This window comes from Melozone crissalis, unplaced genomic scaffold (genome assembly GCF_028551555.1).
Source record: "Melozone crissalis strain CALT ecotype California unplaced genomic scaffold, PUWL_Pcris_2 ptg000004l_1, whole genome shotgun sequence".
In the NCBI taxonomy this organism is placed as follows: Eukaryota; Metazoa; Chordata; class Aves; order Passeriformes; family Passerellidae; genus Melozone; species Melozone crissalis.
The window spans coordinates 35,254,709-35,398,887 of record NW_026535782.1 but is presented as its reverse complement, the minus strand read 5'-3'; positions in this window follow the sequence as shown (position 1 = coordinate 35,398,887).

The following is a 144,179-nucleotide window of genomic DNA, read 5'->3' as shown; positions in this document are numbered from 1 at the left end:
AAATTACCCAGGTTTTGAACCATTTGGATGATTTCAGTATGAATTCTTAATGATGTCTACTGACTCAACTTTATCTTTGACTCATTCAGTAAAATACCAGAAAGGTTTCAATGGGAAAAGGCAAATTGTAAAGAAAAACATACCAAGTATCCATATAACCAGAAAAATCACACACAATTTCTTTGGATGTTAAATAAGACTCAGAACTGCAAATCCCTGTCTTTGAGCACTAATTATAACCTTCCAAGACATTATCAACAGAAAATAATATGACTGCCATAGCAAGACATTTTGCAGTGAAAAATCAAGGAAATTTAAATTCTTTGGAATGGTAACAGGGGCTTTCTTTTTGGTTTCCTAGGAAACAAAGTGGCCTAGACTCCTCCTCTGCCAAGAAGCAACTGGGACATCAGGTCAAAGGCTTAATTAAATTTTATGTGAGTTACTCAGCAGTAAAAAAACAGTTAGCCTGCTCAGAAAAGATGATGCTTCTTATGTCAATCAAAAAAGCACTTGGGTGAAAAAACTTCTACAATTAAAAGACAAACATAAAAACAAGAAAAATATAAAGCACTGAGACATAAGTGTGCCTACTTTATAATTTAAGGAGCTAAGCATCATCAATATTTCAATCCCTGAACTCTTTCTTGCAACTGATCTTTGCTGCCTGTTTCCTACCATCAGTAGAAATGACCTGTGAACAAGGAGAGGAGGCAGACCCACACATTCATCTGATGTAGGCCATGGTCATGAAGTTCAACAAAACAAGTCTTAGATGCATCATTAAAATTTGTCTTCGTGCTGTCAGATGAAACAGAGTGTGTAACACACTCCACAGTAAACTCTTTAAAATAAACAAAATATTATCTTGAAATGTCTCAGGGGACCTAATTTTTGCAAAGTATATGGAAAGGAGCAAAGACAGCTGCTCAGCAGACATCTCTCCTCATGGTTTGCAAGCTGGCTTCTGGATGCTCCTCTTCACCAAACACATTTTGAGTCCTAAAAGCCACCCTTGAATGGCAGCTCCTCCATGCAGGCTGCCTTGCCTAGACTTCTAAAGCTATCAGCTTTACCATTTTTCTTTGTTTTGTGACATGGCTTGCGCAGGCAGCAGAGCAGACCCCAAATCTGTTACTGTTTCACTGCTGAAATAGGGTTAAAGCCAATGGTTCTACTCCAAGTTTTGACACATAAATCAGATAAGGTTTTGGCATCACCTCCTAATTTTCTTATTTATAAAGTATCCCTATGACAGTAAAGCTTAACAGTTTGCATTAACAGCAGAACAGAGTAACAGATATTATAAAACCTATGTAACTACTCATGAATGCAGTGCAGATACTGCAGTTCTTTGCAGATCAGATTACTTTCCTTTCAAAGTTTCATTTAAGTGGTCACAGTTTTAGGAGGACTTCTATGTACATAAAATGCAAAACATTTGTGGATACATATGGAAAAAAATTAATATTCTGCTTGCTTTTAAAGAAATAAGCAGAAAAATGTGGGGAAAACACCCAAAATATTGGAATAAATCTCTTTCTTACTGACTGAACTTTTCAGTGAAGCCATAATATCAAATTTTGAGGGTATCATCTGTTGGCAAAGAAATAACTGTCATATCACCATTTCTGTAGCATGACTTCATTGGCAGACTGGAAAAGAGCAGCCAGATGGTTTGCAGGAAAAGAAGCTTCTTTAATTAATGAATATTTTTAACAACTAACACCCCCAAAAGACACAAATAACATTTCTGATAAATAAATGTGCTGAAATATTACTAGTTCTATCTTTAGAAGCCTTCTCCCACATATACATCCTTCTATTTTAAGCAAAATTCATTATTTTTTAAAAGGAATTTAAATGAATTTCATATCTGAGGAGTTATTAAACAGACCAAATGTAATATAAAATCTCTGAATTTCTAGTTCCTGACCTACATATGGCTATTATGTCAGTTGGTATTTGCTTTATTTTTCCCAGATTTCTCTTCTGTTTGCAGCACCCTACTCACCAGGGATTAATATTTTACCAGGGAATTCCTTTGTACTTGAGACTGAATATTAAATTTAATTCCAAGTTGTGAATTTTAGACTTGGCAATAACATGTAACAAGAAGATTCTCTGACAGCACAGTCATTCTTTTATTAACTTTTCTAATATTTTCATTGCTAATAGAATCTGACTTACACTTTTGTTTTCCAAACTATAAGCCCAGGATTTTCAGGAAACTTTTGAAGTTAATATTGGATGTATATTTGTCTAAGGCAAGTACTTCTTTTAAATATATGTGCAAAGTGTGTTCATTTTAATTTCATTTATTCATATTAATTGAAGATTTAAAGAAATGGTAACAGAAAATGTAGGCCCACCACTGGAAGAGGAAAGAGTACAAACAACCTATGATCCAGGCAAGGGTGAGGTATTTAATGTCACCTTCAGTCTTCATAATGAAGCATTCCAGTAAACCATTATAATAAGCCTTACCTGTGACCATCAATGTAAGTAATACAGTGAGAAAAACAAAGGGTTTGGTAATTGAATCAGAATTCCATGCTGAAGCATATGGCCAACAGTGATAACTCTAATATAAACGAGTAAACCAGTAACTATTGGGGTGTTTGTAGAAGAGAAATTTGTGGTTTTCAGAGAGTGAAACTGAGAACCATATGCAGGTTTAAATGCAAATGTTTTATGGAATGTTCCATTTCATTCCAAATCTCAAAAAGAACCCTCATTCCGGACAAATTATAAAATAAATAATTTTCAGGACATTTATATTTTTAAGACAATATCCTAATGAAATTAACTTCTGAAGATTCCCAGAACAGAATTTCAACAATCAGATATTATTTTTTAGAGTTCATATAAATGAAATTCAAAGGCAATGGAGAAAAAAAGTAAATACAATGAGTATAAATACCTTAAAATACATCAGGTTGGCAGAAAAAAAAAATTAAATATAATTTCCAGGGGAAAAAAAAAATAAGGTTCTTTTTTATAGGGTTGCAGAAAATAAGGTTCTTTTTTAGAGGCTGTATTTAAATCAGCCAGCATATTTTTTTTTTAGGAAAGTAGACACAAGATTTTTCCTGTTTCTGCTTTTACAGGTGATGATACCTTCTGGTATGTTCAGCATGCTTCTCTTCTTTCTATTCACCTGCCAAAAAGATGAAATTCATATTGCCTGACTTTTTATGGAGGTATTGGTAACAATCTTCCTTTTATTTTACTGCCGTAAACTGAAGCCTGTAGTTCTGCTAAATAAATGCTTTGCAGTACCAATATAATGATATTCCAACTGTTCAGTCAATTCCAATTTTGTTTGCACTTTGGTTCAGCTTACATTAATGAGATGAAGACATTTGCTTTTTTATTATATTTTAAAGCAATATATTTTTGCCTTTCATGTGGCTTAAAATGGTTAATATTTACAGAATATTTGCAGAAGTTTAGAGCAAAATTGCTTATGTTTGTGGTCACTGATAACTTTGCTACAATAAACTGTGCCAATTTTTGTACTGGTTACGTCATGACTGTAAGAGCAGAGCTCTGGTTGTTTCTGTATTTATGTTTTTAAAGGTTTGAGAATTGAATCCTGACTCTATGCTTCCATTAGTTAAATGCGTTGCTTTCCACAATGATATTGCTTTACTACCTGGGATAATATTAAAATAGTCCTGGAAACAGACACTATAATTTGCACCCAGTAAGGAGTGGCACAGAAATTACATGCAGAAATTGATTGAATTCTGAGATTTCAACATAAAAGGAAATTGCTAGAAAAGTATCTCTCTGTTTCCAACCACAGTGGCATTATGTCTATAATAAATTATCATACCCTTTAACCTCTCACCCATGTTCTGCACACTAATCCCTTTCTGCAGCAAATGCTTTTAAAAGTCTGAAGCAGTTTCAAATGGAAGTTATTATAATATTTTCTAGGGTCCAAGTCAAGGAATAGTTTTGATGCAAGAGAAAATCTAAACATCAATTGGTAAAATTTTTTTCTTTTTTCCTTCTGGGATATTTTTGTGATTCAGTACCTTGTTCAGCAGTTGTACAGAGCATTTAATTGGGCTTTCTGCATTATTCCTGTTTTTCACTGTGCAAAAAATCAGATACTATCTAGAAAGAAGTTATTTAGAAACACCTTTCTGTATGTATGCCATCAATAAAGGCTACATTTCAGGAAAATTTAATGCGTCAGTAAATTCAAGGAGGTTATCTGTACACAGTTTATATTTTCCTTCCTATACCTGCAATGAAAGGAGGCTGCTTTGTATCATAGCCACATGAAACTGGAATATCACACCTGTGATAGAATTGCAGCAGTGTCTGCTGAGCCTGAGTGTGTGCCTGACTCATGTTGATGCAGAGGCTGATTTCCATATGGACATACACAAATATGGGCACTGAAATGCAGGGCTGAATGACAAAACCCTTATGCTCTGAACGTGCAGGCAGGGTTCAAATGCCTGCACACCTTTTCCCAACACTTCCCAGTTACTTTACTAGCACACAACTTCTAGTTAAGTGAGCAGAATGGTCATATGAGTGTTGGCGGATTGTGACCTTTAAAACTAAAGGAGTTCTGAGTAACATAGGAAAAAATATATTGATTTTTCCTTAGTTTCTGTTTTGAACTTCGGGTTTTTTGAAGCATCTTCATGTTCTTTCGGTTACTTTGAGCTGCTAATGTGTTCAAGTTACTAATACCTTTTCCTAACCCTTCTCACTGAGTAAATTACCCTACCAAAAATGTCTTTCTGCCTTGGAACTCTCCTGTCTTAATCCCTAGTGCTATCTTTGGAAATGCCCACAAATGTGAATAAATGATAGTTCTAGAAGATGCCATAGGCCAATCTGTATCCTTCAGTGTGGCTTTTATTTCATTTGTATCTTTTTTTGTGGTATACACCTGTCACAAGCTCATGCTTGAGAATACCAAGGTAAAGAGTCCCATGGGTGTTTCCATAATTACAGACGTCCAATATATTTTTTAGAGGCTACATTTCTGTAAATTGCAAAAATCATTCTAAAAGCTATATGTCCTTAAAACTGGATTTTGAGAGTTCTTTAATCTATAGTTCACACAGAGAGCTCACAGAGAACAGTATTTCTGGAACCCCAGTTCAGAATTTCATCTTAACAAAAAGACAAGCCCCTGATATATCTGTTTATTACTAGTAAAACCACTGTAGAACAATAGAAGTTGTTGAATAGAATAAGTTAACCATATTAAAGTCTCTGGCAAGAGTATTTTTTGCCTGGGATAAACCCCTACCCTTGAACTGTTCCAATGGAAGTCCTGCTGATTGTAATGGAATGTCTTGCATCTGCCTGAAAACTTGTACAACTCTGAGGTTGCTTTATTTGATATTTTTAAAGGAAGTTGATAAGTCTAGGTCGGTGACTGGATGTATAGATGGAAAGTTGAAGTAATCAAAGGCTAAAGACAAATACCCTCACACATATGAGGAAGAGATGGAAATTGGGACTCAACTGTTTGGATCATTGTCTAACTACAGATTCATGCTCTAAAAGCATCCAACATATCACAATTAGCTGCCACTTCCAAAAATGGAAACACATAGTTTTGATCAAGAAAATGTATATGCTGATAGTTAAAAATTTAACATACAAACAATACAATTGGCTTCAATAAGTTACTATAAATTATGTTCATTCCTGAGGGCTTTTTTTGCTTGTTTCAGAAGAACTGGGACGTGAATAAATGAAATCATCCTTTGGGTTGCTCTCAGTCATACAATGACTCACCTGCCGAGGTGATAACAGAACTGTCTCTGCTGGATCTATATTGCTTTCCCTATGCTTCTGGCACCAGGCTCACTGCTAGCTCAGTATGCTCTGCAAACGTAACATCACCATCTGCTACCACTCAAGTGGTACAACTCTTTCCCAGCATTCCTGATGTTTGATGTGCCAAAAGCAGAGATTTTAGAATTTGTCAGTGCTTCGAAATTGGAAAGTGCTAAACTACATCAGTTTTATGTCCATTCTGTTCTTAATATTTGGAGATCTTTGATTCTATAGAAAGTTAAAAAAGAAAAAAATAAAAAAATAATCAGGATGCAAAGGTCACTCTGGGGATGTATGTTTATGGAGTGTGTTTGTGGTGATTGGTGCAAGACACACACTCGTATTCCTACTAACTTCAGCATAGCAGAAAGTTAAAAAAGAAACAGTTGTCTTAAATAATAAGAAACAATGAATCAGATCCTTGCCAATCTTGAATGGGAACAGCTGATGTAAACAGAGGGGACTTCAGCAGGAAAGTTAGCATTGGAAAGAAGCCTTAAATGAAAATGCCATCCGTAGAAAAACAGAATAAATTGTTGGTAAGCCTGTCTGAAAGAAAATCTACAGTGACTACATTTCCGCTTAAACCTGCCCATGTGGCAAAACAGAAAGACTGCAAGAAGAGGATTTTGAAGACAAAACTGTAATAATGGTTAACTGATTTTCCTAGTTCCATATCCATACCTACTCTTGTCCCAGATGCTGATGACAGTGAAGGAGATAGTGAGTGAAGGCTGTTGACTAAACTGTGTGGGGAAGGGAATATGGAAACACATTTATGTCCTCTAACAAGTGCAAGACCATCCCATTCATGTTCTTACATGCACCTCTAAATAAGTTCCCAGAGACTTTTTCTACAATCTTTTCAATCTGATGGGGAAATAAAGCAAAATGGAAAATCTTACAGTGATCCAATAGTTTTAAGCTAAAAGGACAAGACCCTGAGAAATATAGTCCAATGGCAAGCCCTACTCCAGGTGAGGCACTGGACCAGATGACCTCCAGTAGTTCTTATGACTCTAATCAGCAAATTCTGTATTGCTGTATCTTACTATCAAAGAAGCATGCACTGAGAAGGGACACTTGATGCTTGAATGTTCACACATTGACAGGAAGAGTGGGAAGAAACAATCCTGGCCATGAATATGGGTGTCACTACCCGGTGAGACAAAATGACTGCAAAACAAGTATTGTGTACTTCCAGCACATGATAAAGAAAGGTTAATAATGGATCAATGACACTTCCTATTCCTGGTATTTAGGTATGATAATATAAATGATAAAGAAAAATTGTAGAAATAATAAGTAGAACATTGTCCTCTTAATTTTAATTGTTTTACACTCAAAAAAAAAAAAGAAAGAAGTAAAAAGCATTTCAATAAATTTGTCTTCAGGGTATCCCTCATATTGGTTTGTTCAGTATGTGCTGAATAGACAGTATGCAGTGGCAAGAGATGACCCCACTTATTTGTCCTGTGCCCCAGTTCACAAATAGCTGCTAAAAAGCAGGGCAATGAGCACCTGAGTGTGCCAAGGTTGGAGGAATTGTTTGTAGTACATTGTGAGACAGACAAAAGAAGACACATCTTGCCAAGCCTCTCAGAAAAGTAAAAATAAGATTTCTTTTGGAATTTGAATGAGAAAAGTAGTGGCTATTGCCATGCAGGAAGCCACTGAAAAATTGTTGGCTTGGTAGAAAGCTGATGTTGGGCAAAGAGACAATTGATTTTCATTCCTTCTTTTTCATTCTGTCATTCCTACCTAGTACATTTGTGTTTTCTACTAAAGAACAGTTAATCCTTCCTAGCATGATGAAAATACATTTGGTATTCTTGACAGACTCATTTTAATTAAACTATACAGAAAATCCACCTCCTGACTGGTTGACCTGAGGTATCGTATTTCCTTACAAAATTATTACTACCTGAGAAGAACACATATGATTTAGACACAAAGAAATGAACATCTGGACCTAGAAATAAAATCCTGCCCTATGCTCGGATCTAGATATATTAAAGTGGGCATAAGGCTTGCATTACAATTACCCATTCAGATCTGGAAAGCACCTATAAGGCTTTGGATAAGGTATAAAATTAAAACAACTACCCCATCTTCAAATATTTCTCCAAATTGGAAGAATGCTGGCTGATATATGATAGCACCTGAGGAGGATGAACTGTCCAGCCTGAAATTTATTTGTTTTGCTTGCCTTGTGCTATGTAACCTCCCTAATGGAGCAGATCCTCTCTGTAGGTACTTCTGGCTTCCTCCAGATGCTATAGAAATCTCAGAAATAGTGGATTTTTTCCCACAGCTTGCTCAGTGTCAAACCTTTTTTCCAACAAATAACTTGAACAGTTTCAGAAAAAGGATTTGTAGGTAAAATTTTTCCCTTTTCCTACTGAGCCTCCTAGACCCAATTGTTTTTTCTGCAGGATCTAACAACATACATAAGAATTGGCAAAAGACATTTAGACAAACATTACAGAACCTCAGCAGATCAGTTCATATTCTTAATTCAACATTTTTGGCTATCTTGGATCTGGGAAGCCCTGTCACAACCATTTCAATTCCTTTAGAAAGAGCCAAGGAGACAGTCCCATGCCATCGTCCCTTGCTCAGTGCAGTGTGCAGCTGGGGCTGGAGCTGAGATCCCTTTCTGAGGATTCAGAGGGTGTCAAAATTGCTGCTGGGCCCCCTCTGCTAAACAGCACAAATTCAGCAGGGCCTTCTGAGGCAGCTGCTGATCTCTGTGGATTTGCTTTGTTGGAATGAAACATGCATATGCACATATAGAAGCAAAAGCCACAGCCTTCTGAAATCATTGGGAGTCCTCCCACTGTTTCCATGAAGTTTTAGAGCTGTTCCAATAGCTTGTTAACTTGTTTTGAGAAAACATGCTCTCAAACATCATAACTTCTGCCCTGGGCTTTGCAGATTCATTCTTCCACTCAATGTGACATTTCTTGTGTAGAGCACAAGTTCCTCAAGTTCCTACCCATATACTTTTTCTAGTATTCATCTCAGAAAGACCTGAAATGAGATAATGTTTTTTTAGCTACTACTTTTAGGCAAAAGATTAAAATAATCATAAAATCAGCTTGAGCTCCAGGAAGTCTGAGGCTGTTTTTGTCTCCTGACCATCAAAAACTCATCCTGAAGTCTGCCTTTTGGCTGCCAAGTCCTATGTTCTCTTCAAGGATCTTAAGAAGATGGATAGATATAATATTTTGATATAATAAATTGAGCTTTCTAATATATACAGCTGAAAAGACTGCTTGATAACTTTGTAAGATACACAATTATATCCACACAGCCATGCTGTGAGAGGCAGATGAATTAATAAAGACATGTTCAAAAATTGCCCTGGCTTTTAATATAAAGATCAAGTAGGAGGAAATTGCCAAATAGAGCTCTTACTGAATCCTCTGGGTGGGAAATTTTAACTAATTGTGGTATCTCTAGCTATTTTCAATCACAACTCTTTTTCTTCAATATTATCATTGCACAAAACTACACAAACCAATGATTTACAGAAAGGGAGAATGGATAGAAAGTTTTTGCTCAGTTCTGTGACTTTAAGGCTTCAACTGATCACAGATGCAGCAGATAACACAGTGATTTACCTGTGTGAACCTTGTCAGCCTTGTGAAGCTTATAATTATTCAAATTAGAAAAGTTTATGGAGTTCACAGAAAGAAAAAATTACATGAGAGCCTTGAGTTTTTGTTTTCCTCTCATTAAATGATAACCCAAATTTTGCCATGTCTAGATTCTTCAACATTGAAATTAAGTGGAAAATATAGTTTGGCAGCTAACTAATGGTTTTGCCATTTGCAAGAAAAGTGGCTCTAGGTAGGAAAAAAATTATGTTAATAGTTAATGTTCAACATGCTCAGCAAACCAATTTGGCTTTCAAACCTGGCATGGCTGGTTTTATATTATACTGATGGATTTTTTGAAGCTAGAACCAGTGCTATCAAACATTTCCTTTTCCTGTGTTTCATAAATATATTATGCTTTCCTGTTTTCTGTAGTGATAAAGAATTGCGTGATTATTTTCAATATTTTGAAAATTTGCATCTGTTTCTTATTAAATTACCAGAGGGTAGTTCATATTTTGTTTTAACATAAAGCCCTTGGAGAAAATGCACATTGGAATAGTCATTTTCCTACATGCATTATACTTTCAATGCCTTGATCAAAACAGCAAAATTATATTAAACATTTCTATGTTTCTATTGCAATGGAAAAAACTGCAAGGATTGGAGCTCTGGAGCTACTGTTGTGCACCAAGATTTTGCAAGCAGCAGCTGAGGAATAAAGGACAGAGTGAGCCAGATGGAGAAACCAGTGGGCCTCTTTTGCAGCACCCAGAATAACTCAGCTAGCTTTATTCACGAAATACAGGAATTATTTCTGCAAAGTCCTTCTCTTCTGCGAGTGCTGTGGCACTTTATTTGCAGCAAGAGACCTTGGTGTAGACTGACAGGGGGGTCAGGGATGGGAAGGACTGGGTTCCTGCAGAAAATCCATGCGGCTGTGCTTACAATGCTGCTCCTGCCTGGGAGGTGCACTGCTCCCCTTTTGCTGTTGCTGGGTGTTTCTCCGGTGACAAAGGAGAGTCCCAGGCTATGAAGTCGGCAACCTGGGGCGATCAGAGAGAAAGGACTGCTGATAAACAGTGAAACCTGTTGAACCAGTACCCCAGGCAAAGTAAGAGATGCTATCATCAATGGTTCCACAGCAAAAAAAAAAAAAAAAAAAAAGGATCTGAAACAGGTTTTGGCAAACAAATATAGACACAAATACTCTCTTAAAAAAGTTCAAGTCTGTGTTCTCAGGCACCTTAAATTAAAAAATTCCTTCTCTGCTGGGCTTTGAGGACATAAATATCATCAAGTAATGACTTTTATACAGGTGTTTGGTGTTTTTTTTCCAGATTCTTGGAAAGGGTGCTTTGGCAAGATCTGACAAGCTGTCTGCAAAGCCAAACACTGAAAACCAAACTTTCAAAGGAAAACATTTCAATGAAAGACATGCAAGTTTTGACACTCAGTCAAAACGTTGGAGAGCAGCCAGCATTTTATACCCTACCTAAGTCAAAATCCAAAGACAGAGTCCTGTTCTGGAATCTAGGATTGCTCTGAGACCTCCTCCTAAGGCTATCAGGCCCCATTTAAAATGTACTTGCCATTTGCCTAATGGCACTGGAGTGCACTGATTCTTGTAAGGACTCAAACATTTGCCATGGCAGAGGAAAATCTGAATTTGGTTCTCTGTTATCCTAAAATTTTGTCCTGCTTAGAGCACTAGGATATGCAGAGAGAGATCATATTTACTGAAATTATGAGTGTGACAGAGAGCACAGCTCTGCAAGGTTGTGTGTAAGGGCAAGAGTGGACAAAAAAGGCCCTGGCTTCCTGCTCCAGCTGCATAAATTTAATCTGCAAGAATTGACTTGAGAAAGTATCATGTCCATTAAATTTTCTAATCACAGAGTCGCAACATATGCCAAGTTGGTAGGGACTGGCAAGGATCATCAAAATCCAGCTCCTGGCCCTGCACAGAACCATCCCCAAGAGTCACACCCTGTGCCCAAGAGCATTGTCCAAGCCCTTCTTGAGCTCTGTCAGGCTGGGGCTGTGACCACTTCCCTGGGAGCCTGTCCCAGTGCCCAGCCACCCTCTGGGTGTGAACCTGTTTCTAATTATCCAACCTAAACCTCCCCTGACACAGCTTCAGGCCATTCCCTCAGGTCCTGTCACTGATCACCACAGAGAGCAGAGCAGTGTCTGTCCCTCCTCTTCCCCTTGTGAGGAGGCTGAAGGCTGCAGTGAGGTCTCCCCTCAGCTTCCTCGTCTCCAGGCTGAGCAGACCAAGTGACCTCAGCTACTTCTCATACGGCTTCCCTCCAAGGCCTTCCCATCTTCATTGCCCTCCTTTGGACACTCTCTAATGATTTAATGTCTGTTTTATACTGTGGCACCCAGAACTGCCCCCATCACTTGAGTGAGGCCACCTCAGTGCAGAGCAGAGGGGACAATCCCCTCCCTTGCCCAGCTGGTGATGCTGTGCCTGATTCCCCCAGGACACCCCAGACTGGCTTTCCTGGCTGCCAGGGCACTGCTGGCCTCAATTCACTTTAATTCCCTTAGTAGGGTAGAGCATTAAATGGGGAAAAATAGTGAAAGACACAAGGAAAGCTAGACTTATTTTGAAAAATGGATTGTGAAGAATCCCATGAGGTTTGACAGTGGAAGCTGGTACTTTTATTTTCAGGGGATGGGATTAATTTCTGTAGAGAGAGCTGGCACCTGGGTGAAGCTGAGCCTTTCTGCCTCTGCCCACCTGTTAGCCCTGCTCATGAAGAAAAGATGATAGATTTTTGTTGGTGTTCTTGTTTTTCTTCCTCTTGCTTAATTGAGGCCAGGTATTAGTCTGGGCTGCTTGTTTAGATGCTCAGTTTAAGCACCCAATCATTAACTGATTTCTTCAGAAGAAGAAATTCAATGATATTAAAATCTATATATTTTAAATAATGACTCAAACATGGCATTCTTAATTTCTGTGAGGGCCAGGGAGATTATTCAATGCATTGAGGATTAAAAAAACTGTCACTTTCAAAACTGATCTGAAAATCCAAGTAAGTCAAGTGAAAAAAGAAACCTAAAAAGAATTTAAAAATAACTCTTTTTTTTTTTTTTTTTTTTTTTTTTTTGCCACAGGTTACTTGATAATAACATCCTATGAGGGATACATAGTGATACGCAATAATGATCTGGGGTCTCTTTCATGCCTGTTCCATACATGAGAAGGACCATGGAAATTAATGGCTCTAACCAACAGAAATATAGCACACAGGATCAAGCAGTTGATCAGCAGGATTTCCTTCTCTTCTGTTTGGAGTGCGCAAGACTTTGGAGGGGGTGGCTGCAGAGAGGAGATAAATACTGGGGGAGAAAATACCATAGGACTGGGAAGGTCATCTAAATTAATCATAACTAATGAGGCATCGGCTATTAAAAATAAATCATCATCACTTTGTCACTATCCAATTTCCCATTAAATTAGTTTCTAGATACAACATCAGGTCCAATCTTTTCCTATAAGCATTGATGCTTCATTACTGTAAAATGTGACCACTGGAATGATGAAAATGGTTGATGTGTATTAGTAACAGGGCTCAGTAATCACACTGCTTGAAAAGGTGCTCCTCTTGGTGTGCTGCCATTCCTGCTGGTGTTCATGATATACAAAATACAAAGCAAACAGTTAACTCCTACCTCTGCACTTCTGACAAAGTAGTGGGTTCTTCACATAAATAAATACTGGGTGACTTTTTAAAACCTGTATATACTGCTAGTAGAAAAACAATAATATAGCAAAGACTGTCAATCCAAGAATTGCATTACAATCTGACAATTTTATCTTAATTAAAATGTCTCCTTGGAGAGAGGTATTTTCCCTCAAAACACTGCTCAGATGTGCTGGATGGCATTATCTTCCTAGTAATAATTTAAGAAAATGCTGTCAATATTATTGTCGTACCAGTTAATCCACTTTGCTTGTTCCCTTGTGTCTTTATTGCAGGTTTCTTATTTCATTTGGAGTTACATTTCACTGAACTATAAAAAAGAGTTGTGTAAAAGGTGAATTACTGAAACTGAATTACTATTCAATTTTATCAGTTCCTGGTTTTTGTATAACCAACAGATTAGTGGTTCCCTTTCTCAGTGGCAGGGTAGGCTTACTTACAACAAGGGTTCCTCCAGATTTAAACCAGGCAAAACATGGGACAGGATTTGGCCCATCATATAGTTAGGCTGTACCTTTATAGTTAAGAGTGTAATTGTTAGCATGTAACAGTTGCAGGAACACTGAGGAAAGGGCATTGCTTGATTAACTGTCCCAGGACTGTCATATTAGATGGATACTTGAGGGGGTGCCTCGGTCAGGAATCCCTGGCACTCCCTCTCTGAAATTACTGGTTTCAAAAGCCAGCCTTAGACAGCATGCAACTGTGTGCACAATAGATCATGAAGGTATAAGGAAACTCAGTGGGACTGGTACAGGCCAGAAATTGTGTTACAATTTAGTTGAGACTGGTTTCCATTGCCTCATAAACCTGCAGCTTCAGCAGTGCTTGAATTTTCCATCTCAGGGGAAATGAATTTGCATTGTACCTTACCCACAATGGGTGATAACCCTACTGAGCAAATAGCTTTTGCCATTTCAGTGTAGCTGCTCACAAATGGGGCTGCTAAACCTTGCTACACCCCTATGGTCTGATTCACAGTTGATTGTGACCTTTTAAGACCTTTTTGAATAGTCCTGAAGCTCATAGTCATCAGCCATCTGTACTTTAATCCCCAGGCACAGTTCAGCCCAATGAACGTCCAGGGATGAAGGTGATGGCCTAATTTCTTCTCTGCTTGTCTTACATCTTGTTCAGCATCTAAAAACACATCGTAGCTTTAAGCTTATGAAAGCACAAGAAATTTGCCAGCTGCAGTCCAACACTTCATTTTCCCTCCATTCTCATTTTCTGCAATTTCTCCACAGCATACAAGACACAAACAGCACACCCCTCATTTTCCAGAATACTTTGCTTGACACAGCATGGGGGAACCTTGAGTACACTTTGGTGTTGCACTTTCAAAACACACAAGGTAACATTGGAAACTTTGGTGTGGGCTCAACTCATGTCATGTGGACTGGTGAGAAATAACCTCTTGGTTGGGGCTAAACATCAGTGAAGACCAAAATTTACAGTTAATTTCTGTGATCCTGTTCTTCTAGTGTGGCTGAATGTCCCCTTTGACATTCTGGATTCACCTTTGCTCAGGATCAAAAATGAAATCTACATCAGTGAGAAAGTTGATGCTGTAGTTTGCAAGAAGCATGTACTTCATTGCATTGATAAGACAACATGAAACTATTGTATGCACAGTGTCAGCAAATCTCCCGGCAGAAAGATGGGCTATTCTACATGAGAAGCAATTGTTACTCTGCAGCTTTAAGACCTTAAAACAGGAGCATTATTTAGTTCTTTAAATAATGTATTATGCTTATCAAATGCATAATTTACCAGATGGAATTAAAACTTTAAATTAAATAAAAGGAATGAAATTTATTCTGAACAGATAGAGAACATCTAGAAGGCAGTCATGCTCCAGAGCATCAGAAGACTGAGAAAGACATTTCAGAAGAGAAGCAAAGTCCTCTTTCCTCTTTCTTACAAAGCTGACTTATGCTCACTCTCAGTGACAGATTTGGACAAGGCTCCCTTAAGGTAGATAATCCCAATGCTGTGTTTTCCAAGGTATCTTCCACCCGTAAATGCTTATGTTGAGAGGAACCCAGCAACTTGAAGTGAGAAGGTCTGCTTTTCTTGGCTCAGGACACACAGAATAATTTCTTGCCTGCATTGTACAAAATTCCTTCCCAAAACAGGCTGTTCCCTTGGAACTAGTGACATGGAGCTCATCAGGAGATGGAAGTCAGAACCCTTGCCAAGTTTCTTATTTGAGCAATTGCTTTCACCATAAATGAAGACAAGAGTGAGTATATTACAATTTTTCATTAAAAATTTCTAAAGCTTGTCTTCAGAAAAATCAACATATTTCACTTTGGGTTGAGTCAGCGTTAATATGAATTTATCTGAGTTACTCAGGTGTTTTTAGGAAGCTGTGCTTGAAGAGCTGAATAGCTCTGTTCACTCAGGCTTCCTAGATGGACAATGTTTTATGTATTCTAGGTTGGGCCATGGTTTTAGTGCAATGTACAGACTCAGGTGATACCATGTGCTGCCATGGGCCAGATAGCCACACCCCAGCCTAGCCTGTATGAAGCATCCCTGGTGTCGCTGTCTTGGATTAACCAGTGAGAAGCAAATGCGTGGATTAGGTTTTCAGAGGAGGTAGAACAGATCTTTTCAGAACACATTATAAACATGGGAAAAATACTATGTTGAGAGAGATAAAACCAAAAGATATTTGACTGATTTGTTATTGAATTACAAGTGCAAATCAGCATCTGAAGTTGCTGGAGAAAACTTCTACACGTTCAGAAGACGCCTAACACACCTGTGCAGTACTCATCCCTGTTTTACATGGGCTGGGCCCCTAGGATGAGGATTTACTCTCTAATTCCCACCTCTTTTAGCGGCTGATTTGGACTGTATGAAAGGAAGTTTAGTCTTGTGTAAAGCAACACTAGTGGTGCTCCAAGGCTGCAGGTTATTCAATGAGCCTGATATGTCAGTAAGAAAATGAATCAGTTCCTGTAAACCAGGGAAAATAAAGCACTCAAAAAACCTCTCTGTGAAACATGAACATGACCCACTAAGTTTGATTTGCTTGTTTTGTGGTGCTCCCAGGGGCTTTGTTTTGTTTAGAGTTTGGTATTAAGTACTCCAATTGTGACTGTAGATGGGGCCTTTTTAATTTGCATAAACGTCTCATGGGACTACAGCTGCTAATTTGGTGATTAATTATCCATATTACACACTGTTTATTTGACCATGCCTAGATTAATTTCTCTTTCCAAGCAAATCACATTCAGATATGAATTTGCATATCTTGATTACATTTTAATGCCTTGGCTATCATTGTTTCTTCCCTGGGTACCTCATGAGATTAGAGCAGAGTGCTCAAGCAGGGAATGATGGAATGTCTTAAATGACATTGCGTATCATTGGACAGACCATGCACATAACTCCATGTTAATGGAAGAAATGTTCCTTTTACCATCAAGGAGGTTATGGTACCTAGACTGCAAATCCTTTGCTGGTTTTGTGGCATTATTACTTAAGGTGATATGAAGAAAACAACTCATTTATGTTTAAAAATTTAAAAGATATTGATGTTCATAGATTTTCATCTACACTCAAGTTCTTCCAAAATTTTTCCACCTTCAAGAAAAAACATATGTAAAGCTTCTCAATCATTTAACAGTAGAAGTCACTGGTATAGTATATGTATTTTGATAGCTAGGTTGAGCATGCAACATGGGAAACCTTTGAATATATTCCAATAAAAACCAGAAAACCGATTTGTTCCTGACATGATTTTCTGAGACAAATTTTTGCAGGAATTGCATTCTAACACAGCTGGAACCAGTGCAAACAACAGGAAAAATTATTTGCTTATTCATAAAAACTTTCCAAGGATCACTCTAGCATGCCAAGAGACAACTAGGATATTCTCTTTATAAGGCAAGCTGCTTATCCTGGATGATTACAGGTTATATTTGGAATTTTGTGTGTCTCTTTTATTTACTTTTACAGCACGTGCATTACAGATGTACTACAGCTAGGTGTAGTCTTAAAAATAGAATAATATTTATTGTATAAAACATGAATTTTTATAGTTCCTATGATTAAAAAGAGTGCTCTCCTATGCACATTTGTCTATTTCATCATAGCACTGATCTGTACACAGCATAAATTACTAACTGCAGTACATCACTTTTGTAATGGTAATTAGTTCCATCATTCTTTACCAGAAAATTAAGGCAAAAAAATACACTGAGACCTCCAAACTTGTGGTTACACACGGGTTCCCTTGGGAAGGGAGAGGAATGTTAAATACATTAACTTATAGGAATCATTGACACTAATTCTATTTTTTCTCTTCTCAGCTCTCCTCCAACACTACTCATATTCAGGAAAAGAAAGCTAGCAAGTAAAACTGTAACTGTTGAAACTTGATAAACCAAACATATCCCTATCTTTTGGAGGGGAATTATTTGTGTGTTTAGAGCATTTTATCACCATATGAAAGTCAATGACTCCTATCCACAGAACATTTCAAGAAGTATGTCAAAATATTGGGAGCCTGACCCTAAAAATACATTCCTGTTAAAATCAATTTGATTATTCATATGAGTGAAGATTTTCTTATGTGTTAGTATATGCTGTAGCAGACCCTTGACCTTTGGCTTTACAGGAAGACAACACAGTTGTCGTGATTTCACAATATAAATAGACACTATTAAAAGACCCAAAGTAACAACATAGGCTTACTGGGATTAAAAACAAAGCATCATAAATGTTTATGGGTATCACGAATAAAGGGCAAATTCAAGTTCATGTGAGCTCTGCACATTTTTTGTTTGAAGTCCAAGTTCATGGGCTGCAGCTCTCCTCATGAAATGCCTGCCAACACTTGTACGCATATTCCCATATCAGTTTGATCCTCCTTTTAAAAACAAAACTGTGTTTTGTTGCACAATGAAGATGAAAAACAAATTAAACCAGGACTAATACTCCCTAAGGAATGAAAATCAGCTTTGGAAATGGCATACAAACTTTTAATCATTATATTTTATGTTAAAAGACTTTCAAAAGCCAAAGTAACATTTAAAAAAGGAGTGGGTGGGACACTACATCATGAAGCCCCAACCACAATAAACAAATCTGCTGGCAAACTTGATGCCTTTGTCTTTCCAAAACAGTGTTCTTTGTGTTATTGTCCTCAGTGAGGCATGAAGGGTTTGGATGAAAGTCTTGCCACATTGAAACGGATGTTAAAAACTATCAATTTTCAGCCAAAATGTCATCCTCTGTATTAAATTAACAGAATGAAGGGAGAAGAAAGCAACGACCAAATGGGCCCGTAGCACAGGGAGCAGAGCCTGCTGTGGGCTGCAGCCACCAGCTGGGGATGCTCTCCTGGTGCCCAGGCTGGACCCTGCTGAGCAGTGGGTCACCTTGGTCCCTGCTGCTGCTGCTGGCATGGCCCAGAGCCTTGCACAGCCCTGGGAGCTGCTCCAACCCTTCCTAGCCTCAGTGCTCCAACCAGCAGCAGCTTGTCTTGGCAAGGGTGCTTTGCCAGCTTAGGAGGAGCAAACAGGGAGGAGGACCCTAATAAAGAGCTCTACTGAACTTGGGGTGCTTGGGAAATTGTGCTTCAGGGGGCTCTGAATCTTTTCAGCTGACAGTCTCCCTCAAGCCCCCACAGGTCCTTGGGCTGGTCCTGGCCATGGGATGCACAATGTGAGTGATGCAGCAATGTTCTGTACTGCTATCAAACCTCATCCCCCTAGCTGAGAAGAAGCTTCCCAGAAGAATCTTATTCACATTCTGTCCCTACCTGTAAAACACTGAGAGAACTACAGTGATAGAATTTACTATTAAGCCACACTCGATTAAAAACAAATGGGTCTGAGAGACACTCAGATATATGTTTTTCTGCTTGGATTCAAGACAAGAGATGAGTTTTACTCCCCAACTAGGAGTAACTCTCCAGAGGACCTGGCATCTTGAATTTGACCAAGTTATTCTCATGTGACAAAATTAGGAGGGAGTTCAGTAAGAAGGCAATGAAGAGAAAGATCCATTGTTAAGGGGAAAAGTTGAACAAAAGTTCCCAACAAAAACAAATCACTCTATCAAACAATTCAAATGTTTGTTTGAGATATCCTGCTTGGAGCCAGTGAATATTGCTCTTTCTGGGGTTATAAATTGGGTGTGTATTTATTACTTGGATATGTTCCTTAGCACTGTGTTTCTTCTGATAACAAAAAGGAATATTATAGAAATTACTGTACATGGAAGAAATTAGGAATGTTTTTCCAAATGCCCTGGAACTTTTCATTACCTCTCATGGACTTGGTTGGAAATACTCCTACTGTATTTTTAAGATATGCAGTGTACCTGCCTCTAGTACAGGTACAAGGGTGCCAACTTTGAGTCTAACTACTGCTATTTACAAATCAGCATAATGATAAGCATTAAAAGGCACTTCAGTGAAATTCTGTCAACATTTAATATGCAGTCTTGTGGTGTTTTTTGTCATTATTTTTTGTATATTTTACTTGGAAAAAAATTCTCGATACTGCTGTTTGGATTATACTCATATACAACATATGAAACTTTGTTTTACCTCAAGCCCACTTCAAGAAAAACTTTTATAGACATCTTTAAAGCCTCCACATGTGTGTAAATGTTAATGTTTCTGTGTGAGAAAGACCACTTTTGGGTGGTAGCCTCTATCAATTGCAACTGTCCACAACTTTCTTTTATGTTGTGGGTTCTTTCACTTTTTAAAGCAATAGCTCTATGTCTAATAAAGTGTTCCTTTGAACTACACATACCCTTATAACCCTTGTACTCAGTTGTCTCTTGTCAATTCGCTCAGATGTATTTCAGCAATTTTGTCATGGCAAGTGGCTCTACTAAGGAATGGGAAATGTAAAAAAACATGTGGATGCTATCCTTGTTAAAGTTCAGCTTGTTGGAATCAACAATTAACCTTTTGAACGGTTATTCACAAATGGAAAATCACAGAATCCCAGAAAAGATAAGGTTGGAAGGAACCACAGGTGGTCATCTGGACCAACCTCCCTCAAGCAGTGTCACCCTAGAGCACATGGCACAAGATTGTGTCCAGACAGTTCTTAAATAACTCCAGTGAGGGAGAGAGACTTCACAATCTCTCTGGGCAGCCTGTTCCAGTGCTCAGTCACCTGCACAGTGAAGAAGTTCTTCCTCATGTTCAGGTGGAACTTCCTGTGCATCAGTTTCTGCCCATTGCCTCTTGTCCTTTTGCCTGGCACCACTGAGCAGAGCCTGGAAACCTCCTGTGGGCACCCTCACTGCAGACACACAGACACTGACAAGGTCTCCTCTCAGTTGTCTCCTCTCGAGGCTGAACAGCCCCAGCTCCTTCAGTCTTACCTCCTAAGAGAGAAGCTCCAGTGCCTTTGGACCCTCTGCTGGAGCCTCTCCAGGGGCTCCACGTCTTTCTCTTGTCCTGAGGAGCCCAGAACTGGACACAGCACTCCAGATGCATCGCCAGGGCTGAGCAGAGGGGCAGGATCACCCCTCTGACCTACTGGAATGCTCTTCCCAATGCACCCCTTGTTACCATTGGCTTTTCTTGGCCAAAAGGGCACTGCTGGCTCATGGACATCTTGTTGTCCACCAGGACACCCAGGTTCTTTTCATTTCAGAGTAATTCCCAACATGACGAAGATACTACATATTTTAATTACATTTGCATATTATTCATTGGATTTAAATATGAAGTTATTTTATATTAGCAAAACTAATTTTTTTATGTTTAACATTTATGACTTGCATTCCTAAAAATCAAGTTAGTCCTTACTAAGAATGCGTTTGCAGGATATTTTTATACAAATTTTACTAAAGAAAACAAAGTTGGTTGGATGGTAAAAGTTAATAAATATAGTATAATGAATAACAGCAACAAGGTTGTTTTATGCCTGCACTTGGAAAAATTCCACTATTAAAAACAAGAGTCTGGGAGATTTATGGAAAACAGCCCTTCAGAAAAAAAGTCAGTGGAGTCAAAACTGAGTGCATGGGTTGTTCACCACAGTAGATTGAAAGGAATGTCTGCCTAAGAGTTGATAAATGCCTGTAGGATTATTCAGCATCCTTCTTCATCTCTCTCTTAATCAGGGTGAAATTAAATCTTCTGCTAATCGCTATAAGACCCCACTGGACCCTGAGCTATCAGCTGAGCAATGGACATGACCTGACAAGCCTTCTTAGGAAAGCAATGTTCCCTGGACTCTGCAACCAAACTCCTATCGACCAAACAAGGGTCAGAGCTGCAGATGATGTAGTCTCCTCTGCCTTCCTTTGCTCCTTCTGATTGAGGTGATGTTGAGCAGCACTGTGACCTCATCACTGATGAAGGGAGCTATGAGATGTGTGTGTACCAAGCCTTTCTTTCTGACATCTTCCTAGCTCTTCTTTCTGATTTACTGAGTCACTTACCCACAGAGAAGGGCTGTACACTGAGATATAAAACTGTACACATGTGTTAATTTAGAAACTTACCTTTAAATTTACCTTTCCTTGGAAGCCACTCTTGGGTAACCTGCCACAGTCCATCAGCCTATGGGCTTGCCATGCAGGAAGAGAGCTCTTGGTCAAGCAAGAAAGCCCAGGTTGCTGGGGATGAGAACCTTTTCTTCTCTCCTGCCCTTGCTGCTGGCTCCTGAAGAGCTCCCATGGGGACCAGTGCCCCAGGAGATGCCAAGCTCATCCCTTCAGAGAGTGATCTGGTGCCTTAGACAAGGCTCTTGTAGCACCCACCTGGCTGTGGGGGACATCAGCAGGGACCAACCACCCAGAAGTCTCAGACTGCCCAGGACAGCCCTGGTCTTGGGATTCTACTGCAATGAAAATGAGGACGCTTTTTATTCCCCTAGCTCCCCCAAACCTGATGGTTTGGAGACAACGTGAGAGCTGTAGCAAGTGGGTGATGAACTGCAGCTAATTGCTCTATTCCTTTTAAATCTAAACTTCCTGTATTTTCCTGCCACAAACAGTCTTGCTTTGGAAATACTGAAGGTGGAGAAGAAGTGTGTGAATGTTTTTAAAAGCCTGCTGATAACCTGTGGGCTACATCCATGAAAACATGGTGTCTCCCACTGTTACAGGAATTTCTCTATTAATTTTGTCAAAAGTTTCATGTGTCTGTCAAAGCTAGTAACTTTAATATTTCCCCCGAACTGTTGCTCCACCAAATTAGTAAAGGTTTCTGCATAAGCATTCTGATGCTGATTCAGCAAGTAATTAGCCAGCTACCTCAAGGTCTTCTAAATCAAGAACTTTGAGCTGATGGAAGAGTATTATAAGTGCCCGAGTTAATTTTAACCTACAGCACACATCTGCATTTCTTTCATACTTGAACTGATGCCCTGAGAGGATGACCTGGAACAGAGACTAGATAGAGCTAAGAGAATAAAGTAGGTATTTACTGAAAGGCCTTAAAACGATACACCTTGGGCAGTACAAGAGCCTGGCCAGGGCTACACAAAAGATGGACCCAAAATGGTCACAAAAATATGGTCATGAAGTCTCACACTTTTATAAGTTTTGGTCTATTTGCATATTAGTGTTAATTGTCTAATTATAGCTTCAGGTTATGAAGTCCCATCCTCCTTGTCTTCTTCAGTTCCCCATTGCTTATACCTTTTGGCCTGAAGCTTATTGTCCTTGGTCTCAAGCTGTAAAAGGATTGTTTTATCTACCTCCCCTGTGAAGAGAACCTGCTAATGCTTAATATGAAGCTTAGAGCTACACCCCTAGTCAGCAAAGAATCTGAAAAGTATGAAAGCTAAAACTAAAGGCATCATCTCAAGCTTAAAAGACATTAGTTTTTATCTTCTTGAGTCAGAGAAATAAGTGTTCCTATTTAGTGAAGGTCCACCCTGATACGGCCTGAATGACCTTCATGGTCATTCAGGTCATGTCACCTGAATGACATTCATGGTAAATTACATATAATCGGTGAAACGGGCTCGAGTGTAAGAGATACCTGGTTGAAAGGTGCCAAACATTGACCTTGGGCATACACAGTGGCAGTGCAAGGAAATGGAATACTAGAATTTGGGAATAAATAGACAGTTTACACCATAACAGAAGGGGCTAGCAGAAGTTAGCCCCTTCTGAGAGACAGAAAATTATTTTGATTTAAATATGGAAATCAAATTATTGTATGAACCATGCTAGAAGAGAAACTTGTTATAGATAAGTAAATAACCTTTCTGTCACATTTCCTGAAGTAAAAAAAATACTGAATAATGTAGCTGGTATGTTGTTCCTTTAAATTTCTCTAGAACAATGCTGTACTTCCAAATGGGCACAGTGATCTCTCTAATAGAAGAGATCACTGTCCTAGCACAGAGAAATCACTCACTTGGCAAGCCAGGCATGGTTTTCATTAAACCTGCCTCATAACCCAAATTCTCCAAAGTGACATGGGTTTAAGTGCTGAGTGAATTAGAATCATGCTTTGGTCAGAGGGTTCAGAGCTGCCTTTGGTGCTTCCTCAAGCTGCCTCAGCACTGTGTGTGCCAGGCAAGAGAGCATGGCTTATGCTGTTCACTAAGTTCTATTTAATGCAGTGAATGCCAGAAGCTAAGCTGGTGAAAACCAGTACAGGGGTGGGGGTTTTTTGTATGTGTTTATTTTTAAAAAAATATAATTTGGAATAAATCTCTACTTTTCATGTTTTATTTTTTTAACACCTTTCCACTCCCTCTTTGACATTTCAGAATTTTAAATTAATTGGAATTGGAAACAAGATGAAAACAATTATCTTCAAAATAGTCTTTGGAAACATTTGTTTCCATGGAACAGTAAATAGGAACTACCTTTCTTCTACCTTTATAACAATTAACATTCCTTGATGAGTGAATTGATGTGAGTAAAAGGCTTTTGTTTGTGTCAAGGCAGACCCCTCCAAAGCTGTAAGTAATGTTCCATGGGAAATTTACCTGTCATGTTAGCTGACAGTTTCAGGTGTCAAGATCTGGATTGTTTAGATAATATTAAATCAAATAACTTGGGGACAAATCCAAAACACACTTATTAACAAAATAATATGTTTAAATAAAAAATTGATTCATAAGAGTCACACATGAAGTCTCATAAATAGAAGGGATGATGATATTTCCCTACAAAGCAGCTGGAGCCTAATCCTGTTTTAAACTACAGCTATGTCTCATAGTATCCTGCTATGCCATATAAATTGGATTTCTGATGCTTTTTGCACACGGTCATGGACAGTGTGTAGGGAGGAGAGTAACTATTGGGAGACAATCTTCCTTAGACAATCTTAGTATTCAATCTAGAAACTCCCAGAATAAAAAATGTGGAGCCAGTATTTAATTACTGTGACTAAAATTATGTACTTCATCAGCTGTAAATAAAATTAATCACATTTCTTATGATGAAATATGATGCAAATACTTTTGATTTTGAAAATGCCAGAAAATTAGAGTGCTTTTACTATGATTAATTGATTCAGAATGGCTCTTGTTGGCTAATTTTATGCTTAATGAGAGTCCATTCATTCAATTTGTTATCCATTCTCTTTTCATAGAAACCATAGTGGTCAGGTGAAAATTCAAACTGTGTTTCATAAAATACAGATCTTTAGAAAAATAAGTTATATTTCCAAAATTTAAGAACACCCTATTGAACAATACAGGTTCAAAGAATTGAGATTGATTTATGTGTTTCAAGAAGTAAAAGCTGTTCCAATGAATTTGGATTTTTGCCTAACTGCAAGAATTAGAGAAATAATCAGAATAGTCTAATCATGGTATACAGGCAATGTCTCTGTAAGTCTGTATGTCCTGTATGTCAGCCTGAAATATGTCACACAGACACACAGTGCCCATTCTGTGCCCTGCTTCTGGTAGTTATCAGGAAACTATAATTAGCTAGTGATTAATTATGGTAGGTACACCTGAAGTTGTCAGGACCTTTGGGCATTGGCAGGAATTGTGTTTACTTTTCTGCATATTTCATCTTGTCAAACTGCATTAGGACATAAGCTGCCATAGTAGCTTATCCTTTATGACAGATGACAGGATCACACTGTGACACAATGCACATGGAACTGTGACACACAATGTACCAAACACGACAGCAAAGATGGACTTTGGGAAAATTAAAGCAACATGTTTCTTGAAAAATGTACATGGAAACACACTGTGATCAGTAATTTGCATTAAACAGAAACACTTCATCTTCCTCAACAGCTGCCAGGCTACTCAAAGGGACACTGTCCTGCTCTTGCAAACTCACAACTGTATCTTGCCTCTCATGACTGGGCAGGGAGCAGGAAGAGATGTAAGCCTCACAAATTTTGGCAAGGGCTGCAAATACTCCTAACCCTTAGCTGCTTAGTACTCCCTTTGCCTTGTCCATCTTGCTAGTATATGAAAACTGATGTAATATGCAAGCTCTACTTTACCTTGTTACTAAGGTGGGCAGTGATCTCTGTGTCTGCTCCTGGTCCACCCCAGGTGCCCTGCAGAGTACTCAGGCATACATCTGCACTCCCTCTTGTCAAATTCCATTCCACACAAGGAAAACTGCTTGATGTGCATAATTTTTCCATTGTGATACATCTGATTACTGTTGTTTACAGTTGATGAAATGGATGGTTTTATTCACAGCAATTAAATATGAGCTCAATCCTTTTCTGTGAGCCTTTAAGCTGTTTAAAAGAGGTCATCTCACAGCAGTGCCTGCTTCAGCCTCTAACAGAATTTATCACACTTGAGGCTGAACTTTTCAGAAGTGGATTAACTTTGTGCTCACACTGTACCATCCCTACATGTGGATGCACTGCTCCTCTCAGATCTGCTGAGCTGCAACCTCTTACTAGAAGAAGGAAGGACTTGTTTACCCTGTCCTTGCTCCTTTTTCCATTCTCAGTGGGAAGAGATGCAAGCCCACCCCCTGAGCTTTGTCTTTTTGGACACAGCAAAGGCAACAAGATCCCCTTTTCCTCTCCTGTCAGACAACACACTCTGCTATACTGTGCCTAGAGTGTGCTTACCCTAGCTGAGAAACCCTCCTCCAGGAGATCAACTTTTGCAAATGGAATTGTTCTGCGGCAGATGGAAATCGTATGTTCAAAACAGCATCTCACACCCATTGGTAATGATCCTGTTACATGTGTGAATTCGTTACCTCTGTAGGGGCAATACAGAACTGAGTCATGACATTATCCAAGGTTATCTTTAAGGATGAGATGAAGCTGCCACTCATAACGCATTGAGTGATGGAGATAGAGTGACAACAAATGAATATATGATTTGCTCAAATTAAAAGAAAATTCAATTCACTGGCTGAAACAACACTTAGATGGCATTAAGTATGAAATAGAAACCAACAAGTCAGTAAATTCAGTAGTGAGAAGTGTGTCCTATCTGTGGCTTTTGTGGCTTTTGTAAGTTTATTCTACAGATGTAATTAGTTACCTACAGTTATTATGTATACTCTAATTTTTTTTTGCTTCTGACACAGTGTTTTAAAAAATGTCTTTTTTAACATACACTCTCCAAAAACATTCCTTCTCATAAATATAACACATTGCATTTAACATACTCCTGAATCATAAATGTATCCAGGGATGTTTTTTCTATGTATTATTTATATTTTGGTATGAAGTTATTACAAAATGAGAAAAAATAAGGGAGGCCTTTTGTAGAAGATAAACCTGCATAATATTTTGGTAACCAAGCATGCTTACTTTGTTAGTCCCTTTGTATATACATAGATCAAACAATCACCCTACCAGCCTACTCACAGAAACAGTGTTTTGATTTCAGAGAGCCCATTATCACAGAATCATAAAATGGCCTGGGTCAGAAGGGAGCCTAAAAATCAACTACTTTAACCCTCCTGCTGTGGGCAGAGACAATTTTCTCTAGACCAGGTTCCTCAGAGCCTCATTCAACCTGGCCTTGGACCCTTCCAGAGATGTGGCATCCATAGCTTCTCCGGGCAACCTATTCCAATGCCTCACCTGACCTGTGTTGCCCATGGACACTGCTTTGGTGTATTGGCTTGGTCCCTTTCTCTGTTTTTTAAAAATACTTGTCATGCAATAACATTACTGGACTCAGGGGCACTGACATGACTGGGCTTGTCTCTGCGCCCAATTCTGACACTACTGTTGGACAGAAGGGTAGAATTCCCAGCAATATAAAGACATAACACACCACAATTCCAGTAACTAAATTTTCAGAATGCACTGGGATGTGATTTTATATTAGTTATTGCATTTTTACTGTGAAAAATTGCATCTCATTTTCCCAGTTTTTACCCCTTGGACTTCTGATGAATGTAAGCTACATTAGATACACAGTTGCCTTTAAATGAGGTCACAGATATCCCATTTTAGGCTTGGGAGACTTCATAGGTCAAGGAAGAAGGTTCAGTCAGTTATTCCTGGGCATGTTAAATAAAGCATGGCTGTTCAGAGAAGACAGTGCTGGGAGAAATATCTGACACCTTTGAATACATAGTGACCAGTGATGAAGAAGCTGAAGTAGAAGATTTGGGGGTTCTTTGGTATCCATCTGGACATTTGTTTCCCTGTTTCAATTCAAAATTTTCTTGCTTTCAAAGAAAAAATTCCATGAATATGTATATTTCTCCAAATTATTCTATGTTGATTAAAAGGATTTTATGATTGAAAAATGTATCTATTTTATAATAATTATTATTAATACTAATATTATTACTACTTTTTTTTACATCCTTATAAAAGTGTCTAGGGACATTTTTGGCAAAGAAGTGGATGCCTCTAAGTGTATGTGCATGTTATGCTAATAACCTTTCTGTCTGCTCTTACCCAGTTTAGCAGCATTTTTACTTTAAAGGGCAACTCTAACACTGTCATGAAAAATAATATCAGTAATAATAAAAACTTACAATCTTTTTGTTAACTCCACTGTATAAGTCAGCACACTCAAATTACAGCTGGAGCACAAGATACTTGAGGCTGACCTTATTCTTCTTGATAGTTAGGGTCCTCTTAGAGTTGAAGGACATTCAAATTCATTCCCTTAAGGATTTAGACACACCCTTGAAAAAGATTCCAAGCCAATATTGACCTATACACTACTTTATTTTAAGGAATTTATTCTGAATCTGCTTTTTGTGTTGCTTCATATGAAAAAATGTGTTAATGCACTGAAATTGCTGCATAGCTGCAGGAAAAGTGCACTCAAAGGTGACATTGAAAAGGAAAACAAAAAGAAAAGGGGATTTGAAGTGATAGGCAAAGTTAGAATAACAAATGTCTTCTGCAGAACCTGGTATTTTATGTATGGCCATTATCTTCACAAGAGATGGTTCAGTGTGAGGACTTTAATCAAGGCTGGAGCCCCATGACACCAAATGTACATGAAACACAGCTCCCACCTTAAACAACATCCCACAGAGCTAAAAGGTAAAAGTAGAGTGGAAGGAAGAAAGGAAGCAAAACCAAGGCAGGACTAGTACATTCCCATTCTATGCTAATTCAACTCTTATGGCTGCTGTCCAAGGATTTGTCAAATCCGTGCATGTCAGTTGTCTACTTGGTTTTGTTTGGTTTTGCCTCGGAAGCCAACATTTCAAGACACCTAGCTTACATCTCATAACATTCAACTGTATTTGTTTTAAATGTCTTTTTTGAGAAGTGAAGCACGCAGCTCCCAACATTTCCAAGCGAGGTGGCCTTCACAGACCCTTCAGAAGGATGATCACCTCAGTGTTTGCAGTGCTGCTGGAGCAATTAGCTGATTTAAAAGAAGGTAGAAAAGTTCATATGCTGAAATGATCGCTGGAACTTGCCCTGGCACATGTATCCACTGCCAGTTTCATCAAACTGGAGCCACAACGCTGCAATGTTACCACAAAACTTAGTGATGATCTTCTAGGTTATATTTGGACCCTGTGGTGATGTTTACATAAAATAACTAGAGATATTGAAAACCTACAGTGCTCAATAAGCCAGCATGAAAAGCAAACTGTGGAAAAGGGGCACTTGAAGGTATTCGTTATCTCAGCCAAATGTAAAGTCCAAAATTGGTGAGATGATTTTCCATTTTACAGCAAACTCTATCTGCATCTCAAAATCAGTTACTCCTTTCAAAAAACTAGCCCAGACTGCCTCTCCTGTGAACATTAACCCAAGTTTGCTACCCACTGGGTGACAAGAGTGCCCGAGTCTCCCTTGTGAATCTACTGGAAGGGGATTTAAATCATGCAAATGCTAATTTAATAATGATCCTATAAATAGATTGTGCATTACTCACTTGAAGCAATTCAGTACAGTACAAATCTAGGTCAGAAGCATCTTAAATGAACTGTACCATTCTTGAAACAGAAACCTTCATTTTTCAGCTAATGAACAGTAGTTGTATGTTAGAGGGTTTTTTAATAATTGGCAAAATACTCACAATTGTCCCCCTTTTAGGTACATAATATGCACCTTGTGATTGCTGTGAACCAGAAGACCCCTTTTAAGGAGTAAGGGGAAAAATCAGCACCACATTCATCCCAAATTTCTTTTCCAGTTGCAAGCTAATTATGTATGTGTCACTGCCTTCACATATTCACCACAGAGAATAAAGGCAATTAAAAGCTTCTTACGCCAGAGATACTTGTAGCTATAAAGAGGATATTGCGACCAATATGTGGTAATGAGACCTGTGCTACTAAGGAGGAGGATTTTAACAAAGCAAAAGGATTAAAAAATCCATGCATATTTTGGGTGAGAGGACAAAGAGCCAGAATGACTCAGGATGGTTTGGCTTTTAGGATTTTTCAGGCCAGCATGGGAGTGCTGTCATGGGCAGGAAGCTTCTGTTTAACCAAGCCAGGTTCACCCATCCCTCACCCTCTTCAACCATGTAATTAATGTTACAGTCCTGGGAGAATGCATCAGAAGCAGGAGTTCCCCTTTAGAGCAAAATTCTCTGTCCTCTTTGTTGGTTTGCCAGATCACTGACTGGGCACTCACATGAAATATTTGGAGAAGGGGCTCAAATCTCCTGGGCAGACAAAAGAGGGAAGGCCTTAGGACATCCATGTGCTGAAAAGCTAATTTAACAAAATGCCTACAAGACAGAGAGTGATCATCACCACACTCTTCTTTGGCTCTCTCTTAAGGGCAAGGGTTATCAGAGCTTCATTTTTGGCATGGAGTCCATCCCACAAATCTTCAGTTCACCCCAGTATCATCTACAGGGTGGAGGAGTTGGACATGGAATACCACACACTGGATTGATTAGACTGATCTAGCCACATGGTGATTCCTTACGGTTGCAGCTCATCCAGATACATCCACCTGGAAAAAAATATCCCAGCACTTCAGGCTGACACAAAAGGAAATCCTTTTCAAGACTGCAGTTCTGGACTGGTGCACATTTTAGATTTGGCTCAAAGTCAACAAGTAACATGTGAACTCCTGATTTGTATCCCATTATAGCCAGCTCCCAGCAACAAAATTCTCGCTAACTTTAACTTGAAAAGGTTGCAGCTCAGTATTGTTGCTTATTTCAGAGCTGTAATGCTATGGACGACCTTGCCTTGTCATCTCATACAGGGAAAACACATTTATGCTGAGGCACCAACAGTAGAAGTGCCTGCTGGACAGGCCAATATTTTCCAAACCATGCTTGCTTGAAGCATAAATAAATGACAAATAAAATCAACGGATCCCTTTGTTGTGTAAATCTGGAATAGAAGAGAAAGCAGCCCAATTGATCACTGTTATGTTTGGTCTCACTGGAGTCATTATGCCTGAGGAAAAAAAGAAAAACCCTATCAGAGCCAGAGTTGCATAATGCCCTTCGGGTGATGCTGGTTACAAAGAAAGATATGAATCACTGTTGTTTTTTCTACCTGTGAGTTGGGCCATTAACCTTAAAACCTTGTAGAACAAATAAATGTCACTTTTGTTTCCCAAAACAACCTAATCTAACATAGAGCTAACATTTGTTTTAGTGCATGATAAAAGAAGCCAAGAAGGATAAATAAAAAGGGAAGAGGGAAAATGTGAATTTGAATAAACAGGGAGGAAGGAATAGTTGATATTCCTGAAAGAGTGCTTAGGTTCTTAAAGGATAAAGGTGGGGATGAGTATTTTTCTTTTGTTTATTGGCATAATCCCATGAAAAAGCAAGTACTCAAAATAGTACTGTCCTATCTTTAGAGATGGATTTCATTTTGCCTTCTATGGAAAAGCTGAACAGAAGGGGAGGATCCTGGCTGTTGTCACTGAAGCTGTTTCAGTCAGAGTGGATAAAAAGCACAGCTGTCAGAAAAGATACAAAGTGCTAAGTCCAAATATTCATTTTCTCATTAAAATGGGGCTTCATTGCTAGTGGACACAAATAGGCTGTAAGATTAATTTCTTCCTGCATTGAGAAACTAACAATGGAAAATATCATTCTGGTATCAGTCAATACAAATAAAGATTCGATTCAATCTCACCACCACAGAAAATGCAATGGTGCCGGTCCAAAGTTCACTGGGACCAATTTTGAAAAATTCTTGGTAGAATCCCGAGGAGAAATGCCATAATTGTGCAGAATTTCTCAGAAAAATAGACTAACCATAATATTTTTAATATCTTTATCCTTCAGGTTTGCAGAATTTATAGCAAAAATACAGATCATAGTCAAGATAAGATTTTTATAAAAGCCTTTACAACCATAGAAATATGTGATTGATGCAAAATACAAAACCAACAAAAACCCTCTAGCTGTTTAAATGGCCAAATTTGGCCAAGATAGTTTAAGGTTAATATCTGATTTTAGAGTACAATAAGCCCAGCAGGGGTGAGCTTTACACGGTTGTGAAGTGAATTGCAGGGCTGAACTATTGGCCTTGCCCACAGGGACTGGAAGTCAAGGACTGCTCCTTTCATTGGCCACATGCAGCATGGGACTGAGGTGCCTCTGAGTTATCTCACATTCAACAACCAGCTGCTAGCTGAGAATACAGAATTAGATGCCTGCAATCATTAAAAAAGGAGAATTAGGTGACTCAGAACAGCAATCCAATTAAACCCACATACTGCGCTGCCTAGGGCTAGGGAGTAAGAACAACTCTTAGGCACACACCTAGGACATGTGTCTGGAACTGCTCCTTTTCTTTCCTTTCAGTCTGCTCAGCCTTCAGGGACAGCAGCACACCTTCCCCAGATGGACACCTCGAGTTTCCTTCAGGAACTGGGTGCTTTCACTGAGACTTTCCTCTGGCAGTACCTCCCACTCACAGCTGGGGTGCGGGCTACAACAAATCCTTGCGATGACAGCACAGGCACAGGACGTGCACCCTGCACACACTCTGGAGAGGTGCAGTTCAGGAGCCAAACCCTTTTCTTGTAGTCAAAACTCACTCATCTTTTTCCTCAATAAAGACAAAGACAATAATAATATTAGCTTGTCAGCCTGGAGTAAATTAGCAAAGTATTACAGTCCAGTAAAGTATTAAAGTCCTTCATCAACTCCCTCACCTCCACTCACAGGTTAGATTATATTTCTTCCTGCCAAAGTCACCTGGCCATTGCCCTCAGGTTTTCCATTGCCCTGTATTTTCATCCTTTACTGCCTAATACTGGACCACTGAGTGTGTTACAGTATCTGTCTTCCCTGATAGATTAATAATTTAGTCCCAGCACAGCAGCACACCTTGTGCACAACTCGGTCATGGAGGACCTCACCTGGGGCTAGAACTTCCCTGCTGGACCTATCCTGTGTATAAAAACCAGTGAGGTGACCCAAGCACCACAGCATTTCAGTTTAATTAAATATTGAAACATGTCTGAAAGATAAAAATAAAGAAAACCTTGCAACTGCAAGCAACTTGCCTGACTTTTGTGGATTAAATATCTGTATGGAAGCTACTTCAAGAACCCCCCAACAGCTCCTGTTTGAGGTCTTGTATAATAAGGGTGAAGTTTAAGCCACCCCAAAGCATTCTCAGGGTTTGTTGAGTACCAGAGATGTTCCCATCGAGGCTGGTTGGCCTTGGTTGAAAGAGAAGCTGCTGCTATCCTCCTGCAACCCAGCTCCCAAGTGATGGCAGCAGCTGGGCTTAGTTAAACAGTTTCCAAGCAAAAATCATCTTCTGGCTCTGCTGTGCAAAAATTTTTTTCTAAATATTATTTTCACTACTTATTTAATTCTACAAAAAGGGCAAAACATTCTCTTGAGAATAATGCTTTGGCTCAGTCAGTAAGTAAAGTGTTTTGAGTATTGCTGTTCTATTTTAAGTGAGATTTATTATCTATATCTTCATTTATTAAATCTGTAGGTTTTGCTTTATTTGTTTATATTTATTTTTGTGGAAAGGGAATAAATGCTCCTATAATTCACAGACTTCAAAGTAATTTACATAACACTATTACTTATTTTGAAGCCTACTTCATGGTATACAAAAAAGCCTCTTCATGCTTTTGGAAAGATTGCAAGGACAAAATCAAAGTCTCACAGGAAGATTAATTTGCAGTTAAGACCAATTTAAAAGCTCTGTGTTATGAAGACAGGTTTCTCCTTATTTCAGGTTGATTTAAAGACTTTTAACCGTCTGTTCCCTACGTCTTGTATTCATCCTAAGTTGTGGGTTTCGCTTGATGAAAAGTCCCAGCATGTACTATCACAATTTTGGATCAGCTTTCTTGACATTGAGGTGGAGCAGAGTTATGGCTAATGAGCTACATGTTCCTCACCTGGGATAATTTTTCAGCAGTCCACAGGCATCAAAGAAACTGTGGATGAAGGACACTCATGTGTGTTTTCACTGACGACACATTTAAACAAAACAAAGTATGTGTATAGCCTACAGAAGACCTTGGATCAAGCTTCTCTCCTTCATAACATTTCTAGTCTTAACATAGGAAGAAACCCACCAGCCTGATCTTTAACACAGATGGATGTTCAATTTAGTAATTTCATGTGTTGCAGAATTTTATTTTAGGTTTCTCAAATCCTGTTTAGGTTTGGCTAAACTTAGACACAGACTCACAATAGGGGACATAACTCAAATATTCAGAGCAGAAGATATTCATTATATCTTGGCGGACTAGATTGGAAAACCTCAAGAAAACATTTAACAGGTTTGAGTGCAAGCTGAGGAAATTATCTGTATGTGGGTAGTCTGTCTACCTCCATGTCCCTTCAGGAAAGGAAAGGGAGTAGTATGTGCAAGGAAGACATCTCTAGAAGGAGGAAAAGGGGCCCAGAAATGGGCAATAATTTGTTTCATATATAATCTGTGTCCATGACCTTTTCCATTTCTCCTTGCTTGCTTTATCTTTTGATCATCAAATAGTATCTGGCAATAGCAGCAGGTTATTACAGCTGTTTAAAAGCACTAGTAAGTTCAGATGTTGTACTTTCTATTGACATTGAGCCAGGAAATAGCAGAATGGAGAATGACATGGTCCAAAAGCACTAACACATGGTATTGATAAAAGCACTGGAACACATACTCAAAAATCAATCTATTGCTTTAGTGACTGATGCCTTCTTATTTTGCAGTTTTCAGTGTCCTCAAATGTGCTAATTACATCAGTTATTGCTTGCTGTGCTGAATGGTTTTGTAGCTTCATAAATCATCATCAAACATTAAAAAAGTCTCACTCATATGATGAATAAGCAATAAAATGCTTTAAGTTCAAACGGGAAGCATTAAAGAGTGAGAATTTCTCTTGATTTTCCCCACAGTTCCTGTAACAGATGCAACTCCTCCTAATGAGGAGTTGAAGAACTGGTAAAACCATTGGCTCCCAGATACTGAAGGTCTCAACAGCAGAAGAAACTGAAATCAGCACCACCAGGATTGTCACACACCTGGTGCCTGAATGCTATATGTTAGGTCCCCCCCAAAATAATTAACTTGATTTCAAACAGCACTGATAAATGCAATCAAAAGTACATTTGGACACCTGGCTCATTCACTTGTGTTTCCTAGGTGGGTTCACTCTCATCGATCTGTGCTGTCACACATTTACAAGACTGGAAGTACACAGGCTTTTAAAGAGCTACTTGTTATCACAAGATGCACAGTACAGTTATGAGAGCTAGCAGCCTTGGATCCTCATGTTTCCCCCACAGCTGAATAATTACCTTGCTCTGTGATTCTGAATAAGTAATTTTCTGTACAGCAAAGGATGGAAGAATTATTATTAAATATGGAATATCCAGTAGTGGTGATAAATTCATAGTGATTCTGAAAAGGCATATCAAGCAAATAAAAAAAAAAAAAAAAAGAGAGAATGAGTCAGAAATCTCAGCATCAGAGAAAATAACTCATTCAGATTCACCCTAAAAAACCAGAAAAGTAATTTCTGCTGGTTGGATTTTTTGAATTTACAGGTAAATATGTGCCATTTTTTTTCTGGACTAAAGATATTAAAGCTGGAACAAAGTCCCAATAAAGACAACAGGAGAGAAAAAAGGAAAACTACCCAACTGATCAGGAAAGGAAAAGGAAAAATGTACGATAATTTAAGTGACAAGAGAGATACTTGATATGAAATGGAAATTTCTCTGTATTTATCAGGTTTTCTAGGACTGAAGCAAATATTTATGTCCTCTAGATTAAGAATATTTTTACCATTTAAGACAGAAATTTCTGTCAAGTATCTAGCATTCTGCAATCAAACCCTTTTAAAACTAAAGCAGCAGATGTGCTCCAGCAGTCAAGCTTCTTACAAACTGCAATACTCTTTCTAGAATAAAGCTGGAAAAAGATTTAAGAGCAGTTGAAAGGTACCATTTTACTTGAATGTAGGTCAAGAATATATAAAGGGATTTGTTTTTTCTTTGAGCATGTTCGCTACTCATAGTGATCTATCCTTTTGTTTCTAGAATCTAGAATTTTGACCTGGTTTCTTAGGGCCTGACTTATTTCAACAGTATATCATTTATGTAGCAATTCCCCAACACTGCTTTTAACAGCAAGAAGACTTTTGAAGGAGCTGTTTAGTAGTGAACTACAAAACCTTCAATACCCACTTTATTTCATTGCTCCTTTAGACTGTTCTGCACTATTCAGAGCCTGAATGTAACAGCCCAGGAAAAAAATGCAAAACTCCTACGGCAGTCTGTGAGTCACTCATGTTATTTTGTCACAGTTTTATTCTCCACTATTACCTTATGGCATTTTGCTGATTTTTTTCTTCATTAGGCTATTCAGAAACCAAATGGGAAGGTCAGGATGAGCCCGTTTCTGACGAAAGTCTCCTCTAAACTTCATTTTGCGTACTTGTCAGGGAATGTAGGCTGCAGAATACGGTCACCAGTTGCACTACTTTGAAGGAATTGGAACAATATCTGGAGTCAGGTTCAGTTTTTCCACTTCCTATGGGAGGGGGAGAGGATACACACCAAGGTTTTACAGTGCTCTCTGAACCTGTCTAGGGACTGTGCCATGCTCTGGGCTTGAGAGATTACAGCATGTTGCCTGCTCTCCTTTTCCGTCCTTTGGCTGGTTCCCTAGAAAATCCTTGTTCTGGGAACTGCAAGAGAAGGTAATTATACTTTACTTAATAGCTGATTTCTCTATTGTGTAATTTCTCCATAGGGAAGCTACTTGGGGCTCTGAAGATGTTTAAGACTTTTATAAATATTTGTAGGAAGTAAACTTAAACTCTGAATTATGCTGACAACAGTATGTGGTTATGGTTGGTAGAATGGTCAGAGCCAGCTTCAGACACAGAGCTGAGGAGGGAGACTTGAAAAGCCACAGGCAGCTTGATCTGCATGTCTGAACCACAGCTGGCTGATGGGCACTGTGTGAAAATGTTTCCATTGCACAGAACCTGAGCTAGGGCTGGGAAACCACCACTGAGCATGTGTCTCTGGTGAGTGGCAAATGTCTTGGACACAAATGACCTCAAAGATGCTGCCTGAGGTGTGGGAGGGAGGGTGCATGGGGTCCTTCAGGGGGTGCATGGGGTCCTCCCCTGTCTCTCCAATGCAGGCTGTGAAGGTCATCAGATTCAGTTCTCTGCTGCTCTAATGGGCAGTGACCTCCACAGACACACGGGTACAGTGGCTCTGCGCTTGTCAGGCCATCCCCACAGGATATTAGCACTTATCACCAGTGGGAAAAGAAGTGTTGAAATGGTGAAAAGAAGTGTTGAAATGGTTGCTTCACTTTTCACAAGAGGACCAGGTAGATCCCTGTGAGGTGTGTGTAATGCATATATTCACTGAGGCTGTATAATGCATATATTCACTGAAGCTGAGGCTCATGTGCCCAAAGTGGAATAGCACCTTTACAGCTGCAATAATCACAGGAACTGTGCAAAACTCCATTAATAATATCAATACATCTGGACACCTCACTCTCCCAGAACCCAGTGATGGTAACTGGAGTGCCATGGGCAGAGACAAGCTGGGCAGTGTTTTCAAGATTTCAGTAACAGAAGGTGCTTTACGTGAGTGCTTGAGTACTGAACTGTTCATCTATTCCCATTCAGGTCTGGCATACCAAATATCTGCAGCAGGGTGATAATGATTTCTGACACAGACTGGGCCTAGAAAAAGAGGGACTACTTCTAATTCATACCAACCCCTGAAGAAAAGCTGAATGAACAGAATCCTGAACCTTGTACCTGGAAAATAACAGCCCACTGTTGATGTGGAGGCCCACAGGCAAACTTAGGCCACCAGAAGACACAAAAAGGCTGATATGAGCACCAGGAGCCTTCAGTCTTCTTATCAGGGCTCTGAGAACTGACAGGCATGTGATTTCAGGTACCCACCTGAGATTGCAGCCCTGAGAGATGTCGTTGGCCTGCACCATGGAGAGCACTCATGTGGCCCCCTGTGCCCTGTGGTGGCTGCAGCGCCCTGTGAGACTGTACAGGGCCAATGTGGATGGGATCACTCTCACGGTGGGCCTTTCTATCTGAAAACCACAACTAAGGCAGCTTTAGAAATAACTCAAGCATGGCAGTGTAACTTCACTCTATTTAGAATTCAATTAATGTATGTTTAAAATGTTTACTAACACCAGAACAGCCACGTTACCCCTTGTATGGTTCATGTTCAGTATACAGGTAAGCAGATTTGACATATTAAAGCACAGGAAAAACACATATGATTGAAGATTTGGTATGATTTTTGCCTGCAAATATGTTTTCACATTCAAAACTTAATTAAAAGCGGGCTTGATAAGGCCATCATTATGGACTAAAAAAATCAACCTGTAGCTTTAGAAAACAAAGAAGTTTCATTTCAAAAAAGTAATGCTGTTACAGCTCTTTAAATGGTAGGTGGGCTCAATGTAAACATCCACAATTTTTTTAACATGTGTTTACTCAACAAATAACTTCCAAAGCATTCCAAATCTTGTGTTTCTCTGCAGCATTAGTTATCATTGCTACAACTAATGAATCCAAAGAGCTAAATGGAGATTGGCTGCTGGGTGAGACAGACAAGTGCACTAAGTCCTTTGCAGTGTTTCTGTAGTATTAATTAGTCTACTGTAGACTTAGTAATTCATTTTGAAATGATGTCAAATGTTTTCAGATCTTGCTGTTGATTTCAAATAAGGTTTTTTGTTTTGATTTTCTTCTATGAACTATTATGTTGAGATGATGTCCAGAAAGCCTTTGTATTTTAAAAGCCTGGAAATTTCTCACATTTACAGATTTGAAATTACAGCATTTTAAAGGAATTGGGAAAGAAATTGCTCACTTTCCAGTTTGCCCTACTTTTTTTAGAAAACTGATTTGTGGTAGCAAGATATGGGAAATTAAATGAAATATTTGATCTTTTTTCAAACATTTTAACATATTTCATTCATTCAACTAATGTAACAGTTCAACCATTTGAATACCTCTTCTGAGCTTGGAACCACTCAGTGGTTTTGGATACTGATCTGTCCTACATGTAGCACCAACCCCTCTTCATTTTGGGCCAGTGCCATACGCTGGGGGCTGATACCTGCTGGCCCAAGCACAGTTCACATGAAGGCTGCTGTGATTAGTGCCCAGCTTTGCACCATCTTGAGCCAACTATCAACGTGCTGATACATTAATCCAACAATTCATAAATTGTTCTGTTCTTTTTCTCTGTGCCTGAAGAGTCCGGCCTTGCTGTGATACACTTCTGTTTCTAGTACACAGGCTTTTGGTCCAATTTATTTCCACTGATTAGAAATGGTTTTCAAAATGGTGTTTACTAGGGGATAAAGTTTAATGCAATACCACTACAGTGCATATAGATTCAGTAAGAGACATAAATGAATGAATAAATAATAGATCCCAGCACCACACAAAAGAGTTGTCTGAATTACTGTGTAGAGTCACATCAATGTAGAAAATCCTTTTTCCTGTCACAATATTCATCATTATTCCACCCAGGGTTCATAAAGCACCATTTAGAGATAATGGAAAAAATACAGGACACATGTTTCTGGCTGATAATATTGATTCCAGGTGTTCTGAGAGAAAATTAATTAAGTCATATTCCAGCTATAACACTGCTTACCCCTTTTTTGGATGCCTCTTGAAACAGTTTCTAATGTTCTATAGACCCCAGACCCCACATCAAAACTAATTATAAAAATTAGGCAAATTGTTTAAGAGCTTGCAGCAGAGTGGAGAGTCACCAGCAGCACAATGCCACCTGGATCTTTTCTTGCCCATATGGAGTTTATGAGAGGAATGATACTCAAATGAGAATTAATAAATTCAACAGATATGGTTTTAAACTTTTCTCAGGTTATGATAATTATACTCTTGGAGCCTAGAGAAGTCACAACCATGATGTCCCCTCAGTTTTTTAAACTTGCACATAACACCTGCCAACAGATGCAAAAAATTTCCATTTATTTCAACCAGTGTATTAACCAGAGAACCAGTTAGTAGGACAGCTGAATTATTCATCACAAATACTCTCTTGTTAGGCTGCAGATCTTCAGTACCTCAATTCACATCTGTGCAAGTTAAAAAAAAAAAAACAAACAACTGTTTGGCAATCAGTTCATTTGTGGTCAAATCTGAACTAGTGACACAATTGTGAACTACAATTTTGGACTAAATTACTGTCCCTTTGCCGTGGTTATTCATCACGTACAATGTGTCATCTCCTGTTATGTGATGTTACCTTTGTCTCACTGGCAAAATGATGTGTGAGAGAACTCATAGAGGTGTTGAACAATTAATATTGCCCCTTGGAGATAAGTCCTTGGACGAAACTGCATGTCTGTTGAGTAATATAATGTTTCAAGGTTACCACATACACTGTTAAAAAAATTCCATATTATTTTCTAGTGTTCCTGAAAATTGACAAATCATTTGCAGAAGGCCAGAGGTTTAATCATCTCTTATTATGAAACAAGTGCAACACAAGAGACACTTCCACTTCTGGAGTTAGGACCCTCACTGTCATCTTCCTTGAGCCAAACCCTGAATATGTGCTGGGCAGGAAAAACTGAGGATGCCCTTGTACAACCCACAGTGCTGATATGGCAGAGACTCTTCCTTCAAACATCATTTAAAAGTACAGTCATGAGTGAAAAGAGGAATGTGCTAACCGTAAAGCTCACTTGGGTTTTCCAAAATAAATCTGCCTTCGTGTTTAAAGAATTGGGGTTATTTTGTATTCATATTTACTCACCCTGGTCTTTAAAAGAATAGTTGACAATTACATACTTTGTGGTGAATCTGACTTTCCATGGTCTTGTGCATGGGATGAAAGTATGTAAGTTATTTTTGCCATCCTACAAAAAGGTACTGAAAAGCAGCCTGACAGCAGAGCCTTTTAGACGTCCTTCTTGTTTACTTTATTTCTAAGTATTCAACTACAGATTCCATTGTGAGACCAAGCTCTAATTTAATCTCTTTTAATTTTGCTATGATGCTGTTTTGGAGCTGCTTCAGAGCTGATTGAGTTGCTCTCTGAAGATAACAAAGAAATTTCATTGTAGGGAGAAAAATAAGCCAATTTTTATCTGTGAAACTCTGTAATGCTGCTGTCCCATGTATTTTTTCAGATAATGTTAGAATTCACCTGGCAAGATATTTCTATGTGTTTTTTCCATGTAGCTGAGCAGTATCCCTGTGCAGTATGCATTCCAGTGTCATGGGAGTGGAATTGTAGACATTTCATGAAAGTTTCCTCTCCTTGTATCAGTTCCATACCTACTTATATGACATTTGTCTTAAATTGACTGTAGTCCCATAACTACATAGAATTTATCTCTCTTCCTTGAGGTTTTTGGGTTTTTTAAATTGGTTTGTAGGGGGCAAGTTATGTTTTGTTGTTGCTGGGTTTTTTTTGGGTTTGTATTTTCTTTTTTGCATTACACTGTAACTTTAAAGGAAGTGTGTGGGTACTTATCAGGCCTTCTGTAAATGAAAATGTATGCAAATGGACAATCTGGTGTTCCTTTGTAGAGGACATTGTGAGGCAGAATAACTTGTAATTCACATTCCTCTTTGCATTTGCCCTCCAATTTATTGAAGCTACCCAGATGGAATTTTGCTAAGTTGTGCATTTATCAGTTTTAATAGGCTGCATTCAGAACACTTTGTAGACAAATCAACCATTAGCAGCTGGAAGAATTATTTTAATGGCTATACTGTGTAATAGTTTTTACACCTGAACTAGAACAAACAGTCTGATCCTTAGGTATGGAAATTCTAGCTTTGTCAATATTACCAGTGCACTGGGTCTATTTGTATTAGGTTTAAAAATTCACAAGATATGTCACTTGTTACATACTTATAGTATATTCACACATCATGTTAAAAGTAAGGAGTTTCAAAGTTCATTTGTTAACAACTAAAGATATCTAAGAGTTAAAATATTTTTTAATCTCATTTCCTGTGAACCTTGTAAATCTTTTCTCCATATTGGGAATGGGCAAGCCAGAAACCAAGAAGTTCACTTCCTGAATAAGTTTCTCCAGATACCTGCTTCAAAGTTTTACAAAGCTTCTACTAAATAGCATATATTCAAAATGAAAACAGGTGAATCCTAAACTCTGCATTCACTGTTAGGGAACTACTGAGAAAACTTCACCCCTGAGGGAAGCAGCTCACACTGATCCTGAAGGAAACTTTTATTGAGGAATGGAATATAGAAGACTTGGTCCAATAATAATAATCCATATTATTATTAGATTTTGCAACAGGAACTTTCTTTCTTAAAATAGTCCTACACCAATAGCACTTTTCCCCCTGCTTGTGAAATTGCATACTGTTCCTGAATTACTACTGGGTTAGGCCACCAGATCAGATGAGGTGGCAGGAACGGAATTATGCCAAACAACAACATAAAAACAAGTCAGTCCTCAGGTTCCCACTGATTAAACTATGAAAATGTGGACAAAACAGGAATGCCAGGTGACAGTGGAAAGTGTTAAGTGTACTGCAGCCACACACATCTCAGCCAGGAGAGTCTAAGCTGATGGGGTTGACCACAACAGTGTCTTGATTTCTTGCAGAGTTTCTGAAGACAGCTGCAATTCCCAGCATGGAAAGTCTGGTAAGTACAGTATCCATAAGATATGTGGTCCTGTTTGGATGTGACAAGAACTTTTTCAGCCAAGCTCCACAATTTCTCAGCAAAATAAATGCAATAATAGGGGCTGAGAGCAAGGCATGGAGATGTCAACATCCTCCACAGCTTTACCTATTTAAAAGCTACTCTTGGACTTTAAAACACCTGCTGTACTTTTCTACAGCTGGTAGAAAAATGCCACCTCAAAAGGACATTTAATTCTGCTTACTTCAGTCATACTTTAGCGAGCTGGATTGTCCTCCAGAGGTTAGTCTCCCACCATTGACCACAGAAAGAGCTTCAGTAACTACTTTACACAGGATGCCTAACTTTTAAATTGCTGAGGTTAGTGAGCTGAGTCCCATTTCAATTCTGCAACTTCAGAAAGCTGGGGAGCTGGCTTGAATGATCATTTGTTCGTTATTTTGCCAGTGCTGTGCTGAGCAGATGTTTCTATTGAACTGTCCACAATGACTCCAGAACTTCTCCCAAGAGCTTGCCATTAATTTAAAAGTCAGTCATGTGTGAATAGTTTAGATTGTTGCTCCCAGAAGCCCATTGCATTTGTACTGAATTTTATCTAACTAAACTAATACACATATGCCTTGCTTTCTCCAAATGACTGTGGAAACAATAAAATGTAATAATCTGAGTCTAACCATAATGCTTTTCAGCTACATGTGTCCTAGCATATATGGGAAAGATTCTTGACTCAGATTTTCAATGTATATGCAAAGGCTTACAGAAATACAGATTCAGCTGACAAAATTAATAGATTCACAATTAAATACCCAGCAGTCCGCCTCAGGAATTCTGAAGAATGATATTTCCTATCATTAGTTCAAAGCATATAAACACACCTGCTGTTCATCATCAGATCACAAATAAATATTATCAAGACACATGAAACTGGACCAGATGGAGCACAAGCCCAATAGGCAGTTATCAAATAAATTAATTAACATTCAAATTAAAATCATTACAATTCTCATCACATACAAATATTGAGTTGTCAGATCTAAGCTTTGCTTGGAAATATAGCATTTGCCCATACTGATGGGTGGAAGAATCAGAATAACTATTGACTTGAAATCTCAAGGTCTGTTAAACACATCATTCTGGATTCCACCCTTTGTTAAATGACAGATCTGAGTGACATTTGGTTAGTGGTTTGGTCTTGATAATATATTTAGTGTAATCTCTTTTGCAATGTGATTAACTGTACTGGAAATGCAGATGAAAATGTGCATTCAGTGTTTTGCAGAGTCACAGATGGGGAACATTGCCTTCAACCTTTGTAGTTATCCAGGCACAGAAGGAGATAATCCATACTCAGTGGCAGGCTACCAGCGCTTCTCATACTGCTTGTAATGACCACACATAACAGATTTCAGAATAAAAGCTAATTGTCTCATCATGCAGCCCAGAGACAACAATTCCTAATAACTAAGGAAAGGGAGCAACAACTCATTATACAATACTTAATATGAAGCATCAGAAGATATAATTGCTAAAAATTCTCACTTATGTTCAGTCAATAATAGAGGTCAGACACATAAGATTAACCTGATTCTGCAAAGAGATGCAGATGGATAAATACACGCACATAGACACACACAAACCATTGTGAATGGCATAATTGAAATCAATTGGCCTACTCACAGTCTATCATTTATTTACTCTGTGGTTTCTCTAAAACTCATTTTGTAACGAGATTGGTTGGAAAGCAGTCATCAAATGCACTTACATTCATTAAAATGATGTAAAAAGGCCTCAGTTTAGCTGGGAAAGGCCCAGGATACATTAAGCTAAAAACATACATAAATCTTTGCACAATCAGGGCTTAAGGGCTTTATGCACAAGGTAGTGCTTTCAGATTAAGTCATTTGATATAAGCAGTTAGCATAATTCATGTTGCTAAACAAATATGAATATGGTGAGAAACGTATATTTAAGAGAAAATACTCTGAAAAACCTCCTTACTTTCCAGCTATATTTCTCCTGTGCCCATACCTAGTTCACTCTTCAGTAAGTACATGTTGACACCCTCTATGTGAAGGAAAACGAAAGTATGTTATTCTCACTGCTTTAATTTACAAATCCCTGATTCAGTAGACCAAGAAAGAAGCTTGTTCTCTTTCTTGGTCTACTAAAGAGACCAAGAAAGCTTTCTGTTCCCTCTTTTTCTCTTCAACAGGACACATCTTCTGAGCAGCAAAATGGAAGAAAAATTTAGTTATCAGCGAATTTGTTACGGGCTTCCTATGCACCTGCCTCCGCAGAGTCCAGTAGGTAGGAAACATCTCTCTTGTGGAAATATCCCTGTGATGGCTTGCTGCTTGTGCCTGGAGCTGTGGGGAATGGTCACATATGGAGAACACACATGGATTGGAGTATCTGCCAAAGGCATGGATTGAATCCACTCATCTACTATCAGTCATCATGTATTAATCATCAACACACTGGTCTCAATTTGGCCCAGTAGACATTAGCTGAAGTTGCTGACATTTTCTCATTCTTCTCACCGTTTTCTCACAAAAACAACCAGATAGGACAAAAGTGACAGTGCACTGACTGAACTGAAGTAATGCAGCAGCCCTTTCCAGCCTGGACAGGGCTGTGGTAGCACCGAGAGAACACAATTATATGTGTGTTTACATACTTATTACTAAAATAAATTCCTATGCTGGAAGGAGAATAAACTACAGAATGGGCATATTTATGTGACCATTCTAGGGAGGGTAAATCAATAAAAATACCAGTATGTGAACATTCAGGGAAATAAAACTTAACCCATTCATTATCATGAGAAATATGTTTGCTTAATAATGTTCCCAGGCAAATAAAAATCTCAGTTGGCTGAGTTCTCCTTCAGCCATCTCATCCTCCCTCCACTCCCATTTATTAGTGATGGGAACCCCTAAATGTGGCTAGGTATCTTCTTCTAAGTCATTTATTACAAAATTCAGCAGGCTTTGTCCTAGACAGCATGTCACTCAGATTATTGGGGAAGGACTGATGTGGAATCAAAGATGGTGGGAGTCATGAAACAAAATTCTGTGGGAAATTTTAATGTTTTAATATATGCCTTACTTCTCATCAGAAACTTCCAGAAGAATACAAAGTTTGAAAATAAATACAGAAAAAATAATACTGAAGTATTTGTTTTCCAGTAAAAAGCAGTCTTCCTGATTCATACAGTACATTATATATTGTGACATATTGATTAGAGGGTGATTTGTTAAAATAACTGAAAAGTCTAATCAAAAGAATCAGAAGTAAAAAAAAAGGTTTCTTTATCTTATCAGAGCATCTCCTTACAAAGATTTACCCCAGAAGATATCATTAGAGATGATTTATTCATTCAAAATGTTTCAATTTCAATAAAATTGAAATTGATTTTTCCAATAGAAATATTTCCCCTCATGTTTTAATCACCTCTCTTCAGTATTTTGCTAAGCCTGAAAGCATAATTCTCCATCTCTTCTTCCTGGAGGGAAATTCTCAAGTCCCAGACACATTTCATTCGGTTAAACTTAGAGATACTTATAATATGCCTTAGTACATTCTGTTCATTCCTTGTCAGAAACCTATTTAAATGAATTTTTTTTAAATCATTACTGAAGAATTTTTACTTAGTAAAACTCCGCTTAGTAGTTTAAAGCACTATTTTTCCTGACTCAATTTTATGCAAGTTTTGTGCAGGTAATTTCTGAATTCCTTGAAAAACTCCACAGATTCAGCATCCCAGCTACTATTTCTGCCTGCCACAGACATGGAAATTTTCAGATGGAAATTTAATACCGCGTTGCTAAATATTTCCTTTCCTCACAGGCTCATGAAATATTGATAATATGCCCTGAAGAGGTCAGACCTTGTTCCTATGCAATATTTTCTTCTATGAAACTGTCATAAAATTCCTTTTTCCTATTTTAATATCTCATTGGTAATCTCTAGAATGCCTATTAATTTTTTAAAGCATGAATGCTTAAAAATGCTATTGAAGGCTATTTTCTTTCAGCAGGCTCAGTCCAGCTCTGATGCAAGGGCCAGTGTCTGCGACAGAGATGAGGGAGGGGAAGGCTTTTGAAGGAGCTGCTGCCTGGTTTGCCTCCCTCAGCTGCTCGTTGCCATAGCCACCACTACATGGTTTGTTTTTCCACTGGCTCAGCAGCACCTGTGCACTGAAATGAAGGGTTATTTTGGAGAGGACTTTTCTTTTAACTATTCCTCTGCATGCAGTATGGACCCATAAACTACTCCTTCCACAGCACTGAGGAGGTGAGGAGCAGTAATGAAGCTTCCTAAGCCAGCTTTGCTGCTGGAACCTGTCTCCCCCTGAAAAATGGTTTCAGGCAGCTTTGCTAATACTCTGGTAATCGATGGTTTGGAAGAATAAGGCCTATATGTCAGCTATTTAATTTTTATTTTTGGGCTTGACCAGTGTTGAGTAAAATGATAAAGGGTAAAGAAATCAACCCTGAATCTTTTCCCCAGACCTGATTAAAATCAAATTTGTTGGTACAAATTAAAGGGATCCCATGAATTTTGGATGAGTTAGAATGGTCAGTGAAAGGGAGGAGTGCAATGGAAAGAGAAATAGGTGAGCAAGGGAGACATTGGAGCTCTCTTGAAGCCAACATGAGATTCCCTTTTATCTGCAAGAGGAAAGACACATCACACTGGTTCTGCCCCTTGCTCTGAAACACAACTTTGTGTCCTTTTTACAACTTATCAAAAAATGGTGTCACAAATCCTCGGTGATCCCAGGGAGATTCATAAAATAGCCGAGGTGACTGGATTTTTGCTGATTTTTGTGCTGATCCAGGCTCAGGCTAATATATCTGTGAAGTGCCTGTCTGTCTTTTTTCAGACAAAAAGTATTTTACCTGATACATTGTGACTCTGGGTGGGACTTTTTAATAGACAAAAAGCAGATAACTGAACAAAAACTTCATAGCTGCCAAAGACTAGTCATCATGTACTGCATAGGAAGAAGGTAATGGAACTTTGCAAAGAGAAAGGGAAAAAAACATGTGCCTGGAGTCTGAAGCCAGGCAAAAATCAAAGCAGAAATAAGGGACAAGTAATTAACAAATGAATACATCAAATATCTTGTACTGTGAATTTGATCTTGGCCTCCCAAGTTCTTCACTTAGGAAACATTTGTAAATAGAAAACTAGGCAAAAATTATTTGGATTCATTAGAACTTGAAACTTTAACATAATTAATTGCAATTTAAAAGACTTTAGAAAAATAGAAAAGATGAAAAGCAAAACAAAAAATTGAAAGTGCTAAAAAACATTTTCACAAAGCTAATTTTGTCACAAAATAGTCTGAAATGACATGCCAGAATCTGTTTGCCTGTCAGCTCTGCTGCTATGAAACTCACAAATATGCTATTAGCATTCTAGCACCTCATCCTAGCACTTGTTTCATAAAAAATTAGCCCTGCATACAAGATGTACACACATGTCTTTTTGTGGCATAGCAATGCTGATTTAAAAACTGGAATTCACAGTAACCCAATAAAAATGATGGCTGTAAATTAACTGGGCATAATGTAGTCTTTACAGTTCTCCAGAGGACTTGAATAAATACAAAAATAAATGAGGAAGAAATGGAAGTGAAAAGAAACAGCCTTTTCTTCAGATGGTCTACATTCCTAATTGAAAATTTTGGCTAGCATTAGTTGGCAGAAGCATGGCATACACAGCATGAAAGGTCAATAAATTAGTCTAATACATGGAAAAATGCCTTACTGGAAAATTTGATGGACACCATCAGTTTTAGAGTCACATATTCTGCTTGTTTACCCATTTCAAAGCCCTTTCTAACACTTTAGTTATACAAGTCCATCACATTGATTGACAAAGACCTAATCAGTGCAGGTTCCAAATTAGGAGGTATAGGGGAAAATTTGTTAGTATGTATATCCATTTTACATAGCTGGTAGAAAATCCGTTTTTGTAAAAGAATGATGCTGAAGAGAAGATGCACATATTATTTTGGAACACTAATGGGCTGTACCAGAGGTATTTTAATGGTTTGGAAAATGTCAGTGGTGTACAAGAACAGGCAAATTAAAAAGAAGCTTTACAGAACCTACCTGAAACACATTGGCATTTCACATTCATCCTGTGCTGTTTTATGTAACAATTCACAATAATTGTATTTTAGAATATTTTGTGCTTAGCCTGAGAGAAATTCTCTGTTGATTTCCACAGCACAAAATGATTGTATTTATTTAGGTGTTGAGTCTTTTAGGGACAAAGACTGTCTCTGCTCATGTCTTTTTCTGGGCCTGGCACAGTGGATTTTGTCCTGATGGTGTTGTAATACAAACAAGTAACATATTTTAAAGCCAGAAGGTGCACTGTAATCACCCACTTTGATCTGCAAAACAAAATGTCTGGGGCTCAGGAGGATCCAAGTCCTGCTTGCTTAGGAAGCAAATGTGAAACAAACAGAGTAAAGACTCTAAAAGCTCCTACCTAGCAGTTATTTACCTCTATTGAGCAGAATATCAACCTTTTTGCATTCAATCTACGATGCCAAGCCACTCACTAATAATCACAATAATGAATAACACCAGAAACAAGTGAAATATATTTGATTTTCTTTCATCACATTCTTCTCAGAAACTCAGCAGGGGTTCTGTATGCAATTTGGTGGTTACATTAAACTACATTTTGAATAGGGTTTAAATTAAAACTATGCATTTAGGGTTTAAATTAAAACCCAGCATCAGCTGAGATTCTGTATTTGATGGGTCTGATGATAAAAGGAGAGCAAGTTTAACTCAGGCGTTTAGGAATCACAGGTCCTTTGGCATGGCCAAGGCCTTGTTCTGTATAATAAAGTAGATTTTTTAGACACCCTTTTTTTTCCCCTTTGTACATTATCTGTACAAGGCTTTGATCAGTTTGATTTTATTACCTGCATTATTGAAGTTCTTAAGGACCACAGCTTAGATTAGCAGGTAGTCCTGCAATTACTGAAGCAAAATGAAGAGTTTTGAGCAGAGCAGCATATGCTTTATGGTTTTCATTGGAATTACTTTTTAGCCATCTGAAGAGTAAGAAATGTCTCAAAAAAAAAAAAAAAGAAAAACCAAAACCAAACCAACCAACCAAACAATAAAACCCAAGCAAACAAACAAAAATAAAAAAAACCCAAAAAAGAAGGAAACATGAAAGAAACCCAAAAGAAATGGCCAGGTCAATGTATGTATCATCTTTTCTCTGTGGGGGTACCAGCTGTTGGTTTCTCTGTGTCTGAATTGAAGGCACTTGAGACAGTAATTTGTGTTCAGACTCAAGTGTTTATTATTTCTTATCAGTAACAGTCTCACTACTGCAAGTTTGGCAGCTTTTCATTACAAGGCACAAAATGGCCAACAATCTCTTGTTACAAGGTCTTTTAAGACTAAACTGTCCAATTAAGAACTGACACCTGAATTATTTTCCCTTTTAACCCAATAACTGATCCCACAGAGCCTTCAATGCAGACTTTTCTGCCCAATTACAAAATGCCACCAAAACCCATGAAGAAGAAGGAAGAAGAAGCATGAAGAAGGATGTGTCCTCCATCTTGCTTTCATCCACAACATACTAAAAATCCCAAAACCTAAATTTCTCACCAAGTGATACCCCTACACTACTCTCTATAATCTATTTTACACTTTTGTGGATTCTAGTCTATCTTGAAGTTTAGGAAACTTTCTCCATGAATAAGGGTCAAAGTCAGTGCTCCCATGGATGTCAGGGCACTCCAGAGCAGACAGAGAAATATTCCCGGTGCTCTGGGTTTCTGGCATTTCTCTGCCATATATTCAATTAAAATACATTTCAAAAAGATTTTTAAAAGTTGACCCTGTTCCTGAAGTCAGTGCCACTTCAGTGATGTTGAAGAAAGACCTGCACTGAGCAGCAGCTGAGATTCAGGCCAGTGCCCATCCTGTGGCAGAGGCCACATGAAGTGGGAGGCACATGGCTCTCCACGCACAGAGCGAGGCACAGACCCAGACCCAGAGGAGCCCAAGCCCTTGCTGTGTGTGATGCAGGGGATTTGCTTTGGGTCAGTTTTTCCCCTGGACTGAGCAGCCAGTAGCAGCTGGCTGGGAGTAGGGGTGCTGCTGCTGGAGGATTGGTGCTCAGCAGAGTGTTGAGTGCTACTGGTTTAGTTTCGCACTAAAGAATTCTAATTTAGGTGCTCTAGGGTGACATCAATATGCAGACCGAAGCATATAGGTGAGATGACTGGGAAATCTGTTGCAAAACTACAGTTCTGATATAAAAAACGTGGATTAATGGCATGAATCAATGTATTAGATTTGGGTTGTTATCTTAGAGTACATAATTTAAAGTACTTAATTCTGAAATAGGACTGCACCAAGAAGTGTGTTTTTCTAATCTTGAATATCCTTCAAAGGACTGTTTTGGCCTAGAGCCATAAAAATGTAATCTGCTTTCATTTTTTTATTTATTAATTTTTCATATTTGCTCATTCATGAAACTCTAATTTTTATATTCTCCAAGGACATGAAACATGAAATACAAGGTGATGTGTTGCCTTCCCAGTGGCACAGGGATTAGTGTCAGGTTCAGACTTGGCGTACCTGCTTAGATGATTAGAATCAGGTTGTGAGGATACCACCAATTCTCTTAACAAAAATGAAGTGTCCTTCTACTAAGTACAGTTTCACTGTGCTGAATTCCTGTTTTAAGTAGAATGAATATCTCTAAGCTATAGTTGATTCATCAAGCATGGTTTAAGGTCCGTTAAATTTTGCTATGTAACAAAGGCAGACTGCCTTGCCAAATCTAGACTTTCAAGATGTGTGGATTTAGCATGTGCCAACCAACAATTTCAAGCATTGCATTTTCATTACTAACCTTGAAAAGCCAGAAAAGAAAAAGCCAAGCGGGAACATAATAAGCCAAGGGATAAACCAAAGATATTTTAAGGAGGCAGATGTTTATATATTCATAAAATATTCTGTCAAAAGAAAAAAAAGTCCCTTCTAAGATTTTAGTTTAAGCTTGGCAAAAGAAAGACTACTGGTTTTATTTCTATTGCTGCAGCATCTGAGTGGTGTCCCTTTTGTGTCAAAAAGAACGCAACGCTAAAACAATTTTTTCTTTGGCTGAACATATTTCATCCAGAAGGTTGAGGAAATTTACTGCTAAGCATCCCACTGCTAATGCAGAAGACCTAAATCTTTCAGGTGTCCTAATAAAAGTTGGCTTTATGGTTCAGAATTCAAAATACAAGGCTGAGAAAATATATATCACATGCAAAGGACAGAAATCCAAATCAACATCTTGAAAACAAGAAAGTAACTTTCTGAGAATAGAGGGATTGGGTTTCATTGTAAATATTTTACAGAACAATCTTCATCTAAGGAATGTGCCTAAATGTCTCAGACGCTGAAAATACCAATACTTCTGAAAAACACTTAGGTAAGATTCAGAGTGATGTGGATTATTACCTACTGTTTTGTCTGAAAGTTCATTGAAGCATAACAGGAAGACTTCTAAAGACTTTGTACAAAATATCAATTAAAAAAAAGGCAGACAAAGTTTCTAGCACCCAGGTATACAGGATGATCAGGAAAAAGTACAATGATCCCCTCTTTTTAGGTGGAGAACAGAAGAGAAGAACAATATTCTTATAGGTACACAGATGTCTGACTGAATTATTTATTTTAGTTTTGTACGCGAGCTGGAAATCTATCAGTGATCTATAATTTTTAACTACAAGCAGCTTCCATTTTTGATTCTGTCTTAGCAAACAGGTCAGATCCATGCTGATGCTGTGATGTTTATTTTGAAGGATACAATTTTGGGTTTTAGCCCTTTTGTTTTAGCTGCTAATGTTCTTTATCAGAGCTGGCCCTGAGCATCTTGCCCAAGGTTGTGGAGCCTGATCTTCTCAGAACCACTTACCACACAGGATGTGACCACGGATATGCAGGGAGGAGTCCATAAAACTCCAGAGGCCAGTGAAGAATTGTCTCTTTCACCCTCGAGATCCCACCATGCTAATGCTGACTTCTGTTGGTATGGGAATGAAAGAGATTTGTACCCAAACCAGTGCATATATTTTGTGTATAAATACAATGTTTATTTTGTACATGAAAATTGTGCATGCACAAGCCAGGAATCATCTTTGTCCAGCCTGCATACATTTACATTATGCAGTAAGACAATTTGCTAGATTTCTGTGAGGTAGGACACTAGTAGCTTTACCAAGGAAGAATTTTGCCTTGCAGATTAATGCAAGTGGCAATCCAGTTTGAAACACCAGAAGATGGATTGTGGGAATGAACATTTCTGTGCAGCTTGCTCAGGCATGTGCTGGTATTTGGTGCTGAATAGAGCTTTTAGTGATGACTGTGGGAAACTTCAATAATAGCTTTAAGAATTTGCCTGACAATGAGCCTGAAGAAAATACCCTGGTATTACAAGATATTTTCCTTTCAAAATAATCACACATTAATCATATATATCATAATGAGTAGTATCACTTCTTCACTCAAGAAAATTCAATTTCTATATATTTCTAACAGTTGAATCTGGGCTCAAATCACAGCAGATAAATACTATTTGCAGTTATCGTTTTTGATTGCTTTTCAGTTAGAAGTCTTTTGCTTCAACTATTTTGGAATGAATAAGACAAAAATGTATATGTGCTCAGGATATGTATCTGTTGTGACTGTCACTCAGAAGGAAAGGAAGGAAAAAAAGCAAGAATTTTTTTTAAAGAAAAAAGCCAGCAATTCTAATTCAAATCAATAAAATATTTCTTACTGTTCAAGCATGGGATTCATCTAATTCAATGATTTCTTGCAGTGTGATCACTGCCTTGGAGCTAGCAATCTAAGACCTAGCCATAAAAAGGAAGGAAGGCCATGAATAACAGGATAGAAAACAAATCAGAATGTTGCTCAAAATGTTGTTAAAATTTATTGTCAGAGCCTCAGGTTAGTCCATCCTCTTCACATCATGTAAAAGGGATGAGACAGCAGGTGTTATGCAGGTGTTATGCAGGAATTGCTAAACTCTGCTTTCATGGGAAGACATTTCCTCTGGCTTAAGTGCCACAGGAAGCAGGGAATTTTTCAGTCTGTAGCAGTCCTTTTAGGCCCTGGAAATGGCAGGTGTATGCACAGCAAAGGATGCAGTGAGGGATGCAGAACTGGATGACATTTTGTTCCACTGAGTGGTGTGAGGGAAATAAGGGTATGTTTTAGGTCTGAAAAACCTTGTAAATTATGTCTGGGGACTCTTATTGTTTATTTATTGCTCCAAGTAATTGAATGTGGCAGTCTGCACATTTCAGTGACAGATCTAGCTGGCAATCCTCATTTTACTCTAGAGTTTATGTAACTTAGCAATAGCTAAGTAATAGCTAATCTGGGAGCATCTTAAATTATGATACTTTACAAGCAGATGTTTTTTGTGTTTTCCCACCATGGTTATATATTCCAAATCTGTATGCTGTCACAGGAAAGTGAGTGCTGTTAAAACTTGAGATCTGAGACCCTCCCCCATCCTCTCAGTGTCTTTCTCCTCTCTTGAACAGTAGTTGAAGAAGTGGGAGGTGATGCATTAAATCTTGTTAATACTTTTGGTTGGTTTATCCTTTCTGTTTTGACATTGTATCTGTCAATCTTATAGATGTACATAAAATTGGCTTAAGGAACATATATAATTGGCATCCAAATTTTAACCAGGTAAAGCTCATAAATCATAGACAGAATGCATCAGTTCTAAGTGGAAAAGGCATGGATGTCCATGACTTCTGAATTCCATGAAGCTCGTAAATTCTTTTGGAAACCTGGCTTGAAATAATGTGGGCATACAGTTTCACTTATTATGTGCTGTTACTTTTACTAAGCTCAGACCAAATTTTAAAACCTGCTTGGCCATGAAGTGATCACAACTTGCATCTGTTTATTCATTTTGTTAGAAACTCAGCATTGCTAAGCCTGACAATTTTTTTTATTATCATTGATTATACTGATGAAAATCACAAAATTGCTGTACATGGACAAGATGAAGGGGAAGGTTTACTTTACTAAATTAGCCATGGAAGTATGTATGGAACACAGGAGTTTTTAGGCTAATTAAAGCACAGAGATCTAGGTAATACTTAATTATTAAAAATGAAAAGCTACTTCATGTCCACTGTGACATATCAAATACTTATTTGCTACTACAGAGAGTTTGACATTACTTGGGAATTGTAGGCCTGGTCTTTTAGGATTCTGTTTACTTCATCAGGTCCAAAAAATATGTTTTAATTGTTTATATTTTTTAAACTGTTCAGTGATTTTGAAAATAGAGGTTGATGGTATCTCCTGAGACTTGACTTTAGAAAGAAAACAACTCTGAGAGCTTTGCAAAATTTTGCCTGCAAACTTTCCTTACTTAAAAACCTGTGTATGCAACTTGGTTGATGCCAATCTATGGTACATATTCTGGCACATTTTTTTTCTTGGTATATATGCACCTATTTCTGTATTCACTTTGGGTAAATTTATTTCTGTACATGTACTTCATCCTTTATTCTTTAGGAAGATTTCTTGTCCTGTCTGTCTGTATACATACCTGCTACACATTCAACCAAAAATATGTAAGGAAAAGGAAAGGAAAGAGTTAAGGTTCTGCAGTGCAATACTGTTCATTCCTTTTGCCATTAACATAACAGCAAAAGCTACCAGGTCAGGGTGTTTTTCATGTCTGTGAGGGTAATGTGTATCTGCTCTTTGCTCTTTCCTGAAAGGGTTTGGTTTAAATAACCCCAGTAGTACAAAGTCTCACATTCAGAGCCTTCTATTTTAGTTCTCCTTTCAAGGGAATTACTGCATTTTTAACCTGCCTCTTGCTCTGTTTCCCAGTGTAAAGCTGTGTGATTACAGAGGCAGGGTGATGAAACACATCAGCTCTGTCTCTTAATCTTCTTATAAACCCTAACAGATTTTGCAGATGAAATTTGGCAAATGTTAATTGTACATACAGATTTCATGCTGGGAAAATCTCCTTCAGGAGAAAAAAATAGAGAAGGGAAAAGAGCTGAGTGCACAGCCGGACTGTTATGTAAGATGTTTATTTCCATCAAGTCTAGCCCAGTGAAGGCTGTGCAAAAAATAGGCCAAAGCTGCAGAGTTGTGACATCATAACATCACCAGAAAGGTCAAAGAAATCACTGGCACACTGAGAAATACTACTTATAGTAATGGCAATTTTATTCTAGACTTATTTTCTTTTCCCCTACATATTGGAATAGAGCCTGATGTGGTAAGCAAGACTGGTATTTTTTAAAACTTCCAAAGAAACATGTTTGGGATAGTGCACAGCAGCATAGGAACAAGGCTATAAAAATTATTCATTGTTTTGATGACAAAACTAAAGCCAAGAAAAAAAATTGATAGAGGGTGAAAAGTTGCATTTGGCTAAATCTGATTTTGAAATTTTGTCTTAAAACATGTAAACACCCTCCATACAGCTGATCTGAATGAATCTACTGGTTTCTTATAAGATTTAGTTAATCCAAGACCAAAATAACAAATTAATTTAAATGTCCTGAAACTTTTTTTTTCTGTTGAACAACATAATGGAAATATTTCTTCAGCTCTTGCTGTATTGTTGTCAGGCTCAGAATGGCACTGATGCACTGTTGCTGCCCTGTTCTATCCTTGAAGAATTTAGAGTTTTTCCAGACATCCCATTCACATTCACATGAATTGCTCTTCTTCTCATGGGAGTTACATATACTCTAAAGTACAATTAATAAAGATTAATTTTAGCTTTCCTGCCTCTTCATATTTGGGACTATATTCAAAAAACCTAAAAAACAAGCAAACAAAATAACTGTTATGGTTTAGGCCTGGCAAAGCCAAGGCCCCCATAAATATACCTTTTACCTGATATCTGCTGTGAGATGTGGCCAGGAAATAAGCAAAGCAGGCTCCAACTTAAACATAAAGAGAAGTTTATTAACTAAACTACACACACAATTACTAAACTACACACACAATTACTAACCTACACACACACAGGGAAAAAAACAAGGAGAATGAAAACTACACAGAAACACTTCCTTATCCTCCTCCCACCAAATTCCCAAACACATTTACATTTCCCAAAAAATTATCCACACTCGGTCTGGCACCACCCTTTGGAAAAAAAATCAAATCTTCAGCTCATAAGGGATAGACGGAGTCCTTCCTTGTGCCACGGACTTCTTGTCACAATCAGCAATCCGCCCGGTATCTTGCTACCTCGTGACATCTCCTTTCCATGCCGAGGTGCTCTCACCACCTGGCATGGGATGGGGCAGGGGCCTGCCTTCAGGGCCTTTTAAGAATGCCTCGTCTCGTTCCAAGCAGAGTACAGTCACAATCCTGGGACCTCTGTCCCCCCCATGTCTTCTATACCCCCTGGGGCCGAGGGGTCTCAAAACCAAACTCTCTTGACGCCGAGCCTCCGCTTCCCCCTGCAATACAGCCTCTGCCTCACCAGGAAACAGTCCATGGAAATACAACAAAAAAGAGTCCAGCAAAAACTGCCACTCCATCTTCCTCCATTCCTTCAACATCTCTCTTCTCCCTTTGCCAGACCCTCCTTACTGGCCTAATTTTCTTCCTTCATCTTCCACTCCTGTCCCTTTCCCAGGAAAGGCAATGTTCTGCGAAGCCTTCATTCCCCAAAGGGTTAAAAGGTCTCCCAGGCGGCCGGACTGCCCGCTGCCCCCCCCTTTCTCCTCCCAGCCGTGCTGCCTGCCGGCACATGATATCAAGTTTCAAGATATACAGTTCGAGCACGGGCTGCATTCTCTGGGGGGGGGGGGATAAACTGGTCGCTCAAGGGTCTGCCACCCTTCCTCCGAACCCGGGCCTACCGTAGATGGCCCACGTGGCTCTCCCCTCCCCCAGCCCAGCCAGAAACTGGGCCGGGGGAGAGACTTCTTCACGCCGGAAATCCCAAGAGGGCTCCGAAGGCCAAGAGCCCTGCTTTTAACCCCTTGAGTTCGTAGTCTCAAGAGGCGGATCCAAATGTCCCACTGGTCAAACTAAGTGCCCATCTTAAATTCCAATTACCCATTGGTAATCACAGCAAAACAAAATATCCCAGATGTCCCATTTCCGGTCAAACCACGACAATAACCAAACAAAAAACAAAGAAATCAAACAAACAAACAAAAATCCAACCCAAACAAAAAAACAACCCAAAAAACAACAACAACAAAAAAAACCAAAAAACCAAACCCAAACAAAACAAAAAACCCAAGCAAAACAAAATCAGACAACTCTATTTATTCTATGTATTTATTCTATTTATTTATTCTAGCTAAAATGATAGGATATAAACACAATTGCCTAAGTATAAAAATAATAATTCTGACTAACTCCTTACATACTGGTTAATGCCTCTTGTTTAGATAAATTTTCTTTTCTTGTATGATGCATATAGTGAAATCAAATACAGAGGATATTTATGTGATCATATATAACTATCTTGGCTTGAGTGGAGTGGAAGGTACTGTTAATTCATGTTTTATTCCCTGCCCTGTGTGGAATAAGTTGTTTCAAGAAAGGCACGTACATGGTGCTGCGAGACCAGTGCCAGCTCATAAGGGACAGCAGTGCTCTGACAGGGCAGGGAGGCCAGGAGAGGTGCAGCAAGTTTCCAGCTCCAAGCTGCCAAAGCCTCCCACATGACTGAAACATAGGATCTGCACTGTAGGGGTCTGAAGTCAAGGGAAATAAATCTCATCCCAAATATCCTTTCGTACCTCCAACTGTTCTGGGACAAGGAGTCAACACGGTTCCTCACATGGACACTTCCAGGCAGGAATGTTTGTGTGTGTTTGTGTAATGCGTGGCACAACGGACACTACTTTAAGGCTTCATTCATATGGTGTGACATCAACCTCCCAGGGATCCTGGGAAAATATCCTTACCTCAGGATATTTTTCACTTGCAGAACTATCCAGAACAAATGTCCAGTGATATTTTAATATCTTAACATTATCCTCTGCAATTAAGACACATTTCTGAGTTAAAAAATAAAAAAAAGCAAATCTGTAAAGATCTTATTAACCTGAAGTTTAATTTTTCATGGAAAATTTTTATTAGAGTACTTTAAGTCTTTTGGGGAACACAACCCACTCTTGCTTGCTTACTCACGTAGGCACATGAGATGATCCCACAGGTAACTTCATGGCTACAGGTCTGTGCTGCCTTAAAAAACTGGAGGAGTAGTCTGTGCTCTTGTGAGAACCTCAAGGCACTTACTTATGTTCGCAATATTGTACCTCCAGCAGCATAATCATTGCAACTGAAGAATGGAACTTGTAGATAACACTACAATAAAATGTATTTCATTCCTATGAAACTACCTGGCCCTGTAAGCCCCAATAAGCCATGCCCCTTCTTATTTGCAATGTGTAAGCTGATGTCCTGGGCTGATGATGGACTATGAAGGCAACAGAAGAAGTTTCAGCCTCCAAGTGGTTCAGACAGCTCAACCTTTTGCACTTCTTCATTACAAACTAAATATAAGACCTTTAACAAAGGTTAAAACTTTGAGTGTCAGGACAATAAATTCTGGATTCACTGTCATTTCCTTGAGCTCTGTCCCTTGGCTAACTTTCTGTGGGACTTATTTGATTAGGGTTTAAACGAGACAAAATGGAATTATAATAATCACTTAAACAAAACCGTTTGTCATGATTATTCTGTGACTTATAGCTGCTATGCAGAGGACAGAGGAATACTAATCAGAAGATGAAAATTTTGTACATAAAACCTGAACAATCCTGATGCAATCAAAATTGAGCTGTTGTGTTAATTTTCTTGATGACGATGGAACCATCTTCACACTGGACTTTTCATAAAGATCAATCTGATAACTGTTTTATCCTTTTAGGCTCCCTTGACCATTATTTTGTTGATAAAATGAAATAACTCACCAGAGCACGATAAGCATGCTTCAAACACCTTATGCATTGAAAGGCTGCAGATCTGTATGCTTGCGGTTTCATTCCTTATGTGTTTGACAGTGAAAACTGGGCCTGATAAAAGTGTTAAGAGGTTTCTTTCTGTTATCTGGTGCTCCCTTTTCATCTTTCCAACCTCTGCAGATCATCCAGATTCATATCTCAAGTTACAGAGCACTCAGTCTTTGTAGGTTTCAGATGGCAGCTATAGATGAGATTTCTCAATATTGATTCCTTTTCCCCTTCTTTCTTTTTTTTCCCCCAAATCTGAATCATATATTTTTGGTTTATGTGCCAGCATAGTTTTCTTGATCTTCCAGATTGCTTTAGAGTCATATATCACTTGACTTTGGGTTGTCAATTAGCAGCAGACTTACTCCAATGCTAACCAGACATTTCTTCTTCTGCCAGAGACATCTTTATTCACAAATACCCAGTGGAGACACAGAACCTGCTGCACGATGGGGAATGCTGTGCTCCCATTGTTTGAATGGATGTTAGTGAAAGAAAAAACCTGTCTCTAATGTCCTTCAGAACTGACACAAACATTGTTGAGTCACTTTTGAAAGGGGATATTTGGAAAGACAAAAATTACCCTGTGGTCTGTTTCAGCTGAGCCTAGAAGTCAGACTGGAGAATCCAACTAAACCCTAACCTCAGTCTTTCTATGGTTCAGTGTACTGCTAGCTTAGGTTCTCCACCTCCACCCCTCATCCAAAATCTTCCTGTTTTTATGGTAGTATTGAACCTGGAGATATTTGCATGTGTTCTTGGTCACTGATCTTGCTATGAGCATTTGAATGGATAAAACTAAGTATATTCTTGAAACAGGGCTGTATATATATGTGGGTATTAGTGCAGTCTTTTCCTTATTCTGCCTTTCTCATCTCTGCAAAAGTTTCAAGAGTTTTAAAATTTTGATTTTGCCAATATCTACTTCAATTGCCACATTTGCATACTGCTACATCCCTTATCTTTCTAATTGATTTCTGTTTTGCAGTGGCCACTGATACAGAAATAAAATCATTTGTGATCTTTTTCTATGTTCATCAAGAAAACATCTTGAAAATTACTGAAAAAAATACATTCTTTTTTTGGTGCCTCAGCAGTGGCTTGTTATTCGTGAAAAGGAAAGGTTTGAGCAATATCTGTCAATGTTCAGAGACTGCCTCAAGGATCTCACTAGGGCTGGAAAAAGTCACCTTAAAATGCCAGAAGGCTGTTGCTCTCCTTTCTGTTTGTCATTATAGAGAATGAAATATTACCTTGATGTAATTTTCATATACTAGCGTTGCCTTCTCCTACACCTCACTCCACACAAATTGTATTTAATACTGCTATTCAAATGATCAAAGATGTATTGTTGATGATAAATGTTATGGAAAATTTCTATCAGAAAAAATAAAAACCTGTACAGCCTCTGACAAAATCTGCAGAGCCTTGCAGGACCAACCTAAATATACTTAGCTTCATAAATTCAGTACAAAGGATATTTTCAGCTATATGAAGGCCAACACATGCAATTTTGTGAATGCTAACCATAAAGAGGCTCCACAAGCACTTCTCATAAAAACATATCTATATATGTGTGCCTAATTTTACCCTTGGTGCATACTCATCTTTTATTCAGAAGAATGGGAAGGCAGAGCAATTTGCACTCCTGATAAGCTTTAGTGCAGGCCAGATAAGAGGAGAATGGAGCGGCTGAGCTGCCAAGATCAACAGGCTAAGGTCCATCTGGAAGCCAGTGACCAGTGGGACACCTTGGGAGTTGGTACTGGGGCAATACTGGTGAAACTCCTCAGTAGTGACCTGGATGGTGACACTGGCAGGTTATGGATGACACAAAACTGGGAGGAGAAGCTGATACACCAGATGGGCAGGTTACCATTCACAAAGACCTCAACAGGTACAAGAAACGGTGACAAGAAACTGTTCTTCATAATGTTCTCTTCTTCACACTGTTCTCTGACAAGAACATTATGAATTTCAACAAAGGCAAAGTCCTGCACCTCAGCTGGAATAACCCCATGCTCCAGTACCAGCTGGACACAATCTGGCTCGAAAGCAGCTTTGCAGACAAGGATCTTGGGGTCCATTTTTACTGTGTGGGCAAACACTGAAGCAGGTTGCCCAGCGAGGCTGTGGAGTGTCCATCTTCGGAGATACTCAAAACCCAGCTGGCCTTAGCTGAGAGTTTTCTGCTGAAGCTGATCCCTGCTTGGAACAGGGACTTTGCAGCAGATGATCTCCAGAGGTGCATTCCAACCTTAACCATTCTGTGTTTCTCTGTTACATGGAATATTGGTTGGCATTGTCACAAACTCAGCCAAACCTATCCTGGGCTGCACAAACTTGTGTGGCCAGCAAGCTGAGGGAGGGGATTCTGCCCCTCTACTCAACTCATGAGATCCCAGCTGGAGTGCTGGGCTCATCTCTGGTTAAAAAAATATAGGAAGGACATGGAGCAGTTGGAGGAACATTTTAGAGGGATGTGTAAAGATAGGATAAGACAGTATGGTTTTCTACCCTGAAAGAGGGTAGGGTTAGATTTAATATTAGGAGTCAATTCTTTACTGTGAGAGTAGTGAGGCACCAAAACTGGTTGCCCAGATAATCTGTGGCTTCCCATCCCTGGAAATGTTCAAGCCCAGCTTGAATGGGCCTTTTAGCAACCTGACTACTGGAAGGCATCCCTCGTCCTTGCAGGGGTGCTGGACTAGATCCCTTTGAACTGTAACCTTTCTATGATTTTATGATTCTATTATTTTGAAATAATATAAGGGCTAAAAGGACAAAGTAATAGTGGGATTTAGGAGCTAAAGTTTTTGTCCTTCAGACAAAACTCCTGGTAAATGCACTAATGTGATGGAAAATGCTAAGCTTCTGAAAAGTTTTTATACCAGGCCATACAATATAATGGAAAATTATATCACTTCCACAGATATGAGAATAGGATACCTCAGAAAATCTAGGCAAAGATTTTAATGTTTTATTAAAAGAGAAAGTTTTTTGTATAATTTTTTTAAAGCTATACCCCTTCTCAATAGCAGATGCTTGGCTTCCTCACACGATTCAGATCCTCAACAGTAGTATTAACATTCATTTTTTTATTGTTATTTATATTTTTGGCTTTCCTCTGCTTTCACTGGTGGTATAAAAAAATGAAACTCACAACAATGATAAACTTGATTCAGAGTTGTTGTATCCAGTTACTAGAGCATGCATTGCATCTGTCATGGTCTTTTAGGCTTCAGAGAAGTAGCAAATGCTTTTAGCCTTTGTGACTCCTTATGGAGAGTGCATACATTACTGTCTGGTTTTATACACACTTCATGGGAGCACAGCTCTTTTTTTCACTCTCTGGTATTCTCTCTGAGGCATAACTGCTAAAAAACACTATTTAACTTCAAGCTGAGTGTAGGATGGCTATGAAACATCAGAGATAAAAGAGCTAGGGTGCTTTAAAATATGATTGGTATAAGAATGTTCCTTTAAAAAAAAAAGTAAAATAAAATAAAATAAAATAAAATAAAATAAATAAAATCCACCCATCTTGTTCTACAAGATCACCTGAGAGTGTGCTTAGCCTGTCTGATAGATATTTGACAATCAGGTAGGTATGTGATTATCTCATTGGTGGATTTACACAGGAAGTGCATCACACTGCTGTGTAAAACTCTTCAGACATGCTTCTCCAGATACAAAGCACAGAACCTATTTACCAGCCAAGCAATTGCTTTAAGTGAACTTCAGGCTTCAATGTGCTTGGTATTGGAGAATATTTGAGTGCTGTACATGCTGTGATTTAGTCAGTCTGTGCCTTCCCTTTTTATGGAATTCTGACATCAATTGTGTCTTTCATTAAATCTAAACCAGTTCTTACTCTCTGTAAAAGCAATATGTAAAAATGTTTCTGTGTGTGTTTCCGTGGTTGATAATTTTATTCATCTACAATTTCAAAACTCTCATGAATCCAATTATTTTCTCCATTGTTTATTTTTACAGTAAATCAAGTATGTCAGTGATCATACATTGCATAGCAACTGGAGAAAAAAGATCCAGAGCGTGTAATGGCTTCTCATTCTTCATTTTGCTGTTTCTCCAAAAACCGTAAGGTAAGGATAAGAATCTGGTATCCACCTCTTTCTTCCTCCGTTTTATGCAAAGCTCTAAAAATCCAAGAGTTATGGTTAAACAGAGAGGCTACACAAAATTTCAGCAGGTGCTACGACATTTTCTGCTGTAAAACTGCACTTGTTCAGGAGGGCTTCAGCTACATTAGAGGAGGATGCTATTTATGTACATTTATTTCTCCTCTAAAAGTTTGCAAAGGGCAAACTAGGTAATGTGATTAAGTGGCTGAACACAGTAAAGGTCCCAAAAACTAGGTCATTATTGAGATTAACGACTGGATTAAAAGGATTTAGGAGAGTGGTAGGATTTTGATTTGCATATTACTCCAAAGACCTTTGACTTATGTAAAGCCTCCTCTTAAAGACTATCAAGCCAAAGTATTACATCAAGCAATTTAGTTGTTGCAAATTACTCTTGCCTGTTTTTTGACCTTGCATGTTATTACCCATATTTCTACACAAGAACTGTTTTTCATAATTCAGCACTTGTAATGCTCCTTTGGATGTGGCAGATTCAGGAGGACCACTAATGTGAAAGAGATAAGTTGTGAAATAATTAAATCTTATTAAGTATTAGCTATGGGATTCTTGAAGGATTTTACCTGAGAGCATTTTAGCCAGATGCTTAAAAAGAAGACCTTGTTTAACAGCAGAAACCAGCCATTTAATCAAAACCAAGTCTTCCTCAAAAGCCTCACAAATTTATTTATATTAATCTTTGTGCCACTTTACAACAGTATACACAAATGTTTTGGTGTATGAGAAATGTATCTAAGATCTCAAGCCTGTAACTGCTTTGAGCAATAGAGCTTGAGGGTTTGCATGGCTGAAGTGAGTTATTTAACATCAGCTAAAGGAAAAAATTAGTTTTAGGGGTTACTTGGTATAAAAGTCCCTCCATTGGCAGCATGTGTTTGTGTTTTACCCTATGTGAAAATGTTGCTTATGGCACTTGTATGAAAGAAGGAGGATGGGGTGCTTTTCTGTGGGCATAGAAAAATATGATTGAGGGAAAGAGGACAGATGATATTCTGAGGATGAATGATTCTGTAAAACACAACATTTGTGACAGTAAGCAAAATAGGAGAAAAGCCCCAAATACACCTCAGGGTTAGAAAAAATAAATAATCTTAGGATTTTCAGCAGAAGCCCAGTACATGACAGATAATACTTGCAGATCATATTTTCATAAATCATAGTCTTTCTGTATTATCCAGTCATTTGTGTCTGAAGAGCACTATATTTATTTTTTATGAACCTCTAACCTGACAAATGTTCTTACTATTTTACTGCTCTGCTTTTAAACAGTATTGCTTTAGAATGTCTGTCTCCACTTGCCCATCCAGGGTTGCAATGACCTCATTTCAGAAATTGCTTCAATAACCCTCAACTTCAAAAGTACATGTTCTGCTCACAAGTGCTAGTAAACACCAATGTGTCTGAAAAACACATGAATATGTGGTATATGGGATCATTAGTTGATCTAAAGGACTCATGTAAATATGTTACTCATAAGGTGTATGTTTTCTCTTGGTAAGTCAATCTTAATTATGCAGTGAGTGAATCAATACAGAACTAAGGCCAAGGAATGGTCCAATATTTTCAGTTTAGATTTATTGTTCAGGAGTTTTAGTGTCAATATATCACTCATGCAATGCTGTATGAGTCTATCAGTAGCTTTTTTATTTTAAAAATCCCCAATGAAGACATACGCTTCTTACATTTAGGAAATACCAGAGCAGCTCTCAGAAGCCAGCTTCAGCTCTAAAAAACTGTTGCTTTCAATGATTCTGTCTGTCAGGACTTTTGAGTGAGAGTTATGATGGGGAAACACAGCTTTTCACCTCCTGGCTTCATCCACTGAATTTTGTTTGCAGTCAAGCTGGGTTTTTGTTTCTATGGCATTCAGATTGCATCAAATGTTTTCTCCTCTCTAAAAATATTATTCTTCTTCCATTCCTTGAGCACCTTCCCGCTGTAATTAGAGTAAACAACATTGTAAATGTGCATTGTGAAAAGATTTCACCACATTTTTCAATCTGGTCTCTGAGGTCCCAAGGCTGGAAGAAGACAGAGGAATAAAAAGAGATTGAACAAAAGCTGATATGGTAAATTGACCTGAATAATGCCTGTGGTTCTGATAGGTGCTAGGTTTTGATCCCAGGATTTTTTTTCCTCTGTTCTATTTAATTAATGACCTTTGACTTTAAAATGTGAGGATCACAGGCTGCCTCAGTTAAAGACAAAAAATCAATATCCAAGGTGAAAATTTTTTCCTTATCTTTTTCTGGGCTCTTGCTGGAATATCTTCAGAAGGAGTCGTGCAGAGCTGGCCCTATCCAAAAATTTATATAGCTGGACAGCAAAGACCACAATTTCAGAAGTGAGAACTGTGCCTTTGAACTTGGTTAGACTGAGGAGATGTCCAGGCCAGGAATCCTACACATCCTAGGAGAAGTGCCCTTGCCACTACACTGTAGCATTAGAAGTAATTTGTAGTGATAAGCTGCTGCAACGACCTTTCTGAGAGTCACATCTTGTTGATTTACTTTGGACATGTTGTGAGGATAGTTAGCAGATCACTTCCTTCAGGGGATTCCCATTGAGAAGTGTCATGTTGCTGGACTCACTTCAAGTTTGAATGGAAGATAGACGCTGAAAGATCCAACTGCAATGCTCATGGTCCCGTAGAAAATGGAATTTTAGCTACCAGGAAACCTTAGAAGCACAAAAGTAAAAAACAGCTGAGTAAGTGTGACATTCATATTTTCTGGAAAAATTTCTGGAAAAATATTTTTTGATTTTTCTGGGAAGCTGAGAAGCCTTAGAGAAAAAGGAAAAAAATAATTATCTGATTTGCTTCTCCTCTGTTTTGGTCATGTGGAATGTGTTTGGAGATTGTTTACCAACAGGTGATTGCTTCATTGGTTTCTGCAGTGAATTATTTTGACTTATTGGCCAATCAGGGTCCAGATGTGTCGGGGCTCTGGAAAAAGAGTCATGAATGTTCATTATCATCTTTTTAGCCTTCTGTAAGTATCCTTTCTGTATTCTTTATTATAGTTTAGTGTAGCATTCTTTATATAATATAGTATCATAAAATAATAAATTAGCCTTCTGAGAACATGGAGTCAGTCATCGTTCCTTCCTGCCACGAGAGTCCCCGCACATACAATAAGTAAGTGGTCTGGAGTTGTAATATTCAAAGCTGATTTTGGTGTTTAAGAGCCTTAATGAAGTCCACCAAAAAGACCCCGGGTTTGGAAGGCCCAGCAGCTGGAGCAGAAGTGCTGTGTCAGAGGAAGGCTGGTGGCACAGGCTGTGCCCAGCTCTCACAGAGGGCAGGGGGTGCTCCTGCAGCCAGCCCTGCGGCAGATCCCGGAGCGGCTGCGTGGGAGACCCTCACACAGCCCCTGGCTGCCTCCCAGCCCTGTGCAGCAAACAAGCACATATTGCTGGGTTGCACTAGTTCATCACGACTGACAAAAACATGTTTATTATTATCTATTCTTGGCCTCAGTAGCTGTTTCTTGCTCCAGCAGAGTTTCCTGTTTAATGAAGAATTAAATTATGTTCTCTACAAAACAAAGAACAAAGTGACATTTCTTTTATTTGCATTTAAATGCACAAATCAGGATTGTTTTAAAAGAAGATTGATTTTTAATTACTAATTCTTATTTGCAGAATCTATAACAAAGCAGTCCTGAAAGAATAATTAGTAAACATCAGTTTTAACAATGCTACAGAACAACTTCATAACTTAAAGGACTAAGGAAACATTTCTTTAAAATAATCACCGATAAACCACAATTCTTCACCATCATTCTTGCAGACATTATGCTTTGGAAGGAGATTCCTGGTTTCTCTCCAACTCTTTCAGATCTCTGAACAAAGTCAGTGGAGAAAATCAGTTCCAGTAAGACTCTCCATGGCTGCTTGATGATTAGTGAAGTCAAAGTGTTCAGCCAATGATGGCTAAAGCACTTTGGCTAATACAGCTGATAAACATGCTCATAAATTCAGAAAGCTTGCTACAAAAAAGATAAAAGTTCAAGGTACTGCTTGAAGATTTGTGTTCTTCAACCAAATGTATTTAAAATATGTCATGCATAGGACACAGAGAAGAAGAAAAGATTGTTGCCTTTTTTTAGTGAAAACCATTTCTCTCACAAGAAGCAGCCACTTTAAATAACAATGCAAAAATCTCTGGTTTCACCCTTACAGAAAAATAATTATAGATTAAAAAACTCAGGTACTCACGCCATAAATTTCAGCAGAGCAACATAAAAAGAGCTCTAGCTCACAGGGACTGTGCAGTACATTGGAAGTTTAATATTTGGACTTCTCAAATATCTTGATGCCTTATTCAACCATCTAGATATAAAGGGACAGCCTTTCCAAGATTCTCAAGATAACTCAAGAAGATGTCAACAGAAAATTTCTGGTGGAAACCAGACTAGTTTGTATCATTTGAGGAAGTGCATTGGTTTGGAAGGGTTGAGTTTTTGGTCAGCTTCTGTTTTTTGTTGGGGGTTCTGTTGGTTTATTTGTTTGTGGCCAAGAATTTCTTCCCTAAACAGTTTCTACTCTACAGACTTGATTCACCTATCTTTACCTATATAGTAGCTAGGCTTCTGCACCAAATTTGATGACTGCATTTCCTTTAACAGGTAAGTGGGTAGCCCACTTCCAGAGAGCAATTAATTCCAACCTGGCTAAGATACCATTTTGAGGGTGAACTATTATCACCCTCAGGAAGTTTTTGTTACTTTTCATTGACTTTCACTTACACTATATTTCTAACTTCTAGATGGCTAAAGTTAAGTGAATCCCATCTGAAAAGACAATTTAAAAGATAATGGGATAAACACAAAGGTGAGAAGAAACCAGAATATGAAAGGATTTTTTAAAAATATGTTTTAGAATTATCAGTGCAGTGTATAGCCCTTATCAAATCTCTACCAGAATATTTTTTTTTACTTTTTTGGATCTTTTAAATTTTTTTTTACTAATCTAAGTTTTAATTACTTCAGTTGGAATGGAGAGAACACCTATTAGCAGAAGGAAGATGAGATTCGCTACCCAAATTCAGCTTGCTAGTCAGAAAATCCCTTGTATTACAGAAATTAATTCAATTGTCTGTCTTTTAACAAAAGAAAATTCAGATTGCAGACTATTTCCATCACTTACTTACAAGTGGTCTGACCATATTATATTCTGAATACACCCACAAACATGCATATTTCTCCACACTCCAGTTGTCGAATGGAGTGGCTTCCAAAATAATTGCAGCATTTTAAGTTTCTCTTCTTACTACTGAGTGTACACATATGATATCTGAATTATATCTAAAATGTTGGAAGAATGAGCAAAAGAATAATGAAAATTGTTTCACATGATATAGTAGCTGGGCTTATGCCGTGGGACAATGTGTGGATCTCTGTGATTGAATTCTCTTTGTGAATTCCACCTGCAGTACATCCCTATGAATCCCAGTGTCCTCTAGGGGGAAATTTGGATGCCCATTGGACTTTGATCTACTCCAAGAGACTTCAGTCAGCAAACAGGACTGCACGGCACAGCTCCAAGTGCACCCACTTTGCAGCACAGACACAACCAGTATGAGCTAATGAAGTTTGCTGCAAATGAAATGGGGTGAATTCACAAGTGATGATTACCTAAAACCAGCATGTTCGTGGATTTAAGTTGGCACTACCTTGCTACACACTCAGCAGAGTGAACTTGTGATCAAATTCTTTAACTGCCTATATGTTGTTTAGGTCATAAGGATCTTGTTCCTTGCTGCTGCCCTTGTGAGGCACTCCCACTTGGAGTCTGCAAAAAACCCCTCTCTCTTCCTCTTTCTCTCCCTCTTTCTCTCCCTCTCTCTCCTCTCTCTCTCTCTCCTGTCCTCCCCTCTCTCCTCCCTTTCTGTAGCCATTATATTCAAAGAGGAAAAAATCAATAAGGGTCACACATATTTCTTTTATTTATTAACTAATTCAATTTACCTCAGATGAAATACTGATGTTTCCAGCTATATGTTTTAACGCTTCCCATGAGTGATTTACAGTGTGGGATTTACAGGCCACTAATTTTACTCACCAGTGTCTGATATATTGTTTTGCAACCAAAAAAAAATCTCTGAGAGATAGAAGATTCATTGTAGCCTGCTATCTGTTCACACTGCAGAGTTGAATTATAGCCTTGGGTAGCCATCATCTCACACAAAAGAAGAGTGTCTTCTGGGGCTCTGTATCCTCTATGCAGAGATCTACAGTGTGATCCAAAACATCACTTGCACCCATAAAGTAAAAGATCCCACAGGATCAGACAAAATCTAGACTGTAAGATGTGCTTTACACCAGAACCCCAAAGTCCTCATGATCCCACCACTGTCCTGGCAGAGGTGAGCAGGGCTGTGCAGGCAGCTCCCTCCTGGGCTGTGCCCCAGGCTGTGTCTGCACTGCTCTCATGTCACCTGTGCCAGGGGTGGCATGACAGCAGTGCAAACATGCCACAGGGGACAAGACATAGCTCGGGTCCTCACAGAACTGGAAGTCCCAATGAGGTCTTGAGGTCTCAAACCAAAAAATAAACTATTCTGTGTTACTAATGGAGTTATTGGACATGTGCCGTTCTGTGGAATGAAAAATCCAACATTTTTCAAGCAGAAAGATCAAGAAAAAACAAAATTGTCAGTGGCTCAGGCCAAAAAACTGTGAACAAGGTGTTCTTTGAGTATCTGTTTATGTAATTTATTAAACAAATCTCACATTGCAGAATCCAGAAAAGAATTTATGTGAAAACATGATTCTTTCTCTTTCTAGACCACAGAAAGGAAATCAAACTATATAAAGCTTAAGGAAATATGAGGATGCAAAATTAAGCCAAGCTGAGTCAGGAAAGTCAAACTTGTGGCTGTAATTCATGGTGGTTTGAGAGAAAGAGGCAGTGTCACTTTCATTTTACTTTAGTGAAATGACCACTTTTGGTGAGGACTTCTGGCTTATTTTTCACCTTGGATCTGTCTTTTTCAGTCAATATGGCGATTCAACATTAAAAGATTAAATCCAAGGAACAAAATTTAAAAGACTGGTGACATTCCTGTCAAAGGTACAGACTAAATTTAGACACTTGTACAGAGAGAAATCCAAAGAACAGAGCCACCTTTATAGTAATTTTAACTGCAAAAATAGACCTTACAAATATAAATGGAAAAACCTCCTCAGTTTTGTAGTCAAAGACAGTTGTTCTCCTTTATACTTTTTCTTTTTCTTAACACTTCTAAATATTTTTTACCACATCACAATGAATTCAAACACAGTGAAAACAATTTATGAAAGTTGAGGTGTCATTTTTCACTACTTCTCCAATTTTCAGCTCCCAATTTCATCAACACCAAAAAATATTGTTAGTTTTCCTCATGCCCCAGTGTTGTCATATAAGAAAGTAACTGAAAACAAGAATCTTGACTTTTCAATTAATGTGTTTTAGGCTATGCCATGAGCTGGATGTATATTTAGGGTACTAATTCCAAGGTAATGATTAATTAATTGCTTTCATACGGCTGTTAACAACTTTATTAACTTAGTACCTCAGCATATTGCTGTCATCAGTGCTGCTATCCCAAAACACCTCTTGAATATATTTATAAGTGTTACTGAGGCTATGGGATAAGCCAACATTCCAAGACAGTTTGGGTGAGATTGATCTCACAAAAGTTTAAGTATCTACGATGTCTCCAGATATTGAGTATTACACAAATGCCAAAAAACAAAAGAAGCCTGAGAATCTGACCATTCATCAAAATGATGAAAAATTATAAACAGGTACCCAGTGCTGCCCAGGAAATTACAGTTTATGTAAAATATGGACTGCTCAAAAAATATTTTCTACACCTAGTCCTGCCTTCACAGCTCCATAACTGCCATCAATTATTAGCAATTCCTCATTTTTATGCATCTGACAGTACCTGAGGAGAATGCAGGGCTACAAATGTAAAACTCTAAAGAGGATATCAATTATTTGCCTTAATCATTGTCATCCATAGCATTTCAAAAATACTCTGTCTAATGCTGAGCAGGTTCCTGAACTCAAACTGCACAATTATCTCCATTGTTGCTATTTAAAATTATTTTCCTTTTCAAATCATCAAGTCAAGCAGTAAAAATGAATTTTCACTAGGAAATGAGCAAACCTCTTATCTGCCCTTCAGTAAGAAAGCTGGCACAGATTTTAGTTCTACAATTCATGTAAAGAAACGCTGTGCTTTAAAATTGGTTCTATACAATGGGTAGCAAGAGCCCTGCAAAAGCCCAAGGCTATCAATATGGTACATAAACTGTGTTTTTTGATGGGTTATGACTCATATTCAGATATCACAGGAAGCCTCCTCTCAAGTCCAAGGCTAACTGTATGGAAGGCAGAAGACAGGTAATGCAATAATTATAGGGGAAAGAAAAAGGGAAGGTAAACATACTGTGCAAAATCAGAAACACAAAGTTGGCAGAGGATGATGATGACATCCTTTCCATCAGTACTGCACTGAGGTGCTCTCAGGCTCTGTGCCCTGCCCTTCACAAACACCCCATCACTATTCCTCATACCCTTCAGATTGTCCAGCTTTGGGTAAAACCAAAGGCTAGGCACAAAGCTTGTCTCTATCCCTCTTTGACAAATCATCCAAAGGCTCTGCCAGCTGCAGGCATAGCCACTCTTTATGTCTGTGCTTGCAAGTATTATTTTAAAGCCATTCTTGCTAAAGCCAGGGTAAGATAAACAACTAATGGGCTTGTGGATTGAAGAGTGATAGAGATTTTCACCTTAGATCCTTCAGATTTCCATATTTAGGAAAAGCTGCCCATGTAGACATGTTTCTCCTTGAACTTGAAATGATGCAACTCACATCAAAGTATAAAGTCTCTTAAAATACAGTACCATTGCCCAAGGTATTATTAAAAAGCTGAGTGATTTTGTAGGATCTTTTTTTTGTTTAAATTTATCCTGGCTGAATATTCTTCGTCTGATTTCTAACAGTCTAACACTAAAATGCACACACACACACACACACACACACACACACACACCATTCATACACCATGTGGGACTAATATGAGCTCTCAAGTCATGGCCAGCAAGGGGACTGAATAAGTTTGAACTAATATTTGAAAGAAATTTCTTTCTCCACTAAATCTCAGGATTAGAACTCCAGAATAAGTTTAAATCTTTAGAAGCAAACAGATCATGAGACCTAGAGAACAAGCAGGAAACAAAACTGGGTACAAGTCACAGAGAGTTACAAAGTGCAGTAAATAATGAAAAATGGCTGAAATAACAGAAGTTCTGACTGCATTTCTCACTTGGAGCCAATGGAAGACTATGCAGAGACATGACATGGGATGTAGTGTTGCTTTAAATGGGACCATATAAGGCCACTGAACTAGGAGTAGTCTTCGACTACCCTTAGCAAGTATTTATGTTCCCATATCAGAGAATAATGAGGTAAGATGGAACTTTTATTTTTATCTTAAATCCTTTCATTATTGAACTCTTCACATTAAATTTCTTTCCACTTGGCAGTTCAAGTAGTGTAATTTGCAAAATATAGCTTACTCTGAAGGTTGCTAGTATATGTTTCAGGCTGATAAAGATTACTTCCCAGCTGCTTCCCATTCACAGACAGTATGTGTGGCCTTCCCTAAAGAGGATGGAAAATGTGATACTATATCCCACTACCACATGCCTTATACCCACTTTATGTGTTTATATTGGGTTTTTGCTCCTGGTTGCTAAAAAGCAAGTGTTTTTGAGACACTGTATCTTGCATATACCTATTGGTTTTGTTACTGTCATTGTTGCTGTCTCTTTTTCTGGCTAGTTAGGAAAGCATTCCTGAGGTTTCATGTGGCAGATAAAACTAGGAAGCTTCTTTGCAAGTTTATGTTGGAAGTTCTTCGATATTATAAAGGAAACTGTGTCCCAGTAGACTCAGCTAGTGCGCAAAATCTAGTGTTATCTACAAATTGGTCACCTCAAGTGCCCTTTAACTGGTGGCTCCACTGTCAGCAGTAATAAATGTAGGTGACAGACCTTGGGAGGTCAGCCAGCCATTGATTTGCTCTGGCTACCTGACTGTGTTGGCTGATGTGTGATCTCTTGGTGCCACAGAAATAAAGTGCAAATTGTTTTTTTAAAAGTGACTGCCAAGAGTGCAGCGGATGCTTTTTTAAAAATGTCACACCCAGCATGGTGTGACACACAACCAAGCTTTGGTCCCCCTAACAGATCGAGGAATTAGGTTAATGTTTTACAGAAAGATCTGATATCAGTCCATCATCATGTTGATTTAGTTTTTTTTAAATAACTCTTCTTGTCCTCAGTACTCTTCTAGAAACAGCCAAATTAACATTTTACCTCCTGGCAACTCAGTGATCAAAGAAATAACTTTTCAAAAGATAGTGAACTATAGCATGCCTTAAACACATGCCCTCTCCTTTAGTGTTTATTTTCACACTCTGATGCATGGGCACTGCATCAGTGTTCTGCTATGCTCATAAAACATATAGCTCAAGAAGAGACTCCAAGGCCACCTGCCATCCCCAGAGTGAGCAAGTAAATTCATCTCCTGCTGATGGCAAAGGAATGAGGTGCACTGTCCCTCAGCATTGCCCACACTCTGGGCTGCTCTGGACCTAAATCCAGCCCAGAAATGTCTGGTTCTTTAGCTGGTAGTGGTAAGTCATGGCAATACAAAGACAGAGAAAGCTTTTGGGCCATAAACCACTGGGGGCTGGCAGAGCACTCCACAGCAGAAAGCAAATCTTCCCTTGGCTTGTTCTGCAGGCAGCTGCTCTGGGCTCCATCACTGTCAGGCTACTATACTGCCTTGGCTTTCAGTTTTATTCAGTAGGACACATTCATTTGTAAAGAGGGAGAGCTTCTCCAGTATCTTGGAAATATAGTATTTTTGATTGCCCAGCCTAGAGCAGCTTTTTAGTTTTATAATGACATCTTTCTGGACTACTTTGCCATTTAAAATATCTTGATGGCAGCAGAACACTTCTCAGCCATATATGTCTGTGGCACAAATTCGAATAATCTTTACATTTCAAGTATTTTCTGTCCTACAATTCAGACTCTTTGATGCAGATTCCAAACATTTTAAGACAGTCAAAGAAGGAATTAAATGGAAATATCTCAAAATAGAAAAAATAAAGGAATAAATGCTACTATTTTTTGCAATGGAGTGAGCTACTTCCTTTGCTTATCTCCTTCTGAGTTTTGTCTGCTCTATACATCTGCTTGTGCTGCTTTTTGGGCAGGCCATGTCTCTTGCTATGTTCATTTATGTGCACAAAGCCAAATTCAACAACATTAAAAAATGAACATTCAATTCTAAGGTCAGTGTGGAAGGGTCCCATTCAAGCTGGATATTTAAAGACCCTCATAGCTACACACAAACCCCAGTATTACCTGGAACCTCCAGTGGTAACACAAGTGAAGAAGACAAAATGTTGGAAAAAAGAAGACAGAAATGGCAATGATGCTCAGCAAGCAGAAGAACCAAGACCATGACCTCTAATGAAAAAGAGTGTGTAGGGAAATGACTGCATCACTAAATGTGGCTCAGCTTCAATCATGGCCCAGAAAAAGAGGTCAGGAGCAGAGCAGGAATAAAAGAGGCAAATAACTGTATTTCAGAGAAAATAAGGAGGGAACATGATGAAAGATGCAGACTATGCAACAGGAGCAATTACAGCATGCCCAGTGGGTTAGGAGGAAAGGTGGTCACAGTGCCGTTCACTACTGCCCAGGGAAATTCCTTTGGCATGGGGTTTCCTATTACCTGCTTAATTCCAGTTTGCTTGAAAATGGCAAAAGCTTTACAGGATCCTCTGTTACACTCAACACTGAAAAGAAGCTACTAAAAGGGAAACTTGTACTAGAGATACAAAACAGAAACAAGAAACTGAGAAGCTTTCCAAAACAGACAAGATGTGAAAACACAACTGCAGGCAAACATATTCCTAAAACATAATTGTGAAGCACTGCCAAGAAAGAGGTCATCCACGATTTAAGTGACCAGCTGCCATGTCCCCAAGGAGCACCACAGGCAATCCCACAACTGCTTCTCTCATAATAGAATCCAGCTGAGTATGAGAAGAGGGCTTTTTCCCAGCTTTTCCAATTTTCTTAGAGGGAAGGATATGAATTCATTTTGAAGCTAAAAAAATTAAAGAAAAAAAACCCAAACACCAAAGCCTACACAGCTAAGTATTTCCCCTAGTAGTTAACAGAATTAAAACTTAATTATGAAAATGAAGAGACTACAAATTACCTTCAAACATAAGATCAAGGTTGCAAAAATTCATAACCTGAATTATATTCATTTAACATATAGCATGTTGCTAATGAAAAACAGCTTCAGCCAATGTCCAAATTACAGGAAGAATAAAACTAGTGCTTACTAAATAAGAATAGTACCTTTGCCTGAAACATGGCCTGAACCCACACCAAACATCATCTGAGGTTGAGATAATTCTGCTAATGCTTTAATTGCCATGTGTCTCTACAGTTCCTGGAATTAGAGGCTGGAGTACTAAGAATGTCCTGAAACCCCTATCAGTGCAGGTATGAGAATGTTTTTGACCAAAACTTTTGAAACTGTGGCTGACTTCTGACTCAACTAAAACAATTACTAGCACAAGCAAGGGAGCTAGTATGTGGGACACTGGAATTCAGAGTGTAAAGCAGCCCAAAAGTGCACCTTTTCTCACCTGTCTTTTTTACTGCTGGCTATTTTTCATGCCGAAAATAGGAAGGCTGGAGAAAAAAACGAGTTTGATTGCTCAATTGGTGTTTTTCCTTACTCCCCCCTTCCATATGTGAGAATATCTTGCCTAAGTCCTTTACCAAAAGGACTGCCACACAATTGTGTTATTCCACGCAATTCACCCTTCCCACAGCCATTTCAGAGGTTCTCCTGTCCTTCAGTCTCTGCAGTTCTGGGATGTGGCAGAGTCTCACAGTTCCTTCCTCATGGCAGAGCACTGCACCTACTGCACTTTCTCCATCCAGAGCAATAGAAACATGATACTTCAAGGGCACTTAACCCAGGACCAAAGTAATGAAATAATTGTGCCCTTGAGTCACAAAATGGCTTTGGGCTGGCAATTTTATATTATGAAAAATATGTGCTGAAATAATGCCTGTGAGGTAAATGGCAGCCTGAGTGTGAGATGGGGTACTGTGAGTTTCAGCAGAGAAGTGTTTGGCTGGGAGTTGAAACTTGGGCTTGTTGTATGCCCCTGAGTAAACAAAGCTACAATGGGTTATTGAGACTGCTGACTTCAAACAAACAATGCTCTCTGTGTAAGCATGACATTTTACAGCCATGAAGCCTGAGGCATGTATGCTTATTATCATATGTCTTTCTATCAGCTCATTTTATGTAATGCTCTTGAAAGAACACCGCAGAAACATGAAGTATGTGAAGGGAACAGAACTGAGATGTGTGGATTGGACTGTCACCAAATATTGGCATATGCCATGATGATGGCCAAGGAACAAGGAATCTAGGACAACACTTTTGAAGTATCAGCAACTATAAATTAGGAATATAATTTTTCCCTCCCAGGGAAATTTTCAAACTGGAATGTTATGATCTAGAGATGGTGCAGACATACAAAAATACTTACAATTATGCTCACATATTGGACCAAATTCACACAATGAACTCTTTTTCAATCCAGCTTTGACAATTGTTAGCATAAACAACACCAACACGCTTCTCTGATGACATTATATTGCAGAAGGGAAAGATTTACGGATTGTGTGTGAATGACTTCTATGTGCTGGGTGTCTTTTCTGTATGCTGTCACCTTTACTGCTTTCACAAGCAGTTTACCAGTTTCTTGTATGATCATGATGCAGTGAAAAGTGTATTTAGTTTTTCCCCTAGTTAATATTTGGGTTTAAAAGAAGGTCAATTAGAAAAAAATATATAAATCTTAATCTAAAATCCAAAAATATAAATATGTTGAGATTTTCATGACTTGAAACATTCCAAAACATATCCCTAGAAGGAAACTGAGCCTCCTTGTCCAATTTCACACTCCTATCACTGCCCGAACAAGCAAACATGCTGCTGTCTTCCATTCACGTTAAGTTAGAGATGCTGGAATGGGAAGGGATTAATTTTGTGCCATGGTCAGTTCTCATTCCTGTCTGTGGATAATGAGTTATAGCAACAGCACAACAGCAGTGACTCTCATTATAGACTCATTCTGGGGACAGAGGGACTAATAAGAACAGAAAAGCGCATTAAAAAATAGAATCCATTTTATGAAATTCTTGAAGCTGTGAGGAAGCTAAAGTTAATCCTTTTGGGGTCAAAATTTTCCTGAAAATTAAGAGAAACCTCTTGCCAATCAATGTTCTATCACTGAGAGAAGTGTCATGACAAATGCATATACACCAGGGTTTCATCTGCAAACAAATAAGTTAATGAAGAATCATTCCAGAAATCAGTGCAAAACATCTTCCTTTATCCCAGTGTGCACAGTAACCCCCTGACTTGCAAAATCAATGGTTGAAGAAGCAGAGTTAAAAGCAAAAGCTTTGACTTGACAATGTAAAATTTGTCTGTAGCAAAATATTGCATCTTGATTTTCCAAACAGGAAGTAAAAGCAGTACTGGAGAAATCCTTATAATAACCAATGGACAAAATCTTAAATTATGACATCTTCTCTCCTGGCCACATCTCAGCTCCACCTGAGATATCCAGCTGGAATAAGTGACTAGAGATAGGATTTAATGCTGGTGCCAATCAGTATCTGAAATATCCCTTCTTGTTTCTGAAGTAGGAGCTCAGGTTGTGCTTTTAACTCATCTGGTTCTGTATGGCAGTAGAGCTAAATCCCAGTTTTTGAGGCTGGGCTCCTCTAAGGATAATCTCCTTTTCCCCAACCAGAAAAAAAGCAACCTTGCAAAACAATGCAGAAATAGCATTTTTGCCATGCCCTTGGTACTTGATTACCTCCCATTTCCACAGATGAATAAAGAAATCTTTTGTGTCTACTCATTTTCCAATGTATTCCAGGTAGTCATGGACTGAGCAATAGCATACCAAAAAGAACACAATATACACAATGGTACCTTATGTAAGATGCATACCACTCACCTCAAATAGAAGCAGTCTTGAAAGACATAATTCTCATCAACATTCTATTTTTTTTATGGCATGAGTTAGAGGATGCATTTGACGTAAGATATGACAGCTGTTACCAAATTTTTACTTGCCATTTCTTTTTAGGTTGTTTTTCAATATTTTACACAGAACTATCCTGTGGGGAGGAGATCAGATTATTTGGTGAGAGTGTTAACATACTGGAACAACTATGGGAAGTCAGTTAATGTGGAAATGCAGTTAATGCCCCCAGATATCTAAAATGAAGGGAGGTAGGAGAGGATTTGATTCAGCTAATTTATGATGACAATATATACAAGTTAACCTCAGGATAAGGAAATAAACTAGTTTCCCAGGTAACCCAGGCCTATTCCTGGCTCTGCCACTGATCAGAATTCTGACACAGGGTGAACGATTTCACATATAAACAGACATTGAAAATACATTGTTTCTGGCCATCAGTCAGACCACAATCTAAACCAGATCAGTATCATAATCAAGGCCAGAATCTAAGGTACGTTGGACACCTGTTTTTCTTCCAAACCTTCTTTGTCACAAATGCTCAGAATATTTTAGATACAAATTCTCATTTCTATGTGCTTTAAAAGCAGCCAACACAGCATGATCTCAGTATGATGTATATATTCACAATCCTGTACCACTGACATATGGATAGTATAAGCTTTTGGACAAATATATATGGTATGTTTTCAAGCATTGTTCTCTCTTTTGTCGTCTTTCTCCTGTTTCCTTTCCTGGCTTGGTGCAGCTATTGGTGCTTTATTTATCACTCTTTGCATCCAAAGAAATCTGCACTCTTGCTTTTGGTGACTCCAGGAGAAATATGGGGGAAGGAAAAGATCATCCAAATTACTGATATGATTTCCTCTTTACCATCTCACATTCTGCCCTGCTCACAACTCAATTCTTATAAACATTCTTTTTAGTATAAAAATATTCTCAGTATTTTTTCCCTAAACTCAATATATTCTGTTTTGTTTCTGCTATTACCACAAAGCTTCAAATAAGCTTTTATTTCAATTTGCTACTAACTTTGACTGAATTCGCTCTGCATTAAATGTTGCTTGCCTTATCTTATACTATGGTAAGATTAAAAGAAGAAACATGGACAAAATAATCAGTTCAAAATTATTTAGGCTGTTTAAGCTAGCTTTGATGCTTATGCGTGCCATCAAGCAATGAAAAAAGAGTTACTATGATATATCTTTATATCTCTAATCGTTGGTTACTGTAGTTCTACCATCTCTGTCATCAATACCACTGAATATCTGAAATGTATAAAGTTCACACTACATTTTTACAATTACTAAAATTGTAATTAGAATAATACAATAGCAATTTTTAGAATTACTAAAATTCTTCTAGTACAGTTTCTATTAGGATATCACATTTATTAGTTCTAAATAATTTGATTTTCAACAAATTCTTTAATGTTTGATTAATGTGCCAGAGACTAGACCTTTGCAAAGGGATAAGGGAGAAGGGAAACTAATAGGAGGAAAAAAATCTCTTTAGAGATTTAAACCAGTATTAGATGTGTTGAGTATATATATGCTTATTTTGACACTAACTAACTAAAAGAATCAAGTTAGATTCTAATCCAATTCCTGACACGGCTATGTTGAAAAACAGCTACTGCACGGCCAGACATAAATGCTATAATTTGTATTAAGTCAGGATGCACAGTGATGCAGCAGCACATGGTTTAGATTAGGAGTTGCTTTTCCATCAGCATGCCAGCTAAAGACAACATCCTAATCTTAGCCATGTGCCACTCTGCACAACCCAGGCACGTGCATCCAGTATGAGAGAGCTGTCCCAAGGTGTGGCATGGATTAGGAGGTGTTCATCTTGGTGTGCCCCACAAAGCACCTTGGGAAAATAAAACAAAACAAGAAATCCAACTAAAAAAATATATAGGTGAAAAGTCAGAATAGTACAGAGATGTGTTTGACTCTCTTGGGCCACTTTAAAATTATCCTTTTCAGCAGTTAATTTGCCAGTGGGGCTTTTTTGAAGTGAAAGGACAACACAGTCTGAACACAGCAAGAGTATTTTTATCACTGCAGCTCTTGTCACCATCCTTGCATAAAGCATTACGTAAGCATCCAATTTGCATCAGTGTACAGCTCTGATTGCTGAGAAAGCAGTTTGCAGTTTAATAAGATTAATACGAAACATTGCTTTTCTCTTATTTTCTTGTGTTAGTGTGGGTAGCTGAAATTATACAGATTTTCTCCTCACAATAGCAAGCACCAAAGCTGCTGTGAATGATATGGGTTTTGTCTCCGGATGTATACTCAAGGCTTAGTATGAAAAAACCTAAAAAATGTGACTGGGTCAAGGAAGTACAGACATATTGACTTAAAGAGAAGGATGGGATACGTCATACAATACCTCACAGTACTTTTACCTCACAGTGACTAGACCATTGGATATCTGGAAGTATTTTCTTAGTAATAATAATATCTAGTACTTCTGAGCTCAGCACATTATGTTTTGATTAAAAACAAGTAAAGATGACATTTCTATCCCTGAATCACTAAAGCCACAATAGATGCCAGAGATAAAATCTGGGAGATTTACAAGAGGTGGTCTCAAACATCTTTTACAAGTGATCCCTTCTACAATGAGCCCTCAGTATAAGACACAGGGGGAAAGATAAGTTACCCTTTCCATTGTCTACATAAAAATGTGAGCATTAAACAATGTAAAGGGCTAAACTGAGAGGCATCAGGAATCCCACAGCAGAGCTGGAAGTGGGGCCTGCAGATGAATCCTGCCTGAAAATACTACCAGAGAGCTACACAGGAGACTTAAACGGAGAATGTGGATTGCTTTTACAAAAGAGTTCTTGTACCTGGTTTCAAACCAGTGGAAATTCTTTATCAGTGATGTCACCAGGAAAAGTAAACACTAGTAAAGCAGTTGCATAAACCAGATAGAGTTTGGTAGCCCTGTGTTTGCTAATCACTTGGTCACCATTGGTTTTGTAAAAAGCTGTTCAAGGTTTGGGCTAGAAAAGGCCCAAAGTTCAACTGAAGAACTTTAGGAATTCAGTGGAAGAAGTTCAATAATGAGTCCACCTGAAAACCACAGAGAATATTCGGTGCTGTGAGTATCCAGCACAGGAAAATGTGCTTCTTCAAAGAAGAGTTTTATTGGTGAATTTTGTAGCCTGCAGCAAAATCTGAATTAAACTTTGAAATAAATACAAGGAAACAAGTAAAAGATTAAAGTGATTGAACATTGCAGGGAAAGTTATGGGGACATCAAGGTTTTTTGTACAGAAATGGATTACTTATTCTTCAGCTCTTTATTTCAAGGATAATGCACTATACAAATGGATTAAAGCTATTTTTCAGAAGATACTATCTTTCAGAAGATACTATTGACACCAATAAGCCAGAGTTTCTAAAAAAGACTTTTTTTGATTTGGTGAATTCAGGAATCTCTCCTCAGATATGACAAGATGACTGAATTTGGGTGAAAGAAGCACAGTGAGGTCTTGGGTTTTCAACTTTCCTGTCCCATTTTACCCAGATTTTTCAAATACTCACATTGAAAGGACTGAGAAGTTATTTCTAAAGGCTTTTTCTCCTCTCTGAAATAATGGAACTTTGAGACACCCTTTGGAAGCTAAGCATGTGAAACAAAGTCAAAACAAGTGGCATATATGAGCCAATTAAAAAAATTCTTAATAGTGAAACAAATGAGGCCTTTATTAAGATGAATAAACTAAACAAATTACATCAACCATTTCTGCACTTCTTATGGATTTCTGTAGCAAGAAAAGTTCATTATATTTTTATTTGTTAGTCACTGTGTTTTATTTGAGATTGTTAAGAGTCTGCTATGATATTTCTTCCTCCCTTCTTTTTAAATAATTTAGGATTCTTTCAAAAATGTACTGCTAATTATTTAATGATTTTATAGTGGTTTCTTTATTATATTAGAATATTGGAGGGAATATCAGTTTACTACAGAAATGGTTGTTTTAACGCAATTTTCTGTAGCGCTCTCACCACTGCCAACACTTATGAATACTTTCTTTACTCTCAGCTGAGATATGGTAGAGAACATCACTCCAGGTATTACAACTCAGATGATGGAAATGGACAGGTAGGACACAATTCATATACATATGGGTAAAACCCCACAAAAGGCGGTCTTTTAAAGTGCCACATATGGAGAGGCTACACTTAATTAACTGCCTTTAAAAGACCATTAACTGTACAATTTTAAGCCACAAGTGTTAAGGAAATATAATGAGACACCATATTTCCATGGGATCAAGCCTAACTTCACCAATCTTAAGCATATGTTCACGTTTGTTTCCCACCAAGTGCTGATCTTTATGGTATCTACCTCATCATCAATTCCCAGTATGACTTGGCTTTCTTTCCCAATTACTTATCTGTCTTTCCCTTCCCAGCAAGGGCCAGCACTCAGAAATAGCCTTTTGTTTTTGCCGCAGCAACAATGTCTAGTCTCAGTTTCTCTATCTCATCTTCTTTGCCCCACTTATTTAGATCGCATCTCTCTGCCATTGGCATTCAACTTGAATGGCTTTCTTTCCTCGTGCATAAAAGAATACAAGAAAAATGTTTAAAAAGACACTCATTTCACCCCCTCCTTCCCCCCTCCCCATGCTTTCCCTCCTCACCCTGGCTTCCCTCCTCACCTCCTCACAGGGCTTCAGTGTCTGGCAGGGCTCAAAAACAATTTTACCTGGTTTACAACACGTTTGAGCATGGATGAATTTTTAAACAGTAGGCAAAGAGAACAACTTTTACAAAACAAGCTAAGCCATATGAAGACAAAGAAAATCCCTAGAATGTGGCAGACATCTAGCATAAGAAAACTCAGTTTGCCGGGCAAATTCCAAATGCTGAATAGTGTACTTTGTAATGTCAAGCACTTGGCTGTCTGAAAAATAAGTACTGGTTATGCTAGGAAAACCTTCTGTATGTAATAAACATGGACATCACACACTATGCCATTCCTTTTTCATTCTCTGTGATCCTTCCCTCAAGTTTACTGATTCAATTGTGCACTCATGTTGTCCCATATAATAATTCTGCACCTTATTTAAATTAAGGCTGGTGTTTTTTCTCTTGTCTCCCTATTTGTTTCTCTTTTTTTTTCAGAAACCTACAGACATTAAATTGGACTTCAGAACAGATTTAAAGAACAAGACAGATGTAAAGGCTATACCATGCCCTCAAATTTGTCATTCCAGAAAGGTAACTAAAGAGGTTTTAGGAATACAATAAAAAATCATAGGTGGCACAAGGACACCAGAGGAGAGTCTAATCAAAAAGAAATTTTTTATTATTTGATTCAAATGCCTTTTTATTTGTTAGCTACAGCCTGTCTTTAGAAATGTGTATTGAAAATGGCAATTATTTCTGCCAACTTCCTTTCTTAAAACTTCTACTTTCTCTTGTAATTCTTCTTGCAAACCTTAACTTCTAATGCCCAGTGCTACCAAACATAATATTCTCTTTCAGGAAAATAGAAAGGATTAAAAAACCCATTATTTTGTTTTAAGTCTTAAATTAAAATCTGAGTTCCAGTTTTAGCTTACAGCTATAATTTATAATTCTAAGCCTATTTCTCAGTGTTCTGTATCAATTCCTCCCCATGCACATCAGTACATTCAAGAGGCATTCTTCTTTCTTCTCAAAATCAAGATTCATAATTATGGACTCTGCCCTTCTCTGAAAAAGAGTAACACATGTGAGAGAAATTCAATCCATTATCTCAGCTCAAAGTAGGTTTTGTTACCTTTTTTTTCCCTTTTTTTTTAATTTGTTAGACAGAGAATTGTTTTTTTCTGCCAGAAGCGAAGGCAAATCTCAGCTATGGATCAATTTTCAGAGAGAGCCCCAGCATCAATTACTTCTGACACCATCTCCCATCCATCGCCCACTGACAGCCCCACAGGGCTTCAGAATCGCCAGCTGCCCTGAACACCACCTCAAAGGACAGCTCTGGGAGTGAACCAGAGTGTCTGACAGGGCACATGCAGCCATGCTGCCATCAGACAGCTCTTTGGAGGACAGCAGAGACCAGAGGATATCCAGAAACTCTCCTCTGTTAACTTTGCATGACTGGTGCTCTGTGGAAAAACCTCCATTGCATCACAGAGAAGAGGTGTAGCAGAGGTAGATTTCTCACCTTCATCACATGTATTAAGGAGCATGTGACCCAAATGACGATAATCCCCCAAATGAGAAAAAAAACCAGCAGATATTGTGCCTAAAGGTAGTGACAGCATCAGTAGTATGCCCTCCAAAATATTAAAGCAGGAGCGAGCACTCCACCAGACATACTCCTTTAGGCTTAAGGTCACCTTTCATCGGCTGCTTTATTAAAGGAGTTTTTCCTGAAATTGCACCCTGGTGCACCCTGGTGCTGCAGCAAACCCCAGATAACTCCCAGTAAGAGCAGCAATGAGAAATAAAAGAATGAAATAGGTCAAAAAAAACCAGGTAGTACTGGAACACACACAGAGGATACAAAAAGTAAGGGAAAGCATGGTGTGAATCTGCACTTGCTTTCAGTATTGCATATGGAGTCAGTAATCACCTTCTCCTCCAAATGTCTTTTTCTGTGCCCTCCTCACAAAGCAGAACAAACCCCTGCAGATTTAACACAGGCAGCTTTTTGAAGAGCCTTGTTCCATGTAAAGCATGCAAATAATGCTGTGAACACAACAGTTCCCAGGGAGGGATTTAATGGAGAACTGACTATGCAAAATGCAGCCTCTGAGCCATTATGCCAAAAATATTTTAACTATTTTGGAGTCTTTCTTCATAATGTTTTCTTTCTATATAGTGTGAAATTAGCACAGATCATTTATGACAGGAACATGTTTGCATTGATTAGAAATCTACACAATCAAATCAAGAACTGGTACAAGCCATGGAGATCTCAGGTTGTCCTTCTGACTTAAGTTAGTTTTTTGAAATAGCCAGAATATGAATTTCAAACATTTTAGACAACCTTTGAGGATCTCAACAAACATACTGCCAGACTTCACCTCTTTCCTACATGTATTCCTATAAAAGTGGACAAGGAAACTATAAGAGGGGCAACAGAAAATCAGCAAAGTGAAACATCTAATTGTCCTGTGTACAAGACTCAGCCTCACCTCCCCAGGTCACCTCCATCATCTACTATGTTTACTAGAACCCAGGCATCACATGTCTTTGAAAAAATTATGCAAGAAGTTCTTCCTTCTGCATCCCCTGTGAAGCAGGACTTGAACTGCATTTTGTCTGAAAGGAAAGGTGGAATTAAACCTTCAGATTTTTTTTTTTCACTTTTTCCCCAGATTGCATCAGCCACACACCTGTCACAAAGTATGTGAAGTCAATCCTGTTGGAGTGCACTGTACCTCTCCTCAGAATGTCATCTTTCCAAAAGTGGGAATGGAATACTCATGGCTAAGCTGTCACTTTGCTTTTCATCTTGAGAGGGCATTTTCTGTTCCTTCTTTTGAAGTCTGAGATTTGTAACTTCTGCTTTTAGTATCTTTGTATGCTAAACTGAACACAGCAGTTCTTCACATCAAAACTGGGGGGAAACCATACAAAATAAAATGGCATATTTAACCAGCTGGAAAAATCAATAAGTTTAGGTCTCTGGACACATTTCTAACCTATTGACTTGGGCTTTTTTTAGCAATGATGGGTTAAATTCTGTATTGTGAGAAACAAAGAATACTGGGTGTAGAACTTTTTGTTAAGGGGGATATGATTCATAGAGGCCACAAGAGCTTTGCCTCTATTTGTGACCTATTTTAGGGTTGTTGCTAAACTCATTATCTTAAGAATACTGAACAGAGATTAATAGGGGAACTCTGAGAAATAGAAAAGCAGAAAAGAACAAGACATGTCAAGACACCTGTGTTCAAACTGCTATGTCAGTTGGCCTGTGAGAAAATTATGGTACTATAGGTGTAAGACTAAAAAGTGATCAGGCTCAGCATTTTTACTTAGAAATCTCATAAAAGTCACAGTGAAATCTGGTGAATATTGTTAAAATGTTTACTTAAACACACAAAGTATAGAAAAACCCAATGGAATGTTGTAGTGTCACAGCTTTGTAGCTATGTGAAATGAGCTTACAACAGCTCTCAACCAGATAGACTGCTAGAGAGTACCTTCCATCAGTGGACTGTGTGAGTAGTTTTGACAGCAGCATTGTGACTTCCTTTTCCAAAATTTTAATGATTTCATAAGATAGAAGCCAATAGTGGAGATCCAACAATGCACCCAACAGTATATTTGGCCAGGAAAGTAACACCTTTCAGTAAAACAGGATCACAGTTTGGAGTGAAAGGGACTGCTTGAGTGCGAAAAGTTTTCCCCTAAATTCCAAATCAGCTGCTCTTGTTTCAACCTGTGGATGTTACCTCACTGGGTAGAGTGTGATTCCATCTTCCCAAGGCTGCCTCGCATACCTACGCAAAAGACACTTCTGCTCCCAGCTGAGTCAGCTTCAGCTGCTCAGCCTCTTCCCACAGCTGGGACTGTTCTGAACCCATGACAGTTTCCCAATCTCTTTTGGCATTGGCACCATCTCATATCCATCCTGAGGATCTACATCTAAGTAAGCTCATCTTGCATCTCTCGTTTGCAGAAACAAACTGGTAACCTCAAAGGACCTATCACACAGAGTTATTATTGCGCTGGCTGAACTCATTTCTGACAGGGCTTGTTTTCTCTCCTTAACTGAGGAGGAACCTCCTACCAAACAGCCACATTTCCTCAGCCAAGTTAGATTACAGAAAGTTCAACCAGTGTCACCCTTTTTATTCCCTTTGAACTAATTTTTCAAAAGATTTGCAAAAAATGAAAGAAGGGAAAATGAGTTCTAGGAAGTGGGTTACTATATAAGGCTTGTCTGTGAGTAGATATTTGCTGAGATTTACAAAAAATGACAGCAGTCAGCAAGTTTTTTTGTTTACACTCTGTAATCTTGCTATCTGCAATGGTTTGACTTTCACAGAGCTGAGGAAGTTTCCTATTTTAACAGCAGCTTTCTGGGTTTCATACTAATTTGACAAAAAATATCTGGTTTTACTAGATTTCTCTTTTTTTCCTAATTTTTGTTTTGACAAAGATGCGGGAGTATGCCAGTGCAGTTTGATTTGCCAAAGTACCTCCTGATGCCAGTTAGAGAAGCAAGGGGGCTCCTCTCATTTACTCTGGTAGGTATTGCACATATTTGATGTTACACTGATTAATTAGATTCAGTAGAATGAGCCAATAGAACAGGGTGAGCAGTTAAAGCAAACAATTTGTAAATAACCCACTAACTGAAAATACAAAAATTCAGATTCATTCAAGCACCTTCAGCAAACATGAACCACTAACACACTGTCCAAAAACCAGGAATGACTTCCAGTTAAAACAAAAAGAAAACAAAAAAACCACTAAATTAGCATGAATACAATTTGCTCAGCCTTAAATTTTACATTAAGTTCTATAAGACAAAACTGTTACACTTTGTTCAGCTTGAGGACTGCATAAAAATTCTCTGCAAAAGTGTATCTCCAACCCTGAAAATGTTTCTTTCTTATTTCAGAATCTCCACCTAGTGGGAGTATCATATTTTGTCAAAATTTTAAAATCAATGGCACTTATTATTCAAAGATTCCATATCAATCTTCTTCCTGTGGATGTTTTTGCACATTGCTATTTTTGCATATTGTAATTTTTATAGATTTTGCTTATAGCTTCATAGGTCAAACTCTCAAAAATACACTTATGAATTATAAATATGAGTCCCTTTACTTTAAGAAACTGTCTAGATCAATTGTTCACTTACCTCCAAAGTCAAAATTACAATGCTATATGAAAATGTTTTGATGTTGAGGTCTTGAGATTACTTACTCCTGCCTGATACACTTGCTTGGTAAGGAATATGACTTCACTAGAAATCAGCCCTTGATCACTGCATATTGCACCTTATCTTTGCAGGAGAGCTGCCTTTGAACTCACGTACTCATACAGCCGAACACTTAATGATACACAGCACTTGCATGCGACTTAATTACATGGGAGCCCAGAACAGTTTTTTGTGGTTCAGTGATAAAACCATAAATTAACTCTTTGAACAAAAATCCCCAAGTAGTTAAACCACATTATAAAGCAGACACATTTGGCTAAAGAATCAAACCCATACAAATAAATAATTATATATGTATGTTTGAGCAGGCTGTGCCTGTGAAGGGAGATGAGTCACTTCATTTTTTTATGCTGCCCTTGTGACAGCTGAGCAATGTAATTATCTTCCTTTGCATTGTGCTGGTTTTACCTCATTGGTATTAGATTTTTTTATTTTTCCATATTCTAATTTCTGAGGTGGGTGAAGTTTAAGACTCAGGGAGGCAAGGCATTGCTATGATTTGGGTTGCTTGAGGTTTCAACTATATAATATTTCAATACTTTTTAAGAAAAAGAAAGCCAAAGTGGGGGTATTATTGTTATTATGTACCTGAGTAATGATTAATAAATATTCTTAGTGAAAAGCTTTAAATTGTATTAATATACCTTTATTTTAAATAATGAAAGAAAAACAAACAAGAAAATCCTTTCAACCAGACCAAAAGGCTTACTGAATCCATATAATGCATAACATGTATTTAGGAAGGTATACCAAGCTAGAATTATATTTGGGGCTTTTTTTGCTCATGAAAAATAAAATAAAAAAGCAAAAATTACTATATTTGCAGCGATGAATCTGCTAGATGATTTATGAAAAATGCATGAACGTAGGGCAAATGGCAAAAGTCAAGAGCCTGAAAACATACAGACAAATGAAAAATACACAAAAATCTTGAGGTACATACATAGTAGAAAGCCTGGATATAACCTTAAAAAATGAAATATTAACAAATGTCCTTTTCTTATTATCACATATTTCCCAAGATTTCTTCCAAAATCAGGTTTTAACAACATCCCAGGAAGTAAGTTAAGCTGGACAAAAATGTCGGGACAGTATTAGATTTAGAATTCCATATACTTGCTACTAATGAGCTTGAAGACCAAGCTCTTGAACAGGCTTGTTCACCACAAATAGATTAATGGGAATAGAAAAACACACTACTCCTGGCAAGGTAACATACAAAGTGCAATGCAGTAATGTTTTACATTAATTTGAAACATGGCATTCCAACTATCAATATGAGTACCTACAGTGGTAAACACTGACATTGTCAGTAGTACACTTGCATAAGGTAGCATACAATAGTATAATACACTCAGACACACAGACATGAACAGTAAAATGAGATGGCTGTGACCCAGAATAGACATCTGCAAAGCCAGAATCTGAATTTACTGAGAAAAAATTCACTTGTAGGGACAAACACACAGTGTAGTCCAGTCATCAAGCTTTTACTTAAGATATTGCTCAGCCCTGCAAAAGGAATATCACCTGGCCTCTGATTATCTGCACTGGCTAAGCAGTCAGACAAGCACTGAACTGATGGTAGTGCTGTGCATAAAAAAGGGGACCCTGGCTTTCAGACCACCTCTGCTCTCCAAGCAACATCACTTTGGCCTTGCTTGGGATGTATTTCAGCGTCACAGTGCAGGAGGTATGGGTGGATTTGCACTGGCTGCCCTGCCAGAGCTCTGCAGGAACACAGGTATTACTGTGAACTGAAGGAGGTACACTCACTGGCAGCCAAAAACACCAGACCTAGTCCAGGTTTCATTACTAATTTTGTACCTCACTGACATTTCCATCAACTCTTGCACGCTCTAACAAAGAAAAGAGAAACTTTGGACCACTGACTTTGGAATCCTCTGTGCAGCAAAAATTTTTACTAGTCCATCATACTACTGAGTGATACAGACACATTAAAAATATGAAAAATTAGAATTTTTTAAGACAATGACACGTAATTTTGAACTTAATATTAAATTTAGAACTTTTGTGGTGAAAAGCAGTTTAGGTTACCTGTACATATAAAAGTATTCTGGTACTGCAAATTCTCCTAAGCAGCACATTTTGCACATCCAGCAATTTTTTGCATGATTGTCAGTAGTAAGCAATCCAGTGGAAACACTATACAAGAGTAAAAGGATTGCCTTACACACAGACCCTATTAGAACAAAAACCACTAGGCTCTGTGTTCAAGGCATTCAAAAGTCGAAGCTAGAAGCATTACTAATGACAGGCACATGTAATAAGATCTGCGTGGTGAGGCAATGCATCATTATGGCCAGATTTAGAGCCTGATCATCACTTTAGAAATATCAATAGCTGGATAAGGTCCAAGCTACTTCTTCATCAAAGCAGTATGACTCCTGACTCCAGTGAAAATAATAACCTGAATTTGTGGAGACAAAGTTCTGATCAATAATGAATCTTAACATGCCCATGCAATCTTCTGTCTTCTCAAATGTGAATTTGTACTGACACCTTCTTGATGCTCTGCCAGCAGTGGCTGCTCACTGAAAGCTGAGTGGCAAATGTGGGTTTGTGAATGTTGAGTAAAAATCTCATATCTGAAGTGTGTTTTACCAGAAAAACTATGATACAACTATAAACTGTAGCTATGGGAACACCAGAGAAACATTTGATTGTGGTTATTAAATTTCTGATGTGAAATGTAACATGAAACATGCATGTTTAGGCCCCCTAAAAAATCACACAAGAACTTAGTCCTTCAAACTAAATTCCCAAGTCCTGGAGCCAAATGTCCATGAATGTTTTCAAGTTTCTCGTGGATTGCTCCCCTGCCTTGAAACTGAAAACAGTACCACTTTCGTTGTTCAACAGAACACCACAGACTAGCTAATGGGCCACATATCACAGCCATGGATGCATAGCTCTGACCTGTACACATTTCATTATGCTAGCTCAAATTTCTGATGCTTTGTGCCTCAAAATAATCCAGCATGCACCAAGAAAGTCCCTGGAAACTTCTGGGAAAACAGGATTTGTTTTACTGATTGAGACCCCTGACCCATTTTATCCCTCCCCTGGTTACGCAAAGAAGTCAGACACTTATGACTACCAGGATAGGTTTCACTCTGAGTTTTACTGTAACTCAGAGATTGCTTTAAATGCTAAGTTGCAGGCACTCTCTTTATGACCTTTCTTTTACCATTAATCTGGAAGTGAATTATAGCTTTAGAATCATGGCATTCTTAAAATATATTTCAAAACATGTCCTGAAGGTCTCAATTCTACGACTGATGTTCACATGATGAAAGGATAATTTTAAATGGTTGCCTGACCAGGTTTCCTCTGTCATCAAGTTCTGTGCGATTCACACAAGCATGCTGACACAAATAGAGAATTTGCTGTACTCTGGGAAATCTGTTTTACCAGCAGTTGGTGAGGACTGAGCCCCCAAATAAATGCCTTGCATATTTTATGCAACTATTGTATTAATTTAGTCAGTGTTAAAGTAGATGTTAAAACGAAAAATCCTCACAGCCACTACTCTGATAGAAACATCTCAGGCAAGCATTTGAACAGATATTTCTGCAGGAGCCAATGGAAATTCATCAAGCAGCACAAATGCTTGCCTGAACACCCACTGATGCTGGCAGTATGTGAAACTTCTGACTGAATCAGGAACTCTTAACTGCTTTAAGCCATTCTTTCACCTGGGCTTCCAGACTTGCTGCTACTGTTCCACTCACAAGCCCTGCACTGCATGGTCACTGGATAATGTTTCACACATAAATGTATGATAAATACAGAATCCAGAGGCCAGAAAAAATGCATTTTACTCACAGCATTCCAAACCTTCCTCAGAGCATATATACAAATATTAAATTCTGAAAACTGAAGACTTTGTAGTATTTCTGTACAAATTCAGCTTGCCCAACATCTTCACAATGAAAAGCTGAAAATCAGGCTTCTGCACTCATGTTTATATGCTTTAAGAGATGACCTGATTCTTAAAAGCACTGAGCCTTGGGTGACTCTGGTGGATTTAGGGGAGAGGTTTTCTAATAGAGCTGGAAAAAATGCCTAATCTGCTCCCTTTGTGGCTGGTAGGGGTATTACTGTTGCGCTCTGTCAAGCTCAGCTGATAACTTTTAGATTTCTGTTTCTGAAAAACAGGTAGTCATAGGAACTGAATACTGAAGAACAGGGCAGGGCTCTCAGAACACCACAACCAAAACACACTCCCTGTTTCTGAGTGTTTACTGTCACTGCATGCTTGGAAGACTAACAGGTGTATGAGAAATAGGATATGAGAAAGATGTCTTCTTGTTTCAAAATAATTTAATCCTACCCTATTTCCTACGCCCCCCCCCTTGCCTGAGCCTTGGAAGAGGAGATATGCCATCTGTTTCAATAAAACATGAAAAGTACGCACACATGACTCAGGCAGCGCTAGAAGTAGGGAGAGAAAATAAGAATCTACAATTAAAATATTGAATATGGAAAACCATGAAACAATAAACACCTGTTCCTTCAGCACTTTATTCTACCATACTTGGGGAAATGTTTAATTACCGCAATTATATTTACAAATTTTCATTGGAGCATCACTTTTACATCATTTTTTGCAACCATCAAAAGTACAAAAAGTTTATAATTTAAAGTAACAGTCTCAAAGAGTCCAGAAATCTCAATTCTATTTCCATTTAATTTAAATTTCATTTATTGGTTATTAGTAGAATCTTCTCAACTGTGTTTCTCTCCTAGGTACATTTTCTTTTACTGATTGAGTTTTTTAATATTGCAGCTGATACACTTTTCAGTGTTTTTGTTATAATTACCAAATTCAGAATGATAATGAAAACCACCTAATTATGTAATTGTCTTAGAGACAGCATGATAATTAGCAGTCTCAGGAAAGCAGCCCAGAGGGATTCACTGTACAGAAAGGTAAGGAAAATATAATGCAGGAATTTCACAAAAGGCCTAAGTAAAGTGTTGTAGGAAAAGAAATTATACATGCAAACCTTAACAGATGCCCTCAAGAACTTTATACCTTAATCAACACAAAATATCACATTTGCATCAACAGCGCACACAAAGCAAGACTCATCACCATAAAATAACTATTCAGAAGTTATAAAAGGTAAGAAACTGCAGCTATACACAAAATTACAAGAAATAATACTGAAAAAATATTAAAAAGATCAAGAAGAAAATAAAAAATATAGGTGAGATAAATCTGAAAACAGAAAGTTAAAAGTACTAAGCCAAATGGATATAAAACAACAAAAGCTGAAAATGTTCTCATTGAAGGACTAATACAAAAAGTTATTTCTAATGTTTTGATAGATCTTCAAGCTGTGGTACAGAAAGTGTGCAAATGTCATATTAGATGTCTGTATAAACTTTTTCAGGCATATATCTCCAAGTTATTATGCTTTTCTAAACTTTGGTAAAGTATCTGCAGCTGCACACAGCAAAACCAAAACCAGCTGGACTCTCTTACCCAGCAAAAGAGCAAATTTAAAGAAGCTTCAGATTTATGACTTTAATGAGAAATCCTCCAGTCAAATCCAAGAGAAACACAAACATTTACCCTGCTAAGAAGGCTTAACCCTTTCATTCTGGCTTTTTGAGGTGATGGCACAGGAGAAGCTACGATCAGGTGGTGGGACTGGTTAAAACCCACCAAATTCCTGCTGCTGCCCATGACCACAAAGGGCGAGTGTGTGCACAAAGGCAAACCCCCACTGCCTGCAAGCTGTGATACAAGCCCTCAGAATTGCTCAGAACCCATGAGCATGGACAATGGTCCTTCTGTGTATAACTTAGCTCACCTCTGATTTTTCAGCACCAGAGATCTTACAGTCTTTCTCCTGAGTACCATCACCACACAGAAAATACTGTTACATTAGAAACTAACAGAATATGTGAACCATTATTTTCTTTTTCATGCCAGAAGCCTCAAACTGCCACAGAAGAAATCAACTTCCTTCTGTTCCCAGCAGTTAACGTTCATTTTACATGTGTTTTGACACTTGGAAGTAGCTAATTATTGGCTACACTCTTTGCCACAAGCACTTTCCTTTCATAATTAAGAAATCCTTTGAATTGTGGACACTTAACTTTTCAACTGCTAAAGATTGTGAGCAATTAGTATGCAAATTACAAGATGACACCAACAGCTCATATGGAGAAGATAATCCTCACATAGTGGAAGGCTACCTGTGCATAATGTAAAAGCAACAGAAAAGAATGATTTTTAGATGTTTCAAATAATTTAACTTAAAATGGACCAGAACACAGAGCTGCTTGCTTCATTGTATCAGAGAAAACCAAGGCACAAGCACGGTGAAAATCAGAAGGTACATATTTTTTCAGAAGAAAGTCTTCTTTCACTTTCCTTTTTTACAGTTTTTACCTTTGCCTCACTTGGACTCACACCTCTGTGATGCTCAGAACGTGTGGCGCCCATGAGAAAAGAAGTTCGGGAGAAACAGATATGAAAGAGTGAAAGCACTTCTCAAGACTGTGAGATATTTTAACAGTTCCAGACGTGTTATCCAGTGTTTGAATAAGTTAAGAGGCATCACTCTGATGATAATCAGCTCCTGTTTCTGCCTTCCAAGTGCCCCCAGCACCCTTTTTGGACTATAAGGCACTTACAATTTCAATTCACAAATTTTATTTTTTATTATGTCAGTATAACCATGTTAGAGTACAAAGCTGATGCCTCTCTCCAATGAAATTACTGATTTCATCCATTTATTGCATAGATTTTATGCATTCATTACACAGATTTCAGGACATTCTCCTAACTCTGCACTGCAATTGATTTAACACTGTTCTTTGGTAACCCCATGGAAAAAAATAAATCACATCTCTTTAATTTCTGTTCTGTTGTTTCCCTGATTTATTACTCTGTCACAGCAGGTACTAGTTTATACAAGAAAGTGCACGAAATGTCTTTAGAACGCATGAAAATACACGCAAACAGCCTGGTAACACACTCCCGTGAAGGGGTTAACCCTTCCGCGCACTGCCTCTGTTAATAAGCGAGGACGGCGAAGCTCCGCCGCAGCCGGGAGCGCTCCCTGCCGGCGCGGGCGGGCAGCGGCCCCCACAGGCCGGGGGGAGCCGGCGGGGCCCGGAACGGAGGGCTTGAGGCAGCGAGGGCTCGAGAGAAGGCTCCACTGGCGGCCGGGGACAAGCGGGCATTGCCGGGCGCTCCCTCAGCCCCTGCCCTCACCCTCCCGCCGGGCGCTCCCTCAGCCCCTGCCCTTATCGCTCATCCCGCTGGGCGCTCCCTCAGCCCCGGCCCGCATCCCCGCGCCCCCGGCCCCGCGCGCCCATTGGCTGCCGGCCCGTCAGCGGCAGCCAATCAGGAGGCAGTTGTCAGGCTCTCCCGTCTATTTTTAGCACGCACAAACAGACGCGCTTGAGGGTGGACGGGGTGTACGCGCGCTCCGTGTCGGGAGCGCGGCGGGAGCGCGGGCACGGCACGGCACGGCACGGCACGGCACGGCGCGGCGCGGCGCGAGCGCGGGCACGGCGCGGTGGCTGTGGCGGCGCCGTCTGAGGCCCGGGCCCGGACACGGGTGGGGAGAGCGGCGCCACGACCGGGCTGCCGTGCACCCCTCTGGCGGGAGGAGAGGGAAAGCCAGACCCGGAACCCACCGCTTCGGGCAGTTCTAAGGGCAATCAGAACATGCCTAGTGAAAAGTGTTATGTAAAAAAAAATATAAATAAATAAATAGAAAAATAAAATATATGTATGGCCCTCTTGCAAAGCGGTGGGCCCACTCAGGGCCGCGGACCCCGACCCAAGCAGGACTTGAGCGAATTAGCAGCAGAAGGGAAAAATGGGATCGCTGCTTTGGACTAAACTGTGTATCTTTTATTTTGTATATTCTTATTTAATTAAATTCAAACATAAGGTAGCCACCTATATCTGATGTGCTTCTGATACATTTAGATAATGATAGACGTGTAAGTTGAAGAGAAAAAAAGATCAGACACAAACACTTAGATAATACTTGCAGTGGGTATTTTGAAGAGTTCAGATATTTTGGATAGCTGGAGTTGCATTCTTTCCCAGTTTCTCACAGAGCTCTGGATTCAATAGAGCTTTTTAATATACCCTTGAATTCAGAGGGATTAGACATGTGCTGAAGCATTCAGTACAGGGATGAAGCAGGGCCTCTTGTTCAGAAAAGAAATTATTAAATGACTGTAAGAAAAGCTGTTTTTCTAATACTTTAAATTAAGACTTAAACCAGCAAGAATGTTAGCATATTGCAGAAATATGAAGGAAAAAAATGGTCTTGCTAAGCGCAGGTTTTTAAAGACCCTTGTATAACCATAAAAGGTTTAGCTATCTGTCTAAATATATGAGTACTTAGCCCCTGGGTGATCAACTGTTTTGGGATTTGTGCATAGTGATGGGTCATAAGAGCTTCTTGGGCTTTGTAGTGACCTGCTACAAAAAATACAGAATGTATGAAGTACAGACCTAATCTGTGCACAGAAATACAGATCTAATCTACAGCCCTCTAAAGGAGTAAACTGATCTACAGCTCTTGTGCTGACCCTACAGCAGAGGGATGGATTTCACTGCCCATGTGCACTGAGTTTTGGACACCTTGAGAACAAAATCTTGCAAAATAAGATGGGTTCTTCAAAGTCAGCCAACTGCCATTTGTTTTTGCAATGAAAAATATTCCCCGACAAATCTTGCAATATCAGAGCTAAACATTGGCTGGCTGCTCCTTGTCATCACCAGCCTTTAAGAGATGTTCAGTGCCAGGCAGCTCTGAAATCCTTGTCTTCATTACTCAATCCCCATGGATGCTTTTCAGTTGCCAGTAGGACATACCAAATCAGCAATGAAACAAAAGAACAAAGTCTGCTGTGACAATGTTTGAATGCCATTTCAAAAAAGTGGCCGGTGGATTTAAAATCTGCCAGAAAAAAAAAAATGTTGTTTATTCTGTCATTACCAGAACATTGATATAGTCAGAAACATTATTTCAATGAAGTTTTTACATGCCATTGAACGTTTTCTCTGTGTTCACGGGTTGTCAGTCTTATGTGCAGATTAAACTTAAGTTCTCACAGAGGAAGTTCACGCAGCGTGAATTCCGTTAGCTTTGCTGATCCCATTATGTGCCATAATTCAAGAGTGAAGATTGCTCTGCATAAATATTCATCTAGCATCTTTCAAGTTTTCACTTTTCATTCTGCTGCTGCCTGACCCCGTCTGCCGCTTTTCTCTGAATAATCATTACTGCTGAGCAACCCATTTGGACAAAAAAGGCGTTTGCAAGACTAAAATACCCAGACAGCACTGGATACGTGGATTGTCACTGAGACAAGTTGCAGCCCATTGCAATTAATAACTGTGGACATTAAAATAATCTAATGTGCTGTTTGGAATCGATGTGCATTTCTCTCTGCAAATGTCATGGTCTCTGGCTCATACAGAGGCCATACTGGACACATGGGCAGTAGCACCCCAGTTCTCAGTCTGAGCACTCCAAACCCAAATTACAATTTTTTCCCATTTGAAATCCAGCAGGTTTTTTTTAATTGTAATAATTATTTTTAAATTTTTCTTTCTGTGGTACAGTTTCTATCAAGCTGTAACCCAAAGGTTCTGCCTGTGCATTGGAGTGAACTGAAAGTGGTGAAAAGAAACAAATGTGATGTGTTGTTGTGGAAACAAAGAATCAGATCAAGGGCTCTTCCTATATGAAGTGAGTTTAGAAGACTGCAGATTAGAGAATTCAAGCCCAAACAGGATAAAATTGACCACAATTCTCTTGTGAATCCTCAGCAGATTCTGGGACATTAATGTCTGTTCTCCACAATCGTTAATCTAGCCAGTAAGGGAAATTGCTATTCTGATCTCTTCCCAGATGTACTGTCATGTGTTTCAGATCGTGTGTTTCCAGCACGTGAGAACATGCACAGATTTTCCAGGTGAGCTGAGGTTACGGAACACATCCCCCTGCATTGGTGTTGCAGTTGTGCAGTGCCCTTAGCTGAGTGTCTGATGACTGTGCACATGAACTGTCTGTTTTCAAGGAAGATTGTGCATGAGTTCCCCACTCTCCCCTACAGTTCAGGCCAGCTGAGTTACCTGCATTTGGGAAATTTGGAGTCAGCACCCCTAACGTGCAAGGAAAGACAGTCCCTGGGAAAATCATTCTCCAGATCATGAGCTCTCACATTCGTGTTTCCATACTGTGACTCCACGGTGATGAACAAGACAAGTTTTTTAGCGGCTCAGACTTGCAGTCACTGCTCCCCAGCACAGAGCTCCTACAGAAGAAAGCTCCCCCTCCTCAGTGAAAAGGAGCTACCTGAGAAGGGCAAGAGGCACCTCAGGGATGCATCCCTGCGGCAGGAATGTGACAAGCCAGTTCACAGGCTGTGCTGCAGATCTTCCTGGAGCTTTCCTTGGGCAAAGCACTGGAGAGCACGGGCTGTTCTGCCATGCAGTGCTCTGAGACAAGCTGGCAAAGAGAGACATGCTTTTCTACTTAAAAGATGCACACTTTTGCCAGGTACTATCTTTACACCTTTTTTCTTTCACTTTATTTTCATCCAGTCACAATTCCCATAGACACCACTTACATAATTTCCCTGCTTATCAGTTTGACATCTTAATTGCAGAAACTGCACCAACAGGGAAAAGCTGCTAGATAGCAGGCGCCAATGCCACATCAGGTGAAAACAAGTAACCACATTACTGAGGAAGACCAAAGTGGTGAAAATATGCCCTCCTTGAAATTCAAGTTTAAACGAGACATATTTCCAGACTGACTGAAGTGACTGAATTCTCTTGCCCGTTAGACAGCTTTGATCCAGTCTTCCAGCAAAAAAACCCTAAAAAAACAGTGCAAGGTAGAAACATTAATGTGGCGAAGGCTGTATGATTCAGAAAGGTGTGCTAAAGCCTGGTTTCAGGGCAGCTGCTTGTTCCTGGTTCTGCTCCAGTGTACTTGCCTGTGCACTCACACACAGTCTAACAGAGGCCTGGACGTCAAAGAAATGGACCAAACATTTTCCAACAGCAGACTGGGCTGTAATTGTCCCTGTACAGGACTGCTGTGTTCATCAGGATGCTCCAGTCTAGTTTAGTTGAAAATTAGAATGGCAATCATTTTCTCATTCAAAGCAGCAAAATCCCATTTTTAATGTGCACTCCATATTGTCTCTGTTTTATGGGAACTGATACTGACATTAATATCTCTCAGTGTCCTATGCCATTTTCTAAAAGCAAACTTCTGTATAAAAGACTCTTGTTCTAATTAAGATCAAATAATTTGTAAAGTACATTATGTTTTGGGCTTGTCACATCAGAGTGTATGCATCACATTGACTTATGTGTGGTGCAGTCAATCAGCCATATGAATGAAGGATTATGCACAGACTTTCTGGATGCTTTGGGGTTTGAACCCTGCAAGCAGTAGATCACAGATGCTTTCTGTCATGTATTAATAGCTGTCTCAGCATGAGAGCTGGAAGCCCAGGGCTCTCATAAATGCTAAAAACATTTCACCTCCAGAACTTAGAATGTGTAACTTAATGTGCCAGGGACACACTCTGGAAGCTACTTTTATTTTTTCTCCAAGCCACTTTTTAAAGGATTTCAAGTTTGGGGAAACATTACTGTGTCATAAAATTTTTAAACTAATGTGGCATTCTATGATTGTTTTATTTTTGCCATGGAGGCATAGAAAACTATATTCACAGACAAAAATGCCTTGTTTCAGTCATCTGAGGGCAAACTGACTTACTTGGTGTTCCTGGTTGAGCAGTAAGAGATGAGTAAACCTGACCTACCCTTAATTACAGCATTTGTTGTACAAACATATTGTAATGGAACCCCTTGTGAACTGAAAAGGCAGTGCCTCCCAGTTGTTCCTAGTCATGAGCCACTGCTGCTCTCCATGAGACCTTATTAATTGCTGTATCTTAGGCATTGGAAGAGAGGGAATATGGTGTGGGGTTCTTTTGAAGTTGTTAGTGCAGGCTTAGGACGAGCTTAGTATTTGAATTTGCTGCTGACCACAATTGACTAAGTTTCAGGAATTTCTTTCTGGGTGTCCTTACTTTTGTGCAGCCATAAATGATGGAAGAATTACTGATAAGCATTTATTAAAAGAAGAAGTTGATATTCTGGAAGCATTCATTTTGGTAATAGAAATAGAAGCTAATTTCTTCTGTTCTGTGCTGCATCTGAACTGCTGCTGAGAAGCAGTTCTTTGAAGGAAATCCAGACATCCACATTCAGTCCCCATCTCTGATACAAAGCCAACAGGTCTGGCTACATCAGCCAATGGTCAGCTTCTTATTCTCCAAGTTTGTGAGAGTGTGACAGTGTCAGGTGCCTGCAGGACTGGCAGTGAGTTCAGAAACATTTACAGTACAGTCATAGTGTGACATGATGTAAAAATGGGGACTAATCTCATCCATTTCCAACCACTGCTCACATCCAAGTGCTTGCTAACCTGCCCTTAGTGTCAGTTCTCACCCGAGTCAGCGAGTCTAACTTACTGACCATACACAGCCATAGACTTCAGGTCACATTCCAGGCCCATTTCTCCATCCAGTGGTGTCTGGAGTCCTTCACTTCTTTGGTGCCGCTGCCAATTCAATAGAACCATCTGTAATGGTCCTTTAGCCGTGACAAATGGCATTTGGACCTGTTCCTGTTCTGAGTGGAGAATTTATTGTGTCACACAAGATGCCTACAGATGTAGTGTCTGTGGCATACCCACTCTGTTCTTCACTTGGTGGGTGCACAAGCAGATTCTGCCTTTGTGCCTGATTTGTCTCTGCCCTTTCCTTCTTCCTTGCCAATGATTATTTTAATCAGAGCATAGTTAACTTGCCTTGCTCATCTCCCTGCTCTTTATTGCTTTGATGCAGCCTTTTATGAACTGAGAAGGAGGTAAACTCATCTCTGGGCAAATCCTTCTTCTGTCTGCAGATGGCTCTAGGCAGAAGCAGGGCACAGAATTAAATGAAGGCTAGAGACACCATGCTGTGTTATATGGCAGAAGTGGCTGTAAAGCAAGGCAGCATCTGAGATGAAACCCAAATATGTGCCTGTCACTGGTTTGTGCTGTGGCTCTGGCAAGCTTATTTGTGTGTGCTGACTCCTGGTCTCCCCCTTCCCTGAAACATCAGCTTTTAACTGCTGCCAGAGGCACTGTCATTGGCCTTGTTTTTTTGTTCTTGCTGCTGTTCCAGGTCAATAGATCCCATGTTCTTCCAGCACTCTGAAAAAATAAATGCCTCTCAGAGCGTCATCGTCTACTTGTTTTTCCTTCAAGATAACCATCACCAAGTGAACAAACATTGAAACAGTTCATATTGATACAATTTCTTTGTGTAACTAGTTGCTTTTATAGCTTTTTTCTATCTATTTTCTCTTAGCATAGAGGCATACATTATGGCGACCAAATGGTTCAAACCCTGGCTTTTTTCTTTGTAGGTACTTAGCCCAGAATTGGAGCAGTAATTATATAAATGTTGTGGGTTTGGTTTTTTTCTTCTTCTTCTTTTCAGTGACTTTCAATAGCAGTTTTGCTGTGAAGTGCCTTCTGAGAAGGAAGCAGATTGTTTTAAGATTGTGATTTAAGATAATGATTACACTAAAAGTGAGAGAAATGTAATTGCAAATAATGTTCAAGAAGTCAAATATATCCTGACCTTGCTTGGCTTGTTAAGCCATTTGCACAGCCCTAGTTAATGACTGGACAATTAATAACTGGATCAGTTGCTTCAAGAGCAGGCACAGTTAAATGCTCTCCGCACGTCATTTACCTCTGAGTCCAGATGACCTATTATGATATTTTTGAAGAGATGACTACTGAGACTTCTTTTCATTCTCCCTCTAATTATATCCACTTCTGTCTTTCCTTACCTTAGAATTTAGCCCCTGGAAAAGATTGCTTTTTTCGCCCTTTGGATTTTTAGATAGATTGCCCTTCTTCCTAGTATGAGTTACAGCAGGCTTCACTTAGTGCCTAATTTATTGAATACATGTGATACATACCTGAGGGCGATACTAGAGCTCATAAATTCTGTATCATACAATGTGGGTTGGAGAGGAATAGATATTTATAAGAGAATTGAGAGGAAAAGCAAAATCAGTCAAATAAATGAACAATGCACCTCCTGTCCTAGCAAATATGATTCAGGCATAAAAGGATTTAAAGTCCATTTGTTTGTGCAAATGAATGCACTAATAAAAGACAGCACTTTAGGCTTTAATATCTTGTATTAACTCTATAATTTAAAGAATGCCTTGTATTCCAAAGTGACAGGATCTCTCACATGATTCTTATGTATAATTTTTATAAAGTCATCTTATTCACAGTTTTGAAAAGTGTGTTAGGGAGAAAGAACTCAGTATGTTGCTAAACAGCAGAGACAGTCTGAAATTCATGAAATGAAAGATCACCTTAAGCTGTTGCTTTGAAGTTTCACCAGAGTTTTCCAGCTCATTTCCTACTGATGGAAAACTTGCCAAAAGTACTCCCAGCAGAGATTAAAAATATTTGGCCTGCTGGAATACACACTTGAAGATTATCAGCAGATCAAAGAGACAAGAGTCAAGCTATATGCTACAGACAATTTACATAAAATTAATATATATATATAGCAGTATTATTTATCTCTAGCTAATTAATGCACTCATTACTTATGCAGGTAGGTCTGAGCAGAATGTAGAAAGATGTGAAATCTATAGTATGAAAAAGCACACTTCAGTTGATTGCTTTAGATTTTAAATATTTCAGACTGACCCTATGAGATTTGTTTTCTTCCTTTGAAAAACTTTCAATGGTTCTTAAATTCCTCTGTCAACTTTTTTCTTTTGTTGTTATTGTTAGAGCATTTATTGAGTCCAAAGTGTCTGTTCTGTTTTATTTAGTTGTACAAGCATGGTTTATCTTTCATTAAATTATGATTATTTGGAAAGTTACCTTTGCATAGAAATTACAACTAAAACCGAGATTCTTATTAACTCAAATGTTTGAACTGATAATACTCCCTGAAAGCTTTCTTTCCTTTAATTGCCTCCTGTGGAAAGAGTTTTTTTAAAAGATGAGCCTTTCAGTGCAGTGTGGTTTTTTTGTGCAGTCCCTCCTTACTGTGTCCAATGGCCTTGTCACCAGTGGGCCTCTGCAGGAGCCCAGAGATGGATGGGGTGATGGGGGCCAGGGAAGAGGTGGCACAGCCTTGCCTCTGGTCCCCACCTTCTGGCCAGACCTCACAGGGCAAAGCAGGCCTTGGTAGATGTCCTTGCTTCAGCCCAGAGACCTGCCCCAAACATTGTGCTTTAAATTATGCTATGCAGTGAAACACAGAGCAACATCTACCAGGAAAAAGCTTGTGAAGCAACACAGATCAGAAAAAAGATCTTGGGGCTGCTTCTCCTTCCCACTGCAGTGAAGTGCTTGTACTCTGCTGGTGGTGAAACTCCTCACCTCTTGCAGAAATGGCATTTGCAGAAGTCTCTTTGATGGAGCCAAATGTCCCACCCACGTATTTTAGCTCTGGGAAGGGCTGGAGCACAGTATGCTGGAGAATCCAGGTTCACACCTGCTACAGAGGCAGGTGGGACACTTTAGCACTACATTTTCATGTCGTGGACTGAAAAATTTTGTTTTCAACAAATCAGTGGGAAAAATCAAACGCTACATCTTTCTAAGTTGACCCAAAATGCAATTGAGCTCAGTCAGCCCAAGTGCAGAGCTTTGGACAAGTTTTGCAGTATCCCTCACCTTTATCCCTGGCTGGGATAGAGACAGATAGATAGATAGACACAGATAGATACAGAAAGCATCTGTAAGGAGTCAGAAATAAAATGGTTTGGAGAAAAAACTAAAGCAATACTACTTGATGTGAAACTCTCAAGGTGGGATATTGTGAAGTCACTCTAAGTGCTTCTTTAATGATCTGCAAAAATACAAGCACAGCATACAAAGCTCATTTTAAGAAATTATTTTCTTTTTGACTCCTCCTTGCTTTGAATGCATCAAGGTTTTCTGCTCTGAGTAGTCAATCTGATTTTTTTTCTCATTACTTACTATATGTTTGTTTATTTTTAGTTGCTGCATTTCTGTTTTCAGGGTAATGCTGTATTATCACATTTCAGTCTCAGTTTCTAGATCTGTTTGTTACACATGGTCAACTAAAAATAAGCTGCTTTATCCTTGGACATATTACATAAATTCAGTGGGTAGCAGTTATGCGCTGCTTTCCAGATGATACTGAGTTGCATTCACTTACATCTTGTGTAACTTTGATGACACCAACAGAGAGAATATTCTGGCAGGTGTTTCCAGCAGGAATTTGTATCAAGGATTTGTCTCTTGTCTTTCCCCAGATCACAGCCCAATTAAAATGTACTTAAATGTATGATAGGCCCTTGATCTTTCTTGGTATGGTGACTATAATTTCATCTAAGACAAATTTAATTTTTTTGGACATCTGTGAAAGATTTTTCTTTCAGATATCTGCCAGTCCTAAAATAAATGTTGCTCTTTGATCCACCTCACAGTATTATTCCTGCAGCTTGGGATGCCCTCCCACAGCCTTGTTTGTCCTGTCAGACCCTCCACCCTCCTGAGGTATTCCCATGTTGGTGCTGAAGATGGATCTGTGCTATGTGATATGCCCATCTCTGGCCCATGCATTTTTTTGTAGAAAGGGCTGGGTGAGGTTCCTTGGCATGATTTAGACAGCTGCTTGGAGCAGCTGATCATAATGGCATCTAGGTTTAGAATCTATTAATTTTCTTTTTGCAGATACTAATGTTAAAAACAAAAAACGAACAAATAACAACAACAACAAAAAAACAACAACAAAAAAAAAATAAAAACATCAAAAAAGCCAACCAAAAACAAAGAGGGGGAAAGAAAAAGGAAAAGAAAAAAATAGCTCAGAGAACAGTATAACATTCCCCATTGCAGAATATTGCTGAAGACCTAGGACTTAGAGGAGGAGCAGCAAGACTGCGAGTGACTAGGGGCAGAACTGTGGGGAAGCCTAGGGGAATGTGGACAAAAAAAGGTAATGATAGGATCAGACATGATGCAAACTTTACCTATTTATTGGTAAAAAAAGAGTTTTCTTAGATATTATCAATTGGATTTAAGCTACAAATATGCCCACTCCTTTACTGTGTTCAGATAGATCAATAAAGGTGCCTAAAGATATCTCTGATCTGTCTCAGTCATGTCTGTAAAACTTACATCCTTTAGGTGCTTTCTCCTCTGCTGCCCATGTCCCTGTGCTCCTTTATCTGGAGTCTTGTTGGGCACTGAGAGGAAACACCCCCAAAGTACATAATTCAGTAAAAGGTTCAGGGCTTTCTGCCAGCTCCACAGGCTCAGCTGCTAGAGGGCTCACTGGAGTGTGGGTCCAAATTTTGTTGAATCCTTGGCCTACAGGAATAGAATTTTTCCAGCTCCAGACCATCTGTTGAAACTTTTTCATGCGGCAGTAATGAAGTAATTATTAGGGCAGAGAAAGCATGCGTCTGTGGCCTGGGGAAAGGGATGGGGGTGCCTTGACTCCTGCACAAGCTTTAGTGAACACTAAATGTGAAATACTCAGACACTTGGGAGAGCAGAGGCAGGAGCCTTGTCTCTCTCTTGTAACTCAGAGTATCATTTTTGCTGGAGAAGCCACTTGGGGCCTTTGAGATGGACCTTCAGGTGTCCACAGGCACCAAAAGGAGCATAACCCTGGTGTCCCTCCTGCTGGACAGGAGCACTACCCAGAGATTCACTGTGCAAAGGAGGAGGCACACTCCTGCCTCCACCCTGGCTTTGTGTGACAGACATAGACAAAGGTGAGTGCTCAGACTCATCATCTTGAGGCCAGCTCATCCTGTCAGCCCCAGGTAGCACATTCTCACAGAGTAGAAACTCAAATAATACAACTGAACATGCAGGCACATCCCCACTCAGCCCATGTCATTTTCTGGTACTGTTTATAGGGTGCCTTAGTCTTTACACTGAGTTTAGTCTAAAGTCTGAGTTCATGAGTTCATGAGTTCATCTACTTCCAACGGCATCAGCTGATTTACTAAAAATGTAACTTCATTCCCTGGGCCTTCCTCTCTTTATTGGTGTTCTACCTGCCCAAATCAGGGCTTTTTTTTGGACACAGAGGTAGTTTTGTTGATCTGAATCACAATACTTTTCTATAATACAGAGATGGTACCTGAAGATGCATGCAAAATCACTTTCTTAATTAGGGGCTTGGTTTTACAGATGCTACTAAAATTTTATTTTGTTAACCCTGACATCAGAAGTTGTATCACAATGTCATATGACCAGAAAAGACATTTTGATAAAGTGAATGCAGTCCAGATGATTAGTGAATGAGTATACCATCTGTCAAATCTTTATGAATTAATTAACCTCTAAGTATATTAAAGATAGATGGTGTCAGTCCATTTGTCATAGAAATTGTTATTCTAACATAACTGAACTGGGCAGAAATGCTAGAATGGGCATATGAATTTCTGTCTTTTTCACCCCCTTTTTCTCCAGTAATTAATTTATTAATAAGTGCAAAGCTATGCACTTATTTTTTAAAACTCTCTCTAATGTTACATCACTGCAAATTCTTCAAAACCAGTTTGATAATTAAGAGCCACTTTTTTCTTTTTTCTTTTTTTTTTAATCTTAGTAGGAGAGTAACAAGAATGCATTAAGGAGTTGTGGTGTGGGCAGAACTATATAACCCTAAAATTTATGCCTAGCCCTCATTTTTTGGAGGCTATACAACACCGTGGAACTTACCTCCCCTGTATGATATCCAGTCTGTTTTCTGTGGTTCATCACGACCTTCAGTGAGCCCATTCCCAAAGCCAGGCTGCCACCCAGGCAGGAGGTGCCCTGGAGAGCACATGAGGTACCACGTGTGCCATTTGTCTGTGCTGTAATCTATACCTGAGCAGCCCAGGGCATGCTGCAGGCTGTCCCTGAGACACATACAGTGCTCAGAGGCAGGTGGATCAGGAGAAGCATTGTGCTTACTTACTTAAGTTCCCAAAATTAAATGCTCAATACATGCTGCTGTGAGTTTCAGAAATGTATTGACTGCCTAGCTCTGGTCAGTAAAGCAGCCTGAGTTCCAGCAGCTCTGTGAATGTGGAGTGGCTGAGACAATACGTTTCTATAATATTTGGTTGGAAGATTTAATTTAAGTGATTTAAGCTGAAATGATACTGCCTTCTTCATACTCTACGTAATATCCTTGAAACCAACAGAAAATGAAGAAACCAAAGAAATAGTGAGCTGTTCTCACTGTTTCCCTGTTGTAAATCTGGAGAGGGGAAGGCATGCAAATATTAATGGCACATCCACAGATAACATTGATTAGTGACATTTCTGGCTTGACTATCCACTCCATGGAAGCTGCTGAATTTGCAGAAGAATTTTTTATTATTATTTCATAATTTCACACATTCTGAGCAAAAGATAGTTTACAGAATATCCTTTGGTGTCCTATTGTTTACTAGTGCTCTTTGCTTCCTAATTACCTAATAAGATGAATGGAAAAACGGAAATTATTTATAAAAGGTGTAGTCTGGGATCTGTGTGGAAAACCATGCAGTATCATCTTGATCCAGGCTATAATAAGTAACATTTTTTGTCTCTAAGGCCTCAAAGAGATCTCATTTCACTGAAGGTTTAGTCCGTCTGCACAGAATGCTGAATACACCACTGGATGTCACCCTTGCTCTCCCCTGAAGCAAACTGAACAAAAACCACAAAGAACCATGAAGTTTTGAAGTCCTGAATACACTACAAGGTGGTAAATCTCAGGTTACAACCAGAATATTGGGATATTGTAAGGTAATTTATAAATGACATGTGAAATGATCTGTCTCTAAAGGATTGTTTTACCTTTTACATGGAGAAATCATGGAGATTAAAACTAGGATTTATTGATTTACTTATAGTGTCTCCAAAAGCATCAAGGTAAAGTTGAAGCCTGTAGAACCTACCCTAACTCAAATTTTGCACTTCTACACAGGAAGTCACCACCTGCAGCTTTTGTATTTTATTAAATTTCTGCAGAGTTTGGTAGTTAAAACTGAGTTCCAGGAAAATGAAGTGAGTAGTTTGTGAGGCGTTTCTAGGACAAACCCTATCTGCCACCTTCTTGCCAGTGCCACCAGATTCAAATACTGTCTGATAGCAGCTGTACAGATGTTCACACTTGTTTCAGTAATATCTGCAGTAGCACCCTTCCAAATAATTTTACTGTTATTACTTCTCTGTACTTTTGCTCATAGCTGACTCCTGTTTCACAACTGTGAAGAAAAGTCCCCTAAGTGCCAGGAATATAAGATATATTCTCATTAGTGGTAACTCACTGCATCATTTCTCTGAGGGAGCAGGAAGGAGGATACATAGTCTTGTAAATTGACCTAGCTCTGTCTGAGATGAGCAGATGACAATGACCATGAGCTAAGAATTTGCCCTGAGAAGTTTAGATAAACCTGTTGAAACTTTGCCTCTCTTAGACATCCTCAGACACTCCCAGCTGGTTGTAAATACCAGGAACAACTACTCCTCTCAGGCTCCTCAGGCCAACAAGAAGCAGGGAAGGCTCTCTGGGTGAGTTTTGCTCATACTCTTCACTTGTAAATCATCCTTGCAGAAAGCAAATGCAATTTGGTGACTCACCATCAGCAAGACCAAAATTAAAGATCAGAGAAGAATATTGGCTTCAGAAACAGAAACATTCATGTAATACTGCACTTATCCTTGCCTGTGTAACACTGTCCCAAGTGAAGAACTAGTTATCAGTTACTAGCACTAGTTGTTGAAGAATGTTATTTTTATGTAGTGATTTCTATATAAATGTGTCTTTTACAAGGAATGCTGGGTTTGGCTGGAGTAAAGTTAATTTTCTTCACATTGGCTAGTATGAGGCTGTGTTTTGGATTTGTGCTGAACCCAATGTTGACAGTTTAGAGAGGTTTTTGTTATTTATGTTCAGTGCTTACTCAGAGCCAAGGCCTTTTCTGCTGTTCATGTTGTCTTGCTGGCAAGGACTTTGTGAGTGCCTGGTGGGCTGGGAGGAGACACAGCCAGGACAGGTGACCCCAACTGACCAAAGGGATGTTCTGTACCACATGGCATCATGCTCAGGGTATAGAGCTGGAAACAAGAAGGAGGAAGGGACGGGGGGACATTTATAGTGATGGTCTTTGTCTTCCCAGGTCACCAATATGCGTGATGGCGCCCTGTTCTGCTGGAGGTGGCTGAACACCTGCCTGTCCATGGGAAGCAGTGAATTAATCCCTTGGTTTGCTTCTGCATGGCATTTGCTTTTCCCTATTAAACTGTCTTTATCTTAACTCATGAGTTTCCTAACTCTTACCCTTCCAGTTGTCTCCCTGATCCTGCTGGTGGGGGAATGAGTTAATGGCTGCTTGGGGCTTGGTTTTTGGCTGGGCTTGAACCATGACGCAAAAGAAAAAAAGAAGTCATCACTGAAAATGGGCATTACCTGGTGAAGTTTTTTAATCAAAATTTAATTCTGATGTCTCAGAAGAGACAAAAGGATTCATCAGTTTTCAGGCAAGAAAAGAATACTTCATAAATTTGTTACTCAAAATCACATAAATATTGAGATAAAGAATTTTAAATAGCATTTTACCCTCTGATTTTGCAATAACAAGTGTACTGAGCAGTCCATACTGTAAGTATTCAGTAGTTCTTAAGACTAATATATGGTATATAACCAAGAGCTGGAAACCTCTCAAAAGTGAGGCAATCTAAAGTAACTAAACCAGGAGATGATAAGAAAAAAAATGTCATGTATAAATTTGGAAGGAAAACTGAAATCTGTTTTGCTTCTCCTTGAGCTCCATTAAACTAACAATGAATCAATAAGAACTATGACGCTTATTTTGGAAAAAAAAGAGAAGAAGGAATCTAAGCTAAAGTTAAATGGGTCTATAAAGACTTATGGGAGAGCCCAAAACCAACAACAGAGTTAAAGGTTTAGACCATAAGGATTACAATTATGAGAAAGAAGCTATAGAGCAATCATCTTTAGCTGAAATACATCACTGGTAATGAAAAAATTGTACCAAATTATTTTAAGTTTTTCCTTCCTTCATTCCATTACATATATTTTTCATGATAATGTGAAAAAAAGTTATAGCTCTTACAGTCTTAAAGGTGCTATTTACTGTCATATGTTTCCTAAATCTCAATATAATACTTGGGTTCTCAGGATACTGGCTACTTGTATTACTGTTTATACTCTTCAATTCTTTCTCTGCCCACTAGATGGTACTGCCAGCTTTAATTACACCATCCAAGGCTGAAGTTACGTGGTGTGTTTGTTTCATCATTTCATCCCAAATCACAGCATCAAGGACTACATTGTATTTTTCAGCTGCCCCAGTGTAAATTTGCTTTAACTCCACTGGTTTTATGTCCTTATCTGATGGACTATCTCTGAATAGTCAAATAGATGTTGGTACCACACCTTAAAATCAAGCAGAAATATTTCAGCCACATAGAAGTATTTGTAAGCAGGCCCTATGGTTATTTGCCTCATAGAGTCACAATTAAAATATTTTCAACCTTTTCGGCTTGAACCAACTTCTTCCTCAAAATATTCTCTCACCTCTAAATCACAAAATGAACAGATACCTTAATTTTCTTACAGATCGAAGAACATTCTATTTGTAATTTGGATTCATTAGTCATTTCAGCATAACCATGCCATTTTGTAGCCAAAAATTTTGAGTTATCTAAATTAATTATGAATACCTGATCAAGTTTAATTTATAAACTCAAAAAAAGTTAAAAAAAAAATGATTTCTCTATTAGTCTCAAATATCACCTGTTTTACTGGCCATCCCCATGTCCATGCATGACATAACCTTCTTTTAGATGATTCACTTCAGCAAACAGCATTTACTCGAGGCCCTTTTTTCCTTTCCCCTCTTCCGGACTCCCCACAGAGCAATCAATTTCTTGTGGTTTCTTTAATTTGTGCTGTTTTGCCATGGAGTAACTGCTGCATTTAGTCTGGAATTATGTGAAGGAGGCTGTGCCTCCTTCCAGTGCCAGAAACTGAAGCAAATTGTGTGGCATAAGCAAAGTTTAATATTCTTTCAATGAAAGGAGAAAACATGATCCTTCAGTTGAAAAGTAAATTCAGAATGCTATTATGTGAAATATAAGAGCACTTGAATCCAGGCAACATATTTCTTAATTCCATTTCTGATTCTTAGAGTGTATTAAATCACTCAGATAAAGATGAGAATCATCTTTTAAGATGTAGCAAACATAATGTTTATGACAGCCAAAATAATTGCTTTTTTTCAGATATTTTAAACTTGCACATAGATCAAAATTTTCTGTGTTTAAATTCTTATACAGAGTACTTGATTTTTGTACTGACTGTGTTTTACTTGTATTCTGTAAAGTGATTTATTAGTAGAAAGCAGTAGGAGAAAAAAGACACCATTCAAAACAAAATTTTCTACTGGATCAGTGATGCTGACCTTGATTTTCATGCCTAAGGATTTCACAGGCACTTGTTTCACACAGGAATCATGCATGTGCAGTGCAGCAATTCTTTAAAGTCAGTCTGTAGAACAAAATAGAAATAAAATAAATAGAAATAAAACCCAAATTAATGATCACTGAAATGTTGCCTGCAGATTTAGAAGAGAAATGAGCAAAGTAAGCTGAAGTAAGAATTATTTAAATTTGGTGGAAATTTGTGCATAACTCTATTGCCTGGATATGCTATCCACAAAGGAGAAAAAATAACAGTTCATTCCTGGGAAGTTCCTTCTTATGCTGGAGAGACTTCAAGACCACCCTAAAAATATATACACGTTGTTCATTAATTTTCCATCTGCCTGTACTGGTATGTTCAGTTCATTATGTGCCACTGATATAAAGAAGATTTCACATCCTTTGTCAGAGTTGGACACGTTGATGCATTTTAATGACATCTTCACATTTCCAAGGGTCTTGTGATTGATGCAGTAACACTGAAGGCTGAAATGGCTCCAGACACTGGCTGTGGTTCTGTGCACCTGTGGTGTGCTGGAACTGACAGGATCAAGGCATTGGCAGGGAAACCAGGGGGATCTCCATCCAAGGAGACACCAGCACCAGCTCCCTCTCTTCTCTTTACAACCTGCTGCATAAGCCAAGGCACAGTGGAACTCATTGCTTGCTTGATGACTTTACCTTAAAGCACACAGAACATTCTGTGCTGCTCAAGCCACCTCTACCTAGGCACTGTTAAAAGAGGGCCGTACTTGCATTAATGGTTTTACAGCAATTATTCTGGGAGAAGCTGTTGTGGACTGAGATAGTCTCCTTGAACAAAAGCATATAGAAGGAATATGAGAAAAAAGACCTTGTAAATGTATTTGCCAGACCAAAAAAAAAAAAAAAAAAGCAGCATAATCTTGATTACACTCATTTGACAAATTTTCTGAAGTTTCTGTCCTATGGATTTAGGTTGTTGGTACTACAGCAGGCATGATCCAAGGTCATGAATTGACAGTTGGCAAAGACTAAACAACAACAAAAATGAAATTATTTGATAGGCTTTTTTAGGTGCCATTTGTACTGATGAGTTGGTGGGAAAAAAGAGAAAGGGAAGAATTTGTTACAGTGGCTCTTCAGATCATTCATAATGATTCATACCTGAGTTCAGTGCATAGAGGGAAGCTTCAGGATGTCAGTACAAAGATTATGCCAAGAAAGTAAATATAGCTCTGTAATGCATCCAAAAATCTTCTCCTGTGGTAAAAAGGAGATGAAAATAAAATAAATTAAGAAAAAATTAAATGTGAATTCATGAGATCAAGCAAAAGGCTGGAAGGGATGACAGAATGAAATAGCTTCATGGTCATTCATCAGTACTCAAGGACATGCTTAATAGACTTTGACAGGGACTTTGGTGAAATCAGAACTTCTTGGTTCAGTTAATAAAAACGAGAGCCAAAACTTGCAAACCAAATAATTAGAAATTAGGAAATTGCAGTCTTTATCTCAAACTAAATTTCTCAATATTTGGGCCAAAGCTTGGATCTGGTTTTTATTCCATGTCTAATAGGTGCAAGAGAGATGATTGAATGTGTCAGCATGCTGAGGTCTGATAACAAAATAAGTCATGTTATGGCCAACATAATTTATTTTTTTATCATAGATCAAAAACTTCTCTGCTTGAAGCAGAAGATTTTTTTTTAATTTAAATAGTTCTGCCAGTGTGTGATTCCTCCTACATGTTTTCACATTCAATAAACCAGTTGATTTTGTAAGCTGCTATTGTTAACAGATGAGTTTCTGTGTATGTGTTCATTAGTCATCCTGGAGTTTGTGTTGTGTTCATGATGTGATTTTGGGATTTTTGAGGAATAATTGTTTGTTTTTTTACCTGGTTGGTTTGGTTTATTTTTCCTTCTTTCATCTTGATATATGGAAGGAAGTTTAGTGCAAGAGTATTGCTTTCTAGGATCATCATAGCAGGTATATCTGGTAGTTTACCTCATAAATAAAGAAGCTTCAAAAGCATATTCTCAAAAGTGAGTGTACTGTTTTAATTGGTAGCAAAGTCTAGTAGATAGAATTGATTTCCATTTTTAGTTCCAGATAACTCTTAAGCCACAGAAGTTTATTGTGTTAAGTCCTTTTTTTTGTTTTTGTTTATTATGAGTGCATACTTTAAGAATAAGGGCACTCCAAGAAGGAAAGCCCTATCTCTTTGAAGCTCTGGCATGCTGCTGAGCAACATTTAACAGAGTGATTTTTACTGTCAGGAAGTTTAATGAGCTACCTTCTTGGGAAGAAACTGATTTTCTATTGTTGGAAAGCTAAAATGGAGGAAAAGAAAATCTTTCATCCTCTATTCTGTGGTTGGCAAAATATCGATGGACACTGGGCAAATGTACCAAGTTTAAATACCAGACAGTTTCTTCATCTGGCAGATAAAACCAAAACCAAACTGTATTTTAAATACCATATTTTGAACTATTTTTAGATTTTACTTCTTTGCACTCAAGAAATGTGGAAAAATGTGCTCCACTTCTCTCACATATGCACACTCACACATTTTTTTATAAATATTTGTGTTTCTATGTTGTATGAAAGACCAGGTGTCCACAAGGCACAACATACACAATATAAAAAGAAAAAAAAAAAAAAAAGCAAAAACAAAAAACCCAAAGCATTTCTAGTCAAGGAAAACATATAAACATATTAACAGATCTGTAGAAGAGAAATAAGAAGACTTTAAGATTTTACCTTTTGATGTGATATATGGTGGCCTCAGCACACAGCAAACCAGGCAGAGGTAATAGGCTTTTAGGAGGAAGGGAAAGGGAAATTATTTCATTTATGTATGATTGCTGGAATCTTTTCCCAAGGATAAGGATCAGATCAGAGAAAACTGAAAATGCTTGCTTTAAAATTTATGACTGACTGACAGCAATGGAAGGATATCACATCCAATGCAATTAATATGATGGATAACATGGAGAGAAACCACCAAGACCTTCAAGAACGAAGAGGAGTCACATGAATAATTTCACTGGAATGGTAGTATGAACTTGTGTCAATCTCTTTATCTCACATGGCACTCACTTTTTGTCAGCTTAACAGAACAGTGAGTGCCTTCAGTTGCAGCTTGGAGACTCGTGGTTTATGACTCGCCTGTCACAGTTCTGGAGGGGTCCTAGGGATAATCCTTTTCTTCATGAACATGCCGGAAATATTCCTGGCCCTCCACAATATAGCCTTTTCTATAAAAGAAAGAAACAAGACTTCCAGTCCCCATGAATCAAATTGATCTTGAGGCCAGTCTGCCCTCACAAATACCAGCACAGGCATATTTAAGAATATACTTCTGCACAATTTATGCCACCAGTCACCTTCCCATGCTCTAATTTTAAGGACTTTTCATATGGGAAATTGCTGACTTTCTACAGGTACCTCCCAGGAGACTCATTCACATGTTGATATCCTTGCCCTGCCAAACACTCCCATCATACTCTACTGCATACACATGTACAGGTCCCAGAAGAGAAATAGATAAAATAATCTTGAGTTTTTAGATACATTTCTGTATTTTTTCATATTAGCACTGAGTCATCCTGTTGGTTTTTTTCCCTCCATCATGTCAGTGACTTCTTCACGCTTGAGAAAAATTAGTTGTATTCACTGGTGTAACTTCTAAAACTATTTTAGATTTGTAACTGGAAGCAAAATCAGTCCTGTGTCCAGCTGTCTGGTTCAGAGCCCATGGCCAGCATACACTTTCCATGCAAGGTTGTGAGACATAGCTCTTCTATCCAAAGCTGCCTCTGCCCATCATCAAACATTATTGCAGCCAAAACCACAAGGAGGAGAGAGCGAGCTGACACTGACAACCAGGGGCTCTTTGCATGCTCTGTTTGCACAGATGTGCATGATTGCACAACTCTTTGGCTCAAAAAAAGGGAGAGTGAGTAAGAAGGAGTGGAGTATAGGTGGTCTGCTGCTCAATGTCCCTATATAGTTGCACTGGAGTGTCTCTGTACAGTACATTTCTCCTGAGCTGCCTCTTGAGGAGGGCTAAATCCTGAAAAAAATTTTATGAGATCTATCATTTGGATGCAAACTTTAGTCTAATGGGAGAGAAAAGGTGCAGTGATAAAGCATTCAGAGCTGGAAAAAACAGCTGTGGCAAGAAGGCCACATAACACACCATTTGCAATGCAGAAAGCAGACACAGAATGATATAGGAGGGGTTGCCATGGACTGTATTTATTTTCATTTTCCTGAGTGACCCACAAGGATGATGTAGTCAGTGCTGAGTGGAAAGTGAGCAAGCAGAGGCCAAGAATCTATTCTCTGAGGACTGATCAGTGGGGGAGCTGGGTCTGAGTGCTGATGACTTCAGCTAGAAAATCTCACTAAGGTTTTGGAGTCTCTAGGCTGGCAGACTTGGATTTATATCCCAGCATTGGTCTTAAATCCTTTCTGTGTAATCTGAGACTATTCATGATGTGCAAAAGCAGAAGGCTCGCATCTGTCAGAGAGATCCCTTTTGAAAGCCAGAATGAAGTCTGTGTGTTGTAACTAAATGGTAAAGCATGATTTTACTGTGAGCCTTGAGCACATCCTGAAAACAAGGTAAAAAAATAGAATAAGAAACTAAGGGAATTTTGGAGCTAGCATGAGGAGTGAATGAATCAGTCATGAACTCTGCAGCAGGACTGCAATATGCTGACCTTCAAGTTTAATAAATTTAAACTTATTGCATGGAGAATCATGAAAGAGTGAATTGAGCACAAAGTCATTGGGGAGGGTAACTTGCCCTGTTTGACAATCTGAGATTGAAGTTTGAAAGCTTCAGCTGTTTGGAGGGCATTGGCATCAGTACAGTCAAAATTAGGCTGGAAAAATTTACAATATAGGGAGCCGGAATTGTCTTTACACAAGCAATTTATGTTGTAGGGTGTCAATGAAGACAAAAACACAGCAGACTGAAACCTTAACAGAGTCTGAAGATTATTTTTTTTCCAGAACTTTTATGTAGCACAGAGTCTGGAGGAGGCAGGATCAAAGATTATAGGAAATGTGAGAGTCTGAGAAGAAGGAAAGGGTGCAGTTGTCAGCAGCAGAGAAGAAACATAAAAGGAGGAAGGATTTGTAAGTGAGGGAGAGGTTCAAATAAGATGAGCAGCAGAATGCCCAAAAACAATGCATCTGCACAGCAGCCTTGGAAATCAGAGGTGTGGAAGGGGATGAACAACATGGGGTTTGTTAGCATTCCATTCCTTGGGGAAATAGCCTTGAAAGATAAAAAAACATTGATGAAAATGGAACTTCTTACTGTGACTGTGGCAAAGTTCATAAAAAGAAATGTGGGAAGAGTATTGCCCCTTACCTCAGAGAAAAATAATCTTTATGCTTCTTCAAACTGTGGTATAATCTAAAGAAGGTGCATAGCTTTAAAGTTCCCTCAAGTAATAGGAAAGGCATGTCCTTTTTGGAAACTTGGAATTTTTTCCCAACTCGGGAAATCTTGCAGCACTCTCCAGTTACAGCTCAGTACTATCTCACTGGCAGGGGAGGTGGAAACTCTGCCACAGCTTTTCAACAGTAAGCTTTGCTTTTCACTGTCTCTATTGGCACTTGGATCAAGTCTGGGAACATGGACATAATTTCCCTAGCTGATAAATGGGCTGCAAAATTACTTTTACTCAATACTCCAGTGCATTGGAGTAGGGCATTTGCTGGCTGCCAGGTCCATCTTTGGCTTGCTTTCACAGAGAAGCAGCATCACAAATGTTGGTACCTCAGCTGTGTTTCCAGAGAGTAAGGCAACAGGAAGTTGTGAGATGGGAGTGGGAAGTGCTATTATCTTGGCAAATAGATATGCTTTGAGTGTTGTGGTGGCCAGATGAGGCAGCATCGTTTGTAACCATTCACAACTTCTCACACCTCTTCAGTGACCTGAAGAAGAGACTCAGGTACCAGCAGTGCTAACAGCTAAATGAGTGTTAGGCATCACAAGTGACTGCCAGGGTACATCTGGCACTGCTCCCCTTCTGAGCCTGATCATGTGCTGGGCTGTAATACAGTTATATTTTAAACATTCAGGGAAAATTATTCAGATTTTGGAGGCAACAGGTGCCTGACAGAAGGAAAACTGATCAAGTAAGAAGTTTTAGCTCACACTATTTTTCCAACCTTTTTTCAACTAGCAAGCCTTAGGTGTTTGACTCAAAATGTGAGGATATGATCTACCTTAGCACTTTATCCAAATAAACAAAATTCTGAAGGGCTGCTTTTAGAAGGAATGCTCTGGAAATTTCAACAGCAAACTACACATATTGACTAATCTCTGATTCATTCGATCACATTTTGATCTGAGCCAAAAATTAAGTTTCAAGGAAAATCAGCAGAAAACCCATGTCTAGCATCCCACTTGTCTCCTTGGAAACACAATACTCCAGACAAAGGGTGTGCTGGGTCAGAAATAATTTTTCTGTGAGTTCCTTTTCAGCAATGTAGTTCAGTCCATGTAAATTGCACTGAAGTTGCTAATTTACTTTATAGGAAGTATTCTGCTAAAAAATCCCTGACAGAACCTTTGTCAAGATGCAGTTGTGGTGGTTGGTGGTTGTGAGCCCCTGCCCTCCTCTTTGTCCTCCTTCCTCAATTTGCAGACTGCAGAAGAGCCCCTGCAAAGCTGAGCAAAAGCTCTCAAAGCTCTAATTACCCCAACTTCCTTACTTTTCCTAGGTGATTTTTTACATCTTCAGCCTTCAGCAGTGACTCAAGACCTTCTGTGCAGTTCTGCCTTCATTTTAAAGTCAGCAACTTTTTAGGTACCAGGAAGATATTGCTTAATCCAGATGTGTGATCAACTTTAGTGAAGACACCAGACCGTCAAAACGTCATCCTAGAACCATCAACCACTTGTTTGATCTCTGTATTGATGTTATCAGCCTGTGTCATTTTCACTCATCTTTTGTTAAATGTGCATGAGGAAAGCTTGGGATATAACGTGGAGTCTCACTTTCCTGGAAGTAGACTTTAGGATAGAGAGCTTAGGATAATTTAAGAAAGTTTAGGATAATTCCAGCTCACATGCAGGTGTTTACACATCCAGACTTAAATTTCAGTATCTCTGTCTGAGGATGAATATCACCTTAAGTCCCCACTTTTATGCTTGATTACAAAATAAATTAGGAATTAGTGAAAATGAGTACCATCATTGATAAAAATGGGGAAACATCACTTAAAACCCATTGAAAATGGACACAGTGATGTTCCAGTGCCAGGAAAACAAAGCAGATCAGATGTAGTTTATATGGAATGACCCTTGCCTGTACCAATGAGTAATTGTTTCCAAGGAACTTTGTAGTCCAGGATCATAGGCTAGCAGGGAGCCATTCCACTTTCTTTTTCACATCTGAGACTTCAGTAAACTTTAATGTTTTTCTGGTATGTGAGATAATAGAGAAGATTTACATGGGATTTAAGTGTGCTTATTTAATGATACCATTATAAAAACAGGTATTTATTTTCCCTAGACATTTTTATATTATGATCTGTGCCATTTTAGGGACAGGTGACTTGTCAAAGAGGACAAAAGAATTATGCTGTCATATTAAACTGTGTAACCTAGCTGAGAGGTGCTTCTGATCACTGACCATTATTAATTGACCCAGTTGTAATCCCAACAAAGCATGTCATCAGGCCAGAATGTTTTCCATGTGGACAGTTCAGAGAGACACATTAGAAAAATAACACCAGTAATAACACAAGAATTTAGCCTACAGTGCAAAACACAGTCAGACCTGGGAACATGCTGAAACCTATAACATAATATGTAAATGTCAGCGCATAGTTGGAGTGGAAATAATTATAAAAATAATTCACAGTGGAATAATTGTAATGTAGAGCCTTGAAGCAATCCTTCATATTTCAAGCATTCAGGAGGAAAATGATTGCTGGATTTTAATCTCACCTCTCTAAACCCAAAACTGTTAAGGTAGTCATATAATTGCTTTCTAAATATTTCAGTCAATCAATAAAATGTTGGGGAGAGGGGGTTATCGGAGATGTGCAATGGATAAAGATTTTGTTTTTTCCTTTATTTTTTTATCTGCCTAATTCAATGATAATCTGTGCAGAGATGGTTCAGAAGTCAAAGCACTAGTACAGACCTTCAGGTCAGGGATCCCAGGACAGTTTGCAAGTACTAAAGAATTAAGATGTAGAAATGGCAAACATGATGGTTTTATGTCTGGTTTAGGGGTAAAGAAATCAGGTGCCTTTGACCCCTGGTTTGGCTTTGTCACCTGTACCCAGCCCCACTGGTACCTCTGGGTCTGAGGTGGTGCCTGTGTGTATTTGTGGAGTTACTGCGCCATGAGTGAGGAGCAGAACACTCACGTTGAACCAGGCAAGGTTTAAATTACATATGAAGAAAAACTTCTTCTCCCAAAGGTCTGTCAAGCTCTGGAACAGGCTGCCCAGAGAGGCAGTTGAGGCACCACCCTTGAAGGTATTTGAAAGATGTTTGGATGAGGTGCTTAAGGATAAGGTTTAGCTGTGGACATGGCACAGCTGGAATCTAAAAGATTCTACAGTTTTATGGTTTCACAGAGCACCCAGAGATGGCTCCTCAGCCTCTGCTTTCACTGCAAAACCATGCTCAATCCATACAAAAATGTAGTGATAGGAAATCTGTTTCATGTAATCATTAAGCAGTTACTGTACAGTCAGAAATGTATATCTTAAATTAAAATAATGAAAACCATTAGTGAAAATCCATCTGATTTTCACACTTGTTAGCAAAATAACCCTTCCTTTTACTTGTAAATGAGAATATTAATTTTTGTTAATAGAAAAGTGTGTGTGTGGGGGGGTTCATAGTCTGTTATTTTAATAGTATTTATTTCTTTAAAAGTAATGTAACGTCCATTGTGTGAGAACCATACCTAAGCATACCTTTGTTGTATTTAAGGGAGAGTTTGCAAAATTAAACTGTTGTAGGGAAATTTGAAGTTTTGCAGTTAATTTTGCATTTGGTTGGAAATCCCATATCTTAATCTATTTTTTTAAATGGGATAAATATTTTCTTTAAAGGAATTTCATTTTCTCCATTGATTATAGATTAAAAATAAGTGACTTGCTATATCTATCCAAAGTTTTTCTTTAATCTCATTTGTGAGATCTTGCCTTGGAAAATTCAGATATTTCTAAAAGGATGAAAACTTCTGCTATGGTGCACCACATAAGCTAATTATAACACAAAACTATTTTTAAGTTACTTTCATGCTACTTTCACCCTGTTGAAAAAAGATAAGAAACTAACGTAGCTCCATATTAGTCACATATATGTCCTAATGCCATTGCCCAAGTTCATTCAAATTTGAACATTCCAAGTTCTTAAATTTTCATAAAAATATCAGCAACTGGATGAGGCAAAAAAACCCTGACAGGGCTCCCACCAGGGGAGAGTGCTGCCAGGATCCCAGCACAGTCAAAATTTCCTTTTGCCAGCACATCTTGGATCTTGTGCTCAGCAAAGGGCAAAACAAAGTTAGGCAGGAGAATGGAGAGCTGCAAATATTCTACTGGAGTAGCATTGGGTGAAAGCAGAGAGGACACCTGTGGCATTGGAAGAAGCTGAGCATGCTAAAGAAAGTTAAACTTACATAAGGAGAGAAAAATGAGACATTTATGAGGAAGGGACTTTGGGGTTCTGCCTGTGGTTGCAGGCAGCAGGGTCTATGGCAGGTACCAAAGGGTATTATCCAGCAGAATTGGAGGGAACCTGGCAGGGGAAGATGAGATATTGTACTAGGGATTCATTGCTGTCAAAGGCTCCTCAAGACTGCAATAATGAAATTCTAATGAGCCTTGCAGGGAATCAAGTCACATATCTCTTACAAAGGTGGTGGCATCATCAGCCTTGCTCCTTTATAAAGTCTCTAACTCTTCTTGAGGTCACTTTTAAACATCTTCCAAGTCACTATTAAGACGAGACATTTCCAGGCAAACTCCCCATTTGGGAAAGGTGGTCTGAGGCACCCAAGGCCACAGGGTGCCTTTACTGCTCTCTGTGGGGCAGGGGGCTGTGCAGAGTCCTCAGAGTCCTCTGTGTCCAAATGACAGGCTGTGAGATGGTATACATGCAGGATGTAAGTAACAATACAACCACAGGAATGTTGCAAGACATATTTTCATTTTATTTTCATTGTAATTGTTAGCTATTTCAACTCTTTTTTTTTTTTTTTTTCCCAATATCCATTTCAGCAAAGGATAGAAACTTTCCTTGAGTCAATGGGGATGATGATCATTATGGTTAAATCACTTCTCTTCCTCTCAGCTGTAGAAATGACTGCAGTGAGTTTTTAGTAAGTTTAGATTTTATATCTGAATTCCTGGGATGAGAGTATTTTCAGAAATATCAGGAGATAAAACATAATTTGGTCTTGAGAGAAACTTGCTGGTTTAGTGTACTGTCTATTGGAAAATGGATGAATCGTTTGACCAAGAGATAGGAAAGAATGTAACAATTTCAGAAATGAATTAGTTATAATTGTAGGGATATAAATAACTAGCTGTCATAAATACTCCATTCTTTCTACTTTTTTGGAGTGGACAGACAACAATCAATTATTTTAAAAGCACAGTTCCAACAGACATATATTAGCCCTTTTCATCTGACAAGGTGTTGATAATTCTAAACCTCTCCTAGCAGTATGTATCCCCTGCATGACACAGGAAGTCACATATGCCTTATATCTAAAGGTACTGAAATAACTTTGTAGTATGCTGAAAGGCAGGTTAAATACAACATTTTAAAGAGCAGTGTTATTCAGACCCACATTGAAATGGAAAAAATGTATTTTATAGCTTCAATATCCTCAAGCATTTATAATGGAAGAAGAAATTACATTCTCTTTCACCAGAAAATCCAGGTCCCCAGGGTTGTTATAAATCAGGAAAGAAGTGAGAGTATCAATCAAAGTTTTCTGAATTTATGTCATTTAAAAATTTTATCAACAGACTTTTATGGTAATAGACTGTGTAGTTTATGATTTTATGTATACATGTCTTTTTCTCCAGAAGTGTTTGTGTCTTTACCTTAACAGAAATTAATGCATGAGGAACAGGGAAAACCCTGAAAACAGGAAAAAAAAAATGCAGTGAAAACATTCAAATTGGCCCATAAGTTCAACAAGAAGTTTTAAAATGAAGCTTTGACTTTGAAACATATTAGCACTAATTCAGCCTTGAAATTCACACTTGTGCCAGCAGCTGTAAAAGAGCAGAAAGGCAAAACCTTTTGTTTATTGCTGCACCTCAGAGGTGTCCCCTGCAGAGATCAAGGCCAGTCTCTTGGGTGGGAGCATCACTCCTGACATCCAGGAACAGCCCAGCGGGCCCTTTCCCAGCATCTGCACGGGCAGGCAGAGGAACCTTCCAGCTGGCAGAAGGATAAGTCACAAATCAGACAAGGGTGAGTGCTCTCTCAGGCCAGAGTGCTGCAGTGTTTGTCCAAAAAGCGTCAGGAGAAGGATCACTAATATTCCTTCTAGTAAATGGTATAAAAAGGAAGAGTTAACAAAAAATACAGAAGAAAAGACTGTATAGTCTATTTCCTAAACCAGCAAAAATTAAAAATAAGAAGCTGGTAAACAAGCAGAAAGCTAGAAAAGGGCAGAAGAATAATGTTTTTTTAAAAAGTAATAGTGCTGTAAGGAAGATGAGATTATCAGATCAACAGCCTGTTTTGAGGATGGCTCTTGCCCTCCAGTGTGCCTGCTCTGGCAGGTGAGCCCTCCAGCTGAAGCTGTTTAGTTACATTTGGAGAGTCAGCTGTTTAAAAATAATTGTTTTAAGGTATGTATATACATGATTATGTATGCTGGAAAGTCATAGGTGAATAATGACTCAACCATAGGATATAAATAATTAGAGGCACGTTAATATAAGGTTCCTTTGTGGTTATTCATCACATACATGGGATTACCAAGTGAGCAAATTGTGCATCAGCATACATCAAAGCATGAGTTATTATTTTACTCTTTCTTGGAAAAAAAAATTGTGAAAATGTAGAAAACAGATGCTCAAAAAAAAGAGCATTTGAGAGTGATACTGGAGTCAGAGCACACATCATAGACACTCAAGAGAAGGAGCTCAAGATAAAAACAAATTATGTAACCCTAGAGAACTTTGTTTATAAAAGATATTGAGGACACAGAAGTAGTGCTCTAACTGTAACCACCAACAATTTTATAGTCAAATACAGGTACAGAGAAGTAGTATAAATTATATCTGTTACAGCTATTATTACACCAATATAACTAATACAGGATATTAGAAAGAAATTTATATACAAAGTGCTTTTAAACTCTTCTTTGACTGAAAAGAGTGGTAGTTTCACTGTTCTCATTTTAGGAGTGGTTTAGTTCTCAGGCAAATGGCAGTCAGAAAATCTGAAGGAATTCCCTTTACTGTTAGATATTTATGACTTGTGAATAACAGGGTAAATTTCATACAGCTGGCTCTTCTGAAGGTATATTTGTCGCCAGATTTCTCAGTTCTGAAGAACAAGCAACTCAGAGATGGAGCTGTGAAAGAAGCCTATGAAGGCTTGCAGAGGCTCGTGTCTTCAGGAGGTTGACAAAAACCTCAGGAGCCCCCCAGCAGTTGTGTCCTGGTGGAGCTGGGGCACCTGAGCTGTGATGGATCAGGCTTTGACTCAGCACAGGGGTCTGGCAGCACTGAGCCTCCCCAGCAGCAGGGTAACCCATCAACCCTTCCCAGAGAGGAGTTTGGCTCCGTAGCATCTTTGCACGTGATGAACTTCAGTCAACTGAGCAGCATTCATTCCCTCTATTCTTGCCCTTGAGGAATTATATTTAGCATCCAGTAAAATATTAGTAATTCCTACTGATGTCTTCAGTGAGCTGTCAGAGCTAGAAAAGCTTGATCTCAGTCACAATCAAATTACTGAGAAGGGCATTAAGGAAGCAGCTTTTGGTAACATGATTAAACTGGAAAACTTGAACTTGGCAGAATATTTGCTCACTGGAGTACCTCAGAATTTGCACTCATCTCTGAAAGAGCTCAGGCTTGACAAAAAGAGAAGGATTTAATGAGACAAGAGGCATTTCTGAAAGTAGAAAATCATGGATTGATCTCTGGAATAAAAGTGTACTCTATATAGTATGGAAGATTTACGGCCCTATAAAGTCCGTTCCCTTAGATTTAAATCATCGCAAGTCACCAGAAATTAATCACCAGCTTCTGATCATATTATAGTCTTTTTTCCTCTTAAATACTTATTTTCTCTCTTTGCCATTAGACTTTCTCTCTGGCAGTCATAATGTTGAGAGCCATCTTCCTCTTGCATGGTTAGTGAATAATCAGATAAACCTGGGTAGTGTTGGTGTGTGTGCACTTAGATGCCTGCAAGGCTCTCAGGAAGTCCACTGTTATTAAAAATATATTGAAAAGGGGATGGAGAGAACGTAGAGACATCAGAGAGGAATTTCCTCTAGGTGGAAGGGATGGATAGGTCTTAGCTTTTGACCTCTGCTGATTCAATAATAAACAATTTAAATGAATATAGTTAGTCAGAGGGAAAAGAGTAGGAGAGCACCAGATATATTTTATAATATTTAGGAACAGTCTTCTAAAAATCTCTGTACTCAGTCTCCTTGAGTTAACTAAACTGAAAGCACCTTGATCTTTTCATTACTCAGTGAAGTAAGAACTCTGCTGTATTTATGGCCCATGTTATGCAACTGACAGTTTGCATATTTGAAATTAAAAGATGACCTTTTTTTAAAGAAATCTTAAATATGGCAGAAGGGGAATTCCCAGCATACCCCGATTAAAAGTCACTGATAAATTCAGTGCCGTATTATGTCATTTCAGGGTTCCATCAGAGTTTTTTAGTGATCTATATTTTCTAAGTTGTGTTGCAGCTTTTCCACTACAAAAATCCACTGCTAGGATAAGGATAATTCTAGGAAATATTTCAGACGTTGACTGCATTCATTTAGCTCTTACTAAAATTCAGATATATTTTTAGGTGTTTATTTTCATATTCATTTTACACATGTGGCAGTTTCAACATCCATGTGTTGTCTCTGATCCTGTGGCCATTTGAGATGCCAGTAGTGATGTGGGCTCCAACCTCAGGGCACGTGAACAGTAGCACACACAGGGGCACCTACATTTGAAAGCAATTCCATTCAGCTCTTTTTCAGCCCAAAGAAACAGGTTAGTACTCAAAAACTGGTCCCTATCTAGAAGTCCCTGTAGTTAGTGAAGGTGAGCATTGGCTCAGTTGTTTGTGGACCAGTGTTTGAGGGAAGTAATTGATCCATATCTCAGCTATCAGGGGGATACAGAGCCTTCCCTGCCTCGCTCCAGTGGCTGCTGTGGCAGACTACATTCACAGTGCATCCCTGCTGCAGAGACAGGCACAGCAAAAAGGCTGAAAAGGGACTCCTGCCCATGTGTCTCATATTTGCATCTCTGCCCTGTCTAGGTTTCTGGCTGACCCCTGCAGACGTGGGGCAGGCAGTGTCCTGTGTGCCTGCTCCCCCAGCTCTGGTACCACCCACTTGGGCCAGCTCCAAGCTCAAGTACCTCCAGCTCTGTTCATGCAAAACATATATTTCTTCCATTTTGTACTAAAATAACCCCACTCAATCAATCAGTCAATCAATCAAACAAACAAAATAAAAATGCTAATAACACAAAACCCCCCTCTAATCTTAAAATTGCCCTGAGCTCTTTTAATGGTTTAAGCGGGCAGGGAAATAAGGGGTGGCAGAAATTGCAAACTGAAGCCTCCAAGGGCTGGGTGTTTTGAGCTAGTCAGGCTGCACTATGCTTCGTGCTACAGTTCAGGTATTCCAGACCAGGAGAGGCTAAAAATGTAACCTGCATCAACCTGATGATAAGCTTAGTTCTACAGCTCCCAGGTGTGCACTGGGCATGCAAATAAACTAAAACCTCATCACCTCAGCTGAAGAGCTGAATAGAAACAGACAATGCAGGATGAGCGGCCTTAAAGCATGATCAAATTCTCATTTGGGGGTGAGGCAACAGCAACAAAAACCCAACAAAAAACAGTAAACACACTCCTCATCCACCCAAGCCCCTTCCTCTTTGGGGTAAATGAGAATTTTGGACACTATAGCCAGCCCCTGAAGCATCACAAACCTTGTACTGCAGAAATGCACATGCTTAACATCACAGATCATTGACAGCACTGATTAGCAGCTGGGGGATACTTCACTATCAGTTAAGAATTGCACTGTTTGCCATTAATCAGTGACATGCCCTTTTGAACACACTCCATTCGTGCCTGCACAAGATACAGGACAGAGCACTCATCCTGGGAAGAATCAGATATGCAGATAGGCCAAGCTGGAGATTTACCTGTCTAAAAGGAAAACTGGTAGAAAAAAACCCAAAAAACCAAGCCGATTTTGGGCTGTGATTTAGCAGTGTGAATGGGGGGTGGCTCCCCCAAAGTTGCTCCCATTGGTTGTAATTCAGTTATTCCTGCAGTGTGGAGTCTGGTCGGATTCTCAGGTGCAGCTGACACAGCTTTTAGCTTCAGTTTTGGATACAGGCAGCAGATTGCTATTGAATTTCTTTGTCTGGCTTTCTTAGGGCACCCTTAGCTATATTTTTCTTTCTTTTTGGTCCATTACTAATTAAAAGGAAATGACACAGGCTCACTTTTTCATCACACCTGTTGGAAGGAATGAGGGATTTTCTCACTAGCTTTGGACCTTGCTGTTTTCCATGTGTCTGAACCTGGGAGGCCTGTATTCAGTTGACCATCACTGAGAAAGCATCATGCAAGGAAATTTCAGCAGCCCCCCATAGCCAGAAGAGCCAAAATGCAGCAAACAGAACTTCTTTTTCCAATAACCTTCAGGATCTGGGGGAAGGCAGGCTGCACACTTGAGGCAAGTCACATGCAGTGCCAAAGTCTATAAAGATTTTGTGGGTACCCCTTGCTAAGAGAGCAGAAGAGCCAGCCATTATGGGTGTTGTGACCAGCTAAGCTTCTTCACCCCATTTCTGAGGAGGGATTGCCCTGTGGTTTAGATGGGCAGAGCTCCCACACACTGCCGTGGGTGGTGGGAGTTTGCTTTCCTGTCTTGTGCTGTTTCTTTGTCCTCCTCATCTTGAAATGTTTAAATGAAATTCTCTTCATCTGCATGGTGCTGGAGGACAAGGGGAGTGGAGTCTTCCTTACCAAACAGCAGGTGGTGGTGCTGGGTTGCACAGAGAGCTCGGGAAACTGCTGGCAGATGTTGCTTCCTGGTGGAACAACAGGCAGAAAATGGATGCTAATCAAATTCAATAATAATTTTCTCCATTTCTTTCCCTCCTTATTGAGAGCCACAATGTTTATGTAGCCCTTTTTGTCACATAGCATAACAAAGTCTGTTAAAAAATAAACTCTTCTAAAACAAATACTTGCAAGGTTAGGATACATATAGCTCACAGAATGTTATTAACCCTCTAAAAGTTTTGCTGTGTGTCATATTTTTCTGAAAACTGGTGAAGCGCTTTTGTGTTTCTTAACTTCTGGAGTAATTTGATTACATTTTTCATTAATTTTCCAGACTAGGTTGTGTATTTGTTTGTTTTTTCTTTATTTTCTCTCTCTCTCTCTTTTTTTTTTTTTTTTTTTTTTGCTTCTTTGTTTAAATACAGTTCAATTCCAGTTTTCCCCTTGATAATTGCAAATGCTGTGCATCATTGCTTGTTCTTCAATGGTTGTTTCATGTCATTTGCAATACTGATCCCCTCAGTATGAAACATTTTACTAATTATTGTGGTAATAAATCAAACTCTAAATGAGTTTTCATTGTATTGTTCTGTTTCTTTTGACTGAGGGGTGCCATTATCTTTCTCACCATTACCATTATCTGAAATTAGCACTGTAACATGAAGGTTGTGAATAGTTTTCATTGTATCATTTTGAAGCTAAGCCTGGAGTATCCAGGAGCCCAAACATCAATCAGAGCCTGCAGGTGAACAGCTTCACTTCCCCCCCCCCCCCCAAACTATACAGGCTTTGCTCCAATTTATTTTAATTATTTTTTATAACCTATTTGAATAAGATTTATTTTTTCCCCTGTCCTGGAGCAATAGTTAGCAAAATGTTGCTGTGGTTAAAATAGCTGTCCCAGATACAAAGTGATCATGCTTTAGTAGCCTATTAAAGCATATTTGTGACTTTATTTAGATCTTTTGTATTTCCAGAAATTCCATATTTCCTGGGCAAAAGACAGTGAGGGAAATATGTGTATGACATTACCCTGCCATAAACCCCTTGATGGTAAAAAAGCATAGACAGGGAAACCTCTCTGCAGTGATGCATTCATCCTCAGCCACTCATATCCAGCATGGCAGAGGATTGAGGAAAGAAGGAAACCCAGATCCCATTTTGTGAGATTTTGACAGACTCTTCCCCCATGTTGGACTGAAAATTCCTTCTGCTATGTCTCTGTTCAGAATATGACTGCAAGCACAATAATCCAATATTTTATATAGTTTTGGCTTACCTGTATAGAATAGTGCAATGCACAAAGTAATCAGAGACACTGGCTTTGTTAACAGCATAAGCTAACCCCAGATTTCCCTGGGCTCAGTCATTCAAACAATTTCATTATTGCTTTGCCAGGAGGTTAACAAAAAAGTTTGCAGAGGCTCCTGCATAGTAGAGGCATGTTTGCAATTGTTATGGGCAGGAAGGATGATCTTGTGACTCAGGCCCTGGAGTGTCCCAGATGTGCCACAGATTTCTCACACAGACTACTTAATCTTCTGAGGCCATATGTTCAGCTGGTATAAATCAGCAGAGCTCCAATAAAGTTAGCTTAGCTTTCCGGATTTTCTGCAGCTGAGGTTCCTGACCCCTTGCAGATCGGTTGTCTCTGCAGAGCAGAGATATTAACACTTCCCTGCCTCGTGCACTGCAAAAGGATCAGCTTCTTAAAGTTCTTGTGCCTCACCTGTAATAGAGTTTGTGAAGCTGTAGAAGTGTTCTGGCAGACAAAGAAGCTTAGCGTCCCAAGTAGGTCTTAAAAAAATTTTTTTACAGAAATAATACTCTTTTCTAACAGAGGGTTGTTGAGTGGGACTTTGTGTACAAAGAAAATTATCACCAAACCTTCTGAACTTGTCAACTGCTCATCAGCCAAAGGTGGATGCAACTGCAATTTGGTGGTCCTGCCTAAAGTGTTGCTGAGTGTGGACCACAGCAGGAGGAGCAAGTCATCCTGAAGTGAAACAGGAGAATTGTAGCAGAACCCACCCCTTCTGCAAGGCTGCTTTGGCTCCTCGCTTTATCCATTTGGTTTGAGTTGGGCTCCGCCAGTGTTTTATGCTGGCAAAGCTCTTTTTAATAATATGTAAAACAAAGGAAACTTGACGTCTTCTTGCAGCAGTTACTGAGCAATTAAGGGCTCAATTCTTCAAAGGATGGTAAACCTGTGGGTGGTCTCATTGATTTTGGAGCTACTTGTGTGTTTAAAATTGGGCACACGCTTGTGCATCTTGTGCAGCTGAGCCCTCCTAGAGCTGCTGCTGATATTTCCATTTTAGAGTCACTTTACAGTCTCTAAAATTATTACTGGAACTGCCTCCTCCTCTGGGCATTGCACACACTGGCAGTTTGCCTCTGTCTTCTGACTGATTTAATGCCACAACATAAGAGTAGAATTTTGGCAATGTTTCCATTAAATCCACACTGCACTGCACATTTCTCAGTGTTTAAATACTGCATCTTTTCCAAATTATGAAAAGAGATCGACTTCCTTTAAAAAATGCTTATTTCACATCAAGCAGGACAAAGGCATGAAAATATGTATGCATTAAGTAAAACAAATGATCTGACAAACCTTCCCTCAAAAATGTTAAATGTAGCTAAACAGAATTCTTATGTGGTAAGTGTATTACAGGGCTTAAATCAGAGCACATGGAACAGGCTGAGCTGCAAGCAAAGAGAAAACTCTGGTTACATATGTTCAGCTGGTAATGTGTGCTTTTATGCTTTCCAGTGTCCTACTGGGGTTCTAAGAAAATATTTACAAGATGCAAATAAAATCTAAACGGCATCATGTTTCCATGAAGAAAAATGAATGAACAGCATCCATGCAGCTCATACAGTTTTACATATTGCACCAACGTTGCCTTATGATCCTCAAGGACCTTTCTTTGCAGAGAAAGCCAATTACCTGAAATATACCACTTCTTTCTTTCTTTCTTTTTTTTTTTTTTTTTTTTCAAAATAGACATTCTGCTACAGTTTATCTTCCCTTGCAATACATGCCTTCAGATTTTATCTCTTTATCATCTAAACAAACCCTGGGTTCTGAGATGGCTTTGCATGTCCACAGGTGTTTCTTATCAGTTCCACATTTTCTTCTGATAACATGAAAAAATATTCATATGTCCATGCTTAGTAGCTGTTGCCTGACCCACTGCTAAAGCTTTTCTGAATGCAGAAATGTGTTGCGTGGCTGCTGTAATATCTCCATACCCCAAGGGCCTGCTGCTGCTTTCCTTTTTTACAGCTTGGAGGAGTCACATGCTTGGCAGCCAGCACAGAGGAAAATTCGATTCAGAGTCAGAGAGGAAAAGGGTGACCTATTTAAAAACAGTGAAAAAAACCCCACAATTATTAGTCATTGTACCTCATTATCTGGCCAGTCCCGTTATTTGTTTCCCCCATGCTGGGGTGCAGCGTATCACTGCTCCTACTGCTGTTCCTCCTATGTGGAAGCACACATTGTGTGAAGGCAACAAAGCAGGTCTCACAGCAGCCATGTTGGTGCTTTCCTTGATTTAAGCTAAGCTTTTTTTCCCTGCATCAGTGCCTATCCTTCACCTTTGGCGACACAAATGTGCTCCTTCCATCACATCCCCACTGCTAGAAGAGAAAAAGGTCAGTCCATGCTAGTGAATTAATATATTCTGGGTTCTGACACAGCTGCTGCAACAAAGCACTCAAGAACCAGGTTTGATTCATCCTGTTTGATTCATCCTGTTTTATCTTTTTAAATGTAGAAATGCAAAACCACACACTGGGGATACATAGGCCTTGAGATTACGTATACAGTGCATTTGTATTTCTGTCTTATATGAGCTGTCATAAAAGCATGATTTTACAGAAAATAGGCACTTACAAAGCACCTGAAATTCCTTTTGACATTGTAAATCTTTGATACGTACTTCAGGTGATTATTAAAATACTTGTCATTTATGAGCCCAGACAGCAGAAAAAAAAATGCTTTGCAATAATTTTGGAATAATAGGTATAATTAGATAGGAAGCTTTTCAGGGCAAACACTGTGTTTTACTGCTGATTATAATTACCCAGGAGGCTTCACTTGCTTTACCTATTGCAATAAATCATCAATTTGTAATCGAAGGCAGAGAAGGAGCATGCTACAATTCTGCAGTGCTGCCAGTGTGCAGGGAGTCGTGCACTGCTGGGGGAGTGCTGGCATTAGCCAGACCACCACTGGCCTCTGGTGCATTCCCATTGGGAACCCCAGGGATCCCCACCCAGCATTCCCACCCAGACACATGGCTGCTGGAGCCTGGGCAGCACAGCCCTCTGGAGGCTGCACTGCTTCTGGGACTGATTTAAGTTTGTATTGCTGTGTTGAAGGGACTTCTGGAGCAAACCACAGAGCTTTTCAGAGGTATTAATCAACTTCTGGAGGGTTTGGAGGGTTTTTTTAATCAGAAAATAATGTCTTTTTTTCATGAATGTTTTTGAAAAAATTCTTGTAGTGATAACAGCAAGGGGAACAATGGGGGAAGCAGCAGGTTGGTGTTCAGCTGAGTCGTGGGGTTTGTCAAGCTTCCACACAACTAACAAGCTTTCTGAGTGCAGCTGCTTTCTCTGCCTCTGCACTGCCAGTCTTGCAAACAAACCAGTGTAGCCATCCAAAAGGATGGCTCACGTGAACAAGCCACAGCACTTAGAACACAAGAAGCACATTGTTTCTATCAGTTTTATTTTTTTTTTCACATATTAGTGCAATGGTCTCTTAACTTATTCTGAAAAACAGAGAAAAACTTTTCCCCAGTGAAAATGACTGTTGAGAGAACATGTTCATGCTCATGACCTCAATGGCTCAGTTTTGTTCTCCATTTCATGCTGGTACTACTTTAAAGGTAGGGTGAGAGGGGGCCATCATAGAACTACCCTCCTGTTCTGGTTTTGTCTCGGCCTCTTGGGCCCAGTGAAGGAACAGTCCTACAGACCTGGACCAAAACCTTTTCACTCGGTGTGATGATGGCCCAGGCTCGAGCTGTTCCAGCAGAGGGTGATGACATGCAGTGCCACACCTCTGGCTGCCTGGCAGCACCCTGGGATGCTCAGCTGTAGGAAACCCAGCTCTACCACAGCTTTGCTTCTCCAGGGGGGCATGAAATACTCTGAGTACAGCTGACCCTGGGGCCTCTTTCTTCATTCATAGCATTACCAGGTGCGAACAGGAAGCTCGGGTAGAGTTTCTGGCCTAATCTTTGTACAAGCGTGTTCTGCAGGACCTCCTGTGTGTGCTGTCAGTCAGAGAGGAGGGAAAAGTGAGATGTTATAATACCACTGATGTGATCCCGCAGCTTTCACACCAGTGGGGATCCACAGAATGGGATGCAGGTCTGCCTGTGTGGAAATTGAGCCAAGCAGGTTCAGATATAGGGCAGGCAGGGGAGGAAGGGCAGTGAAAGCCCTATTTTATGATGACAGTTTAGCGGCTGGTGGCAACCTGTGTGTCCTCTGTGTGAAATACATGAGGAAAACTTACATTTCATCCTGTGACAGCAGCGTCAGCCCCTTAAACTGCAACTCTTCCTTCAAATGTGTTTTGTTTGCTGGTTTCCCTTACAAAAAGCCTTATTTTCCAGAGCTTGTTTTTACATCTGCGGAAGCCAGGCACAGACACTCACTCACAGATTTTAGGAGAGCCTTGCTGCTCTGTACTGAGAGCTCACACTCCGACAGCCCAGATAAATAAGGGAAAGGTTTTGCCGAGTGAGAGGAGCCGTGCAAGCCGCCAGCTGAGCCGTGGCGGGTGAGGAGGCGGCAGTGCAGCCGTGCTGGCTGTCGGGGAGCCAGGGGAGCCAGGCGGACCCAGGGGCTGAGCGCTCGCAGCCGCTCCGGGGCCGGCCAGGAGCCGCTGGGGCGCTCCGCTCGCTCCGCTCCGCCCGAGCGCCTACGTGGCTCTGCACAGCGGAGAGCCGGCTTGCTTTCGGCTGCGTCGGGGCTTTCATGTCTCTAATGAGACAAATTTCTCCCTCTGCCTCGCTTTAACTTGCTTGATAAGTCTGCGCGGGCATGTTTTTCATCCTGAAAATAAACAATTACAGAAAGCTAAACAAACAGAAGGGAGAGAAAGAGCTCCTTCCTGTTCTCACAGCTAATCTCTGCAAAATTTAAACATGCTTATCAGCCAGCTGTGCTCCATTATTATCTTTTGCTTCCATCTTTTGTCCCGGTCTGCAGCGGATGCTGGCCGTCTGGTTTGTGTCATCCAGCAGTTTGCCCTGGCTGATTCCGATAAAGGAGCCATGAGCTTCTTGGGAGAGTGGGGGATGCGGGGGGTGAGGAGGAAAGTTTTCAATGGAGAAATGGAACCCTGAACAAGTCATTGAGTGCTCTGTGCTTCTGCCACTCTGGCTGGTGGTGTTCCTTGGCAACTGACACCGGGATAGAGGAAGGGAAAATGGGATCCTAGGCAGGGGTGTGTGGGGAAAATGGCTCTTGTCCACACTTCCAGCAGCCTTCAGGCAGGGATTGGGTGACAGTCACACTGAGGTGGAAGGTGGCTGTGCGCTGAGTGTTCTTGCCTGCTGCAAAAAGCAGAATAAAGCAACTCTGTGAGTGTCTAATGTGCAGCACGGTGCTGTCAGGAGTGCAAGGAGGTGCAAAGGTGTGCTGCAGGCACTTTTGCCCTGCTCTGTCACTGCTCTTGCCCCACACACATCTGCACTGAGGCTGCTGCACCATGTTGCCTGCAAGAGAAAGTAGTCTCAGACATAAGCAGAACCTTGATTTTCAGAGATCAAAGTGAAAGCTGATAAAATGTCATAAAAGCCTTGTGTGATCAGCTGCAGTTCCTGGCCGCTTAGGACTAAGGCTTGGGTGCAGGGTGGTGTAGGCAAAGTCTGTTTTGGAGGACACGCAGCCTGTCTAGTCTGACCTGCTCAGACTGGAATTTAAGGGGAGAGGGTGGGATGAGAGGGGAGCCCACCCCTTTCTGTAACCATGCCAGTGCTTTTCAATTTCCGTGCGCAAGAGAGCAGCTGGAGGGGACCCTGGCCCAGCCACACGAAGGACAGCTCCAGCCACCAAGGGGCGATGTTGGGGCTCATAACAGCGCTGGCAGCACTGGCAGCAAATTTGGGGGACTCCAGGGGGAAAACAAACAGACCAGTTCTGAATTTCCTGAGCTGCAGGAAAGTTCACAGGCATGCTGAAGGTTTCATGTGCACTAACCCAGCATTTTAGCAAATTCAGGCCAGTTTGTGGCTTTGAATGGAAAAAAATGCACTCTGGTTTGCAGCTGCAGAAGTGTCTGAAGATGGAATAGGGAGGGGGTCCTTTGTTGTGTTTTTCATTTTGGGTTTTTTTTAACCTAGGTTGCTCCCCTTGCATTTCAAGGTTAAATAAAAACAGATCTTGAAAGGAGACGTAGAGGGGGACGGGAGAACATGGATGTTGATCAAAAGAGGAGAAAACGCTCGCCTGAAACCCAGGGCTGCACAGCTGTGGTGTCCCAAGGAATGCCAGTGTTTCCCAGCCTGCTGTAGCATCTGTTTCAGGGGACAAGTGGGGGGCTGGTGGCCAGGAGCAGCCTGTCCCCAGTGCAGGGGCTGCTGCACCACGAGCACTGGGGAGAAGCCTCACAGGCTGGTTCTGAGGGTCTCTGGGCAGGAGGCTGTGCCAGCCCTCCCCATTGCCACATCCCCAGCGTTCTGCTCGGCTGCTCGGCGTCCGGGCTGGCACTCCAGGAGTCAGGTCAAAAATTTAAAGTATTGGTACACACCTAATCTTGCAGTTAGGATATCAAGGCAGTCTCAGAAAGCTTTTAACTGGATTCAAAATGTGGGGATTTTTTTCCCTGCTGTGGCTTTGCAGATGGCTTCTTCAGAGGTACAGCTGTCCAGTTTTACCAGAGCTGTAACTTCTCATATAAACATTCTTCCATGTATTTTATAGTAGGCTTTGTAGTCACCACATGCCACAGAAACATTGTTGACCACTTGCAACTTTCAAACAAGGTAGACCATATTCATCATCCTTTTCTGGAAAGGCCAACAGAATGAAAAGGTCACACAAAGCCTTAAAAAATGCACTGTTTTGAAGCATGCCTTACCACGGCTTTGGATAGAAAGGGATTGTTAATATACCATGCAGCAGAGGCTGGAAAGAATTGTGCGTGGAATGACAGAGGAAGGCTCCTGATAATTACTGCCTACATTATAACTTCATGAGATAAATATGATGCTTTTTTTATACACTCCTTCTGAGAAATGTTCCATACATTCTGCTTTGGAGAGCTTGTAAACTACCACTTCAGTCATTAGTTTGCAGCTGAAATGAAAAAGAAAACAAAACAAACCAGCAACAAATCCTCCAGAACCTATCAAACCCCTGTTTCCATCATCTGCCAGAGGAGTTGAAATACAAGCTTGTCCTCTCTTGCTGCATGAGGAAGTCAGTTCTCTTGTAACAGCTGCTAGCAGAATCTGAGGGGCGGTCATGTTTATCTTAATGAAAAGTTTTGGCAGAGCTTGCTCAGAAAGTTTGGGTTCAAATACTCCTGTGTCTCCAAATGGCTGTCAGTTAGGGAGAAGGACTGGCTGTGTGAAAGTGAGTGATTGTGATGAGAAACTGGTGAACCCGTCTCAGAGACCACTGTGAGGTGAAACTCTGGGTAGCTGGGAAGTTCAGTGAAATTAGAAACCCAAAGACAAAAGAACCAGACCTAGAAACAGCTGATGAAAAGGAGAACTTTTTGAGAGGCGTGCTGTGCAGCACAGGAAGGTAAAATCTGGTCACCTGATGAATGTTGGGAAAGTCCAAAGATTAGAACATGTGGGGATAGCATTGCTGTGCTATGCTGTAGGTGCTCCATATCCATGGACATGTTGTCTGTCTCTCTGATTCAACATCCACTGAGACAGTCAGAGAAAACACGCCCTCATACAGCTTTTGGCCATGATCTTGGTATGAGGAGGTTTGAAAAGTGATCCCTTGCTGCTGCCTACAGACACACAAACTGTTTGCTTGTGGTGGTTAAAGTGAGAGCCTGCCTGCATTTCTTGCCCTTTAAGCTCAGCATCAGAAACTTGCACTTTCTCAAGAAAGGAAAGTTAAGTAGAAGCTATTTGCTTATGCCTCCCTGGATAACAGTCTTCTCTTTATCTGTAAAATGCATACGACAAAAAGCAGAAAAGACCAGATAGCAAAGGAGAAGAACAAATATTGCTGGGGTTGCTGAGGAGCCTTGTGGGGAGGCGTGCTGAGACAGACTGAGAGGAGTCTAGGGAAGGAAAGGGTGTTGTAAATGAAATATGCCATTACTGAGAAGCCTCTTGTTTTTGTCACAGTCAAGTAGTGAGCAAATACAGCCAGACCTGCAGTTGAACATTTCTCAAGGGTGCGCTGGCCATCAGGAGCATGTTCCCTTGTTTCCTTGGCTGCCTGCAGGATTAGAGGAGGATGTTTCCTGAGGAACAGCCCCAGACATTCCTGTGGGGGAGCTGAAATGCAGAGAGTTCTCCCTGCAGCACTTGACATTTCTGCTTGCCCATATCAACCAGGAATCTGCACCAAATGGAAAGGGCTTTCTGACAGGTGGCACATTTTCCAGCAGGCAAAGCCAAACCTCTCTTCCACAGCTTTTCTGGGACCCCAGCCTTCAAAGGCCAGACAATAAAATGCCTTCCTGCATTTGACATTCTAGCCAAAAAGTATGATTATGTGTGTCTGTATATATATAATTATATATAAGATGTCAGAACTCCAGAAATATTTAGGACATTAGTGTGGACATTCAGACTCTGTGCAGAAGAGATGTAAACATGATGGGAAGTAAAGGACCAACTTTTTTTTTTTAGTATACTCTGTGTGTATGAAATTTTTAGTTCTTAAATATAGCTTTTCCAGAATACTGAAGACATTATATCCATTTAAATGGTTGCTGTTCTCCTCTACCCCAGAAATACTGAGTAGTCATGAGCTGTACCACCCAGTGAGTGGATGCTCCTTTCTTCCCCATCCAGTAAGCGGATGCTCCTTTCTTCCCCAGGAATTTTTTCACAGCTTGAATAAAGTTGGAGAGTGTTAAACTTCCTTGTAAAAACCTTCCTTCATCATAGACAACTTCATACCTTTCATAGTTCAACATGTGTCTACACACTGAAAAAATAATTCCAGGGACAGAAGTGAAGGGTGACTTGAATGTTTTTACCATAGTCATCTCCTGGGGTCAGTGCAGCCCAGTCCAATGGATTTGTCAAGTATTTCAAGAGTAAACAACATTTGAGCTATCATAGTAACCAACTAGTAGCTAATCCAGTGTTACAGTTGAAAGAGGGCTGGAATGTTTTTTTTAATGTCATGAAGCCTTCTTGTAGTGTCTCTCTGTAATGCCATCCACCTCTGGCAGCTTTTCAAAGAGCAATCAAATAGCTTGCTTAGAGCTTTTCTCTCTGCATCTCACTGATTGGAACCTTCCAGTTGCTTCAAGAAACATTTTTTTTCCGCCACAGAACATAGAATAACATCTACAATACCTCAAGAGAAAAGAAAAATATGTCTGCCTTCCCCAGTGGCAGTTGTTTATTGTATTCAGAACAGTCTGAAATCCCTTGAGGAAATGAAACGCAACCCAAGTGGCTTGTTGCCATTTGTTTAGACATTTCTGAAGGCCTAAACCTTTCCCTCCAGCATACCAGTTTTCCCTAGCTGTTCCTTTTTTTTGCTGGAATTTCATCACAGAACAGACAGCAAGTGGAAATGACAGCATCCTCTGAGGTGCCTGGCAAACCTCATGTCCAAGAAGGACTGAGAGCAGCCCTGAACACAGTTCTTGGAGGACCCAGGCCAAATAGCTATCCCTGACCCCTAGGCTACACTATGCTTCACAGAATCACAGAATGGATCAGGTTAGATGGGACCACCGTGGGTCATCTGATCCAGCCTCCCTGCACCTCAGAGCTGGACCTCTGCATGTCAGGAAAGCAAGAGGGAGGTGGGGTCTGGTGGACAATAGGACCTTGTCCCAGATGCAGTCAGGGCATTGTCTAGACATCTATTTAGACCATGACTTTGGAAAGTGCTCTGGATCTGCCAGCGTGGGCTAACCACTGCCTGTCTGGGAAGAACTGTGCATGTTTTTAAGAATGAGCTGGATTTTTCTTATTTAGACATGTCTCATATAGGGGAGGCAGCAGAATAGCCCAGCGTGGCCTAATTGCTTACATCTGGATCCCTGCTGAAAACGCACCGTGCTGTGTGCATGCAGTTCAGTGCGAGAGGCGTGATTTATCGAGCTGTTCTTGGAAGCAGAGGAGGTTACTAAGTACAAAGCAGACATACTCCAAGTAGTAACTGCAGCCCAGAGCTCCTCTCCACCCTGTTGTTCCATGCACATTAGCACACGTAGTCACACGCATAGCTGGAGTGCCAGAGGAGCTTTGCTTTCAGGGCTTTTCTGTTGAATAGAAGGAACAAAGGAAGCCCCTGTGTAAAAGCTGTGATGGCCACAGACACTGTTTACTCCTCAGAGCCATGCAATTCTGATTCTTGACATTTTGATGGAATAGAAATAAACCACATCATGGTTACTGTTTCTACTACAGTAATAATTGTGGTGATTACCTCTAGCACATTATTTTCTACCAGACTGGCTCTGTGAAACCAGCCACCGAGGGAGGGAGGCACAGGATTCCTCCCGTGCTGGTTTCACAAGGCCATGCACAGCCTTTGTCCCAGGGCAGCTGCCTCATACAAACAGAGAAGCCTTTCAAGTGAAGGGGAATGGGGGAATGTGTCATTTTGTGCAACCTGTGCATAAAATTCTGCAATTTTTTTTTTTTTTTTTTTTTTTTTTTTTCTGGAGGGCTGGACATCTCATATCTCATCTTCATGCTCTGAAGGTTCAGGGATACCCGGTTTGTTTATGAATATATGTGTTAATGACTGTAACTTGAATGTGTGTGCTAACTTTGAAGATTGCCTTTGGAAAGAGATGATTCCCCGCCACAATTTCCATGTGTGAATGGATGTTCCTCACTTTCTCCCTCCCCATGCCCCTGCAATATAATCTTTTCATGGAGATTAATTCAGTAAATGTGTTTAGGTACATACCAGACCCACTCCTGGGGGGTTAAATCTTAAAATCTTGGTTGCACTTTGAGAACACTGATTACTGTTGTCTATTTTAAAGTTAAGGAAGGAAAACAAATTACAAAACTGAGAAGGAAGACAGCAATTAAACAAAAACATATTGTAATTCCAGAAATGGTTTTGAGATGAATTTATAAAGATTTTTTCCCTCCTCTGGTGTTTGCCTCAGTAATCAATAAATCCCATATAGCATCCATCCACACTGTCATCCCCTCATTCTGGAATTCAGTTTGTTTAACAATCATAAACTACAAAATCCCTCACTGGCTTCTCCCATCTTGTCTTTCTCCACCCGTAATTTTCTCTGCTCACACGTCTCTATGTTAGTGATTGACCAGCTGCCAGATTTATCTTCTGCCAGGTTAATATTCTTCCTCTAAAAACCTGGGAGGGAAGTTTTGCAAAGAAATTCTGCATAAGATCATAATTACGTCAACTATGCATCTAGCTAGGTTGCTTCTCCATGTTTCCTGCAGAAAAATCCTTCTAAAAACCTTTCATCTCTACCACACACAAAACAAGGCTTTTATTTAATTTTATTTGGAATTATTTCAATATAGAAATCAACACGCTATCTGAATGTTTGGTTTTTTAAATAACTAATCTTATTGCTTTCTGAGTTTGTTTAACTTCTTATTTGCCAGTAGCTTCTTCTGGACTGTATAATAAGCAGATACTTATTTTATTGTCAGTTCTTGTACTGAAATAGAAGGCCATTGACGTGGGTTGCTGTGTAGGAGACCCTTCCTCTGCATAGAATTTATATATGTTTTTAAAAAAAAAAAATGTCAGTTCAAGACTTTCATCTTTTTAAGTCTTCACAGCACAATATTTACACAGCACTGTTGTATCTAAGGATGAAAGAAATGCTGTTAGATGCAATTTAAAAGCTCTCTAATATTCTCTTGGCAGTGCTGCACCCTTGATCTTCCTGTGGGGACAGGGAGGGGAGAGAGGGTGCTCACTGCTTGCCTGTGGGCAGACAGGAAAGCGTGTGGCTCCTGGGACAGGTCTAGTGCCCTGCCATGGATCAGGAGAGGGCATCCAGTGCCATGCCAGGGAGGCCTGGTGCGTGGGAGGGTGGGTGTAACCCACCTGGAGCTCTCCTGCCATCTCCAGGCCCAAAGAGATGTCAACATTGTGCAGGAGAGCAGTGGTGAAAACCCCACTGAACTTTTAATTGCTATTGCTGTCTTTCCTGCTGCTTTTGCTTGAACGTGTGGTCTGCCTGTTAATTTCTACTCTTTGTTTCCTTTTTCCCCTCCTTCTTTTCTCCATTTTTTCTAATTTGCTTTTTTGTGTGCATGTGCAAGTCTGGCTCCTCTCAACTTTCTTCTGCTTCTTCACTTGCTTCTTGTTGGCACCAGAAATAAGTTACAAAAACAGGACATGAAAATATGCCATAGAGTAGTATGAGATGAATGCTCTGAAGGTTCAGGAGTGGCTGCAAAGCCTGACTGCTCTTTGGATGCAGCAAGAGACACTTAGAGATGTGGCTACATGGAGAGGAAACAGTGCCACCAAAGGATCAAACTCAATGACCATAGAAACATAGAAGGTTTAGGGGTTGGAATGGACCTCAAAGGTCATCCAGTCCCAGCTCCCCCTGCCATGGGCAGAGAGACTTCTCATTAGATCAGGATGTCTTTACCCAGCCTGTTCTTGAACACTGTCAGACTGGGGCATCCACAGCTTCAGTGGATGCTTCACCTGTTCCATATCTCATCACCCTCTCAGTAAAGAATATTTTCCAGATATGTGGCCTGAATTTCCCCTCTTTCAGTTTGTACCCATTACTCCTTGTCCCATGACTGCAGTTCCTGATGAGAGTCCCTCTCAGGCTTCCCTGCAGGCTCCTTCAGACACTGGAATTTGCCATGAGGTCTCCACTCAAGTTTCTCCTGTCCAGGCTGAACAGCCCTGACTTCCTCAGCCTGTCAGCACAGGGGAGGTGCTCCAGCCCTCTGATCACCTTTGGGGCCCTCCTCTGGGCTTACTCCAAGAGTTCCATGTCCTTCTTACCTTGTGGGCACCACAACTGCAGCCGGTACTCTAGATTCCTCTAGCAGATCCAGGTGCTATAGCTGATCCATCCAGTCTTTTTTTCATTTTCCTTTGGACCATTAGTTTTATTCAGTTTAGGCCAAACTAAAACCTCATAAGTAACACTTCTAACTGTGACTTGTAATTAAAGATACAAATGCTATGGACAGTATTCCAGAAATAGTAGTTTTCAGGGTTTATAGGGTCTCGAGGGTCCTGGATCCTTCAAGCAGTACCAAAGAGAATGTTAGTCACCCTATTTTTTGGCAATATAACAGTTTTCCAGCTACAGGCGTTCTTGGCACTCAGATGACAGCTATCATCCAAGAGGAGAAACTCTGCCTGTGACCAGAGCAGTTACTGTATGCAGTGCTCCCAGATGTTGTTTACTTCAAATGTGGCTTCCTTGTGAATGTGTCCCATTTGGCAACAGGTAGAGTAACAGAGGTGATTCCTTGTGACGTGAACCTAGTAACAGAAAACAAAGAAGAGTCCACAACATAAACTGTGTGCTGAGCTCTGGCTGAATGTTGCCTTTTTTTTTTTTTTTTTTTTTTTTTAATCTTTTGTTTGTCTGTGGAGAAACAAAAGATCTTTTGTTTGTCAATTTTCACACAGAAAATAAATGCTGTAGTATTGAGTTAGTTAGTTCCTGGGACTGGACTTTTGCATGTCTCCAGTATGAATGGGAGACACCAAGCAGAGACAGATATTCAAGACTGTCAGGCTGGAAACCACCTTGTCCCTTGCCTGACAAAAATTAAAATGAAATTATGAACTTTGTAAGTTTGTTTCACTTGAGTCACTCTCAGAAAATATTTTGCAGTATCAGGACTGAATGCTACTCTTGGACAGCAACACAGGGTATTGATGAGCCAAGTATGATTGGCATATCTAAAAGAAACCAAGTCTTTTGATCAGTGAGTACACTTTTATCTACTCTTAAGTACTGCACAGACTTAAATTGTTCTTGTCCTCCTATGTGAAAAAGCATCATAAAACCCTTCTTCCATCCAGTGTTATAAGATTGAAAGCATTTGTTTCTTGGAATGGAATGATTTTCCATTCTTAAACTCTTCCAAATATCACATTCCACAAATTTGAAAACACCAAAATTGAATTACTGAATATTTATTCAACAAGCCACAAAAATTCTCAGACCTTTCAACCACTAGTATT